The 138,966-nt window shown below is 42.7% G+C and overlaps 6 protein-coding genes across 8 annotated transcripts; 4 read left to right on the top strand and 2 right to left on the bottom strand.

Moving 5' to 3' along the window:
• Nucleotides 1–6,462: 6,462 nt before the first annotated feature.
• LOC138590156 (troponin C, slow skeletal and cardiac muscles-like) lies at nucleotides 6,463–12,060 on the top strand. Its single transcript, XM_069660732.1, has 6 exons — nucleotides 6,463–6,622; nucleotides 8,002–8,032; nucleotides 9,688–9,834; nucleotides 9,951–10,065; nucleotides 10,157–10,293; nucleotides 11,765–12,060. Exons 1-6 carry the CDS (start codon nucleotides 6,599–6,601, stop codon nucleotides 11,794–11,796), a joined length of 486 nt encoding a protein of 161 aa, XP_069516833.1. The 5' UTR covers nucleotides 6,463–6,598; the 3' UTR covers nucleotides 11,797–12,060.
• A 4,973-nt stretch (nucleotides 12,061–17,033) lies between these two features.
• On the top strand, nucleotides 17,034–22,246 carry LOC138589779 (biglycan-like). Its single transcript, XM_069660232.1, has 7 exons — nucleotides 17,034–17,280; nucleotides 17,616–17,728; nucleotides 19,189–19,402; nucleotides 19,513–19,623; nucleotides 20,090–20,183; nucleotides 20,795–20,933; nucleotides 21,116–22,246. The coding sequence occupies exons 1-7, from the start codon at nucleotides 17,034–17,036 to the stop codon at nucleotides 21,308–21,310; spliced, it is 1,113 nt and encodes a 370-aa protein (XP_069516333.1). The 3' UTR covers nucleotides 21,311–22,246.
• Nucleotides 22,247–23,819: 1,573 nt separating this feature from the next.
• Nucleotides 23,820–28,960, top strand: LOC138590203 (phospholipase A and acyltransferase 2-like). The gene is made up of 4 exons (XM_069660788.1): nucleotides 23,820–23,907; nucleotides 24,507–24,627; nucleotides 26,079–26,377; nucleotides 28,355–28,960. The coding sequence occupies exons 1-4, from the start codon at nucleotides 23,890–23,892 to the stop codon at nucleotides 28,469–28,471; spliced, it is 555 nt and encodes a 184-aa protein (XP_069516889.1). The 5' UTR covers nucleotides 23,820–23,889; the 3' UTR covers nucleotides 28,472–28,960.
• Nucleotides 28,961–29,985: 1,025 nt separating this feature from the next.
• dedd (death effector domain containing) lies at nucleotides 29,986–40,619 on the top strand. Its single transcript, XM_069661059.1, has 5 exons — nucleotides 29,986–30,254; nucleotides 31,891–32,530; nucleotides 35,896–36,000; nucleotides 36,173–36,310; nucleotides 36,514–40,619. Exons 2-5 carry the CDS (start codon nucleotides 31,966–31,968, stop codon nucleotides 36,918–36,920), a joined length of 1,215 nt encoding a protein of 404 aa, XP_069517160.1. The 5' UTR covers nucleotides 29,986–30,254; nucleotides 31,891–31,965; the 3' UTR covers nucleotides 36,921–40,619.
• A 2,078-nt stretch (nucleotides 40,620–42,697) lies between these two features.
• Nucleotides 42,698–53,482, bottom strand: LOC138589618 (voltage-gated potassium channel subunit beta-2-like). Its single transcript, XM_069659999.1, has 15 exons — nucleotides 53,432–53,482; nucleotides 50,421–50,752; nucleotides 49,451–49,494; nucleotides 49,243–49,280; nucleotides 48,708–48,787; nucleotides 48,563–48,607; nucleotides 45,577–45,621; nucleotides 45,386–45,429; nucleotides 45,205–45,291; nucleotides 44,931–45,016; nucleotides 44,637–44,757; nucleotides 44,442–44,536; nucleotides 44,117–44,237; nucleotides 43,826–43,914; nucleotides 42,698–42,787 (listed from the first exon to the last, which is right to left on the bottom strand). The coding sequence occupies exons 1-15, from the start codon at nucleotides 53,480–53,482 to the stop codon at nucleotides 42,698–42,700; spliced, it is 1,368 nt and encodes a 455-aa protein (XP_069516100.1).
• Nucleotides 53,483–80,036: 26,554 nt separating this feature from the next.
• LOC138590427 (paired box protein Pax-7-like) lies at nucleotides 80,037–136,937 on the bottom strand. Of its 3 annotated transcripts, none has more exons than XM_069661066.1 (9): nucleotides 136,726–136,937; nucleotides 135,763–135,998; nucleotides 135,379–135,523; nucleotides 135,102–135,230; nucleotides 109,245–109,444; nucleotides 102,263–102,428; nucleotides 100,884–101,083; nucleotides 85,234–85,498; nucleotides 80,037–80,891 (listed from the first exon to the last, which is right to left on the bottom strand). In XM_069661066.1, exons 1-9 carry the CDS (start codon nucleotides 136,808–136,810, stop codon nucleotides 80,776–80,778), a joined length of 1,542 nt encoding a protein of 513 aa, XP_069517167.1. In that variant the 5' UTR covers nucleotides 136,811–136,937; the 3' UTR covers nucleotides 80,037–80,775. The 3 variants fall into 3 exon arrangements, with proteins under 3 accessions (XP_069517167.1, XP_069517168.1, XP_069517169.1); XM_069661067.1 differs by having other exon boundaries at nucleotides 135,394–135,523; XM_069661068.1 differs by having other exon boundaries at nucleotides 135,394–135,520.
• Between the last annotated feature and the right edge of the window lie 2,029 nt (nucleotides 136,938–138,966).

The following is a 138,966-nucleotide window of genomic DNA, read 5'->3' as shown; positions in this document are numbered from 1 at the left end:
CACATTCATACCTGTAGGCCTGTGTCCACTAACATTGTTTTTCTGTGCTGGCTGAGTCTATTTTGTAAACAAAACCAATCAGCGTTTTCACACTCAGTGTCCCAAAAACAGCCTCTGTGTCAGCTGTTTTTTAACGCTACGCTCTCAGTTGAAAAAGTTCAACTTTTGGAACATCGCCGTGCTGGTCAATGTCATTTCTCCCTCACCGACCAATCAATATCAAGAAGGGGCAGAACTTCATAAATCACCTTGGCCACCAAACAATGGCGGAGGAGAAGCTAATCCTTTGTTTTTTTTGAGGGTACAATTTCCAGGTGTAGAGCTGCTGCTAATGTCAGGACACGATTCCTTTATATTGTTTTTATGTTTTCTTTGGAACATTTTTTTGAATAAAACAAATATTAAGCATACAGAGCGATTTCAAACAGAACTGATCAGACAGAGCGCATTTTGCACGGTGTAAAATACGAGGCGTACTGCACTGCCTTTTTTGTTGAAGCCTACGGTTTAAAAAAAAAGAGCAGCTCACTTTAAAAAATTTTTTTTTTACAGTTGTTAAGGCAACCACCGAATCATTAGCTATGATTAACTTAACCATTATACTGTAAATTGACAGAAGGCCCGCCTCTACAGTCATCCGATTGGACAATGAGAAAACACACCCATGACATCGGGCGCTTTTCTTTTTTCAACTTGAGGCGCTCAGAGCGTTTCCTCAAAGACGCGAGGCTCACAGAGCGGAAAAAACACGAGACGCTCTGCAAAGCAACAGCAGCACTCAAAAAGCCTCTCATTGAAAACAACTACAGAAAAGCCCCCAGCTGGCAAAACGCGCTCTGTCTGATCGGGCCCTTCATGGTCACTTTCAAGCGGAAGCACCACCAGACAACTTTCGTAGCAACAGTAAGCGTTGGTGAGAAGTTCTCTGAAATTGGAGTGTGCGCTGCCAGCACAAAAAACACCGTCAGTGGTCACCAGCTATTATAAACCCATATTAAACATTTGTTTAGCATATTGTTAAGATATGATTGTTTAAGCAGACATTGGATTAGAAACGCTGTGTATCTGCCCCTTTTAAAAACGTACACACAATCTCACGGCCAGAAAACTTCCAGAAAATGTGGCAAAAACAAGAATAATTCTGCAGATTTATTTACTGACAAAGTAGTGCAACATACTGTACATCATACATCCAAACATGCATCACTGTAAGTAAAGGAATGTAATGTTTCTTTTGCCAGTTCTGTGGTTGCATGTGTGATGCCTTTGAAAAGCCTGTCAAATAATTTCATATATTCCTGCAGATGTACCCAAAGCTTAAAATACCGCTGGCCTAAGTTTACATGAATCTCATTGGCCGAGCGGCTGAACCCACGCTGACCAAAAGCAATTTAGAGCCGAATTACCGAATATATTTATTTTTGGCATGTTGATTTTTTGGTAGAACTCAATAACAGATTACATCATATAGAACGACATATTGTAGAACATAAACCAGGAATGCGTTGGGCATATTAATAATCATTCACAATATGTACTTTGGGTGGACATCAAGGTATTTTCACACTTTAAAATATGTTTGGAAAGTAAAAAATGTCAAGAAATGTATGTCTTGATTACACCTGTCAGTTTCTTCTACTGTTCACTCCAACACTGGTTTAAACCCATCGGGGCAGGTTCCTCTACCTGCCAGGAGAGGACACTGTAGACATTTTATTCACACATCTATCGAGTGAACTTCATATAAAATACATCTGACAATGTGCAATTTGTTCAACTCAAATTATTCTACAACACACAGAAAACACACATTCCTGTACACCCACATTTAGCTGGGTAATGAGGACCACCATTTCTGCACCACTTTAAGACAGATGCATGCTATATTTTAACACTGTGTGGCTCCATGAATCCAAGTATCTCTTTGTTTAATGTTTTTTATGCATTGTGTGCAGGGCCTTTTTCTGGCACTATTCCCTGTCAATCAAATGAGCACCATCAATGAGGTTTCCAGGAAACTTTTATAGCTGCTTTTGGCTTTAATGATTCAAATAACTGCTCGTTATGAGGTGACCTAATGAGAGTAACATGTAAACTATGTCAAAGTGACAACCAGCCTTAATGTCCTCACTTTGTCACTGGTCAACAAACACAACAAACACACATACAAATAAAATTTTTGTCACAGTTAATGACTCTTCATCCGTCACTAATGCTCCTTCTGCTGGAATTTTCCATTGACACAAGTCAAATATGATGCAGACGAGTGGATTGTTTCCAATAACTTGTTGCCTTTCATGAAAGTGGCCTCAGGAAATATTTCTTCATGCAGGTCACGAGTGAGTTAAAAGTGTGTTAAAAACTATTGTTTCATGTTTCTGAAAGTAGTCTGTGATGCCGGACGTCAGCATGCCCAGGTCCTGCCTTTGCCTGCCGCCTAGTTAAAAAGGCAACGGACCGCAATGCCAATCAAATCAAGTTGGGCCCAAAGGGAAGCATCTCCATGTAACTTCTTTGAGACCTTTTGGAGGTAATCCTGGGTTCTGGGGTGGTCTTGATATGGACATGGCAGCCACTGATGGAGCCCACATTGCCTGTTGGCATTCCAACCAATGACTTGGCTGCCACGGCTCCAGGGCCGGGCAAACTGATGACCTCCTGGCAAATGGCTGAGACCTTCACCTTTCAGTGTGCACCAGTCTTTAGAATTTAAACTTAGGAACATGAGAGGCCCAGGACACCACTGTTACATGTGACCAGCCTTGTCTGTGCTGTGATGCCAGAATCCTCATTAAGACCTCAATGGACTGTCAATGGACTGTCGGTCCTTAAAGGTCAAAGAACACAGCAAGGACCGGCTCACATGATTGAGATTTGCATGTATTGGTGCACTGATACTTTCCACACCTTGTTTGTTCATTAAATAACATTATATTATACTATTTGGGCCATTAAGATGATTCACAGTGACAACATATTCTGAAGTCATGCTTTCTTTCCACTGCCACGCTGAGATATTCCACCATAAGTGTCTAGACTCGTGCATGCACTGTAGTTTGTTTTGAATACCATTGAAGCGTCAGATTTGTGCAATGATTACCTCTACTTTACAAAGGATCTCAAGCTGCAGTCGACCTCTCCTGCATCTCGAATTCTCCTGTTCTTGCTGGAGCATGTCCAGTGTGGCAAGTCACCAAGCTATTGTGGTAACAGACATCTTAATCCTTCTGATCCTTGTGCAGATTTACTCATTTAGTCGAGCATTATCTGACACTTTCAGAGGCACATTAGCTGATTGTACTGATTAGCTTAATGAGCTGAAGCAATTCAGCTGGCATGAACACACAGAAATCAGTGTAACGTGGACATCCTTTATGAAACTTTGGATTTACTCCATGTTTACCTTTCCCAGGTGTGGGAAACCTATCCAAGCACTCCCATGTGTACTGGGCCAAAAACCCAAACCAACCTCTCGAGTAAAAGGCGGAGGGGGGGACTTCCCAAAAACATTTCAGGAAACAATTCTGGAAAAGGAAACCACACATCTACCTGCCTGTCTCAGGTGTACTTTGGGGAAAGATTGCAGGACTTGGCCACCTGAGGAGTCGCCCTCTGTGTCTTCGGAGTGGTCTTTAAAAAGTTGCACTCCACTTGACACGTCTGTCAGTATGTCTTGATGCTATTTGTGGCTCCCTCATGACTTGAGCCGGTGTGATAACCTGTTTGTTGCCCTCCTCGTCGATACACTTTGACAATAGATTAGTAAAATTGTTACAGTTCATCCAAAGACATCAGGTCCGAAATCAGAGGCTTGACCTCTGACCTCTGAGCTTACTCTACAGCTGCTGCACATGGGCAGGTGCTGTCTGTCTGTCCTGCATAGTGTTAGCCTTACCACAAAGATTTATTACCCATAGTCCCTCTCTCACCCTCCCCACTGTTAGAGGACTCCTATTTCTAGTCAAGGACAAACATTCAAAATAGCCCTATCTGTGTTTCTATTGTCATGTAGACATACGACTCCGTTTCATACTCGGGGTATCGTGAATAAAGAAGATTAAATGTTTAATACTATGTTCTTTCATTTCCTTGGATAAAGAGGGGCTGCCTTTCACAATGTTCAAATATGGAGGGCTTAGGTGTTTATGGTGAAATGGATATGAGTGACCTCACAAGTATTCTCTCTGATGCCATCCCAATTGTTGGCAGAGCTTTCCAACAGATCCTCACCCTGCCCTGTGAGCACCAGTAGCTTGACTAAGGGATATATATAAGCTCATACCTGCTTATTGAAGCTACATTGGTTTGGTAAGTCAATAAGTTTTGTCAATAAGACAAACATGTTGTTTAAGGCGATTTAGAAATTGTGTTGCTTCATAGTTGAAGTTTTTAATAACTAGATTTGAGGATCATAATAAAGAGGAATCCCTGAGCCCTACTTTTAGCATACTTTTAGGGTGTAAATGACTAATAGGTAAATAGGTAGCTGTAGTAGATTGCTTCAGCTGGCAGCAATTCACCATATTCCCATGGCGGCCGTTTCCTCTGACACCACACGCAGGGTAGGAAGCTCAAACTTTACCATTTTAACACTTCTTGATTTCTGGGCAACTGAAAAGACAATTTATAGTGAAACTGTGAAGAGAAATCTGTCCATGTTTCAAAGTAAAACAACTTATTTGATAATATATTGGCTACCTTTAGACAACAGTTAATGCTAGCATTCAAGCACCTCTTAGCTACAATAGCTAGTAAGCATGTTAATCAGTTATTTGTTGCATGCTAACAGTATGTAAGCTAGAAATTTAAGCCTTTCCTGTCGTATTGTGTAAAACATCAAAAGCTTTTAGCCACTTCCAAGCTAACTAAAATATCTAGTATACCTGCTGGATGCTAAATGGCCGCTTTAAGAACATGGTCAATAAAACAGAACTGCTGCAATATAATCTTTTTAGGTAAAAGCGCCAAATCAACCAGTGCTTGTTTTTGGACCTGACAGACTCAGATTGTTATTTGAAGCAACACTTTGCAGAAAGGATCCCCTCAGAGACACAATTTTTGCGTAAGATGTTTTTCCAGAGAGACATTTCTTACATTGCCTTATTCTAAGCCACCAAACTCCATTGACAAAAACAGTCATTTTCCCTCTCAGGACACAGGAGCCGCTTGTCTACTGCTGCCTTGATATTTTAGTTTGTTTGTGTTATTGTGAAACTTTGGTGTTTTAAATGTTTCTTTCAGATCCAACACAATATTTGTTTAACGCACAAGAATATAAACTAACTAACCAGTTGAGAGAAAGGGTTTGAACTTCGTTCTTTAGCTCTTGTGTTTTTGGTTCTTGACACCATGACCCGGACAACTACGACTGTCACTTTACTAGTGAACAAGCGACTCGCGGTATAAATGTCCTGCAGGATACAACATTGCATCCTTTCCTTACCAGAGTTGTACTTACAGGAAAAGTTCCCAGAACTTTAGTCCCAGAACTTTAAGAAATGTTCTTTCAGCCCATTCCTTTCTGCATTTCTTTTCATTTCTTGAACGGTTAAGACAGGCAGCCAATTAGCCCTGGATGCATGAAAAAAATGATTACTTACCATTTCTGATTCCTGCATAAATGCTCCATTTGTTGATTGCTGTCTTCTGTAGATCTTCTGATATGTTAAAGCAAAATGAACAGAAAACATGTACTGGCCCACAGCTACAGCCGATGGGATTCTCCATAGTAGAGTCTGGACACGGATTTCCGGGAACGCTCTGGTTTCCGTTTGAATTAAGCTTGTAGTCTGAGTAATATTGACCTATCACGTCTCAGCAGGCTGCAGCGTATGTAAGAACAGTCAGTGAGGAGAGCAAAAGCAGGCGGAAGGTAATCCGTCATGGCTGCGTCTGTGCCAAGATAATACAAATACAATTCACTGTCATACTTTTTGAACAGGTTATATAAATTGGCCAATAATATCTTTTTATTAGATGAGCTGCTAACACCCTGTCTTTTCTCTTTATAAAGACCGGATACTACAGGGAAGATTGCTGGATCTTGGATGGAAAAAAAGTGACTTGACTTGCCTTGACTTGACTAGCCCAAGAAAAAATGACTTGAGACTTGAACAAAGAAGACTTGGTCACAACACTGATTTGTAGCTCCATATTGAATTATTGATATTGAATTGATTGTTGTCACATCTCAAGTGCATCATTATTCTCTCTTTACAGTTAAGAGGAGTTGAGATCTGGTCTAATCCTGGATGATGTAAAAACCAGGATTTGAAGGGAAGCGTTAAATATGAGCTGAGCTGAGCAGAGGCACGGCTCATAACCCCGCAGAGAGCATCCCCACTTAAGTGCTGCTGCTAATGTTGCACTATTGTTGGGTAGCTTCTGTTGTTTCCTATTTATAGATCTCTCTTTATCTCCGTCTCTCTGTCACTCCCTCCCTCCATCACCCTTGGATTTTGCGGGATGGGTCCAGAGGCTTTTTTAGCGTCCCACTCACTCCTCCCACAGTAAAGGCCGAGGCAGTTATTGCTGTCAGTATTTGCCCCGTGTCTGAGAGCAGCAGCGTCGTGTCGGAGGCAGGAACTGACCAGCAGCCATGGATGACGTATATAAAGCAGCGGTGAGTACACATAAGGACAAGTGCGATGTGCTGTTTTATTGCATGTATCTACAAGAACATGTGTGCTTTAACAAAAACATACAATAAACACTTTGTTGCATGGAATGACACAGGCGGTCTCTGCTTGCACACACACATTTGACAGTAACAGCTGTGATTCCAAAGTCATGTTCAACAGGCATGGGTCAGTAAAACACAATGCAACAGCAGTGCAAGACTTTTTAGAAGCTGTAGCATTAAAACTTTTTGATAATGCGTCTGTGGCATTTGTTTGTGCTGCTGGATTATTGGTTGAAATTGTATTTTAACTCATTAAAACCTGAATAAAAGATCAATACATCGTGTAGAAAGAAGGGATAAAAAAAACAGTTCATCACAGGGAAGTTTAACTGACAGACTTTGGATTAAAAAATTAAACTTGTTATTAGTCCATGTATTTAAGAGATACATGTTATATATTCAACAGAAAATGTAAAACTTTGGGATCAAATTAATAGATTTAAAATCTTCTTCCGGTCAGTGCTGTAGCTTCTGTTGAGGACGCTGAGGTCATGTCCTTGGTATTTTTAGCGGGGTGTTACTGCTTGAACGAACTTGAGAGGAGTTTTTATACATTTTAAAATACATACATTTAAGACAGAATTTTTAATATAATTAGATTAAAGTGAGAAAATCTATAAAATAATTATGTATTTTTTTCCACAGCAGTTTTATTCTGTCAGCGTGGAGACGAGTTTTAGACGAGTAAATAAAAATTGATGAACGAATAAGTAAAGTATGAAAACACAAATATTGCAGCTGAACTTACATCCCAGTTGTGACCACTTTTAATGCTCTTTAAATATCTAATACCTGATAAAGCAGAGTCTGTCATGTACTCTGACACTGAAACAAAGGGTGTGATGAGCTGACGCAGAGCGACAGGCCGCCGTGGTTCATATCTGCGTCCGACAATAGAACAAAGAGCAGTTGGACAGTTCACGGGGAAGAAGAGAGGGGACAGCTGAGGGCTATTAAACAGCTCCAGAAACCCCCCCGCCCCTCCCTCGCACCCCCTCATTGTACTCTGTCAAACAACAAGAATAGTAAGTGAAGAAAGCAGAGTGACATCGCAGACATGCTGCAGTGAGACGGCCGGCAGATTATCAGTGAAGTCACTGAGCGGAGGCTGTACTGGACAGGGGTCTTACGTGTGTGAACATTTGTAATATAACCTGCAGTGTGTTTTATGTGCTTCTGTCCTTGTTTCAAAGGTCTGCAGTGTTCATGTTACACTGTTTTTTGCAGCTGCCATAACGTCTGCATCTGGCGTGATTACAGAAATACTTTAAACTGAGTGTTTAAATATCACTTGTTCATCCTGGTTTGTTTCCCTCCAGGTTGAGAACTTAACAGAGGAGCAGAAAAATGGTGAGGAAACTTATTAATACTCATTGTTTACCCTGAAATACCTACTTCTCCACCTGATAACACCTGTAACATGTATTTACTAATACTTCTCTTATTTAGTTTTCACAATGGAAAACATGGCCGTCTATTTTAACGACGACATCCCTGAGAAATGTATCACCTGCTGTCATTCATCCATAAAGTCCCTGAGCCGCCCGACACAAAAACCTTCCTCTGTACGGTGGATTTCTTTTATAGCCCTCCTGTAACACAGCTGGAACTGTTCCAGGAACTATTTTAACAGAACAAACCAGGAACTAAATTTGGTTCCTGGGCCACAAAAGGTCTCTGCCCTGCACTTCAGATTGCCAGGAGGACTAATACTAGGAGGAGGGGCAGACGTTTACTTTCATATTTATTAACATTAAGAATATTTAGTTTGGAAAGAGTTAAGAGACACAGTGGGCTAACTGAATATTTCAGTTATACACTAAAGCTATTACAGCGCATTAGGCAGAGCTGAAGGACAGGAGTAATATAAAAAATAAAAATAAAAATTCCAGGTTTAAAGTGTGAAAATTTGTGACTTTAATGTCAGAATTTTGAGAATTTCGAGGCATTTTTCTATCAAATTTCTGACTTTGTAATCTCATAAATGTGCCTTTTTTTTTGGGCACATTTACTTCTTTAATATTGGAATTTTCCGAGACTTTTCTGTGTCTGTCCATCTCTGCAGGTCTCCACTCAAACACCAGAATGATAATAAAGAACACTGAAAGGACTCTGTGATGTAGTTTTATCAGAGGGACAAGTTACATCCTAAACAAAGCAGCCATTTGTACTCCATTACTGCTCTATTACATATCGTAATGGTAATTCATGGTGGTGTGTGGGTACACGAACAATGGACAACTAGTAGTTCCTAGAATTTTTTGATTTTGTTGTTTTGGAGATTTGGAACAGTAGAAGCCTATGAGTCCTTTTTTAGAGGGCGTCTGACATGCCTTGCTCATAGACTGTATAAACAATGGACATAGCCACCATGACGTCACCCATTGGTTTCTTGACTGAGGCCTCGAGATTTGGCTGCCACCATGTTGGTTTTCTGGAGCCAGAAGTGAACATGTTTGGATGAGAGGGTGGAGCTGGAGAGGAGCAAGGGGTTGGCAAACGACACGCTGTCAAAGCCAAACAGTCTGTGTCAACTCGCCGCTCGCTTGCCTGGTGAAAGAGCAGCGGGTGGATGACACACAGCAGGAAATAACTGTTCTTCTCATCACTGCGGCCCGCTGTAATATCTCTGGGGAAAACCCAACAACAGTCGTGACTTCTATGCACAGACCAATGAATAAATAAATGTTTAATAAACGCTGAACAGGCTAACAAGCCGGGTGAGCGCAGTATACCTGCTTTGTGCTAAAAATATAATTATACCACGAGCCAACATTCTGTAAGCACAGTGTTCTTGTGGGGTAAAAGGCGGGCAACAGTACTAACCTCCACCAAGTTAAAATCACAGACCTGTAAAACAAGTCATTACTAAGAGGCCTGTCTGGCCCTGTTTGTAAATGACTTGGGATTCTTATGTTGAGAAACATTTTCTCTCTGTTCGTAGTCACTGAAACATCCACAGTATCTTGTTTTTGGGCAGTAACCGTCGCTGTGTCCTCTTCTAGAGTTCAAGGCCGCGTTTGACATCTTCATCCAGGATGCAGAGGACGGCTGCATCAGCACCAAGGAGCTGGGGAAGGTGATGAGGATGCTGGGACAGAATCCCACCCCGGAAGAGTTACAGGAGATGATCGATGAGGTGGATGAGGATGGTACGTCAGCGTCATGATGAAGATAGTGATAGAATGATTTGAACGATACTCAAGCTACTCAAGTGTACATTTAAGCGGATTATAAGAACTGAAAACATGATGGTGTTTGTTGACAGGCAGCGGTACAGTAGACTTTGATGAGTTCTTGGTTATGATGGTGCGCTGCATGAAGGAGGAGAGCAAAGGAAAATCAGAGGAGGAGTTGGCTGAACTGTTCCGCATGTTTGACAAGTAGGTCTCTCTCTGATGATGTTTCAGGTATCAATATATTCAAAAAAGATCTGGCTTTAGTCAAAGACTGAATCCTCTGTCTTGTGTCCAGGAACGGAGACGGATACATCGACTTAGAGGAGCTAAAGGGCATGCTGGAGTCCACTGGAGAGGCCATCACAGAAGACGACATCGAGGAGCTGATGAAGGACGGAGACAAAAACAATGATGGAAAAATCGATTATGACGGTACGGACGACACTTAAGAAATGAATGCACGTACAAAACATCACGTCATCATACTGACATACATTAGTACGGGACAAACAAGCAGCAAGCTTTGTTAATAATCAGATTTTGTGGCACCAAAGCTACCTGGTGAGGTTAAAAAAAGGATAATAGTTTTAGATGTAAGTATCTGAGTTACGTTTATTTCATACTTGACAGAAGTGACATTAATTTCATGACGTTGTGTGTGTAAGTGACATTAATAAAGTAACTTAGAAGTCAATAACTGTGTCCCAATTCAAAGGACATATATGAAGGCCGATTGCGTCACAGCGGCGTGTCGAAGGCTGTCCCATTTCAAAGGCTCCTTCAGATGCGTCCTCCTTTTCCCGTGCCACGAAGGATCGATAGGGTGCATCCTTCATGGTCCAACGCATCCGAAGATTCATTGCGCGCCAATTCAAACAAGATGGCGGAGTTCACTTTAAATGTAAAAGTTTTTGGTTTCAACTCAGTCGAATAGCTAGAGATTCAAATATTAAAACACAGAAGGGGTCTTGGACCTTTAAATGATCTTTAAAATTATAGGTTAAAGTCATAGTCTCGAAGTTCTCAGTTTCGTTCTCTTTGGCGGCACCTATGGCCATAAACGGTAATTGCAGGAGCACACTTCCCAATTATCCAGACAGTGCTGCATGTGTGACATCCACGGTTGGCTCCGGTTGTAACTCTTGATTTTCCTGGCTGACGGTCGCTTTCCTTTTCAGACTGTTTGCTTCATCTGAGCGTCGAGTTTGTTTCTTTTTCTTTGGATTTTCACTTCTTGTTGAAGTTGTATCTGTAGTCATCCATCTTTTCTTTGTTTGTTCAGCCATAGTAGATTACTGTTTACTCGCAACACTTGCAGAGAGCGGAAAAGCAGCCGCTTAGCTCCGCCTACCCTCTCTGGCAGACCAACCACTGCTGGCTGATGGAAAACGTGTCACTAACTGGGCGCCGCTTGTGATTTTTTCAGAGGAAGTCGCACCAGACAGCCAGTCAGTAATAATACTTTATACTGCAAAGGCTTTCATCAGTAGGTCATAGGCTCAATCATTATTGTGTTACCTCATTCGGTGATAGATAGTGACATTTATTTAAAAGAAAATCTTCAAGATTATCACTTTAAGTTATGTGAGGTTAGTCATGATATCTATGGTCTAGGTACCTGTTGCTAGGCAACAAGTTGCATATATAGCAGGAACAGAAAATCCTCCGCAGACCAGGCCGTCTCATTTCACACATGGGAGTCAAACTCCAGTTTCCTGGGCGAAAGTCCTGTTTTTGTTCGGCCAATCGATTGCCCTCTTTAACCTCTCCATAAACTTTTTACAGCCACTATCAGGCAACCTTATCATCAACCTAAATACAGATCGTATTAAAGTTTTGTACAAACGACAGAAAATGTAAAGATGGATGTTTTTTAATGTGTGACTTTGTGTTTTTCTCACAGAGTTCCTGGAGTTCATGAAAGGTGTTGAATAAATGACTCAGCTGGAGGCCACTGACTGCATCATCACCACCTGAGGCCATTCCTGACGTCTACATTTTCTCGACTTTTAACAACACAAACAGCACACCTGTCCTCAGCACTCACCTGTCCTGTCAGTTACTCTCAAGCTGCCCCACAGAGGCACTGAGAGGTTTGCTGAGAGATCTCATTGACTGCAAATATCTTTGTTTCTGATCGTGATGATAAACCAAATTGTCATATAAAGAATATTTTCATTAAAAAGATTTTCATTCTTTCATCTTTTTCTGTCATGTTTCACTTCCACTGAATGATGAGTTACCCTGGAGTGTAAAAGTGAGGCGACTTGTGTGGTAATCAAGGTGTAGTGCAGGTGGTGTAATAATCTAATGAACGAGATAACTCCACCACCTTGATGCTGATGTCACATGAACTTGGCTGGTGTTCTGCTTCACAGAACTGCAGGAGAACATCATTACAGTTTTCAGAGCATGCAACACACCTGCTGGTGCAGGCTTTGTGATATCACACATTGACTACTGCGACTCCCTCCTGGCTCCTTCCTGCATGCACATTCAAACCTCTGCAGATGATCCTGAACGCAGCAGCGCGAGTCGTCTTCAATCAACCCAAACCAGCACGTCACTCCACTGCTCATATCCCTCCACTGGCTCCCAGCTGCCGCTCGCATCAAATTCAAACCCTGTTGCTCGCTTACAAAACAGCAACAAAAGCGTCTCCTGCCTACCTGAACGCCCTCATCCAGGTCTACACTTGGTCCCGCCCACTACGCTCTGCCAATGAAAGGCGCCTGGTACTCCAACCACAACAGGGCCCTAAGTCTCTCACTAGACTCTTCTCCTCAGTCGTCCCCAGTAGCTGATTTTCATGATCTTGTTGATGTTGCTGATGATGATAATTATAATATAAAAAAAAAAAGGCCCTATACACTTGTCACCAGTGTCCTCTGCAGATGATCCAGAACGCAGCAGCGCGACTGGTCTTCAATCAACCCAAAACCTCACATGTCCTGTTGGCACCAGTGTGCGATCGCACTTGAAGCTGTTTGTTGGCTCTTCCTGACCTCGTTCCCTCCTGTCTCAATCGTTGCTTGTGTTGTATTAACTCTCAGATGTACGTCTCTTTGGACTAAAGCGTCTGCTAAATGAAATTCTAACATTGTAACAGTTTAAGAACAATTTAAGAATTGGAGGGGATGTTTGAAACCGCCACTAGTGCTACATCTGGTGTGCATTCACTGCCACCTACTGTAGAAGCCTGGATAATGGACAACAGGGACATGTTCTAATATAATACATTGTTTGGGACACTTGATCATCGAAACCTTTTAATCATTTCCTCAACAGGATAAGCGGGACAGATAATGGATGGATGGATAACTTTAGCCACTACAATATCAAAACGCTCCTACATATTGCGCTCTCTACCGTAATGATGACTTTATATTGTTAATGTATTGAATAATGTCAACTGGCTCTGATAAAATTGGAGGTGGATGGCCTCATCACTCAGACAATGACAGGACAACAGTAGCATACGCAGCACATTTTTAAGTTTGGGAGCAACAAGGCGACAAAAATGCTTTTTGAACTGTTTTTGTGGAGTGATCACACCAAAGACCGTGCAGGCGACGGCCAGTGACTTAAATAATCCCCCCAAAAAATCAACTCATCTCCAGTTGTTTCACATTTGGAGCTTTTTTATTGGCTGGTGAATCTCCAGATGATCCTGAGGGCAAACTCTGTCATAAGGATCCAGATAGAAGCCTGCCCTCTCTCTCTCCCTCCCTCTCTCTCTCTCTCTCAGAGCAGCATCGATTGTGAGGATCTCTCTGTGCAGGACTTCATTCAGTAAGATGAAGAAGTGAGGAGGAAGTTCTGTTGGGAGAGGAACCCCGTCTTTTATTTTGATTTTTGTGTGTCTGTTGGGAGCAGAAATGGTATGTATACTTCAAAACCTGTTTCTAAAAACATTACATGTATTTATGGAAATGATGCTCAACAAATCTGAGTGATGTATAAATGCACGCCAGCCTATTGCTGTGAAACTATCCTGCAACTATCGTATGTAATCCTTCTGTATGAGTTGACAATAGATGATAATGTGTGTTGGGAAATTGCTGCTCTTCTGCTGCAGAGTGTTATAAGCTGTATATAAAAATACCTGCAGGTTTGTGAAGAGATCAGAGCTCATAAATGCTCTGCCTCTTATTTAATCAGACTTCAGTCGTGCTGCACAGCAGCGTCTCTGACTCTGCACTGACTTCAGAGAAAAAGTTCTGTGCTATAAAAAACTCTGCAGCCGCAGAGAGCCGAGTTTAGTGGCTTCATACGGACGTCGCTGTGGTGAGGGGTGTTGGAGTTAGGAGCTCTGTGGAGGGCGAGCAGTTCACATGCACACACATGGATGCTGATACTTCACTTTAAGATGGTAGAAGTAACAGTTTAACTGAAAACAAGTTACCGTATGAACTGACTTGTTAAATATGTGCCAAGCTGATGAATTTGGATTGGAATGATTTTATCTAGAATTTGTGTCTGGAATTGTTCGGGCACATTTTCTGTCCTGCGTGCTGACTGACAAGTCGGCACTCTGTTTACATGTCGTGGTCCAAACCACGGGTAATAAAGGTGGCTAATACATACTGTTGGAATACCTTCAGAATGGCTGGTGGCAATTGATAAGATCCAATCACCTAGAAGTTGTACTTTTTTTTCCAAAACTGAGTGTTGTAACAGAAAACTTTGAGAAGGGAACACATAAGGTGCGAATCGCAAGTGAACCATTTTTAAGAACTTCCTGTATAACTTCTAATGGAGGTCTGTAACTAAGGAACAAAAGAACAGACAGGGAGATCCTACGAATACGGAAGCCCTAAGCGGACATGCATCCATACATTTTATTTCCTCTGTTTTCCTGTGAAAACGACTCATTTCCATTTGTTTTCTGGAGATCTCAACTTTTTTATCTCGTTATGTCGAGATCACAAAGCTGCAACACCAGCAGTGTTAATTACGTTAACGAAAATTATGACGACGTCAACGACCGAGCTAAAAATAGATCTTTGATAATAAAAACTCTGACGACAATGTACGGTATGTTTTGTTATTGTTAACGAGACGAGACGGGACTAAAATGTGCTCACAGAAAAAGGGGCAAATGGTAAATGGACTGTACTTATATAACGCTTTTCTAGTCTTGCGACCACTCAAACCTGCTTTTACACTAAGTCACATTCACTCATTCACACACTGATGGCAGAGGCTGCTACGTAAAGTGCCCAACTGTCAATCAGTCATCACATTCACACCCGATGGCTGTGCCACCTGGAGCAGTTTGGAGTTCAGTGTCTTGCCCAAGGACAGTCAGGGATCAAACCTCCAACCTTCCGATTGAGAGACGACCGATCTACCACTGAGCCACGGCCGCGATAAAATGTGCTCACAGAAAAAGGGGCGTTCTCTTCTGCACAAAGAGAAGCAATCACACGCCGACTGTTTAAATGAGAAGCGATGGTGAAAATATAAACAGTTTTTACAGTAAAAACCAACACGGCTGCTGTAAATAAGACGAGAGGAATGTGCAGCATGTGCTACTGTAACTGCACAGCTTTGGTCTGCGGCTTCACATTCGTAATGTTCTACATACACATATAACCTCAGCTGAGGATCTATATTACCCGTGCAGAACATCGTCAGGAAATAATGAATGTAGGATGGATGAAAGGACTCTACAGCAGACTGAACAAGTATCAGGCTGAATTAGAAAATTAGAAACTCCTACTTGTAAAACAGTTTCATATACTTTGAATTTTTATTCATTTATTTGATCTATTCTTATATATTAACTCACTTGCTAGTTTGTCTTTGCACCGCTGCAACACCCGAATTCCCCCCCGAGGATCAATAAAGGATTATGTTATCTTATTAGTTTAAAAAGAGTAAACGTTTTGAGTAAAAGTAATGACTAAAATGTGGTGATTTTTTACTGACTTAAACTGGACAAATGTTTAGTTTTTTCGTCGACTAAAACTATAAAATGACTAAAAAGTGACTCAAACTAATAAAGCATTTTCATCTTAAGACTGAGACTAAGACTAAATCTAAAATAGCTGCCAAAATGAACTCCGTAACATCAGATGATCGTATCCCCAGAGCTGCAAAAGCACAACACAAGAACAGGCTTAACTGACTGCATTAGTGTGGGCAATGGCAGCGAGATAAATAAGTCGAGATCTCCAGAGAACCACTGAAATAACTCGTCACCTGAAAACTGAGTAGATTAAATGTATGGATGCTTGGGGCTTCCGTATATATGAACAAATCTTTAGGTAATGATAAGTTCATTAATGTTAGTCCAGCATAATGACCATTTTCTTCAACAGTTGTTTGTTTTGTGCATCTTGGTGACACATAAACCTTTAATACTTGTCTTTTTCTTACTATTACTTTGCCTTTTTGTGGCCTCGAAAGCAGCGTCATTCAGCTGGGGGGACGCATACCTCCAGCTGTACTGCAGCAGCTACTTTATTTAATGTTAAATTAAAAAATATCAGTCACGCATGGTCCCTAAAATAACTCTACTATAATATAAATGTATGAAAAATAAACGTAAGATGTCATAACTGCTCTATAAAGTTGTACTTTGTCATGTGTTCCCTGGCTCCTACCCCCAAATTTAGTGTCCCTTATATTGTAAAGTTTAACCGCTGCAGGTTCTATTTCTGAACACACCATATCATATCCTTAACCAAAACATCTTTAACACAAAATATCAAATGTCATGCCTCCTGAGTGACGACCTCCTGCTCCATCATTAGTGGTGCTTCAGTTCTAACCGTTAAATTGGTGGCTCCTGCTCCGTGACGATAGATCTCGTCTCAGATGTACAGTCTGTACTTAACAACCATGCAAAGAAGGGATGCATTATGGGAAAAAGGGGATGTATGACTCAAGTGAAGAAGCAGCACATGGGTTTCTGTGCTCTTGATAAATTTGATTCATACTGGGTGAAAAAGATAAAACTACCCGATGTTAGTTTTGGAATCACTGCAGACCACGTCGCCTCCCTTCCCCACCATTTCTGGCTTTTTATTTCCTTTAGATTTACGGCTCTCGAGTCTGAAGCCGCCCAAAGCCGCTGATTAAAATATGTGAACATGTAAAACCTCTTTTCTTGTGTTATTTTATATTTTTAACATCAGAGCCTGATCCAGACGAGCGGTTCAATCATGCGTCCCCTCTGCGTTCTCTTCCTCGTGGTGTACGTATCACCGTCCCCTGCCCCCTCCATCGGCCTGCCCTTCCAGCTGAGCGGCCTCCCCGAGCTGCGGAAGACGGTCGATGTTGAGAGCTTGATGATGATGATGAACGACGAAGAAGCAGGATCAGGCTTTCAAGAGCTCATCCACATGAAGCAGCCGTCGTGCCCGTTTGAATGCCACTGCAGGCTGAAGGTCGTGCAGTGCTCTGATTTGGGTGAGTGTTTGTGCGAGTGTCGCACTGTTTATACACACTCCATCTTCACGGTCTACTTTCACTTTTAGAAGCAAAATATATACTTAAGGAAGTTCAGCATACTCACTCTGACCAAAGGCCACAAATCACTACCTATGTTTATCTGATTACAGAATGTGCCTCTTATTTTGAAATGCTTTCAGACCACAGACAGCTCAGACTTTAAAATAGCTGATCTGACAAAAACACCACTTTCACTGAGTGAATGCAGCTTCGGCTTCAAGTTTTGAGTAGTGTCAAGATAGCAAGAGTAATTGGTTCTTTGTTTAACTCATCTGCTTTGTGTTTCTCTGAAGGTTTGCATTACGTTCCCCACGACCTTCCTCCTGACACCAGGCTGCTGGACCTCCAGGGCAACCATATCACCGAGATCAGAGAGAACGACTTCAAGGGACTGAACAACCTCTACGTAAGAGCCGACACGTCCTGCAACCTAACAGCCACATCGGTTGTTTGTTCCTATCCTCTATTACAACCCACAGGAGTCTTATCTACACGTTCATACAAGACAAACACCTGGTTTGGTTAGGTTAAGGCACAAAGACTAACGACTAGGTTTGGTTTCAATTACATACGTTGATAGCATTCCCTATACGTAACATTAGTGACGATAAATATGTAACTCAAAAGAAGCCATCGTTGACTTTTAGGGTCACAGAAGACTTAAACTCTCATGTATGAAACTCCTGTGTTAGTTTGACCCATTCATCGCCCCCGACTGCCAACCAATACCATCCATCCATTATCCTCCGCTTATCTGGTGCCGGGTCGCGGTGGCAGCAGGCTCAGCAAGGTGACCCAGGCATCCCTCTCCCCAGCAACATTTTCCAGTTCCTCCTGGGGGATCCTGAGGTGTTCCCAGGCCAGACGGGATATATAATCCCTCCAGCAAGCTCTGGGTCTGCCCCAGGGTCTCCTACCAGTTGGACGTGCCCGGAAAACCTCCAAAGGGAGGCGCCCAGGAGGCATCCTAATCAGATGCCCTAACCACCTCAACTGGCTCCTTTCGATGGGAAGGAGTAGCGGCTCTACTCCGAGCTCCCCCCGGATCTCTGAGCTCCTTACCCTCTCTCTTTGGCTGAGGCCAGACACCAACACCACATAATCGTTGTTTATACATTACCTTACTGCCGCCTATTCTCTGTCAATACTTTCTACGGCCACTAGAGGTCGTAGCGACCATAAACACATTGACTGTCTCTAGAGATGGACAATGCATCTTTACCTCATCTTATGCAACTAAAGTGAAGCCCATATATCGCCAATGTCTTGCTCATTTCTATCCAGAGTGTGTGCAGTAGAGATCGGCTGGTGGAACTGAAGTATTGACGCCCCGCCCCTTCCTCTACCCGACACACCTTTACCTTGTGGCCTTGCCGTGTTGGAGCCCTCAGATGGGCTCAGTCTGCAGCAGAACAGCTTCTCATGTTGGTCTGAAGCAGATATTCATGCTTATGGAAAGTTCAATGACTGTAGTGTTAGTGTTAGTCACTTCTCCTCTCGCCGTTCCTTCTCTACTCTGCTACTCGGGAACAGAACGCTGCAGGAGCCCCATTTGTCAACAGAGCTGTCAATCATGAGGTCACGCCCCCTTTTTATAGCATAATTTGGGGAGTAGTCGGCTTCAGATCAGGACAAAACGTTCCAGGCCATTCAAAAGTTTCACTCTTAAAAAAGTACTTTATTGATCCAACCACAAAACCCCATGCCAGGGCTGAGTCACAGCAGGGCTTCACTGCACACAGTGTATTTATAAGTCCCAGTAGTAGACCTCAGCATAACCACAAGTACTTTGTGTACCCATTGAGTTAAAAATGTTCAGCGAACCGCTTCCCTTCACTGACTTCCTTCTATCTAATTTTCTCGCAGGCTCTGGTGTTGGTGAACAATTGGATCTCTAAGATCCACCCTCGTGCCTTCCTGCCCCTCGAGCGCATGCAGAAGCTCTACTTGTCCCACAACCTGCTGACGGCTGTCCCCAAGAATCTGCCCCCCTCTCTGCAGGAGCTGCGTATCCATGACAACCACATCAAGAAAGTAGCAGCAGGGACCTTCTCCGGTCTATACAATATGAACTGTATCGGTGAGAATCCTTCCTAAGTGAACATACACATGCAGGATTGGACACATAAACTGCAACACAGTTCTTTTACCACCATTTAAAGTGAATTGTTTTATATTTCCTGAACACAGAGTTAGGTCGTAATCCCATCAGGAACAGTGGTTTGGAGGACGGTGCATTCGATGGACTGGGACTGACATTCCTGCGGCTTTCAGAGGCCAAACTCACAAGAATTCCCAAAGGTAAGAGCTCGCACAAGATCACGTAGCATTCAGAGCACCGGCTGAGTGATAGAACAAAGTATCAGCAGAGTCAGCCTCAAGATCCCCAAATCCATCCATCAGTTATCTATACCGCTTATCCTGCTCAGAGTATTTGCTCTGCTCACTTTGAACTGGAACTTTCTCTACTTCGTTTTCCTCTGCCGATCTTGTCACCATCGCTTTGAGCATAGCGCCATAGTGATGCTGCGATAAACAGCTGTGTGTTTATGCTTGCTTCGTTACATAAATGAAGTGTATACTGTGGATGTTTCATATCTTCTCTCTACACAATGTCGCTGCCGCATATCACTTCATAAAGTGTCAAACACATGCAGAACTTTACGTAACATAATTTACTCAATGAGCTTCAGCTACGTTTGTTTAGTTTAATTACTTTAGTTTACGTCCCTTAACCGACCATGTCTGCTTTTCTTCCACACATCAGGTCTACCGTTTAATCTGAAAGAGTTACATCTGGATCAAAACCAAATTCAGGCCATCGGGGTAGAAGACCTGATACAATATGGAGAATTGTACAGGTGAGTCAACGACATTATGTGACCAAACACAGAGATTAGCAGCACATTAGCCTCACCTGGCCTTCAACTGGTCACTGGCTCAGAGAGGGTGGTGGGTTGGTGTTGGACCAAATTGGGCAATCAAGAAGAATATGCTCTAGGTAGAAATGGGCATAGCATTTCGAGAGTAAACTTGGGCAATGGATGGGTCCAAAGGGGGATACATTCATTCATTTAGGGCCAACCCACCTGGATAAACCCATGTGGGCCCTCCATGGAGGACTGAGGTCCAGTGGGGTATCCAAGGTGGGCCCTGCATATCAACACAGCTGCATCCCATGTTGGACCCTGTTGGATCTGTTGGCTGGGTAGAGGTTGCACTTGCAGATCTGCTTACCAGAGAAAACAGGAGTACTACCTCTGACAAGGGAAGTAGCCAATCTCAGTTTAGGAGTTTGGGATGGCCAATCAGATTTCACCCCTCTGGATCCGCCCCTGCTTGTTCGATGTTTGAACTCTTCGCTGGCAAATAAAAACTAACCCTGTTTAGCACAAAATGAACTCAGTAGATGTTCTCCTTACTGTGTGTGACATATCATTGTGTATGTGTGTGCACTTGCCTCCTGGTGCAGGCTGGGCCTTGCGCACAACAAGATCCGCAGCATTGAGCACGGCAGCCTGTACTATGTGCAGAATCTACGCGAACTTCACCTGGATAATAACCTGCTGTCCCACGTGCCTGATGGTCTGCCAGAGATGAAGCACCTGCATGTAAGCATGGCAAAAAGCTAGCCAAGATATTTTTGTAGAATTACCAACCATGCCTCTTTTATAATACTGAGATACAGTCATAACACATGTGTAGGGCTATGTGTCGTTTTTGGTAGGTTATTTGCATCAGTCAGAGATTATGATTCACACTCACTTCAGTGCATGTTTGTGTGTTCTCCCAGGTGATCTACCTGCACTCGAACAACATCAGCACCGTGGACGTGAACGACTTCTGTCCTCAGGGCTTCAGCACGAAGAAGACTTTATATAACGGCATCAGTCTGTTCAATAATCCTCTCAAATACTGGGAGGTGCAGCCTAAAACGTTTCAGTGTGTCAGCAGCAGCAGGGCCGTGCACTTCGGCAACAATATGTAAAACTCTCCTGTTTCCAAATTTAAAGTGGGGTGTATGAGGTACTTATCAATAGTTAGTGTTTTCCCTGCATTAGATGGCGTTCAGCTCGGCCCCTGTTTGGGGAAGCCAGCCAGAGTACTGATGCAGGAGCTAAACTTTTAATCGCTTTGGATGGGTTTAGAGCTTATTGTACTTTAGTCACTTGAAACGTCCTGTTGTATTCTTTAATGTTATCACCTATTTAACCTGCTTTCAGTCAGCCCTTTCCTTTAGCACAAGTTTTCTAAGCCAATTCCATGTTCCTAAATGTGCTGCTCACCATCAGATTACCTGTTTTGGTGACATTGGCAGCTGTATCTACATGTACCTACATGTACCTACGACCTAACGTCAACACAGTAGAATAAACCATGCTTTACTGACTTGGGAGAAGAGCCTGTGCAGAGAAAGAAGCCTGTATGTATGTCTGAGGCAGGATGATGAACCATGCAAAAGTATGTCAACTGATTTGCAGCAAAATGCAACTTTTAGAAGAAACAACTCACAACACAAATATAAATGGGCCTCAGTGCAGCGAGGAGTCCTCAATCTTTACATTGTTTATAGGGGGCCTTGAGTAGTGTGTGCTTACATGGTGCCTACGCCCACACAGATTGGGCCCTGGTGGCATTGCATCAAATCTGTGGTTGGAGCTTGAGACAAAATTTAATGAAGCATGCTCTGTGCGTGAAGGGAACTTGAAGGCTGCTGGGCACATTCACTCTTTCTCCCACATTGTGGGAGTGGGAGAAATGGTGCCCTCATGTGGTGTGGTCTGACCAAGGCTTTATATGTGAGCTGTGCATACCAATCAGAACGATCACACGGATTCTTCTCCTTCAGAAGGACTCGTGTATTCTGGGAAAGCTTCTTTTCTTGCAGGTCTTTCGCTCATTACTTGATCCTCACAGCGTCTTTCTTTTTTACTGTGAAAATAAATAAAAGTGGAAGAAATGAATGCCATGCACACGGTCTTTAACATTTTCTTTCAACAATAAAAGTCTCATCAGTCTGCATTTCTAAAACCTCTGTAGAGCTGGTGCTGTGTCCGGGGATGTTGGCTAAAATATTCAAATGCTTTTACTAAGATGACGATGGCTTTGAAAAGTTTCACACCCTTAAATACTCATTCACAGCTTCCTTAATCCTGTGTGAGAGTGGCTTTTTGACAGTCACTTTGAGATAAGTGTGGTTATGTACACAGTCATAGTTACCTCCACCAACAAGGTCAAGTTTTCCACTTGTTTGTTTGTATGTTAGCAGGATGATAGAAAAGAACTCTTTGCATGTAACTGGATGGAAGGGTTCAGCTCGGACCAAGAAGGAAGCCACTGGATGTTGGAGCAGATCTGAATCTGACTCATGAGAAGGTTTGGAAATAAGTCCAGATATGTCTCGTGGTTGTGTCTTAACTCTCCGAGTGCCTCTCTAGTTTTATAAGTGATGCAATTTTTAAATGTTCATATTTTCATGAATGAGCAGGACTGTTAGGTGTAAATAAATACCTAAATATGTTGACAGTTCTTGATGATTTTTCTTAAAGTGTTGGGCTGTGTATTGGGCAGTACGATCGAATCATGTTACAGGTTATACAATTTAGTTTTTGCAAAGCTGTAAGCAGAGAGATATTAATAATTAGAAAAAAATATATGATAAAGGTCAAAGTATAAAAATACACACCACACTGTGCATAAAAGCCCAGTCTGCAGTCTGAGCACAGGAGTTAAAGGTATAATAAGTCAGATTTGTCCTCACATTTTGTCTACAACACATTCAAACTGGGCCCCTCCTCCTGGGCTCTTCGTCACCAGAAGCTCACTCTCACTCTCTCGTGCGAGAACACACTCACCCCGCCGACATCATCACAGTTACCTTTACGCTAGCATGCTAACCGCCGGTTACCGTTGCACTAGCGTGCTAACTGCCGGTTAGCTTGTCCTGGTTTGAGGCACCTACCTGTCCAGCAGAAAGAAGGCCAACTCTGCATCACTCTTTCGCCATGCTCGCTGGTCCCAGTTGCTAATTTGAACCACTCCCACACTCACCTGTACGCTGTGATTGGCTCAGGGAACCACAACAGCGCCCCCTCCTGTAAACGTCCCGTGCAAAGCAAAGCAACAGAATAGATGCAGAGGGAAGGGTCTCACAAGGGTCTGCACACACATTCACCAACACACATGTATAGAGGCCCATAAGTGATGATTTATATTAGATTATATTTGTAAAAGTCTATATTTTATTTTTCTCCTGCTTATTATACCTTTAACATCTGCCTGTATCATTAAAATGATAAACACTTGCATGTAAACAGTTCATACAGTGTTCTTTGTGAATCAAAGCAGTGTCACAGAACTTACTCCAGCTCAGCTTCTGTGTTTGTGTTATTGTTGCTTGAGCCAGCGTTCTTTGTGGTAATTGTTAAATCAGCCAATCAGCTGTCTTCCTTTTCCCTGAAATAACTTCAAGCAACAAACAGTCCAAACCAGATTCTCAGACAACACGCCCTGTGAGGACGCGCTGCCTTCCACCACAGAGCACAGATTTTACACGAGGAGTCAGATATGGATTATAAGGAGCAGGTAAGAACCAACATCACAAAGTGTAACTGATTTATCTTTTATTAGCACTGAATTTATTACAACTGAAATTTTCAGTGTTTTTTTTAGTATTACCAGTCAGCTTATGATTTACAGTATGAGAGCTGCTGCACCTGTGCTCCTTATAACTCTCACTTTGTTGTTCTGTAGTGCAACGTAAAGCTATCAGTTTTATGAGATAGAAACATCAGTGTATATTGGAGTTAATAGAAAAGATTGTCAACTTACTTCCTGATTGATATGTAAAGAGTTCTGGTACTTTATATTAAAACTCATTCATTTAGCAGCAACTTCCAACAAGTACATTTAGCCTTCTTTAGTACCAGAGATAAAACTCATGTAAACAGTTTGTGCACGCTTTACAAACAACAACAACAACAACAACAACAACGACAGTCTAACGTCTCATGACAGTGAATCCAGAGAACGTGAAGCAGCGGTAACTCAGACCAGAACAGGTTGAAATGCAGCTCAACCTGCTCTCAGGCTGAGATGGGCGTGGAGGCGTGCAGGGTGGAGTTGAGTCACAGACTGCTTCTTTCATAATCACATAACTGTCGCATGTTTGCTCATGAACACAGACGGAAGAGGTTGTGTCCAACGCCACATTTGGGGACCTGATAGAGTTTTCCTACCCCATCGGATACTCACACTGGGGGGTGTATGATGAAGACGGATACGTCATCCATTTTGCTGTGGCAGGTGAGGCCAACATCCACAACAATACACACTGTATTTAGCTTTTATGTCTAAGAAGACAAGATAATATCCCCGCTCCTAAAACTAGAAGGTGATTGGGATATTGGGGCCACAGTATTCGATCATGAGACTGGACATATAACCGTCAGAAATATACATTACTCTTACAAAAATTAACAAAGCAGATAAAAATGTTTTTTATCACCTAAATCTGTGGAAAAAATAAGTGAATGATTTTATCTTTAATCAGAATCAGAATCAGCATCCGGGTTTATTGCCAAAGTTTACACGTGAAAGGAATTTGTCTTTGTGTTTTGTTGCAGAACAATAAACACAGAAGTACAATAAAGATGAGTAAAAAGCTAGTAAACAGTCGTACTCCTACTATCTGGGAACTTAAATAGAATAAGATCAACATAGACAATAAGACTTAAAAAAATAACAAAGCAATATAAGACAAAATATGTAAAACAGGTGTAATTAAAGAGCTGTGATGTGTGCAGGTAAGTCCAAGATATTGGTGAGTGTACAGTATCAAAACAGTGCAATGTAAACAGTATATTAGTCTGCATGAATGTAATGCATAAAGACTGAATGAGTCTAACGGGGCCTTGTTGACGAGGAAGAAACTGTTCCTGTGTAGGGAGGTTTTGGAGGGTCACAGAGAGACTGTGTCCGGGGTGAGAGGGGTCAGCCACAATCTTACCTGCACGCCTCAGGGTCCTGGAGGTGATCAGGTCCTGGAGAGATCGCAGATTCGATCAATCAATCAAATTTTATTTGCATAGCGCCAAATCATAACCAAAGTTATCTCAAGACAGTTTAAAAACAGAATATGTCAGACCTGCTCTTTTTGTATATTATTAAGAGAGAGACCCAACATGAATCCACCATGAGCAGCACTGAGCAACTTTTGGCAACAGAGGCTGAAAAACTTCCTGAATCCAAAAATTCTAAATATGCAAAATATTTCTCAGAAATGCAGATTATTGCCTCTTGCTGTGAGAGGTCTTGTGGCTGGTTTGTGTATCTTTGTTCTGTTGTAGACTGTATAGAAGAAGTGTACGTGGCTTCTTGGTTGCAAAAGTGAAGCCAGTGTTGATTTTCCTTCAAATTAGCGTTAATGTCCAGCAGTCTATCAGAACATTTGCCTACTTCTAACTTGATTTATGACCTCAGTAAATATTTTCCGAATGGCTTTAGGATCTAAATCTCTAGTTTCTAGTCTTCTTCAACACAGCATGATGTTCATTTTGCACATGTTAGTCCCATTTAGAATCAAATAGAAGATTAAACGGGATATGATTGAGGAAACCAGGATGGAGTCCAGCAATGCATTTAATCCTCTCTAAATATGGTTACTTTTAGCAAAATAACAAGATGGATTTCTTCATGGAGAACACTGAAGTTGTCACTTGTTGCACCTCCTGAAAGTAAACTGTCTCATTCTTTAGATGAGGGGCAATTTATGGGCAAAGTACGGAACTACCTGCAAACCATCTTCCCTGTATGCGGCGACCTTCTTCTGGGTGTCACGAAGATCCGCAGAATGCCTATTGGTGAGGTGACCGTTCCAGCAGGAGCCCATGTGAGCATCGCCAACAACCGGCATGCCTTCAGAGCGACAGATCCTGAGGACATGAGGCGACGGCGCGATGCCCTCCTCGATCAGGACCTCACATATAAACTCCTCACCCTCAACTGCGAGCACTTCGCCACCTTTGTGCGCTACGGGAAAGCTGTGTGCAACCAGGTACGTATTTTACTCGCTTATTGAAGTGTTTCTTTGCATTGTTTTAAAGAGTACTACATCAAATAATGTTTTAATGTAACCTTAATGTGAGTTATAGGCGTGCAAGTGAGCAGTGTCCTGCATTTTGGCCATATCAGACCAATGAGACTCATATTTATGTTGAAGCCCAGAGATTATAACCCAAACCACTTATTTAGCGCTTATAGTCTTCCGACAGCTCAAAGCTGCTTTTACACTACATGTGACATTCACCCATTCACACACTCATTCACACACTGATGGCAAAGGCCTAAGTGCATTCATACCCGATATCTCTGCCTCAGGAGCAATGTGGGGTTCAGTGTCTTACCCAAGGACACTTTGACATGTGACTGTAGCAGTCAGGGATCGAACCCCCAACCTTCCAATTAAGAGACGACCCACTCTACCTCTGAGACACAGCCACCCCTATATAGATTATCAAATCAGTCAACTACAGTTCAATCACATTTAGCTTACAATCATTTTTTTCCCAACTTAACAAAACTTAATATATGAATTGACTTTCTGAAGTGGGCTGTTTTTTGCTGCTTCATAAGGATTATTTTAACATTTCACCATTAAATAGCCGACTAAAGACATTTAAATTTTTTTTCCAGAAGAGTGCCTTGGTTAGTTTTTCCTTTTGTTGGGAATTATATTGGGAATGAGGAATGCTCAGAGATAGTTAACAAGTTATGAATTTTAGTTTCAGACGACTTTATTTAACTAAACAAACACAATCTCAGCAGCATTCACAAATAAACAACGTGTGAGTGACAACAGTTCAAGGACTGTGAAACACACAGGTCGCACAGATCATCAGAACTGTTTAAAACAGAATTGTTCTGTTTAAAAATCACTTACTGCTGTCAGCATTTAGCGTCCTGATAGCAGAAGGAATAAAACAGTTGGAACATCTGTTTGTTCTCCTGGGAGGGGCAAGATAGCGCCGCCCTGAGGGCATCAAAGAGAATTCAGATGAAAGAATAAGGCTTCTTTGACTTATCATACTTTTGGCTTTCTGGACCACACGATTCATCCACAGGGAGCTCAAGTCACTAAGCTGGACTCCAGCAAGCTTGGCTTGGTAGTTGAGACTGTTCCTGTCCTTCACAGATAAACCAACTAAACCAGTAAATAATAAGGCTTTCGATAAAAGGATGTTAAAGGCGACATAAAATGTTGTCAGAGACACTAAAAGAGTTCCGGTTACGCATCAAATGTAATCTTTATTGTCCAGGTTTTACAACTGACTCTGTGAGTCAAGTTTGCTGAAAACACAGAGTCAATTGTAAAACAGGACACTTTGTCAGACTCGTCTGACTCTGATAGATTCAGTTTCTGCTCAGAAGAAATATTAGTATGTTGCTTTAAATGGTATAAAATGCACTTTGATAACCACGCCTTACCCTTCAGCATACATTTCCAAGTACAACCATCTACCTAGATAAATATCCCCCATTGCAATCCTGCACCAACTTAGCGATTAACCAGCCCTCCGACAGCTCTTCCAGAATTCCTCTGTGCTTTGTTAAGTTTAAGTTGAAGTCGGCACAGTAGAAAAAATCCTTGGCTGCTATAAGTCATGAATATTCCATCTTTATAGTTTACTACAGACATACTGAAGGGTTAGTAAGTTAGCTTGCTAACACTTAAGGGTATGCTAACAAGGAAACTAATAAATTAAAATCTTAACCATTGTTTCCGATTAGATTGTAATGACTAAAAGGGGTGCAGCTCAGGATTTTCTGCAAAACAATTTAGCTTAGTTGCATGAACTTAAATTTGGAACTTTTTTAAAGCACATAGAGATTGTGCAGGAGCAGCACAGTGAGGATGTCAGAGGGCTATGGTTGGTTGATAGCAATGTTGATCCAGCAGGTCCTACTTGACAAAATCACGTCAGCATGCTAACCATTCATGACTTTGAGAGTTATTCTGTTCTTCCTCCTACAGATTCCTGCAAAAGCCAAGAATGTGGAGTGTGAGGAGGCGACTGCGGCCTTCCAAGAGATCGTCAAAACCAAGGAAACTTCTCAAGATCTTTTTGGCTTTAAATTTCCACAGCTATAAATGAGCTATCCACATTTAAGGGGTTGAGCCTGATGTTAACACTCAGGGACACACCCCAACCTAAGGGCATCCACAGGCATGCTCCCAGGAGAAGATTTTTTTCCCCCAACCACGGCAGGTTCTATTTTAACAAGCCATTTCAGATCATGGAAAACATAAAAATCTGTAAATAATTTGGAGAAAGATTTGAGGGATGTTGTGCCTCTTCTTCCTCTTTCCAAGTCGACTCATCTGTGTAATAAAACATTGATTTGAGAGGTTAATTAAAAATTAAGATATTATTTGTGTATATTATCTATGAGGGACCACACAACCTAATTAATTATTAATTAAACTTTAAATTCAAAGTAACTTTTGTATATGCAGTCATAGTTTATATTCTTAATGTACTGATGTTTATGTTTTTAAGGCTGCAGTGTGTACACAAGCCCTGACTCTGCAAATATATTCTGATGTACTTTTACAAGTAACTACTGAAATAAAATTACTGTGAGCAATGATTTAAATGAAATGATTCCAGTATGTTTTGGTGCCATTTTAAGCCTGTTTTAATAGTTATCATGATATTATTGTGAATTGCAAATACTTCAGCCAGGATAATTGTGACATTAAATGTTTATATTGTCAAATACTTAAAGGGGCAAAGTGTCCACTGGGAGTGACTTAAAGGTGGGGTTAAGATTACAGTTTGTGTCACAGTCACAATAAGAAATCAGTTATCGTTTAAAATAAAAAAAAAGCTTCCTTTGTCCAGAGCACCAGAACAACAGAATGTCGCCATTACAATTGTGTGAAACCATTCATACACTTGGTTGCGGCCAAATTAAGCCAGCAGCAACCTGTATGTTAGCCAGAGAAGCCCTCCCATCTGTGCAGGGTTGCCAGGTTTGCGGATTTCCCTCGGAATAGGGCTACTTTTGAATTGTTGCCGGGGGTTGAATTTTTTTGTCTGCTGGTGGGTAGACCTATATTGCATGCAAAATTACATGAATACCATCTATTAATAGAAAATATAGCAGACAAAATATAATATAGTGAAACGACGTGATATGGTATGATAGGGAGGAGAGAGAACCGATTTATGTCTGAGTTTAACAAATCTGTGTATTTATAATACATTTGACCTAATGATGCTGATAGACTTCAGAAACAGTGTGTATGGTTTAATCGGCAGGGGCATATTTTGAGTTCTGGTATTGGGTTGATTTTTGGCAGGTTCTACTGGTCCTTGGGCTGGTTAGATTGTAAAATTAAAATTCTGGGGAGATAACTCTCATTTGGACCCCCCCCTAATGTCTATACCATGGCTACGCCCTTGGTATTTACCAATGACTGTATATATAGATTTATTTTTATTTATTTTTCTTTTTATACAGTCTATGATATTTACTCAGACTCCAGCGACCACGGTGGGCACGCACTTTCCAACAGCGAAACCGGAGCACGACAGCGGAAGTTAAATGCCCTCTGAACCGGAAGTTCTCTCATTTTAGCTGAGGAACGGAGTCTGCTTGTTTTTCCCATGATGTCTGTCTGAGGACCAAAACCATTATACTAACTCATATTTCTGGAATTAAAGAAGTTCAGTCGCCCACCAAGAGACTGGAAACACGTCTGTTATATAGTCAATGATTAGTCGACCAAAAATAACCAAACATCCTTATTTTCTGTCCCGAAAGAAGCTTTGCGGCGCTTTTAGACACAGGGAAGCTAACTTCGCGTTAGCTGCTTACCCAACTGTTCTTGTGTGGGACTTGTCAAGAATACTCCAAGAAGACAGGAGGTAATGTAACAGTTCAAGATATCGTCAGATACTACTTTCTGCTTTACTTGGTGTTATCTACTTTAACGGTAATGTTAACGTTTAAACTAAAGCTAATGATGGGCAGTTGGCTTATGCTACAACAAACAGGATATGTGTTTTAATATGCGCAGATCTACGGTACTGGAGCAGATTCATAGCTATGTATTATATAATAGCGTAACATGGATCGGGACCCGGTACTGTCTTGTTGTTAATGGGCTCCAAATCAACATCTTGCATCTGTTTTAAATTCCCACAAAAGTATTGTTAACGTTAGCTTGCTAGCTAACTTCCGCTAGGCAGCTGGCTAGCTGTTAGCTTGTCATCATTCTTGCAAACAGCTGGATATGTTATTGAGTATCTGTTTGTTTGTTTAGTCAACAGTGCAAATTGTCAGCATGAGTTATTTCAGTGTTGTTGCAAAGATTAGACTCTTGTTTGTACACACAGTGTGTTTTAGCAAAATCAGCGTAAGCTAACGGTTTTATGATGACAATGATGGATTTTGTGTGTTGGAAGCTGCATGTTTGCGCCGTGTGTCCTTCATTTCCAGCTTGGACGTGGCATTCATAAAGTTAAAACTTGCTTATGTCTACATATCACAATTTGGTCCGTTATCGACTTCTCGATTCATTTTATTGTCCTTTGACGTTCCTGATAATATCAAGCTAAGTGTTTAAGACATTTTATATTCTGCAATTACGTTAAAGATGTGTCATACCTACCTCAATTTACTGCAGGTAACTGCAGCCGACCGACGGATAGGACTATGCAATAACAAATGCACCGCCACACGCATCTGCTACTTGAAAATGCTTTTTTAACATATTCTTATTTACAATGGCGGCCTGGCAAAAGGCAAAGTCTCTTGAGGGAACAGGGAACGGGGATAGGGGCTAAAAGGAAATGTCAAAAGTTTAAAAGACAGCAGCACACATCCAAACATTGACAACATGCAGTACATACATGGCATGCAGTCTAGCACATAAGCACTGGGCAGGTAGCTAGCAGGCAAACATTGACAGGCAATACGACAAGACAAGCGAAGCATACACAAGCAGTATGACAAACAGGCAAGACAAAAACGGCAGCAAAGTGACAATGATATGCACAGGACAACAGTAAGCAGCACACGGACCAGGTGTTTTAGGTTGAGAAACAGCAGCATGTTTTTTGTAGCAGCAGGGAACGGCAACAGACCGACTGCAGTATTCCCTTTAGGAACTTTCAACAGAATATGGTGAGCAGAGCGGGTGTTGTAAGCAGCAGATGTAGTTGTAACTGGCACAGGTAGGGAGGGGACAGACTAAGGAGGGTTTTGTATATAAACATGAATTTGAGTAATTTTAGTGAGAGGGGTCAGGTGTTCACTTACCTGAGGCTAAAAGTCACAGGAAATACACAATCATAGAAGTATTACAAAACTGAGTTCCACTGCAGTTTTAATGCAAGTTACATATTTGACACTGCAGATCTACAAATCCAAGGTGACAGAATTATTATTGTGGACACATTATGTTCTACAATATGACAATTTGGAACAATAACAGTTTTTAAATCCAGTTGTTTAAATAGCTGACAAGTCATACGTGTGATCCCCTTTCTCTGTACATAGCTGACCAGCTGCAGCAGACAAAGACAGCAGGGGTTGCAGGGATCTGAGCATCCCTCATCACCATCGGGCCCTGAGATGACATCACAGCAGCCACAGCTCCCAAACGCTGTCATTCCTCCCCAGCTAGCCCAGAACTCCTCTCCTCAGCAGGCCCGGCCTCACATTCAGGCTAATCAGCTGGACTCGAGTCAGAGCGGTGCGACCGCTGGGCCTCTGGACCACAGAGCGCTGACGGGCAGGCCGGGCTGCTCTGGTGTGGCATCAACCAGTGGGGAGGTGGCCAATAGGAACGTTTCTTCATCCCATGCTAACTCCAGCTCTTCCAGGAGAGATAGCGGCTTTGAGCCGTGGCCCGAGGAAGCTGTGGACAATTCTCATGGGCTGTACTCACTCCACCGCATGTTTGACATAGTTGGAGCCCAGCTAACGCATCGGGACGTCCGTGTACTGTCGTTCCTGTTTGTGGATGTGATCGACGAGTATGAGCGTGGTGGCATCAGGAGTGGGAGGGATTTCCTGTTGGCTCTAGAGCGCCAGGGTCGCTGTGATGAGACCAACTTCCGTCATGTTCTCCAGCTTCTAAGGATTATCACCCGGCACGACCTTTTGCCTTATGTCACACTCAGGAAACGGCAGGCTGGTGAGTATACCGTGTCCTCTCTACGCTCACACCAGGCTTCAAATACATATTTAATAACTGCCAGCTCTATTTCTGTCTCTAACTGTTACTAAAAACAGAGATGGTCATGTGGTTTTATGTAATGCTGCATATGAGTTGGAAAAAGATCAAGACATTTCAGAGATGTGTTATATTTTTTTTGCACATCCTAATGACTGTCGAGAACAGAGCTGGCTCCTGGAAGTTTCAGTTAAAGCTACCCAGAATAGAGATACCCATACTGAAAAACCTGACGTGATATGTGTATGACAAATATGTGCATACAGTTACAACAGTCCTGCTATAAATACTACTGTCAGGATGGTTCGAATCATCAGTTTATATTTTAAGTTTATGTTGAGACGATGCAGTCCGTTGTGCTGATGAAGGATTTCTTAAACCAATCCTACATTTAGGAGGGAAAACTCAGATTACTGATGTAGCAGCCAACACTGTGATTTTACTGAATAAAAATAGACATTTTCTGTGTGTTTTGGTTTTGAACCAAACAGCAGACTAATATCTTTAACAAAAATATTTAACATTATTATACCCTGTCAGAAGATTGCACTGTCTGCTCGGCTGTGATGCTCTGCTGCATGTGCTGCAGACGCTGCTGAGAAGAGTAGGGATGGGTTTCGTTAGGATTTTATCGATACTTATCGATACTACTTTCCATTATTCGGTGCAAAAAATAAAGACATGTCTTAATAGGGTGTCTGATAATGTGCCTCTGGAAGGGGGGTTGTAACTGGGGCTAAGGGCTGAGGTCATCTCCCTACAGCAGGGGTGGCCAACCCTGCTCCTAGAGAGCTACCTTCCGGCATGTTTTAGGTTTCTCCGTATTCTAACACCTGCTTTGAATGTTCTGCTCATTGTCAGTCCCCTGAGAAGCTTCAGTTGGTTGATAACAAGCAGATCATTCAAATCAGGTGTGTTAGAGTACGGAGAAACATAAAAACATGCAGGAAGGTAGCTCTCCAGGAGCAGGGTTGGCCACCCCTGCCCTGCAGTCACAACAGTTAAGTAACAGTTCCCTGTATTAAGCAATGCAAACATAGTTTTCTGGCTGTTATGGTAACTCAAAATTCATACGCACCTAAACCAGCTAGGCTCCTCTGCAGTGAAGTAAATCATTTATAATAATTTTTTTTATGATTGATATTTTGTTTAGAACAGTCCTCTGTTTAAAGAAGGTTATACCGTATTTCCCCGTTAGAAAGGTGCTTAATTCTCCACGAAATTGTAGTTTGTTCACAAACTACTTTAATCTGCTCATCTTGCTCCTCATGAGTTAATTTTCTACACACACCTTCACCTGCTGCACACAGAGGCTCGTCCCGCCCCGCCTCTTTCTGTTGCTCTTCTCCTTTATGTCCGCTCTGTTTACATTTATCATGAGCTCGTTTTCACAACAGCAGGTGAGCCGCGCGTGAAGGAGGCTCGTCTTTAGAGGCGTGTCGAAACGATCAAAACTTGTGTGGTTCTCAATGAACCAGACACGACACAACTGCACTTAAAATCTTGTAAAACAGCACATTAATTAAACGGAATGTTGACGGAAAATACCGATAGGAGCACCGTTTGTCCATGAGCTTATCAGTACTGTCGGTGCAGACTAACTAAGTACCGGTACGAAAAAATACCGGTTCTCCATACCCATCCCTAGAGAGGAGTTAGTATAGGTTTTACATTTTCATTAGTTTTTATTCTTATTTCCTCTTTTCATTTTGTTTTTTAATTTCAGTTTAGTTTTAGATAGTTTAAGAGTTCATAAGTAGTTTTATTTCTATTTTTATTTTGAGGAATTGACTAGTTTTAGTAAAGTTTTTATTTACTTTTTGTGTTAGCTTTAGGTTTTTCAGGTATTAAGAGGAAAGCTTCGATTTTAAAGAAGCTGAAAAGGGTAGGATGAAAGGATGCATGACATCAAATATGATTTTCATTAGGTCTTTTTATTAGGCCAGTGCCTCGAGAAGTCAAACAGGACAGGACAAAGTGGTAGCTATAGCAACCACAGCGTGAAGCGAGGGGGAAAATAAAACTAAGCTGATTTTACCCTCCGTTCTATTTTAGTTTTCGTTCGTCTTACATGTTCATTGTAGTTTTTTTGTGTGAAAATTGTAGTTTTTATTTCAGTTAACGAAATTATTTCTTTTAGTTTTCGTTAACTATCACAACCCTGCTCTGGAGTCGGATCATGCTTTGCACAACAAAGACAACACAACATTTCTCAATCACCTCAAGCTTGATTTTCTGCATTATATGTTCTATTAAAAGAAGTTTTCATTTTGGCACGTGTCAGAAAACATTCAGATATATCAGTGATAGGCCCATATAGGCATGATGAGACTGGCCAGTGGCCAAGCAATATAGTGGTGGGCCTCTATAAATTATGGTTAATCTGTAGTACGCTATACATTATACGTACATTATTGAACTGCCACCATTACTTCCTGCATACTTTTATAGATGACTATTGTAATATTGTTTTTTTCTATTAGGCACTGTCTCTTTTGCATGAACCCATACATTTTATATTTTCACTTATATTTGAGTTGTTGTTTGCGTTTTGTATTATTTGTATTGAACTGTATTTTGAGGAGCTATCTGGCAGAGGTGTTTCTGTCATTTAGCCTCATCTTATCAATATCAAACCATACAAACACCACCACGCGTGTGCCCCCGAGGTCAATCATGTGACCTCTCAGGATTGAAGTTAGTCGTCCTTAATGCAACAACAAACATTACTTTTTAAAATTGTAATTTGCAACATGAGGACAGCTCAGAACAATGATGGTGAAAACGGAGGTTGGCTGGTTTAAAACTTCAAGTTCAACATGAAGTTTTTATAGACGCTGTTGCATTTCCTTCAGCATGTTTGTTGTGATGACTTTTTTCTTGTTTTAAAGTGGCCTGCAAACAATGAAGTGATGCACTTCTGCCCCCGACTACCATAAAGTCTTTGTTTACACCGTATTGCTCTGGAACAAAAATATGATGGTATTTTTATCTGGTCTATGTTTAAGAAAATAGGCTGCAGAGGCCGATGAGGACGTTAGAGTGGATGTGTTACATAATTTTTACTGCTGAAAAATATAAATATAGTTTTGTTGTAGGATGCATTTTTTTATTCTTTTCAAAGTGTCATGGGTTTAACTTCAGATTAAACGTTGATTTCTGCAAAAATAATAGTAATTTACACAAACGTAAACATGTCGGCAAGAGCTGAACCACAGTGATGGTTCATGTCTGCAGTGCTGCAGCTTCTTGGTGTTTTCATGGTGTGGATGGGATCATTAGCACTGCTGTCTAAGAGTAACATCAGAAATCACTTGTGTTTTCAGTGTGCCCAGACCCTGTTGACAAGTACCTGGAGGAGACGTCAGTGCGATACATTTCACCACGAGGAGCTGTGCAGAGCAAGGACGCTATGCCTCACAGAAGAACAGGTGGGTGTTGGTGTTCAAGTATTTTTCCTGTATACTTCTCATGTATTTAAACGGCTAGATAAGAGTAAGATTATTATTATTATTATAGCCAGTCCATCTAACGTCTTCATAAGTAACTATTCTCTGGGAAACGGAAGCCTGATTAATGGCAAGAACAAACTTTACTTTTTAGGTCCTCAGCCGGTCATCTGCTGTTCCCCGTCAGGGCCACATGTCGGCCCTCCCCGAACAAAGCCGGCTCCTCCTGTACAGAGCCGCAAACGCAGGAGAAGTCACTCCTCAGCTGACTGCAGAGAGAAGCAAACATGTGGTAAAAACAGACAGCATAAAGAAAGATAATCGTTTCTGTCAGGTTGTTAAAATTCTGATGACAGTCCAGTGACATTGGTTAAAATGCACCTGGCAATTGTCCAGCTGGGTGCCAGCCGTTCCTCAGCCATGATTGGATCGCATCATTTCAGATTTACAGTACTCAGTTGAAGTTGTTGTCTCTTTCCGTGTGCTCTCCTTCAGATATCCGCCTCAGAGTTCGTGCTGAATACTGCCAGCACGAGTCTGCGCTCCAGGGGAACGTCTTCTCCAACAAGCAAGAGGCGGTGGAGCGACAGTTCGAGCGCTTCAACCAGGCAAACACTATCCTCAAATCCCGAGACTTGGGCTCCATCATCTGTGACATCAAGTTTTCTGAGCTCACCTACCTGGATGCCTTCTGGAGGGACTACATCAACGGATCTTTGCTAGAGGCCCTTAAAGGGGTCTTTATCACAGATTCCTTAAAACAGGCGGTGGGGCACGAAGCTATAAAACTGTTGGTCAATGTAGACGAGGAGGACTACCAGGCAGGCCGACGCAAACTGCTCCGCAATTTGGTCACGAGTGGAGGGAGCCAACCAGGAGCGAGCAAAGACTCTGTATCTTAGACTCCGGGTGTGAGCGTCGGTCGCTGTGCCTCCCCCACAGGGAACAGAGTGAGACGTGTTCGTGTCGTTTGAGGTGCCTGAAGTGCGTGCCTGAAAGGAAATAAAAGAACTTCAAGCCACCGCATTGATCCCTTGAGAACTAAGGTCATAGGAAATCTACTGGGCACCCCGGAGCGTAGCATGCGAGGTGATTGGGAACTATGTTAGCAGAGAGAAGTAGGCGATGCATAAACAGGCTGACATTATTCTGAATGTTAAGCTGTTCATTTTCTTCAAGGAGGAGAATGCTTATTCTTGCATTGACTTTTATTAATTTCTTGTTTCTCGTATGTAAGCTCATTGAAACACATGTTAACTCTAATGATACTCCTTCACCCCTCTTCAAAGGTCATGTTCAAAGCAGGAAACGTGCTTAAAGCTGATGAGTTACTCCCAGTGGGAGTTGTACTTTATTGCCAAACTGGTTCATCTTTTTTCCAGGTACTTGACATTGATTGGATTAACCCAATGAGAGTGTTCTGTATGTTATAGAAAGGCGAAGACTGGACTTGATTTAGAATTTGTTTTTCTATTTCTTTCAGCTTCTGATCCTTCTTTCCCTTTGCAGAGTGTCCTCGTCTGTAGAGATGAACCCTTTCAGAGCCTTTTTATTGGCTCCTTCTTGGTCACTGTCGACATCTTTGTGTCTTCGCTTTGTTTTAACACATCTTGGTTTGACAACACGGCTCTTTAGCAGCAGCTGTGATTCTGGCCTCATTGGAAATCTCAATTGTCCAGTCACTGCCAATATTTCAAACTTTGCTCCAAACGAGTTGTATCCGATCAGACATGGAGTCACTCACCGCTGAGTTTTTAGATTTGTTCAGAGCTTTGTTCTCTGGACCTCTGTTCACTCACCCCCTCACTGTCACTGTCACTCAATAACCCAGCAACAAATCCACAGCAGGTGAAAACCACAGCCCGTGTGTGTAGAGGCGTCTCTGTTGTGCAGGAAGTAAGGTTGTTTACAAGAGTTTAGAAATAATTCAAAGATGTTTTTGTGAAGTCGTACGCTCAATCCTAAACAATCTCTTCTTTGGATACGTCACTCCTCCTGATGGATGTTCGCTAATTGGCGGCGTGTTAGAGAAAAGACTTCGTGTCGGACCTCTAGAAGCATTCACACGCTGAGCTCGAGATTCTTTTATTCATGTTTTTAAAAGCAGCTCTGTGCGGACCCACTTCAAAGTAAGGTACAAGCATTTTAATCCTCGGCCAGTGAAGGAAAATCATTTATACAGCATAGCCTGCGATGCTGCTCAACCAATCTGTGAATTTATATTGCATTAATCTATTTTGCATCAATGGAAACAAGTCTTTCAGCAGGAGACATTAGACTGGGTGTGACACACATCTGTTGACAGTATCACTGATGGTAGAAGGCCCACTGAACAGCCTGATGTCTAACAAGTTGGGAGATCTCACGGAGGTGCTGCAGATTTTGTGGCTGCAAATTTCTACCGCAAATCCACCGTCCTGCCTCAGACAGCAGGAAAGTGATCTGAAACACGTGTTAAGCTGTGATCATGTTTTCAGGAGATCAGAAGCTTGTTCGGGCTGATACACCTTCATCCAGTTCAGGTATTCAGTTTATTTGCATCACAGTGTCGGCAAGCTTCAGAAATGTTGCACAACATTAAAATATCCAGATCCCAAGTCATGAGTCGTCATGAGTCGCCTGTAGTTTCTGTGGTGCGACCCCACGTCGGCCTTTATCAACGGCTAATCGATCAAGTGTTATTAAACCGGCAGTTCAGCTCAGAATCAGAACTACTTTATTAATCGGGGAAATTCGGGTTGAATTTTTTCAGCCCATCACAAAGTTTTTGCTGCTTTTAAATACTTTTCTCTGCAAGAGAAAAATAGCAGAGGCAGAAACCCTGCAGACAAAACGTCTCAGTTCTAGATGCAACATTTGTAATAAAAAAAATCATAATCTGAATATTTGGGAAATCTGATTGACATGATGTATGATTACGGTAGGCTTGTTGGTTTTTCATCTTCCTGTGATGGTTTGTTGATTTGGGACACAGACTAGAACAGTCTGCTCTGTGATGACATACTTCATATTCTTGTTTCTACATTATCAGAGCACAGAAACTTGTCAAAGAAAGTCTGACTCAAAGTCAGACACTCACAAGCATCTACAGCCGCCTCGTGCTTAAAGTGTTCAGACCAAAGGCAAAGCTCATTTTTACTTTACATAAGAAGTCAATGCAGTGACACCAGATGCAAATGGAATATTAAAAGTTGCATACGTTTTGTGGTGAAAGCCTTTAAAATGAGACTCTCCTGATGTGCTGTGATTGCGTCCGAATTGTTGAAAAAACAAGCTTTTTAAAAGTGATTTGTCTGTGCTGCAGACATCCCAAGAATTATGGTTTTTAGTTTAATAAATCTGCATCGAGATGGAGTTATTTCAGCTTCCTTGCAGCCCATATAATGGGACATAAATCACTGCAAAATCAGTTTATGTTGGGTTCATACTGCTGCAACAAATGAGCTTTGTATCCATCCAAGAAATTCTGACACCAGCCAGCGTCGAGTCTTACCTGGCTTACAGGTCATCAAACTGGGCACTGGTCAGCCTAAAGTAGCTGGAAGCAGCAGTGAATTTAATTCAGACAGTCGCTGGAGAAAGAAGTGAAAGTAAGAGCTGTTTTAGCTCTCAGATAGTTTCACGAGCAGAGACACAAGGCAAAATTAGCTTCGCTTTTGGTCCGAGCACAGCTTTACTTTTAAGTAGCTGCATAGGAAACACTACTTCCTGCCCAGGCACTGAATGTTGGTCTTCGACGTACTCCCCGTGTTCTTTAATCATACAACATGGACAAAACATTTGGGATACTGGACACGAGTCGACAGATGTCAAGGGGGCGCCATCGTCATACTTTGCTCTTTAAATCTCCAAATCGTGACTTTAAAATAAAGAGAATCTGAGCTCTTAAAATGTCAAACCTGGTATACGAACTGGTTCTGATCCAATGCGAACTCCAAGTACCTTTGTTTGGAAATGTTTTAATATCAGTGATAATATATCAAAGTATTAGCATAATGCTGTTTTGTGATGAGATTATTTAGATTGTGTAACAGAAGTAGAGAAGAGGCTGAATGTCAGTTTTAGTAAGAATTGTCATTTCAAATGAAAAGTCTCTAAAACTAATATTTGACATTTTTCCTTCATTTTTCTGTTACTCAGTGCACATAGCCAAATGGTTGACATAAAGAAATCTGTGTACCCCAATAAAAGTTCAGTGTATGTTTTTACCAAATATATGCTCCCTGCTCACGGCGCCCCATCGTCTCTCTGCTGCCTCACCTGCATCCTCGGGTACATATCACCACACGCAGACCGCGACTGACAGGCCACTATAACTGTGAATTCTATAGAGTAGGCCTACGTTTATATTTCACCCCAGTGGAATCTCATGTAAAGGTTGCCAGTTAGTATCTATTATATAGGTTGGTGTATGTTCTGTTGATTGTATGTTATGTTAGTTGTTAAATGCAGCATGTAACCTGTTCTGATCTCCAGAAATGTTCTAGAAACTCACACTGCTAACATTTTGTAAATAACTTTATTGGATGTCAGGTTTTCTTACGTCAAATTTTGCATTTCTTTCAGAAAACAGACGAGTAGGACTGTTAATAAATGAAATGGATGGGTTTGGTTGAAGTCCCAGTCCTAATTATTTTTTTTTAATGTCACATGAAAATCAAATCCTGCAAATCAGAAAACTAACGGCCTCCTGGTAGATCTGATGCTGAATGGTAACAGCAACATTTAAGATGCATTTTAGATATCCAAACTCAAACCACCTTGTGAGTATTAAAGCCAGACAGAAGGGGGAAATTTTGAGAATGAAGCCGAAATGTTGAAATTCCGAGAATAGAGTCCAAAGGTCGAGAATAAAGTCAAACGTTTAGTATTAGAGCCAGGTATGAGAAAATAATTCTGACTTTATTCTCAACATTTCAATATTTCTTTTGTGTCACATGATGCAGATTAAAATACTTGTTGTAAACTATGGCAACATTTAAAAAATGTGTTCCAAACATCTTCGACAGAGGAGTCTCAGGGCGGAATAAAAAAAGGGGGATGTGGAAGATTTTGAGTTAAGATGTCTAGTGATGATAATAATCATTGCCAGGTAAGAAAGTGTAGTTTTAATGTTGCATACGAGAATATAGTTGACGTGTGAAAAATAAAGTTGATCTTTTAGTATTAGTTCAGATATAACAAAGAAAGTAAATCAGAGGAAGATTTTTTTGAGAGTAAAGTTGTAACGTCCAGAATACAGTTTAAATGACTAATAAAGGACATTTGTTTATCTAAAAGTTAAAAGCTTTTAGTATTAGTGCCAGGTTTAAAATGTACACTTAAAAAGATGAGGTCATGATGTCCAGACTAAGGTTAAACTGTTGGTCTTATTGTTGATCTTTCAGTGTTAGTGCCAGAAAGTAAAACAAAAGAGGATTTTATGTAATTCTCAAAATCCTCTGATTTTTTTTTGTACATGGAACTAATTCCAAAAGTTTGTCTTTAATCTCAAACGTCAACTTTATTTTTTAACATTTCAACTTTATTCTCAAAGTTGTAAATTCAATTAACAATCAGACTATACAGTATTTTGGTACTGATACTGTCTCATTATTGCTTTGATGCAGGACTTTACTCACCATTATGACATTTTGTTCCACCGATTCTTGTGTCCCATTAACAATTTGGAACATTTTTAAAGCATTTAAAACGTTTCATACCAAGGTGAAAGCAGGGAGAGGAAATTTCATTTTTCCACACCGACAGCTTAAACAGGCTAAAAAGACACAACAATAAAAGTAACTTTAAATTCTATCACATCTCTGTAGAAAATGTTCAAGAATAATGTTCATGAAAAACAGAGTTTGACAAAGGTCAAAGTAAAGGTTTTATTAGAAACACAGCTTCATTCATGAACCTCTCATGAAAAGGGCCTTAAAACTAAAGCAGGTCAAAAGGACTTAATCCAAACAAGAGTACTGACAGTGTTCAAGTGTACCTGTTCATCCTGCATCAACCATCATCGTCTTTTGTGTTCAGTGGGTTCACAGCTCTTGTGCAACATGTGTTAAATTGTACACGTGCAACATGGTGAGTTACTCACTTGGAGACATGCTGAGGCAACAATCTGTAGGCAGGTGAGAAGCCACCGAGCCTCACCTGTACATTCAGACAACCACCATTCCAGTTTTAGCTCCACGTGAGAGCCAATAACACGTAGGGTCATGCACACTTTGCTTTCAGTCCGATGCTACCAAGCAGACAAATCAAAGTCGTCGTGTTCACTGAGGACAATGTGTAGTTCTGGGGAGGTGCACGTCAGGCAACTGCGTCGTGTCCGCGGCTTCAATGTACCCGAGGTGACGATAGAACACAGAGGTGAAAACGAGTCTTAGCTAGTTTTTTCAGTGCTTCAGTGTCTCATTTTGTTGTTTTTTCATGTTAAAAAAACCTAGCATATGATTGCACATTGTAGAGCTTGATATCTTCAGGTGGCAGTCGGTGCAAACGTGTTCAAGAAAGGAGACTGGAGTGTGTGATTGATGAAATGAGCAACGGCACATCTGTTTGGTTTGCTGTGTCATTCAGAAACATTTTACTGTTAGCTGCACTCTCATAGATAGCTTAATGCCCATGTGTGTCTCTTATTTACAGGCATGTCTTTCAAGAATAGTGGATAGCTTCATCACTGGTGCTTCTAGGATCTGAAGTCCTTTTTACTGTACGGCTTGTTTCCCAGGAGGTTATCCACCTCAGACACGATGGACAGAGATAACTTTGGAAGAACCTGTGGAACAAAAAGAGAGAAAGGTCATTGATCAAACCATTTATTCAGCTCGACTGCAGAGCAAGCCGGCTTTTATTTTCTATCAGAGGCAGGTCTTTGTTTCTCAGGGTCTCAAAGGACTCCGGCATGTTTGTCAGTTTGGTTCTGGTTGTTTTTCCTGGTGTGGAAGAGTCAACGACACCAGAGTAGTTAGAGAATTCATCTGCTGATCACGAGCTTCAGTGTGAATTCAGTTAGTTGCAAGCAGATGCAATTTAAGAAAGATGGCAGGGGTTTGAATAAAGCTTTACAACATCTGAAGAGAAGAATAAAACCATCACATAAAACCACCCAGAGGTGCACGTAGTCTTAGATTTAAGCACCCTCTCCAGGGACTGTGTGTATTAGCTTAAATGATGCTAACAGCTACGTGACCAGTGCCCAGTTTGATGGGCTGTTAGTTGGTTCAGGCTTGATCCGTCTCCACTGAGTAGCAGTTTTACTACTTAGCAAATCACACGAATGGACAAAATGTGGCTCACTACAGAGCTTTGATTACTGAAAAAAATGACGCTTTCTATTCTCTGTTTTCCACACAAGACATGTAAGCAGCTTTTTTAACTGTTTTTGAATGGGGTTTGGATTGAACATTCATGATGCCGTCTCAGGAGGTCAGGAGAAACTCAACGCTGAAAAAATTTTGCAACCGAGTGTAACAGATTTCTCGCTCACGAAAAACCTTGAATCTTCTTTGCATTGACTTTGTTTGAGCTCGCACCTTTAAAAAATGTGCTCCGTATTTTGTCTAACTGCACCTTTAGCTGGTACAGACCATGAAATGTAAAGCACTTGACAATGTCTATATATCCATATTACTTTAACATCTCAGAGCTTTTCTTCCAAAAGTCAGTTTGAGAATGAAAAGTTGACCTCCTGATCCACGACTGGTAAAATGACCTAAAGTACTCCAAACACTGACCCAAAACTGCTTGGTACACATGTTGTTGTCATAGAGATATTAAGATACTGGTTCCAGCTGCTGGTTCTAAACTGTCTGACCTGTATTGCTCTGATGTTCTCCATCAGCTGCTCCGTTCTGGAAGCTCCCAGCAGGACCGAGTTCACCCCCTCGTTCCTCAGGCACCAGGCTGTGGAAACATACAGCACAGGAAGAAAAGCTGAAGGCATCCTTCAGCAGCCATTGTTGTTGTCATCTGGACTACAATGCAGGATCGCAAACTTGTGTTTTTAAGACTTGGAAGATGTCCTGCAGTTACACATAAACTCAGTACAGGTGCATTATGTTGGCGTTAAGGAACCCATGGGTGTAAAGACAGAGCACATTTATACCAATGGCCAGTTGAGGCAGCGTGCAGCCGAGTCGCTCAGCTACGGCCTGCAGCTCTTTTAGCTTCACCTGCTGACGGTGCCCCTCCTCACTCAGGATCTTGTCCTTCATCCACTGATAACCCTGCAGCAGAGAGAGCGGTACAGAGATCAGGGCCAAAAGCAGGAACAGGATAACCCTAACCCTGAATGTCACATAAGGTGAGCTTTCCAGGTGTATCTTTGCAGGTAACGTAGACGGGGTAGTACACTTCGAAAAGATGTATCAAGCAGATGACACGATAAATGGTCAGAGTGATGTGAGCCAACAGAAGGACATTAAAATAACCTTGAGTGAGGCCCGTGAATTAGGGGGGATCCCGTTGTTGTACTTCCCTGAGATGATCCCACACGCCAGAGGAGACCACGTCATCGCTCCGATGCCTGCATGACCAAAGCGAGGCAAAGAAGCTTCTTTCTAATGTTCTTAATGTGCAGTTCCACAATATCAGGTACAAACGTATACAATCATACAACTCCTTACCTATCTTGTGAAAGAGGTCGGGGAGCTGCACTTCAACCTTCTCCCTCTGGAACATGTGGTACTCTGCCTGCTCACAGATGGGCGGGATCTGGTTGAACTGTCGAGCCACCGAGTACGCCTCCTACAGCAAACATAAAGAACAATCACTGAGCAGGTGTGCGCCACAAGTGTCTTGACAGGCCCAACATTTTTAACCCGACCAAGAAATAGACCCTTGAAAAACCTAGCCAAACGCAGTGTGCATCAAATAAGACCGAGTGTCCATCTACCTGCTAGAGACTCGTGTGAACTCACCATGATCTCCATGGAGGTCCATCGAGATGTCCCCCAGTACATGGCCATCCCCTGGTTGATCACATGGGTCATCGCCCTCACCGTCTCTACCCCAACAGACCAAAAAGCTTCAGTGACAAAGTTTCAGCGAACAGTAGACAGACTTCAAAGACTCTAAACCTTTATTTATGATGATAGAGTCCTTAGTGTCTTGTTGACTGAGCAGAGAAAAACAAGCTAAGGGCTAGTCCCTCAGAAGCATACGTCTGATCTGTTGAAGAATAAGGAGGCTCACCTTCTATCGGTGTGTTTGGATCTGGTCGATTCGCAAAAACAACGTCTATGTAATCCAGCTGAAGTCTCTCTAGAGATGCTCGTAAACCTGTTGCGTAAAGATATCAACTTATCCACTGCACACTGTTGCTTTCATGACAAAAAGATTTATGTTAATTCATAAAAGTAGCTTCACATCTTACCTTCAATGATATGTTTTCTGGACAGTCCTCGCTCCATTTCTGCTCTGAAAAACAAACATTTCATCTCAGAGCTGAAGGTTTGTTACCTCCACTAATGTGCCGACTTGTAACACATTAGCTTCTTAATAGTAGGGAGCCTTTATATTCTGTGCAATCACAGATATAAAAAGCTTAAAATGTTATATACATACTTTCCACCCCAGAAGATTTTGGTGGTGATGACTAAACTGGAGCGCCTGCAGGAGAGAACATAAAATAGATTTCAGTCAAGCTATATAAAAAAGCAGGAGTTGACCCGAACGCAGGCAGGTTAGAATCTGCTTCAGTACTGTTTTATTTTGGAGTTGTGAAAGAGTGGATGTGGTCCACCCCATGTACACTGAGTTACAATAATCGAGCAGAGGTGTGATAAAGGATAACTGTTTCTATCCTTATGAGTTTAAAACGGCTTTAACTTGGCTCTCAGCTCTCAGCTGGTTAAAGCTTTTCAACAAAACTAATTTAAAGTTCATTTAAGCGTCCAAAACTTAGCAGGATTCTTGACCTCAGTGGGCAAAATTTTCAGACAGGGGCCCAACCTGGTTTTTAATCACAGCGTTCATGCATCTCTGCATGCTCTGCACCAGTCTGTCACAGTGCTGCTGGGTGACGTGAGGCCGCTCTTGGAGCAGCTCGGCTTTGATCGATGGCTTGTGACCATCCGTCTTCCTCTTGATCACATTCAGGAGGTTTTCAGTGGGGGTCAGATCTGGATTAGGTGGACCATGACATGAAGAGAGAGATGCTGATTTAGGGCCTGATCAGACAGGGCGTTTCGCAGGCTGTAAAACACGAGGCGCACCGCTCTGCCTTTTTTGTTGAAGCCTACGGTTAAAAAAAGAGCAGCTCGCTGCGCCTTTTTTTTCTACTGTTGTTAAGGCAACCACTGAATCATTAGCTGTCATAACCTAACCGTTATATTAGGCGCTCTGCAACGCAACAGCAGCGTGTGAAAAGCCCCCCTCTCATTGAAAACAATGACAAAAAAGCCCCCAGCTGCTAAAACACATTCTGTCTGATTGGGGCCCTTAAGGAACATTTGGAGCGGTCTGTTACTGTTTTGAGGAGCTGTGCATCTCTCCAACAAATGCAGGAGGTTCATTTAGGCCCCATTTATTTCTGTTGACAGTCAAACACCATGTAGTCTTCTTTTTTTATATCGCACAAGTGTATACAAGAACTCGCAATACAAACTACACAATGGCCCACATGCTGATACACCCACCGACATACAATAAGTAGAAAACAAAGGCAAAAGGCCCAGAAAAGTTTAATCTGTAAGAATGCAGAGTGCAGTGCAAGGCAGGAGACCAAAGTCCTTGAAAAACAACAGTTAACCAAACTTTACAGGTTGGCCTCAAAAATGATCTGTAAATGGAGAGTGAACAGGAAATGTACTCTAATTAAATACATGTACAATTGTGTTGAAAGACATCTTCAAATACGCAAAAAACTATGTGGAAATAACGAAAGAAAATCTGGAACAAGCAGTGATTATTAAGACGAGACAGAGAGACAGATCTGTTTTTGTAATCGTGTCTCGAGTCTCAGCGGAGCAGAACTTCAGCTTGCATTGGATAACTCACTGGACCAACAACAGCTGGTCCAGTGAGTTATCCAATGATCCTGGGTTGTGCTGCTGTTGATTTGTCCACTGTTGGGTTAATTGTCCTTTTAAAAGAAAGCAAATCTAATGAAACATCTCCAAACAAGGACAGAGAGCCTCAGTGCACCAAAGGAAACAGTTGGCGTCATTAATCATATGGTGAATTACTAGCTTAACGTCCCTTTGGTTGCAGCCTTCTCAGTTTAACCGATGATGATGCCTCGGCACAGATCCTGTCTGAGTGATTCATGACTCCCTCTCGTCCTCAGATTGAAGCTTAACTTTGGAGCAGCGGGCTCGACATGAATTATACATCAGATACTGAACTGTATTTTGCACCATGGGGATTTTGCTGTTGAATAAAATATATAAAAGCATTTTAAATGGTGGAAAACATGTCCTTTAATATGCAACGCTCCAATGTGAGCAGAGTTTATTTACATTATCACAGTGAGTCAGATATACAGCAGGAGCGACCCCGAGCTATGAGACTGAAGATCTGCTCAACATCCATAAATGTGCCAGTCTGGTGATGAGTTTACATACAGACGACAAAGCATAAAAGATTAATTATGTTCAATTAGATTTATTTAGTTACTAATTTTAGTTATAGATACAGGTTTTAAACTGAATTTAATATAATACAAGTTTTAAGAATAAGTTCCCTGTTTAGACGGTGGAAGGTGCACAGTGTAAAGCGCATGGTGCAAAGTGACTTTGTAGTTAGACGGTGCACAATCTGGACACAAACCGAGGAGCAAGGCGCAAAGAGGAAGGCTTAAGTCCCTGGATTATTCATAGGTGTGTTTTCAGCATAACATGAATCAGAGTGTCAGCTCTCATTGCCTTTAAGAGCCCTGTGCGCCTGCAGGCAGGCGTGTTGCTATTTACACGGCGCATTTCAGTCATTCTTCTTATATAACCGGACCCCGACCGGCATATTCAACTTGTTTCTTTCCACTCCGTCAGGATCGGACAGGATCTTGTGTTCATTAAAGTTCTGTGTGCTGACCATAAGAAAGGTAAGTTGTAAATGTTTATTTACTTGTTGTTGCTGCTGTATCACGTGGCTGTGTTCTCCAGTGCGTGCGTAATGGACACTGGACAGTGTATTAATATCTGTGGGCACGATTGTCGGTGCAGCAGGTAGTAGTACATGAATTTACCTCTTAGTTGCGTGTGTGTGTGTGTTTCTGTGTGTGTTAGAGCGAGCGTGCATCTGAATGAACAAGCATGATGGAGAGCTTCATGTGGCAGCTTGGCCTGTGCGTGGCTCGAGCAGGAATCTCCCTGAAATGAAGCAGGTGTGTGTGGAGGCATCAGTGAGCCTCCTCCGCAGTCGCTTTCTGTGTCCTCAAGATAGCAACGCGCTACCCGTTTGCCTGACCACATCCTCATTTTATGACCAACACGCCCATAGGCGCTAACGTTGATGCAAGATCACTTGCTATTTACACAATGAGGGCGCTGGGCGTGAAAAAGACGACTGCGTCGGGTGGAAAATAGCAATGACACAATCTGAAAACTTTTACCTCCATCCTTTCTTCTTTATGACGTTTCCAAGGACGACTTCAGCCCTGCAAAAAGTTTAGCAAAAGACAAAAATAATTAATACAAATGAAATTAAATGTAATTACATAGACTTGGACTGACAAGTTTACCTGAGGTCAGACTTACTTTCCAGCTGTGTAAACTTCAGCCGTGTCGAACAGATTGATCCCATTCTCATACGCCAGAGTCATCAGCTCCTCTGCAACCTGCAACAGCAAGAAGAGCAAACTGATAAGTGTTGTATTTTCCTTCTCTGACCTCTGAGAAGGTTTTTGGCAATGACAGAAACTTGTTCATGATTGTCTTATGAATTAATTTCTCTTTTCACAGACACATGACAAGACAAGTGTAGGATGGGACAAAGATGCAAAGTTGCCACAAGTTTGCGACTGTTCTTGTCAACAGATTGCAAGAAAAAAAGAGAAATATTTCAGTCCGGATCAAATGTTAACTTAACACTTAAAACGTCTGAAAGTTATGTTACTTTTCCAGCAGTCTCATATTTCCACTTCAAAGGCTGAACACCTGAGTGCCTAAGTTTAATTTTCCTCTTCAGTTTAGAAGTCTGTTCCTGACAATCAGAACACAGTCCCAGTCACCACAGATACAGACTGAACTGATGGTTTTTACTACATGAGACTGTCCAGGTGTTCTCTCTTACCTCATCTGTGATCTGTCCTCCGAAGGTAACCCACGAGCCTGCACAGACAGAAAATGGCAACTGTGTTTGTGTAGCAGAAGAAGATCTGCATATGAGAAGAGCATTTGTATCAAGTGTGTCTTTTTTTCTACATAGGCTACCTCTCCAGATATCCATGGTTTTGTTGTGATTATAGATTATCAGCGTATGTGTACTGTTTCACACTCACCTAATCCGAGACAGGACACCCTCAGCCCCGATTTGCCCAGATTTCTGTTGATGAAAAAAGAACCACACTCCGGTTAGTGCAGCAAATTATGAAGTATATATAATATATTATCAGTATGTCATATTTTCTTTATCAATAGAGTGCAGAGAGAACAAAATCACTTTTGAAGTATTGCTTTTGGTAAAAGTTGAGTAAAAAGCACTGCAGCCTTTACAGTTGTCTCCTGCTGAGCAGCACAGCGACATCCTGCGTGCAGTCTGTATACGATCATCCCTGAACAACGCGAACACTATTTCATGGCTGGGAAAGAACTGATTTTATAACTAATATTAACAACGGCCAAGTTGTACAACTTTTGTGTCTGTTAATCATATGGTTTTCTTTTACCAACAGCATTGTTACCACTGTTACTATGCCGGGCCAGCCTTATCAAATACACAAGTACAATAAAGAGACACTGGCCAGATCAATATTGCTATTAATTCAGAAGCAGAATAGCTGTTTGGAGTGGCTGCATGTCTGGCTACATCTCTTCATTAAATCACCTCAACTGCTCTTCCTTCCAGGGAAGGCATCTCAGAGCCATGACCTCTCCTGGACGACCAGCTGCTCTTGGCTGCTTTAAAACATGCAGATTCATTCACACTCTAGACTACTGCATCTCACACCTGGCTGGTGTGCCTGCATGCTCCATCCTACCTGGAATGAGCTTATCTTGAGTCCAGCAGCCCAACTTGTCTTCAACCTCCTCAAGCTCTTCCACAAAGCACAGCTCCTCAGCTACCTGCACTTGCTACCTGAATCTTTAACAGGTCCCTCGTACTTGCTATCCTTCATCCTTCATCCACGCCAGGGAAAAACCGTACACGTGTGTGCTCATAATCGCACTGGTTTTAGACAAACATTGTGGGAGAAGCCTCTGAGGCTGCTTCAGTAGGTTGATTCTGCACCACCTATGCCCTCGTGTTACCTGTAAATCATGCCAGTGGAATAAGACATGGTGTCCCTGAGTGAAACATGGTTCATCCTGAGGAAGTCCTCCAGGTTCTTGAGCTGAGCGGCCGCTCGGACCTCTCTGAGGCGCTGAAACTCTGCTAAATGGCTGCTGCGCTGCTGACGCTCTTCCTGCTCCAGAGCTTGCTCCGACAGGAAGCAGCTCAGGCCGCTGTTCACGCTCTCACTCATGGATGACAGAGACATGATCTTTCCTCCAGACCCGCTGCTGATGCTGCTGCTTCGACATATCCCGCCGCCGTCCCGGCTCCCGGGGGGCACCGCTCCACTGCCCCCGGGTTTTGGCATCTGGAAGTGGAGTCAAAATCAAACAGGGGTAATATGGAGCCATGACTGCTCCTTCAATGATCTGTCAGTCAGTCATGAGGACTATATAAGGAGTATTTTTAACCCCTTCCCGCTGCCATGTGCGTCATGGCTTGGTACAATAATGACAGCAGAGCTTCACAGTCTCTGCTCTGTCTCTGCTGTCTGCATTATTGAAGTACAAACACTGAATAATAAATGGGTGAGTGAAGGACTGAAGGCTTTATTTTTTGGCTGTGTGGTTTAAAAAGTGAACATGCACTCATGCACATGAGACAAAGCTGTTCATACGGTGCAGGGTGTGTACTCACATACTAGGTGCCTGGGCTGACATCTGTGGGTTTGTGGCATGCATGAGGATTATTCACGTTGGGGAGACAAAGCAGTGTTGGCTGAAGGAAGAACGGAAAGACAAGATGTTTGTAAGGACTAACTTTAAGGTCTCATAATGAAGATTCTCTGATAATGTGAACAAGTATCAGACAGAAAGGCACAAAGAGAGCAGAGTGGATACAGGCTTAGAACAAGTATCATGTCATTGTTGAATACTTTGGTCTACTGCTTTTTAAATGATGCACAAAGCTGTGTCTTTCAATGGTCGGGGGCAGTATGAATATTATTCGGGGGAGGGGAGCTCATCCTGCATTTATATTTCATTTCCTTCTTCCCTTCTCTGAGATTTATTGTTTAAAAATTTAAAAAGTTACTTCAATTTTTTAGCTTTTTTATGCATCAAGAGGAATCAAGCATTTTGAGATGTGCAGAGGACTTCCTGAATGAACAAGCTGACTTTATTTTTCCTTATCAAAATAAAGCGTATTGTTTTCTTTTTATCTTTTAGATAAAGTCCATATGCAAATTGAATTTTTAAAGTCAATTAAAGCAAGGAAAATCACTGACTACTGGTGGTTACGTGACAGATCAGGACTTGTTTCAGAGAAAATTGCACAACTGTAACTGAGCCTCGCAGGTAAAGCTGGGCCCAGTGATCGTCAAAGGTTAGTTTCTGCTGCACCATAAAGAACATGCACTCAAGCCTGTCAGGGATCTGATGTTCCTCCAGCAGGGCCTGAATCCAACACTCAGCGACTCAGACCCAACTGCTGACTGGGCAAAAAGTTAAAGGGCCAGGCCACTGAGCAACTCCCACTTGGGTATCTTACAGCATAACCATAAGCTTAAGGCAAGTATACACCAAGAGTGTATAAACCAAAATCAACTGCTGGAAAGGGGCAAGAAGGAGCGTCTTCTTGGTGGACCAAATACTCAACCTCACGTCATCTAAGGCCGGAGATATAGCTGCTTTTTAACCTTGCGTTCGCGCACACAAACGGCTGCATCATGAACATAATTGTTCACATACTTGTCTCTGCACTACGTGTGTTACTGGACCTCTAGAGGGCGCACCAGAGAGCTCAGGCCGTATGCAACAACCGTATGTGTGAGATGTAAACAACAGACATGGTGACACTTGAGGAGGTTACTGTGATGTTCATTCTGAAGCCATTGTGTGTTCGGTGGACAGAACACACCGTCTGCACTGTCCCCACTCCGTCTCTCCAACATGTTCCTCCGTGCACGGACGTAGCGTCCCCGGACTTGTTCCCGTTTAGTTTAGCAGGTTTCCACAAGTTTATTTCCGGCTTCAGAGATAAAAATGCTGGTCTGAGAGACATGACATGATGACAGCTGAGGCAGAAATGGTGCCAACCTATTGTGCTGTTATTTAAGGAGCTGTTGTGAATATACTTTAACCTTCAATCCCAGTCATGTAGACAACCAGATGTGGCGCCTGCACGGTTCAAGTGTTGGTTCAGGTGCAGTTCAGCCGTGCTAAAAACAATGTCTGGATGTACAATAACCTTGGTGAACACTGGATCAGCAGTTGACATCCGTCCGGAAAGAGACAGAACAGGTAGACGTTGAAACTGTAGCAGTAGATGTAATTTTGTGTGCATGATGTTAATATGACCATACGTCACTTTTTCAATGTCTGTTCTTGCTGTAAACTCTGCACGAGATGACGCAAATTCTCTCGATGAAACGTGTCTGCAGCTGCGACTGAGCTGCTCATGTGGGCTGTGTAGCTCTAACCTGTTAACACTGACGCACAGGTGGGCAGTGAGGCCCAGGAGTAATATATGAAGTACCTTTATATTTTTCCAAACAGCAAAGTTAAAAATTAGCGCGCTTTTGATCACGCTTTATGTCTAATTTTACAAGCTAATAAGAGGTGGTATTTCTGGCAAAGACAAGCTCCAGTCGATGCTTAGAAGCTCATAAACATACACGTTTGAAATAGTCACAGTAACATTAAATACAGCCTCTTTGGTGTCCTCACACATGCAACTACACTCTCTCTCCATTTGCCTAACCTGCTGGAGCACATAGACTAGAAAATCCCAACCACTCAATAATTGAAGACCCTCTTTTCCCCGTCCTGATGACAAAGACGGATTACATCATCCAGTTACTCACTGAGACTGAACAGAAGGAGAGTTATGTCTTACAAAAGAGCAGGAGGACCAGACAAAAGGTATTAGACAGCCAGATGTTGGACCATCCTGGGCCACCTTTCCATGGTTTTACACAGTACTCCAGACATGGGCAGCATATCCATGCAGTCCTTTAATCCTATTACTATCAATCCAAGCTACTCACCCGAGTGGTTGGCGTCCGGCCAATGTACGGGTTCTGGACTACACTGCTCATGATGGAGCTTGTTGAAGGCCGGATGAAGCAGTGTGTGTTCCTCTCAGTCCGATGCCATGCAGAGCTGCTCCTGGATGTTCAAAGGTAGTCGCTGAAGGAGGTAATACGGCGCCCCCACTCCCTCCTACTTGGTCACATGGCACACAAAGAGCCCTATCACAAAGCCGTCTGCACTGCAGAGGCCAGAAAATAATCTCAGGAGTAAATTATTTATCTTGGCTCTAAAACGAGCATCTGCACTAAAAGCTTGTGATTGTGTGAAACAGCAGAAAGCATGCTAAAAGCATTTTGCTTCATTTCACGTTGCTTGTTCCAACAGTTATGTAACTCTTTCCAGACAAACTGTGTATTTATCAACCGCTGCTACTACTGCTGCTGAGGCTCAGGGCGCCACAGGAGTCGTTGGTTACTACTAGGTGGAGGCATATCCCTACAAATGTCAAAGTGCAGCAGAATTATTCCAAACAATGCCTCTAAAGATCTCAAACAATCTTGTTGTTTTAATACCCCACTTCAAATGATATCAGACCATTAAATGGCTCTTTAGCAGCTGATGTGACTACAATTAGAAGGCTCATAAGAAGGCCAATAGCACCCTGCAGAAGACCAGTAGGTGCATAATCATCTAAAGCTGAGGAACTTGTAGGCAGGAGGAACCTTTCAAGGAACATTTCCACTGCAGGGACCACGGTTGTTCCAGCGACAGTATTTTACACTCCATAAAGTCTCGCTTATTGGTATCGGCCTTCACCAAGCGACAACCGCCAGTGTTGAAAAATGAAGCCAATTCGGAGGTGCAAAGAAATGCAGTTCCTCGAGTGTCCACTTGAGGCTCCAGAAACTAAGAAGTAACATTACGGCAGATGGGAAAATGCCCATTTTTACAGCAGAAATAAACATGTTAACAGCCTGATATAAAAAACGGTTTTGTTACAAATAGCTAATTTTATTATAGATAACTGTACGGGACGTTTTCATTCGCAGTTTGGACAAATAATCCGTCTCTCTCTCTCTCTCTGGGATTTATGGAACTTTCTGGCCGTGCGAGAAGTCGAAGCTTTTCGGTGAGTTAAATGCTAGTGTTTTTGTATTGATATATTTTTAGCACTAAGTAGCAGGTATACTGTGAACAGTCACTGTCACAAACAGAATCTCGTCTGTGGGAAACAGGGAAAGAAATTAAAGAAGCTGATTCACGAGTTCATGGATCAGCCACAGACACAGACTGTTTAGCTTTGATAACTCTGCAGCTCCACCCCATCAACCAAATTTGGCCACTTCAGGCTCCTATAAACCAACATGGCGGCGGCCATTTTTCAGCTTCATTTACGCACTTGATAACCAATGGGTGACATCACGGAGGCCACCAGTCCAAACCGACCCCAATCCTTATGAACCTGGTAAATATGTTCTGAGATCTTATTGGACTGTTCGTTTGTATAAACACAGCAGAGATATTAGAGAGTGCATGTCCTGGAGGAGAGAGATCAGGGACCGGAAACTTAAGTCAAAAAAGTAGATCCAACAGAAAAAAAAAGTGCCTTTACTATTAAAAAATGTACCTTGTCCAGTCCAAGGGTCCAGGGGAGGCCTTAAAGTTTGCAATCAGGGTAAAGTACTTTCATAAGTACAGAAACATTTGGGATTGGTTATCTAGTTGCAGCATCGTGTTTCTGTGTCTGCGTCATAGTTGTCGTGGTCGCATGCACAATTGTTTAAACTGACGCAGCTTTTTCATCGGTCAGAGGACTACTCTGCTTTGAAAAGAAGTTCCTGACAAAAGTTCTGCAGAAGCTGTCAGACCGTCACCAGGCCTTTTGTTGTCACGTTAACAATAATGTACATGTGGACGAAGTTGTCACATGGTTTGCTGATTAGTTAAACAAGTCTACTTTTCAGGTGAAGTGAACCACGAGTCTGGAAACAAATGTCGGCCTCATGTGTGAAGTAATGTAATAATGAATACTTGTCCGTTTATTGTGTCGGCCTTTGGAGCTTCTGTTGAGCTCAACGAAATTCAAAAAAATGTACACTGAAGGGTTGGTGCTGCTTCAGCAGTAATGCAGGCGTTATACCAGACCTTCGAATTGAAGAGGGCGCTGATCTACGTTCCAACCCTCACCTGTGGTCATGAGCTAGTGACCGAAAGAATGAGGTCACAGATACAAGTCAAAATGCGTTCTCTGCAGGGTGTCTGGGCTCAGCCTTAGAGAGAGGGTAAGGAGCTCAGACATCTGGAGGGAGCTCGGAGTAGAGCTGCTACCCCTTCGCATCGAAAGAAGCCAGTTGAGGTGGTTCAGACCTGGATGTCTCCCTTTGGACGTTTTCCAGTACATCCAACTGTGAGGAGACCCCGGGGCAGACCCAGAGCTCGCTCGAGGGATTATATACCCTGTCTGGCCTTGGAACGCCTTGGACTCCCCCGGGAGGAGCGGGAAAACAATGCTGGGGAGACGGAGGTCTGGGCCACTTTGCGCGGCATGGCCGAAGCAGAGAAGCAGAAGAAAATGAATGGATGGAACTTATTCAACCTCAGTGGGTTGAAAATGTTGCATTAATACTTGAGTCATTCAGCAACATGTAAATGCTAGCATTAATGACCAGTCTGCTTGTAAAACAGGTTCATATTTCCATGAGAATAGGTCATGTTCTCCTCTCTGAGGCCGAGCAAATACATGTGTCTAAACGTTTATGTAACTACAATCCAGTTAAAGGTCACATAAATAATTAATGTATGGAGTAACTCTAAATCAACAAACGAATGTGAACTAATCACATAAAGTTAATGTTACACTCTCAGCTAATTGCTACTTATGGGATTGTGTGTGTGTGTGTGTGTGTGTGTGTGTGTGTGTGTGTGTGTGTGTGCCACATTAGGGACTTTCTGTGAGTCTGCACATCTGCAGACTTTCCTGTGGGACTTACCCAGAGTTCATAGAGAACTTGGTGACGTATACGAACGTGATTGTCCAGCCTCCCACTAAATGTAAACAAATGTTCGTAAATTGAAGTAGTATTCAATAAAGTTTGAACAAATGTAAACAAGGCGAGCGTGGACGGTGGTGTTTATCTGTAAGTGACAACAATCAAATATTCGCAAGTGATTAACATTAAGGCCTTTCTGACTCTTATCTTAAAATATGTAAACACTGTCAGACACACAAACATGCTGCAGGTCGGCTTTTTTTTCTTCTTGTGTGTGTGTGTGTGTGTGTGTGAGAGCCAGGGAAACAGGGTCGTCTACCAGCTCTTGTGAGTTGTGCCTCCACCACTAGAGGGCAGCACAGATTAAACAGTTTGTATCTGTGTGAGCTGCTCCAGCAGACAGCTCTGTGTGAGGACAAAGAGGAGGAGGTTTCCACTCTGACTCTGTTTCTTTCAGGGTTTCGGGCTCACGGCTGCAGCAGCACTGCGAGGGCAGCTGTGGGGTAATGGTCACAATATAACCATAGTTACTAGTGGTGAGAGAAACCTGAAGAAACCCACGCAGGCACGAGGACAGTGAACAAATTTCATGCAGGTCCAAGCTGTGGTGCCCTCGTTTACCTTGACTGTCAGCCTTGTCTTCAGTGCGTGATGTCTGTACCGTGGATACTGAGCTAAAAACGGGACGTTATTGGTGTCAAGGCTTTTTGCCAGAAAGTGCTTCTAACTTCCAACCAGACCGACCTGTTACCACGTGAAAATAGCACTTACAGTAGCAAAATCCCCTACAGTTCCTTCAGCTGAACTCTCTCTCTACTCTGATAAGGCTGTTCATTAAGACAGCTGTGCGAGGGGCCGGGGTTAGAAAAGCAGCTATCTGTACGCCTTTAAAGAAATGCCCTTTCATCCATCATCTCGTTCATCTGAAGCTCTTCATTGGATTCTGTTAAATGTGTGTAAACGTCCCATTGTTTACACCTTTTGTCTGGTAGCATAAATTAAGTGTGAACCAGAATATTGCATCAGTCTGTCAGAGATTAGAGGTTCTGCTTTTTGAGGAAACAAATGCAGACCAACAACAATCAATTGGAATCTGATGCAACACTCTGCCTCTAAAGAAAGCTGTGAACCGTGCCCTTACAGCTGTTTCCATCCAAGACAAAAAGCGTGTTTGTTTAAATATTGTGATGCAGATTCTTTCTGAAGGCTGCTCGTTCATGTAGAGGCTCTTAGATCAGAGTCAGAGGAGAACGAACACAGCATTTCCTCCTTTACAATATGATCACCACTGTCTGATGCTCCGCTCGAGCTTTCACCTGAGTCGCTCAAAGTTGATGGGGAGGTCACTGGGGTGGGAAGTTAAGAATGTATGGATCATGTACTAGACGCTCTGGAGCTTCCACGTTATTTAAAGATCAGTCTTTACTTTGTTCTTGATGCACCTTTGTCCATCTAATTTTGAATTACTTTATTTTTAAATTTTATTCATCACCCCTTTTACGTTAACAGACAAGATTTCACCACTCCAGAACCAAGACGAGCAAACAAAGAGCAAGAACCCCAAAACAGACCCCCATAATAAGATGACAACAGACAGATGGACGGACGGACATAACACAACTGCTCTGCAGCTAATTCCACGAGATGTTGATGTATAGCAAAAGTATAGTTTGATATGTTCATAAGGTGAAAGAAAAAAAAAGGAATAATAATAAAAAAACAAGAGAAAATAAATAAACACCAAAAACAAAAAGATAACAAATGAAAACTCCTATTTATATATACATATATATATGTATATATATATATATATATATATGTATATATAAAACCCTTTATTTATAGAGCACTTTTCAAAATCGAAGTAACAAAGCGCTTTACAAAGGCAGCAAAGCAAAACAACAAACAAATATATAAAATTCATTCAAAGGAACTCTAAAAGACATACAATTATTTTAAATTAATCTAAAAAATAAATTAATATTAAGATAAAATAAACAAAATTCAAGTAAAATCTGAAATGGCTCACAGATAGAAGTATGTCTTAAAGTCGAGGTGAAATGAAAAATGTCACTTTAATCCTTTTAGATCACATCCCCGGTAATATTGTGCATCGATTTGACAATATAGGCAAAAAAAAAATACAGAAAATCCATTTCTTCGTATTCTTATATCAAAATCTGATCATTTTTTCTTCCGGTAAAACTAAATTTCACGCGTGCTTACGTAAGTTAGCACCAAACAATTTCAACCAATCAATCTGCAACATTTAGCCGCAGAGCACCAAGAACGCTCGGTCAGTTAGCTAGCTACTGCGCTGTGGAGAACGTCTGTCTACGCCCACTTCTCAACGATCAAATCAAATCCCTCTAAAGATATGTCCCGCCTGCACGTCCTGTTTCACTCGGAAATACGTCACGATACGGAAGCTAGATACTCTCAACATGCCGCTTCAGCTCAACTTTAAGAAGGGACTTTTGAAGGGACATTCAAAAATTTTAAAAAAAGATGGTTGGATCTTTCTTTGGAATTCTTTGACAGACGAATAAAACAGATCCATCGCATTCTAAATGATGTGATATTTACCATTGCTTTGGTTGCATATGTGAACTTTTATGGCAGTGATAAGACAGTGATAGACTTGTGACACTTCATAGAGATGTGGATACAGAGAGAGAGAGAAAGAGAACGAGAGAGAGAGAGAGAGCGCAGCTGCTGTTCCACTCTCATCATCTGCCTCTGATGGGAAGAAAAACATCATCGTCTCTCAGCTCTCTGCCTCTTTCTCATTACACAACTCTCCCTCGTTGGCACAACATCACAGCATCAACACACACACACACACACACACATACTGTACATGCATGCATACATCTGTGTGTGGGAGCAGTGAATGGGTGGGTGACGGGGGTGTGGGGGTATCTCAGCTGTTGGGCTTGTCAAAAGCCTGGGAAAGTGGCGTGTCCCCCCCTCCGGTCCAGCCTGCTCACTGTTCCTCTTCATCCCTGACTCATGTCTGACTGAAACCTGAAGCCTGATTCTGATCATTTTTAGGGGATGACTGTGTGCTGGGACGGCCGAGCAGCACCGGAGGGCTTAAACCGCCATTTGGACACAAACATGAGAGCTTTTATTTGCCAGTTACTCATGGGAAGTTGTGAGTTTGTGATTCAAGGATGAATTCAAAGCTGAACTCTGCTTAAATTACTCAGTTTGTGTGACGATCTACTGCCAGTAAAGCAACATTATTAACTTATCCACACACTAAATTATTATTACTTTGTTTGTTGCACTCTGTGTTTGCTTGGATTTTAATGTACCTCATCCTTTCCACTATCTGTATGTGTTTATGTCACACCCACCATGCAGTCACACGTGCACACACACCCCTCAGCTCTGTCTACATTACTCTAGCTTCCCTGGCGAACATAGCGAGTGCAGATGTATCTTACACAGTATGTCCTCCTGTTCATCATACCACTCTCCTACCCTTCCCTGGGTGCCCTCACACTTTCTTCACCTCTGTTCCTCGTTCTAATAAAGCGCCAATCTCTTAGGCCAAGGCAGAAGTTTAAAAACTGCAGTTCCTCTAATGGCCACTTGAGGCTGGCTCCAAAAGTGAGTCAACCTGCATTAGGCACCATCAAAATATCCAACTTTACAGCAACATGTTAACAGCTCGATACAAACAGGTTACAACAAGGTTTTGGTCTCCATAGCTAGTTTCCTTTATTCAAGACAACTTTACAGTTTGAAATATATAAAGGCCTAAGTTATGCATTATAAGGGGCATAGCTGCTTTTAGTGACAGGTGGGAGCTGCTAGCCTTCTGCTACGTTAGCTCAGTTGCCGTTAAGTTCTCTTGATTTATTTTGTCTGATAAATAAACAACTCTGGACAGCAAACACAAACAGAACCTCATTCTGTGGGAAACAAGGTGGTTAACAAGCTCATTTTACAGCTTATGAATTAGCCACAGGCGCCGACTGTTTAGCTATGATATCTAGGTGTTTGCCGAGCCCTCGCTCCTCTCCAGCTCCACCCACTTGTAATGTGAAGGATGGTAACTGATAACTTGAACGTTATGATACAATTATGCAAAAGTTCAGGTGATAAAAACAAATCCAAATGCTGGCCGTCCTCTCCTCTAGCGTGTCCGTCCGTGTCCAACCTCCCTGTGGTCTTCGTAGACGGACCCCGCCGGTCAGGCCATCTTTGAGAACAAAATCACAGCGGCCAAATTCAGCTTTCCTTATGTGCCAGAGTGTTACGAGGCTGCCAAGGGGACTTCAGCAGCCAGACAGAGCTCCTCACTCTGATGCTGCCTCCACGTACGCCGTAACGCTCCAAACTTCTGCAGAACCGCTGCCACCTCTTCGACTTCTCTGGGGTCCCACCGTTTTAGATACTGGCGTTTGCTTGTGCAGTATTTACTTGGTCGCTGTTCTCCGTCGTTCGCGTCTCCCGGTGCTCCTCCCATCACTGCTGCCCCTGTTCTTCTCATCTCCCATTGGTCCGAACAAATGTCTATTAAAAGGCGGAGCACTCCACAGGTGCAGATAATCAAGCTGTCCTGGCAGGAAGTAAATAACTTAAAACACATAAAAACACAACCTATTTTAAAATGAAACATCATTTCAACTTAAAAGCATGCCATAAAACATAAGTAAAAATCACACTCGAAAAACAAGGCAAATAAAACCGTTGTCTAAAAATCATCACCATAAAAACTAATAAATACACACTCGTCCTGATTCAGTCACTTTTAGCTTCAGAAAAGCAGCTGTCACGTTTATATTCAAACAAAACGAGGACCCAAGGTGCAGACAAAACTAAAAGTTTAATTGACAAAAAGACAAAAAGGCAACAAACAAAAGCTTACTGTGAACAGTCCAGGTAAAATCCAACAAAAAGATCCAACTGAAAGGTAAAACCAAAAATCCAACAGAAACACAGGGAGCCACAAGAAAGTCCAGGTAACAGGTTAGGCTAACTAAGATACAGGATGACTACGGAGCTCTGACAGACGACAAGGATTCAGGACAAAGACGACGGTGAACTGACACTGAGACAAGGGAGCACAAAGACTAAATAAACTTGGGAGGTGATGCTCATTAGACACAGGTGAGACGATCAAGAGGCAGGTGAGAACAATAAGCGCAGGGAACATAATCAAACAAGCGGGAAAACACACAAAGGCAGGAAGTGGAACATCACAAGAGACCAGCGATGTGTCCGAAACCGCATACTATCATACTAATCATACTAATCATACTAACCGTGACGTAAAATTGAGTATGTCATGCGTTCCCATCTCACAGTATGCAATTTTGTGCATGTGAGAAATGCCCGGATGTATACTAGATCGGCCCGGATATTTGAGTATGAGACGGGAGCTCTCTGGTTGTACTCAACCGCCCCAAAATGCATTGCGGCTATTCAGCTTCTACTATGGTGGAGATGGACCGGAGATCAGAGCGGACATACGTAAACGATTAAGTCACGTGATACGGAGAAGACGGCTCTGAGTGTGATGCCAACGGCATCCTAATAGTCAGGTTAGTAGGCAGTGTGCGGTACATACTGTTTGAGTATGTAATAGGCAGTACTTTAGTATGCAGTTTCAGACACAGCAAAGGTGTCAAAGTAAAACAGGAAATGATCTTACCCATGAAACCCAAATAAAATGCAGAACTGAAGTAGACTAAACATTGACAAGAACACAGAATAAACTAAACAATAAGAAGTCATGACAACAAAAGAGACAAAGTGACCAAGAAAAACAGGAATAACATCTAAACACCAAAATACAACACAAAACCAGAACTAAAGTAGAAACTCACGACACCAACACGGCCAAATGCCGAACCGGAGGATTTAAAAAGGCAGTCGAAAAAAACAATCAGTGAGCAAGCAGCTTCACATTTTATTCACTCAGTTGTCTGGACAAACAGGTCCTCCTTGGTGTCTGCACTCTGTCTGCTTTAAATGATTATGAATATCTTTATCTCAGGATAGTTTGTTAAATCTTAATCTATCCTCCATTGTTAAAATATCTTTATGTTACATATTTCCCTCTCTGTCTATTCGTCTCTTTTCCTAACATGGCCATTACAATGCTGCTCACACAGTCAATTTTCTCACCTCCACCTGTTTAAGTGAACCTCCACACAGCAGCATTAACATGCACCGTCACTGTCGCCTTTGCTTGTTGATGTGATATTTCCGAGGCTGCGTATCATCTGCACCCTCGGTATTCACAGATTTGACTCTCGGCAGGGAAGAAAAAGCTTCTGCTGAAATGTACCTGCAGAGGATCGATGCAATTTGGCGTGGTACATTTTAGAAACAGAGTCCAGTGTGAGGACGGGGTCATCGCCACAGATGGAGGTGAGAAAAATTAGCATAGCCATTGTTTTCTCCGCGGTCTGCTCGTGTACTATAACCCCTAAATTAATCTTTTCCTTTTTTTGAAATTGAGTCACCAAACCCTGGTAATCCTGTCTCTTGAAATCTCTCACAGTCCACTGCAGGAATGGGAGTGATTATCATAAAGGCCTGTGATCTTCAAAAATTAAATTTACCTCCCAGGTCCGGACTTCTCTCATCCCAGCTGGAGACAGCGGATGCCTCCTAAGGAGCCACAATGGAGGGTGGGGTCGCGGCGTCCTGATACAAGGCTTTTGTAATCCTGAGCTGTGGTGTACATGAAATCCCACTGTAATTGCCTTCCTTCCCAAAGGCAGGTCGGTTACAGCTAAGATATTCACCATTCTCAAGACAGCTCACAAGGACAATGGAGGGGATTTAGTTCCTATGCAGATCCTCACACGTGCTGAATATTTTTAGTGCGGCTGCTTAAGAAAGTCTGTGTTCCCACAGTAAAGACACCGGATTCAGCTGTGTCAGACGGGAAAGTTTCAACTGGAGGCGATCGATCAACTGGCGATGGTCAGAACCACGGTGCCTGTCTCAGTACAGGTAGCCTTTTATTATAAAATTAACAGTTTTGGGGCTGTATAACCTCAAATTGGAAGGGCTGTTTCAAAATAAAGTGCAAATATTTCCTCATATTGCTGGTTGTGGCCTTGCCACCCACTTTGTTAACCGACCCATCAGGTTTGCCGCTTCTGTTTTGTCAGCGAGCAACACGGTTTTGAATTTGATGCGAGTGGCGACTGGGAGCCAGTGGAGGGAAGTGAACAGTGTGCTGTTTTGGGTTGACTGAAGACCAGTCGAGCTGCTGCGTTCTGGATCACCTGCAGAGGTTTGACTGAGCATGCAGGAAGGCCTGCCAGGAGGGAGAGGAAGTAGTCAATGTGTATTTGCATTACAGTCCTAGCTGCTAAATAGTTGTGCTGTATAAGTATTTTATATAAAAAAACAATGATTATCACATAATTAAATATCAAAAATGCTTCTTATCAATTTACACGTATTTTTATATAGAAATCGATTTCGTATGGGATACTGTACTGTACAGTAGCCATGCAACGGGTCACCAGTCCAAAGAAAAGCTCTGGAAAGTCTTTCATGAAAATCTGGCAACATGTGCGAGAGACTTAGGGTGTTTTCACATTAGGTACGATTGCTTCGTACCGTACAAGAGTACGGTTGCCCCTCTCTCCTCTCCCTCGACTCCCGCCGGTCAGCTTTCACATTAATAATTTCATTCCCTACCGGAGTGAACTTGCGGTAAGACTCCGAAGCAGAAGATGGCGGTAATGCACCTCAAAAACAAGAAGAAGAAGAAGAGGAGTATCATCAGCTATGTAGCCTAGTTTATGTTGTCGTTCCAGTGTCGAAAATTGTGCGAATCACATGACCCCAAGCCCGTACAATGGAGTCAACCTTCGCTGACTATTATTCATGTTTTGGAGAAAATCTCAAGAACGACCCTCTCACCTACATTCCTACGGTATCAGCCCTGGCCGAGCAGTTCAGAGGATGAGATCGGTGGTGCTGCGCACATACGCAGATTTCGGAGGAGATGTTATAAAAAGCTGTCCACTTCTGTGGTTTGGTACGGTTAGCTTTCACATGTGATGCGTATCGTACCCGAGTACACATGAACCATACTCGAGACCACCTTTTCAAGTGGGCCCGGGTACAGTACACAGTGTTCACACTAATCAAACAAACTGGACTTTGGGGTCAAGTGTACTCAGATCCAGGCCGGGGTCCCTAAAGTGAAAGCCCCCTTATACTGGCTTGATTACTGATGAGAAGCAGCTGCGTTCCAAGGTGAACTGAGCAAACTGATTGGGTGGGTGAGCAGGCAGACAGGAGCCTCTCTCACACGCACTCAGGACCGTCTGACCCCGACATTTTCTAGAGTTATTCTTTCACACATGTTGCTCACAGTGGGAGATTTTCCCTGTCGGACGAGGAGGGGGCGGGGCAAGTATGTAGGGCGACTAATTCTATCATGTGTTTATTTATCTGTCAAAAAGATCGTCATCCACCATCGCCCCTCGCTCTCTGTCTCTTCCAAACCTGCAGCAGCGTCTCCCACATGCTCATCAGAAACACACACACACAGACGTCTGCTGGTGCGTCCCTCCTGTAAATGCATTGATTGAGATGAGACGTCTTTTGTTAGATATTGAAGTTCTTATTCAGTTTTAAAGATTGTAAGTGCAGCTGTGAAGTGTCGGCCTCATTCGTCGGGTTCGATCGCAACATCTTTAAGGACGAGCCTCCGTCACGTGTGGCTCACCTGCTGCTGTGGAAACGAGTTATTGGGTGGAAAAAATACAAAACACGAGTTGTGTATTTTGGGCGACTTTGTAAAACGTGCCGCTCATGATGAATGTAAACAGATCAGACAGAGAGAGAAACAGAGAGCTGCTGTGTGCAGCAGGTGAAGGAGTGTGGGGAGAAATAACTGAAGAGAAGCGAGGTGAGCAGATTAAAGTAGTTTAGTTAACAAACATCTGGTGGAGAAGAATGACGCACAGCTTTAATGGAATTACGATATAACTTTCTTCAAATACGTCACTCGCTCGCCGTGAATGTTCCCGAGTATTTCCTGCTGCGTTCACACATCGGCTGACCCTGACTTCTTCCTGACATTTTACTAGGTGGCTGGCAGGAGAAAGTCGGGGTAAAGTCGGGGTCAAAAATTCTGCCGCACATGCAGCCCACCCAGGAAACGGTCAGGAGTGCAGAGCGTGTCTGAAAGAGGCTAGAGCAGGGCTCTCCAACCCTGCTCTTGCATGTTTTAGGTTTCTCCGTTCTCTAACACACCCGATTCGAATGCTTTGCTCGTTATCAACCAACCAGAGCGTCTCAGGAGATTGATAATGAGCAAAACATTCAGGTGTGTTAGAGAACGGAGAAACCTAAAACATGCAGAGGAAGGTATAGCTCTCCAGGAGCAGTGTTGGAGAGCCCTGGGCGAGAGGGAGGCAGTGACCCATGGAAGATAAAAGAGACTGAAGAACAGGTTCAAGAAAACAAGAATAAAACATTTTCATAAAAACACAGTCAACATTAAAATGACGCAGCTTACGATAAAGTTTATTCGTTGATGGACTTGAAGGTCAGCTCGTCATCCATAATACTGCTGAGATACTTGAAGTGCTCTTTTGTTCCACTTCATTTTGGACTCATGACTTTAAAGTTAAATGTTTGTGTATACATCATGTTGCTCTCATTAGGACTGCAATTTCATAAACACAGGTGGAAATGTAAACTGAAGTATTTAGATGACCTGAAGGAGAGAGAGAGGAAGGAGAGCTGCCCCTTTAATCATAACCCCACAGACGCTGCTGTAGCTTTTAACATCCTCCATGTATCCGACGCAAGCTGCAGAGTTGCAAACCAACAATCCTGTTCTTATTGCCCCTCCATTGTAGAGGTTTAATCTGGAGCATCCACAATCCCGTCCCTGATGGCTGAACTCTGCATTCACTGTGCATGTTTACACGAGTACGTCAGAGAGTCAGACCTGTGCTGATCTGCCAAGAAAGCAACCGGAGGCTCAAGCTCCTCCGCTTTACCGTGATGCAGGAAGGACTTAAGGACAAAGGCAGGGAGCACAAAGAGCACAGGGGTATGTCTTTAAGAGCTCCTGTTTGTGTGTGAGTGTGTGCGTTAGATCCCTGCATTTTTGAGTTCACGAAAGGGAAAAAAAAATTATCACGATTTGACACAAGAAAATGAGAGAATCAGCTACTGGTCGAACAATCTCAGAGTTCACAGGGCCCCCATGACAAGAACATCTTTCCTCAGTCACTTCTTACTGTGGAACAAAACAATCAAATGTTCAGCTGATCCGCAGCAGAGAGAGATAATGAGCACAAGTAAAGACACAGACATGAAATTGAATTAGCAGAGATAGAGGGACGTCCCTTTGTTTCTCTTTGCACAGCTTACACGGCACGGGGGAGATAGTTTGAAGATTCAGCTGTGCTTCTAAAACCCTCAACAAAAGACGTCTGCACCACATGAGAGCTCTCTGTTTCTGCAGGCTGGAGAAATGAAAGTAACTCCACTGGACGGTCAAACAATGCTGCTGACTGTGCAGAAGTCTCAGGAGGAAGAATCTAACTCGAGTCACACGTAATCAGTTTTGGTGATGATTTAAACGGATGAAGGAAAAGTGGAAATGGCAGCCTCTTTAGGTCCCACAGTGTGAGCATGCTACTATGATGTTATTAGATGTTGTAAACATAGAGGAGAAAGTACCTGAGCCCACAAAGTGTTGTTATCTGGCAGGAAAGACACTGGCAGGGCGCTGGGGAGCTCTGAGAAGGAGCACTTGTCCTGTGAGACAAAGAAAATGCTGGGTTTTATCTTAATGAGAATATTCAATATAAGCGCCTCTGCATGATAAACTAGGATTGTCCCTTTGCGTCTTCTTATCCAGTCTGGTTTTTCTCTTACATATAATTCGAGATTGTTTTCTATGACGGCGTATTAAGGCCACATTTAAGATAAAAAAAATCTAGGATTTCAAGAGTTAAGTTGTAATTTTATGAGAATAAAGTCGTAATATTAGGAGATTGAGTTGTAATTTTAGGCTCTTGTTAGCCTGTATGTTTTTATGAAGGGGAATATCAGAAGAGCAGCCAGCTGCCTGCGCTAACATGAGGAGCGTGGAGCAACTTGTGAAGTTATACTTGTAAATATTCGCACACAAGGTTTAATGCAACTTTAGCTGGAGCTTTATATATTTAACACACCTGGTAGCATGGAAGCGTAGCATACATGTTCCTCGTGAGAACATGCGAGAGCTCGTCTCCTCTGACATGATCCATCAGAGTCATAGCACTGGAAATATCATCGCCTCGTCCAAGAGCAGTTCTTAGATGGAGAAGAAGAAGAAAAAGAAGACACAAGAAAAAGACGACATTTTTTCACTGTTTTTACAGACTTGCTACACACACAGACCCAAAATACACACATGCACAAACAGGACTCCATGGACACGAAATTAATGGAGAGCTGTTAGAGTTGAGGGGGCTGCACATGGACCTGCGCCCCGAGTAGTCGGGGGAGTCAGTGTCTTGCACCTCGACACCTCGACAGTGCCCTGGAACGGAACTGGCCCCTCTCCAGCTACCAGCCCCAATTTCCATGCTTGGTCCATACCGGGACGTGAACAGGCCACCCTCCGGTTCCCAAGCCAAGTCCCTGCTTGGACGGAGACAAATGATAAACGACCCGTGGATTATTTCTATATTATATTAATTTCTGTGCGTCATATCCTACAGGAGTGGATCCATCAGGAAACGATCAAAGGTGACAGCTCCAGCAGCTTTCTGAAATGTCCAACTTTCTGTGCTCGGAGCAGCCGCGTACACTCTTTATTCATTAGGAGCATTTGGAGCGTTCGGAAAAAGTTGATGGACCCCTCCTTCTTCTTGCATTTTCTTTAATGGTGTCACTTTTACCATAACAGTATCTAAGGACAAAGAGTTCAGTCTTTTATTAAGTTTAAATTAAGACTTAAAAAGATCATTATCCGTCATCCGCCTTGTTTGTGCTGTAGTACATTCATATTTACATAATTGTGCTTTGTATTTAATGATGTTTCTCTTGGCAGAAACTGGCCTGGATTCTCCTTCAACCCCCGACCTGGAGGAGTTTGATTTATGGAGAACATCAGGGTCATGACAGACGATGTAAAGATGTTGGTACGACATTATGGTGACAGAATAGTAAAGATTGGAGGGGCAGAGGCCGGATGGGAAACGGCTGCTGTGCAGAGTTTTCATTTGGGTGTGTCACATTTCATTTGTGAGGATGCTGGGTGAAGCTACATATCATTAGTAACACTTTAGATCTATAATAAGGCTGTTTTATTTAGCCACAGTCGCAAATGGCTCATGAATGCACAAAGAGGCGGTCCCCAGCTGTGTCTTCAAACGCATAACGCTAGCGGGAGGGGGTGAGTGGGGGTTAGCTTCAGCATGCACAGTCTTGAAATATTCGCAGTGAGATCTTAAGATGTACAAATTTAAACAATAGGAAAACATGCAGAGCGGCAGGAGACACGGCACAGAGGACGCGCTGCTCAAGGAAGCAGGTTTTGTCGTGTTTTTGCAATGAGGATGGTGAGCAGGTGAGGCACATCATAGCTTAGCATGTCAGTGCTAACTTTATTCTCAAAAAGTTTAGTTCTTTATGTTGTTTTTTGTGACACAAACAAACAAAGAGCTCCAATAAAATCAGTCCTTATATAATTTTTCTCATTTACTGTCACGCCCCCTCATTGAAAACGGTAAATTAAGACAATAAAAACATTCAGTATCTGTAACACAAATATCTTCCGTCTGACTTAATAAAACTATTTTTCCTGAAATAATACCAATAATTATCCTCAAAAACTCTACTGTCAAATAAACAACTTACAGCGTTGTCTCCACGATGCTTCACAGTGAATGGCGGCGGTTTACCTGCAGTGTTGCCTGTTATTTCTGCAGACTCAGGATATGACTCATCAGGAAGTGACATCATCAGATGGCAAAAAAAGAATGTTTATATGGAAAATAAAACAAACATCTTGAAGGCAACACACTTCTCCTGCCTGCATATAATCAAAGTGTTGAAGGAATAGTTTTAACACATTTATTGGCTTCAGGATGAGAGGACTCATGTCAAACTCACGCAGGCTTTTAAAGTAGAGGTTAGCCTAGCTTAGCAAAAACAGCCAGTTAAAGAAATAACTGTAGAACAGAAATAAAGCTTTTCAGATTTAAAATAGTGTTGTGTCACAATTTGTTAATTAGCACACAATATAAAATCAGCTTTAACTTGCAGTAGTTAACATGAACAACAGGAGCTGCTAAACTTGTTGTATGCTAGCAGCTGTTGAACAGTTAATTCTGCATTTTATTTCTGCTGCTACGACAGGCCACGTTACTGGAGAAATTTGAGTCTGCAAGAACTTTTCTGTCTCTAGCACTTTTCGGACTCATTTTATTTTTCTAGATTTGTGTGTTGAGATTTTGATTTAAATAAATGTCTGTTAAGTCTCTATCTATCGCTGAATGAGCTAACAAAATGGTGATTGAGCCTATGGCTCACTCATGAAAGCCTTTGCGAGTAAACAGTAATCTACTATGGCTGAACAAACAAAGAAAAGATGGATGACTACAGATACAACTTCAACAAGAAGTGAAAATCCAAAGAAACAGAAACAAACTCGACGCTCAGATGAAGCAAACAGTCTGAAAAGGAAAGCGACCGTCAGCCAGGAAAATCAAGAGTTACAACCGGAGCCAACCGTGGACGTCACACATGCAGCACTGTCTGGATATCTGGGAAGTGTGCTCCTGCAATTACCGTTTATCACCATAGGGGCCGCCAAAGAGAACTGAGAACTTCGTGATTACATCTTTAATGTATTTGCGGTGCGTTTGCTGTCAGTGTAATTGTTTTGGCTTTAATAAGCACTGATTTTCATTGCAGTATGTTTCCACAGAAATTTCGTTTTAAATTTTTATTTGAATTTGCATCCACCATAATAAGCCCTACAAGGAGAGCTGCTGCTACAAGGGCGAGAGAACCAGTGCTGGTTTGGTGTATGCCTGTAAACAACGTGCCCAGTGTGCGTGAATGGTGATGTGGTGTGCAAAATACTGTTTTAAAATTAACCTACTAGAGTGGAGCCTGTGATATTTAAATGTTTCACTACTATTACTGGTCTTAACTGGTGGCACCATTTATGGCATCACAACGGTCAATACAAATGTTCATAAGAATTTACCTGCATGTTTCTTTCTTTGTGGATCCAGTTGGGCATCGGAAAGTGATGTTTCCTTTTTAAGCTGAAGGTTTTCCGAGCGTCTGTCAGCTCAGACATGTTGACTCAGACATGCTGAAGTCTTTTTTACCACAATGAGGCTGATTGAGGGCCTGGTGTCGGAGCAGAGAGGTTAGTAAGACACCCAGATTCCTCCCAGCTTAATTTCAAAGTGCTACTGTAGTGAGGAGATTAGAATAAGAGGGGCGCAGGGAGTGAGGGGGCAGGGTGTGAGAGCGGGGAGCCGAACAACAGAGGTCTCTACCGAGCCCGGTAATCGTACATTCAGGGGGACGGCTGCGATAAGACATAAAAGACATGAGACTTGAGGAAAACCCTGACACTAACTGAAAGACGAGGACGGTGATAGCAGCGGCGTCAGACGGCAAACACTACGTCTCACTTTCTTTTGTCGTCTGGGAAAATTAAATCTGCGAGGTAAATAAAAGATGGAACAACAGCGGCCAACAGCAGCAGCCGGGGAGGAGGGAGAGAGGGATGTAACAATTTATTTCCTCCGTCTGTCTCACACTGCTTAAGCACACTACTTACAAGCTGATATTATTAGCCAATCATAACAATCTGTCTCGTGTAAGCTGATTGTAGAAGGTGCAATCCCCTCACTGTGGTGATCAGACAGCTGGGGCCCAGGTACATAATGTATCCTGGAATAATTATGGGATTTACAGAGATGTTCGGCTTTGTAAGTGCTTTCATTGTGACAGTGTTGGGTGTTTGACACAGCGGTACTCCCGGTGCACAATACCCCAGGGCCTGCTGCGGTGGGGGGGTCGGACATCTACAGACACGTCCTTTAATCACTGCATTCCTTGTAACACTTTCAGCTCTCAGTCAGAGTGATAACATTAGTGCTGACTGCGTGATAATCACTGCTGTCAAAGTCGAGCTGCTCCTGTGATCTCGCCGCTGAGGTTAATTACTTATTAAATTACATTTTTCATTATTTCCACCACTTAGAGCTCTGCTGTTTCACTTAAAAGTGTCAATATTCTCTCTTTGGTTAAACGTCTTCAGGCGTCCTCTTTAAAGCTGATTTTACCTCATTTAATAAAAAAATATATATATATATATTTATATATTCTAGTTCTGCTTAGAGGACATCACATGGATTTCTGACACATTCCTACAAAAGCTTTATGCAGCCTCCAGTTCCCCTTTGTAGCTACATGACGTGGCCCATCAGAGGTAATCATTAGATTTGTGTGAGTAAACAGTTCACCGAACACAAAAATACCTGTATGAAAGCCACTAATTGTAATGTTTGAATACTTAACGAACAAACATAACTTTATGTTCCTTTTAAGGGCACTCTACAAAAAACTTTCTAAGGGCCTGTGTCCACTGAAGGCATGTTTTTCCTATTTTCTAGACGAAACCGACGCAGTTCAGCGCTTTCAGCATAAAAACGTCCTCTGCATCAGCTGTTTTTTGTCGCTGCGCTCTCAGCTGAAAATAGTTCAACTTTTGGAACACCGCTGCGCTCGTCAATGTCACTTCTCCCTCACTAATCAATAAAACTCATGACAGGGCGAGACTTCTTATATCAACTTTGGCAACAACAATGGAGGAGCTAATCCTTTTTTTTTTTCTCGAGGGTACAATTCCCAGGAATAGTGTTAGTGCTAACGCCAAGACACGATTCCTTTACAATATTTATTACTATTTAAAAGTATAGTAATATTACTCAGTAAAAGTTCCTCGACTAAAAACAAATATGAAGCATACAGACTTAAAGGTCACTACCAAGGGAAGTGGAAAGTGCTGCCAGACAACTTTCGTAACCTAGCAACAATTTCCGGCGCTTACTGTTGTGCATAAAAAACGGCGTTTGTGGACACAGTTCTTTTAAACATGATCAAGTAATAGAAATATTGCAGGATTATTAGTTTTGAATGCAGTATTTGTCTGGGCACACATAAGATCATCTGCACTTTGCCTCGCATTGACCAGTTAGGTTGACTAATTGTTAAGGACACTGTGACCCCTGAAAGTTAGCTCTCAGTCCCTCATACACAGCTTGTTCAAGGCAGCAATGTTCCACTCTTATTTCACCCTGCTGTTTTGTGTAAAAGGTGCAATCATGGAATTGGTTGCTATGTTGCTCCCCCTTTAAGTCCACAGTGAAGACAGTAACAGAGCTGAGTTGGCGGAGGTGTAAAGGGAAGCAGGCAGAACAGGACAGGAGTAACATTTTATTGTTTTGCTGAAGAAATTGAAGAAAAGCAGCGAGCCTAAGAATCCCAAAATGTCTGAAAAGTTGTGATAATTCTTCATTGCGGCTTTAATGTAAAAAGAGGTGAAGCAACGTGGTCCTTCAGGACACACTATTATTCTGAATATTCTGTTAAATTTTTACTTTGGGATTTTTTTATCGCAAATGTACGACTTTACAATCTGTAAGAAAATCCCATTTTTTCTTGTTAATTTTGACTTTAATCTTAAATAAAATGGATTTTGTTTTTGTAATTTCTGATTTTTTTAACCTTTGGGAACAATTGAGTCTTTTTCTTGTAAACGTACTTCTTCAGTCTTGGAGGATATCCTTCCAGTTTTTTTTTTTTGCATACATTTCTAATGTAATCTCTGTAACTGAGTTTTTCCTCATAATATCCTCATATATTTGTTTATTAAGTAATATACTGGCTCTGTTACACTTTGGTGGAGCTCTCATCAGTTAAATCTGTCTTCCCTTTCGCTGCAGTTCTTTCCCTCCGCTCCTCTCACAGACTGTCCAGCCAGCGGGCCTGAGTGGCTTATTGCTCCGTCCTAAAAATAGCCCGTTGTGGTCAGGTCTGGGTCACAGGCCTGCAGGCAGCAGCCAACACTGTGGGCTTAGACAGCCTTCTTCATTAACACGAGTCCGTCCCCTCTGCTCAGCTTGTACAAAAGAGTCCTCCTATCTTCAATCACTGCAGCTTTCATCAAACACTCGAAGCCTGGAGAGTCGTAGATTATCAACGAGGGCTTAGATCATGATTAGGGTTTATGTTATTAATACAATTCTGCCAGTGGATTATTCTTATATTACTGGCTGCTCCATGCCATAAACTCGACATATACCAGCTTTATATGTGGTGTAAAGTACAGGGGATAACCAACGTCCTCTCATCTGCCTCTGCCTCAGCACCTGACCTCATATACCTCCTGTCCCTCTCCCTGTCCTCTGCTCTCCAGCAATTCACTGATTTTCCAGATGTGTCTTTTTGTAATTTTTGTAATTTTTACTTTTAACTGACATTGTTTCACAGTTTGATTAATTCTACTCTCTAGCTTTTCTCTGAACACTTTGAATTTTGAGTGTTCTTATTGTTTCCACAAGCATTTGTGAAATAGTTTGTTCAGCCCATATTTCTATTTCCCCGTCGCTCCCCCACGTCTGTCCTCTACTCATCTCGCTGCCTGGCTGTCTCTGCAAGTGTCAACATCCGTAAACACGCAGCCTTTTGCGTCCTACATTAGGTCCTACTTTAATGCTGCGATCCAGACTAGGAACTGGAGAAATTGTGAATTCTGGAATGCAGCATTTTTCCGAACTCCGACTAGAAAAATTGCTCTGGAACGCCATTCAAAGTCGGAGTTCCTACTTGTGAACTCGTAGCAGATTCATCTACCACCATCGGAAGTCGGAAATTTCTATTGGGAAGTTCTCGAGTTCCCAGTTGTCTGGAACGCAGAATCAGTCCTTTTATGTCCTCACCTGAATCTAACCGGATAGCCGTTCGTTTGTAAACCAGTCCCATCTTTTCAGGCGGACCATGGTCCAGTGGTTTGGTCCGCACCAGAGTTCGAACACGTGTTCTCACCTGTCCAAACAAACCAGACTTTTGGAGTAAAGGGAATCAGTGTTTCCGCTAGGATTTTTTTTCATCTGCAGTCTGTTTCATTACGTTACAAAAGTTCAATATTTTCGTCTCATAATTTAGTGTGCAGGAGGTACGTTATTAACGACGTAGCGATCAAAACGATCGATCGATCGATCGTTACCAAATGACATCTGTACCTTTATAAACAGCGACAATCAATGATTTTAAAGTAGGCAGGTATGGAGATACACAATAGGATTGTTCACATGGCGTAACAGAACTGTGCATGACTGTGTACGGACAGAGAGCGCCCGATGTCGGACCCTCTTTTGCTGTCAGAACACTGTGAGGAGTAAACTGGTCCTGCTTCACGTGAGATTGACGTCCTGTGACTCCTCGAACACGTCTTCCTCAACAAAGACAGCGGGGAAACGACCGTGCATTTGGAGCGGATATCTCCGCGGAGTCTTTAATTGCAACTTCGGGACACGTTATAGAAATCTCAAGCAGCAGTGGCAATAATTTTGCCGCACCATATCAGCTGCTGTTTTCTTTCAGAACAGCCACAAAGTCCATTATTTTTTTGCATTTTTGGGGGATGATTTTTTTTACAGTTTTTGAAGTGTTTACAAAAACTAAGCTTATTTAACACATTTTCTTCTATTTAACTGTCTATTTCTACAGCTTCAGTGTCTGTATCATGAAAGAAGAGCAGGGAGGCAGCGCTGGTCTTGGTCCAGTTGTAGAGCTTTAATGAACAGACAGTTACGCCAGTGTTACAGTTGACACACCAAGAGGCCGAGGGGAGTAAATGCCAATACAAATTTGTCACTAGTCTAATACTTCCTACAGGTAGAATAAATTATACTATGGCAACATACACACATGCCGAACAGAAAGCAGAACAAAACAAGCAGAGGAAGGACCAAGAGGTAAACAGGAAGGGGCGGGGCTGAGTGAGCACGTCTGTACATTTGATCCTTAATGCTCTCCTTGGTTTGCTGTCATTGAAAAAATATATATACACAAGGTAGAAGGTTAACACAGCCAGCGTCCAGAGTTTCATGGCTCTTGTCGAGGTGCAGAGGAACTATAAAAGCCTCTGCGTCAGAGAGTGATGATGGCACTCATCATTAGGTTCACATGGACACCAGCATCCAGTGGGAATGAAGATGAGGTCATCCAACTCAGTTTCATTACATGGCATCATCTTTGAGTTCATGGGTGAAACACTGAGCGTCTCTCTGGAATGGAATTAAATACACAACGAAGAATAAAAGAAACAAAGAAAGAAGTAAAACTCAGAAGCATATTTTGATTGTTTAAGTACTTGTTATGAGTGGAATGATGCGATGAGGGGAATGGCTCTCTGTTTGGTCTCTGTGTTTCCACTGAAGAACAGAAACTACAGTTCAGTACGGTGGCATCCTGGCAGCGTTGTTGCTCCTCTCCTGAGCAGTGCAGTGGTTCCTGTGGAGCATGGTGGGACGGCGAGGAGCTTCCCTTTGGTCAGTGAGAAGGAGCAGACTGTGTGACTCCTCCCTGATGGAGTCCTTGGGACTGGTGCAGATTGTAGTTCAACAGAATTGCAGAAAACTTTCTAATTTTTGACATAAAAGAAATTAAATCCTTTAACAAATGGATCAAAATACAAAAACACAGAATGTTTCTCTTGTTAAGACTTTTAAGATGGTCAAGTACTGAAGCTGCACATTCTCACTTCAACTCTCAAACCATGGCTTAGTGGCCCTGTGCTTCAAAAGATGATGCTGTAGGTACCTCTTTAGCGTAATTCTGGGACGTTGTTCTCTTTTTATGTGTTTCACTTTTACATATAACCTCAGCTGAGGATGTATATCACCCATGGGGAACATCCTCATGAAGTGGTGGTGCTTTACATCCGATTTAAAGCCGAAACTCTGAACACAACCTAGTTGCAGAATAAGTTGCCATGGTGATCTAGCCAGGATAAAGGAGATCCAGCTTCGTGACAAAGACACGAGGCTCAACAGACCCAGTTCATCCTCTAAACTCCCTACGTAGTACCGCCCTCTGGTTTGATTCCCATTTGAAACAAATAGTAAATGTTGACTTCCGTAAAGAAGCTGATTTCTTTTTAAGGAACATTTAATAAGCCGCTTTCCCACTGGTCAAAAAACCCGCTAACACCCGCTAACACCTGGCTTTTTTGCTTAATGGGAAATGTTACAATCGGCATTCAGACCCAGGTAATTATCGCCTCGGCTCCGATCGGCAGTGATGGGAACACAAAAACCTGTGTCGACACGCTAATCTCGGAGCATAGCATCGCGCCTTTCCATCGGTAACTTCTGCGACTCCTCGTCATCTCAGCTACAAATTCTGCCCGTCTCCGTCCGAGCAGCGCTCGAACATCGTTACAAATTTGTCGGTGCCGAGTTTGATACACAGACTGAATGAGTAATAGATACAATAAAGACCTAACCATCGTAGCATCTTCACTGATTACTAACCCTGTTTCGGGCGCGTTTGTGACGTCAGACGGTGACGCAGCAGAAAAGAGACTGAAAAGAGGATACTTCACTGCCAGTGGGAAAAGAGACAATTGGCATCTATAAGCGAGTCTTCCCGCACGTCATTGTGCTAATTTCGTTGGGAAAAGGTTATTAGTTCTGTCAGTTGAATAACGTGCATATGTGCATTTTATACAGGTAGGGCAATATAGTCAAGTAAACAGTTATGAATATCCAATGTAGGTTAGACTTTCAAAATAAAGCAGACATCAAGCGATGATAAAAAGGTGTGTAAACTTTCTATAAAAGTTTGTACAGAAACATTTCACGTTTATGAGTTTGAGATGTGCAACAATAATTTACACAAGGTCATGTTGGGAAAGGGTCCAAATCTGGTTATGTTTAGGAAAAATGTTACAAAGGTACAAAGTTATATAACTTACAGACGAAGGTTTTGTGACGTACATTTCATAAGTGACGTGCATACGGTTCGTAACTGACAAATGTTGTGTTACAGAAAAGAAGTAAACTTATTTAAAGAAGTCAACATTGGAGACGCACAGGACTGTAACCCTGCTCTGCAGGAGGAAAGTTTAGTGTTTGTTTAAATCATCCATCGCCTCCACAGCTACCCAAAGTGTACTCAGACGTGCTTCCTTCTACAACACCTGAGCTCAGTGGTACATCAAATATTAAGCCGCAGAATTGCGTCCGGAAATTAAGCTAGAGGAGGAACTACAGCTTCATATTTTAGGCCATTGTCCAGATTGCCGTATTTGATGAGTTTGCAGTGAGAACAGGCTGAAAGGAGGAAACAGGACGTTTCTTTACTAAGATATGATTAAATAAACTCATGATGCAATCACACATTAAGACCTGTTTCAAATAAAGGCCTCGTTCTTTCTGCAGCTGGTAAATAAAATCCCAGATTTGATCATTTAGCAGTATATTCATTTACTGATTTATTAAACTACTAATTTCCTCCTGATTAAACTCTGTCACGTCTCGTCTGTGAGCTGAGAGGGAGATTAAAGGTGTCAGACTAGGCACTACTTTCTGTAACCACGGGCAGGTTGGGACATGAGAACATTTAACATTGGTAACCTCAACATGAACAATCAGTTTGATGAGTTGAATGGAAACATAATCACCAAAGATATGTCCTCGAGAACTGAATGTGGACTGTACGAGCGAATGGGAACATTTCTTATATAAAGTCAATGTTAATTTGTGGATAAATCCAAGAAGTAAACATTGAATCACCCAGGATCTGGAGGAAAAGAAGGGGTCCTAAGCTGCCTGGAGGAGCGTCCAGCTCCAGCCGCGTGGGGAGCGCTCGCCCCGCTGAATGTCAGCTGCTCAGTCAGGAGCTTGTTTGACCTCCAACTCCTGCCAAAGCTCTTCAGGAGGTCTTGTTGTTGATAAGAGGGACTGCACCGTCAGAACAGAGACATCTCTTCGGGAATGGCTGAATGAGTCCGTATCAGTCTGTAACAGAGGTGTTTATCTCCCTCACATGCTCACACACTCACATCCACACACGGGCACCTGTAACCTTCGTCTTTAAGCTGCCAATATTTGTGCTGATATTCAGCATCTTTAAAGTTTACGAGTGTAGAAGTAGAAAGTATGACGGGCGGCCTCTTGGAGCACTAAACCTCAGCCAGGACCACTTTGTCTGATTTAAACATCTTCATGACAGCAGCTTAACGTCTTTGTTTCGTGTGGTTTAAGTTCTCACACGCACCTGTACTGGTGTGTGCGGTCAGAAGTACGACACACCTGGCTGTGAGGTCACTGAGCCGAAATTGAATCATCTGTCTGACAACACAGCCGGAATGAATGTCAGTGAATGCAACACAGTGTAAGTGATCAGAGACCTGAAATCACTCTTGTGTCACGTCACATGTAAACTGGTTTCTGCTGCAGTGACGACCAACTTAGTCTCACAGCGGTTCATGAAATAGTCGCTAAAACATTTTTATTTGTGTTCTTGTCCCACGTGAAACCAGGAGCCAATTCTGACGCATTCTTTTAGCCTAAATCATGATATAAAAACTTAAAGCTGATGAAGGCAACTTCAGAGGATCCAGCAAGTATGTTAGATTTCTTACAATCGTTCAATCATCAAAATGACAATTTATTTATCATACAGTACAAAAGTTTGTATTTCTCTAATTTTGTTCTGTATTTTAGGAGCCATCTGGTGCTAATTTCCTCCGGGATTCACAAAGTTCTATCTTATCTCTTATCTCATCTTATTTAGTGGAAATGTAATGAACAGACGGACTTATTAAAGGCCTCAATGAGTCAATTTAAGTCCAAATCCAATGTAGCAATTGATTGCTGTCTGCATATAAAGAGAATTTGGACAAATACTGAATATCCTCCCCTCGCTTTAACCAAATATGATCACAGTTTGGTTTTGTTTAAGCATCGATACTGCTCAGTTATGTTTGGAAAATATAGTTTTTGGTTAAAATACAGTTTAGAGCAGATAGTCGCTCTCTGTGGGGACTTGGTACAGACCAAGCATGGAAACGGGGCGGAGAGCTGCCGTGTCATTTCCTGAGCGCTGCTGAGGTGTCCTTGAGCAAGGCGCCGATTCCCGCCTACCCGGCTAGCAGGGAACGTTCCCATAACATCGGCTAATGTTACCTACAAGTTCTAATTGTGTTTGAAAGAAAAGGTTTTAATCTAATATTCAAAGAACGTTTTAAGGATGTTTGTCATTTCAAATAAAGTTCTTGTAACGTTAAAACAAAACGTTTTAACTGAAACATCCTGAAGATCTTTTCAGGATGTTAGTTCGGCCTGAACTGTCAGAACGTGATTTATAAAACGTTCCTGAAATGTGATTTGAACATTCTGACTGCGAATTTCTGAAAATGTTTTCAGAGAACATTCTCCTGCTATTAAAAGAAACATTCTGGGAAAACAAAACATTACCAGAACATCGCAGGTAACATTCACAGAACGATAAAACAAAACATTTCCAGCTGGGTAACTGCTCGAGGTGCATGTCCATGTGCAGCCCCCTCACTCTGACATCCCTCCATTAATGCATGTCCAAAGGGTCCTGTTTGTGCATGTGTGTAACTATAACAGAAGAAAGTTAAGTCAGGGTCAATATGTGACGTAACTTCTGTCATTTAAACAATTCATCTTTGACGTTTGGGCCTGCACACGACTCAAACTCTGGTCTGCTGGCTGAAAGTTTGTTTGACCCATCCATCACCCCTGACCTCCTGGCCTCTGCCTCCCAACAGACTCTCCTGTTAGAAGCACCAAACATAAGTGTCCATGTACTAAATTGTACTTTATATTTTCATGACTATTTCACAAACTGCTGTGAGAGTGGATTGTAGAGTAATCGTTTGATACCAAACATCTGTTCCAGTTTATGTGAAACATAATTAAGGGAGCAAGTTACACGTAGTGTGTTCAAGCGCACGTACCAAATGTCAATCACAAGTTTAAAGTTTAAAATCTGGGGTACGATACAAACTAAAAGTGGATTCCCTGTTGTGGATTCCCTGTTGTGGATCCGGTCGGTCCCATTGGGGAATGTTTAAAGCTTGAACAGCTGCGTCCTTCGATTCGATCCTCAAACCTCAAAATAAAGTGAAATTAAAATAAAGTATGGCTTAAAACACAGACACACACACACACACACACACACACACACACACACACACACACTCTCGTGTTCTCTGGGAGATCTGTATGGATGGTAGCTGGAGGTGTGGGTTGTGCTGGTGACCAGGTGTCATGTTGTTCAGACATGTCAGGTGAGTGTTAGTAGGCCTGGCCGGTCTCGACCTGCAGCAGTCCCAGTACGGCTGAGTGGTCGGCCAGCTTCATCCTGCGCTGACTGGACAGGCTGACGTTCTTCGCCAGGTAATCCACAGCAGCTGGAGAGGAGGAGGAGACAGGAGGGAAATGAGGCGTCACAACAGATTCTGGTACCTCGAGTCACAAACAACAAGATTCCTTTAATGCCTTTGTTTTTGTTGGGGAGAAAATGGTGGTTAAACATTGATTAGTCAACAGTGACGCAACACAGGACGTCTTCTAATCCAGCATCAACCAAATCTCTATAAACAAATGTCGTCGTACGGATGCAGAATCTGCACGTGAGGACAACATTCTGGTTTGGACAGCTTCCTGGTTTGTAGTCCGAGTTGTATTGAACGATAACAACTTTCTTTCCTCTCCTCTGTTTATGAGCAGCCATCTTTGGCTCCGTCCATTCACCAACGTGATGACAGAAATACATTTGAAGGTATATGATTGGTGTAACGTAACTGGGCAACAGTCAAAGGTTATTACAGGTAGCTAATTATGAAGTTGGCACTGTTAGATAAGCTTAGTGTGTGTTGGGAAGCACTGAAGCATAGAAATGTCCTGATGGATGTTCATCACTGCCGCGTGGATGAACGTCTATCAGGATGTTGGAATAGATGCGGAGGCCGCTCCGCAACGAGATCCCGATTTAACTTGTTGTAGTCGGGAACACTGTTTCCTTTTTTTGTCATGATTCTTCCGAACTAACTTTTTAGCCTTGCAGAGCACCTGGCATTCACCTGGAGTTTAACAACCTGCTACTGCTGCACCTAGAATCCCTCTTTTACTGTTTCATTTCCTGTTCTCATCTGGCTTTTTGATTGTGTATTGTGGCAGATATGTTTTTGTCCTGCTGCTGCATATTGTCACGATCGTCATCTCATTGCCTGGCTGGTTGTAGACGTATGTTGCCAAATGATGAAATCAGTTGCCTGCTTAAAAAAAAGACTTTTACTTCTCATTCCTCTGGAATATCCTAAATGGTATATAATATGAGAGTATATGCTCCCAATATATGGTTGTTGTTTTTAAGCTCAGATGGCTGGCTACGTGCGGTTAATCTGAGTTTGGGTTAACCAATCTTTCTCTCTCTTGCTCGCTCACTCACTGAGTTGACGTATGTGCGCGTGGGGACCATAGACGTTATAGGTGTCCTACACACGCGGGAATGGTTCTTGTGCGTGCAATGACATTTAATCTTGCAGGCGCCACGGAAACTGGTCTGATGAGCAACAAGCAGTATGTTAAAATGTTTTTCTAGACATTGTCTCTCATCTACAGCCTTTCCTGCACGATCAGAAAAGCATTTGTGTTTCTTCCAAAGCATATCTGGTAAAATAGAGGAGCAGTATACCAACATTAGTTCTATGGCACAGGGGTTTTTTATCCTCAGGTGAGTCTTTAGTGTAGCAGGATGGTGAACAGGGATTGTATAACCCACTGTGTGTTTGTAGTAATGCAGGAACATGTTCCCCAGTGCAACAGTGTGCTAATGGAGCTCTGTGGCACAGAGGGAGAAGACGGTGCAGGCTGTGATACACACAAACTCGATAGTTGATCCACTCAGCGCTGGTTTGGCTCCGCACACGGGATTAGTTGACAAGAAGAAAAATAATTGCCAGCCTCATCCTGTAACATATATTGTATTGTTGCAGGACAGTTTGTTGTATGTCCAATCCCACTGAGTGACGGGAGAACACTGTGTCTGACAGACAGACAAAAGCAGTCAACAGTTTGGCTCCACAGACAGACAGGCAGACAGACAGGCAGGTAGTCTGCAGAACAACCGCGCCTCTTAGAAAGCTGGCATTACCGCTCAGCATATTTCTCTCTCGCAGTGCTGGATGTCGCCCCTCCCCGGTTCAGCTGCTGATAACTTCTCTTTTATGGGGCAGGAGAGAGGAGGGCTGACAGCAGATGTGATGTGACACGGTGTGTTTGGGTGTGCGTGAGTGTGTGTTGTGGCTATCGAGGGGGGGAGATAAGTAAGGCATGTCAGTTAGGATGCTAGCGTGCACAGAAAGGAAGCTGTCACTCTGTGCCGAGGCATGAGAGAAAGAAGAGCACCTATGGGTGGGCAGGTCTGTCTGCCAAGATGCCAGTCACCCTGACAGCTAGTGGGGGAGCAGTGTGTGTGTGTGCGTGAGTGTGTGTGTGTTTGTGTTTCACAAGGGTTTAGTGAGGCCCTCTAAAGGAAGCTGTTTTTCCTGTCAACCAGGTTTATACCCTAAATCCCTGTTGAGCAGTCACACTGAGAGTCCTCTGCCTCCTAGATAGAGCCTATCTGATAACACACACACTCACACACACATGTTCAAACGCAGGTACAGCACACACACGCTCACACACCTCAGCTATTTTGACAGTATGTACTTTAATCTGTCAGGAGCTTCCTGCAATAGAACAAGAGAAGAGTCAAATGTCTGAAGTAAACTGTTAAATCTGTCTGCAGGAGGGAGAGGGGGGGCGGGGGGCCTGAGCGTCACATCACAGAGGATCACTTATAGCATCACGCTGTTCTCTTAAAGGAATGTATATATAACTCAGTCTTATGGCTGCAGCGACGTGATAACATTGTTTATTATGAATGTATCAGATGCAGTTTAAAGGAAAGTCTTTGTAATTGCTTTGTTGAGTACAACGTTAGCTTAACCACCACTCCACCCTTTATTTCACTACGCTCTCACTAAGCACCACCGACCCAGAGTGTAGCAAAAATTAGCAAGTGCAAGCTCGACAATGGAGGTTATGAAACTGAGAAGTTAAACGACGGAGCATTAAAGAAAAGATATCTGAGATTTCCAGAATAAAGCTGTAAGAGATGAAAGTCCTAATATTACAAGAATAAAGCCGTAATTTAAGTTATCGTGTGGACTGATGGACAGAGGACAAACAGCGGCTGCAGAAGCCTGCTCAGGCGGCCCTTCTGCAGAATGACTTCAGTCCTGATACTCATGACACTCTGGGGCTGATGTGCCAAAAGATTAAATATTCAGTTATTTGTGAAACCTTTATTAAGTGATAACTGCTCCACGTTCCTCCACATTAATAACATATAACCTAACAATAGCCTAAAATGACCACATTTTTATTTTATCATAAGCAGCAAGACTGAAAACGCCAAAGGCTGAAACGTGTTAGAATTGGACAACTGGCCTCTGACAATAATACAGGCTTTTTCAGCACCGCCTTAGTTAACTATCTTGCCCGGTGAGGGTTGGATAGCCGGCAAGAGAACATCAAACATGCATATGCACACACGAGCACAGTTTCCTTCAAAGCTACATTTATATGTAGGAATTTGAGGTGCTTAAAGTCGAGCTGAAACGGCATTTCGAGAGTATCTAGCTTCCGCATCGTGACGTATGTCCGAGTGAAACAGGACGTGCAGGCGGGACATATCATTAGAGGGATTTGATTTGATCGTTGAGAAGTGGGCATAGACAGACGTTCTCCACAGCACAGTAGCTAGCTAACTGACCGAACTCTGCGGCTAAATGTTGCAGATTGATTGGTTGAAATTGTTTGGTGCTAACTTACGTAAGCACGCGTGAAATTTAGTTTTACCGGAAGAAAAAATGATCAGATTTTGATATAAGAATACGAAGAAATGGATTTTCTGTATTGTTTTGGCCTATATTGTCAAATAGATGCACAATATTACCGGGGATGTGATCTAAAAGGATTAAAATTACATTTTTCATTTCACCTCGACTTTAATTTACCTCCAGAGCCGACACATGTAGTGTTGCCTTTTCTAATTATTGTGTTCATGAATAATATCCTAACAGTATCTGACCCTTATTAGTTACATGTTTATTTTCCCCGCTATAACTTTCCTTGTGGCTCCTGTGAGCTCCCAGAGCTTTGTTTATGCCTGCGCTGAACGGGGAAAGACTTTTCACTGACTGTAGTCGGGGAGACTGGGGGCGGGATCTTTCCTTAAAGGCATGGTAAGTCCGTTTGGTAAAATAGGTAAGGGTGAATGTTAGGAATCACTCTTGTCCTCTAACAGTCCTTTTCTTGGAAGACAAAAGCCACTGAAAAACGAATAGAAGATCATTGACACCTACGATGATGCATGACCAACAGGTGCATGCTGGGTTTGGCTATCATGCTAAATACAATGCATGCTAAATGGTCTATGTTCACTGAACTTCTGTCCTGAGTGAGGATTATTCTGCTGTTATAATATTTCCTTCTGTGACTGCAGCGTTAAATTCACCACCAACCTTTTTGATTGACGCATCAGGGGGACAGAGCGGCTGGGTGGACGGGTTATATAATTAGAATAAGCAAAGAAGTTGAACCTTTAGGACCAGATATACCCCAACAATATGTAAGCAAGCTGATATAATTATACTACAGTGTAACACATGTGTAGATCAATCTCAAAAAAGCAGGACTCACTCTGGCCGTACTGACTGTACTGGTATCCGGCAGCAGCCACAGCGGGGTCCATGCTGTAGCTGGTGGTGCTGTATGTGGGGGGGCAGTAGGACTGGGACGACGGGAGGCTGTCCACCGTCTTTATGGAGGCCTCGGCCGAACGCTGGCTGCAGCTGCCCGAGATGGCGTTGGATGGAGAGTCCAGGGCGCCGTGGAGCGGTGAGATGGAGAAGTCGTGTTGCGGCTGTGAGGAAACACCGCTCGGGTTACTCAGGATGCTCATCACCTGCAGACACAGAGCGGGACATTATGAGCCAATAGCATGAAATCATTTTGAACAGCTTTGACCACCTGAGGTTGACTTTGGATCCACTGAAAGGTAGTTTGTAGTAAAGTCAACAGTTCGGTTCTTCTTTGCCGTTGTGAGGAATCTTTCTTGCTTTATAGTTGCCCAAATATTTCACCCCATAATCCAGGCACCTTTAATTGAAGTCAGCGAGTTTATGCTAAATATGAAGATTTGGATAATTTCCACTTTCAAGTAGCACAAAGGGCGGCTCTGCGGTGACAGGCCACCTCCTTGTTGCCCTGAAAAGAAGTGTCAGGCTGCTAGAAACCCCTCACCTCCTCGCTCGAGTCGAGCTTTGACGTCTCCTGGGGTCCTGGAGGCTTCACTTCTCAACCTATGTCTCCCTGCCATCCTTTCCTCTCCTCCCCCGTCTCTCACTTTCTCTCTGAAGCTGAACCAACATCAGCAGGACCTCCCACTTTTATAATGATTTTTAAATGTTTGTAACTTCATTCCTCAAACTGTAATCGTTTCACTGAAGCTAACAGCCTCAAATCCATCTGAACTCAAAAGTTAATTCATTGGTACATCGTCTGCAAAAGTCAAAGGGTCCTTCTTTGTAGACACAATGAAAGAAGAAGTTTGAAGTGTAAATAAATACAATATGCACCCTTTCAGATAAATGAACACCCCAGACAAAGCATCCTCTCCTTTTTATTATTTAAATGTCCTCAGCTGTTCTAATGAAGCCTTGTTTTGTTTATGCCCGTGTCAGAGGAAACCCTCTTCTTTGTTGCTGTCTGAGCTCAGTCTGCAGCTGCAGCCCACTGATAGCAGTGCTTCTTACAGATACTGCAGCCAGGAGCTAATGCAGGGCTCCTTAACATTCCCACAATGCATCTCACGGAGACCGAGTATCCACAACGTGTCCAGCTGTGTCGAAATGTGTTCACAGCAGCTCACAATTACTGAATAAGAATAAGCACAGTGTGCAGGACAGCAGGAGGAGTATTTAGTTTGTTTTTAACAACCAGGTTAAAATTTATTTGGATGCTTTGGACACCAGCGCCAAAATCTGAGGCGCTGCAACAGGTTTGATCACTTTTAACATTTAATTTAACAGCCCTGAATTTAATGCCCTTTTTACATTCTGCAACAGCGCCATACAAAGCTCCTCTGTTATGCCACCTTTGCCATTTTACAGTGAACCAAGCAACGCCCGGGTAACACCGCCCCAGAGTGTGTTTTAACATTAAATGTTTTGGCATTGCAGAAGCAAAAGGTGTGTGACGTGTAAAGATACAGTGTGAGCTTCACATACACACGCACGCGGCACTGTTCCGCCCTTCTAGCTGCGCCGTTTATACTGACGCTGCTTCGCCTCAGTTACCACCTCTGATGCTGGCTCGGAGGTGGAGCGACTTCGCCCCACCATCCGCCTCCGTGCGTTTAACATTAATAACGGGGTGTAACAGTCCCACCTTTAACTGGTGATGTAAGAGGGGCTGTAGAGACAGCGTGCAACACAAATAGTCCCCACAGCATGCAGCCAAGTGCAGAGATGCTGACAAAATGCCAATAACAAGCAGAAAACAGAAGATATCAGCACATCGAGAGGTTTTTATCATCCTTTGTCTTCTACAGAGGAGATGCAATATTGACAAACTCAGTTTTGTTGTTGCTGCTCAGTGTCGCTCTGTTTAACTTGCTGAAATGATCCCACTGAACGGCCGGTGGTTAGGTTATTTGATACTCACAACTATTTGATTAAATCACCAGGTAAGATCATCATGAGATTACCGAACAAAAATACAAAACTAGGCCTTTCAAAACTTAGCTTCAACTTCTCTGGACCGGAGTCTCACACTCACACCCACGACAGCTGAAGAGGTCGAGATTATTCGCTCATTCACGTTACCACCACTTCTTAGAAAGACAAACTTTTAGCACGATTAAATAATGAAAAAAACAATAACACTAGCCTGCAGAGAATACCCACGCATTGCTAACGTGCATGGTGGTATCATTGTTGCCGCAGGGTCAATCTATCAACAAGCTTGCAAGGCTAATCTCTGCAGAATGCTAATAGCTGGTACCTGCATGATACTTAGCATCGATTAAGCTCACTGCAATGTGTGAGAAAACCTGAAGTGCGGGGATCCCGATTATTGTATTTGGTGTAAACGAGGCCTCAGTCATTCACCTTTCCCTGCATATATATAAGGTGATAAAGAACGAAAGAGTCAAGGTCACTCTAAGGATGATAGATAGTGAAACATAACACACACACACACACACACACACACACACACACACACACACACACACACACAAAGCTGGTGGATAAAGCTCCGTCTCAAACAGTGTGAGGAGTCTTTACCAGATGAAGAGATGAGAGGAGAAAGAGGTGTGCAGATGTGCTGCGGTTATCTCTAAGCCACACATTACCATCTCCTACATTCAGGACCTTTCTTTAAAAAGCGCTTTGAAACACGACTCCCCACAAACGTCTCATTTATTTATTTACTCCGCTCCGTTTGCTGCGTAGAAGCAAACTGAGTTTTAAAATAGTGAGCTGAAGATAAAGTGGGATTTTAGGGCGCTAAAAAAGAATCAGGTAGTGAATGTGAAAGGCTAAAGGTGACAGTGTGCTTCAAAGGAAGTGCTTATGGGATTATAAAACACCTCCTGAAACCAACACCCTTCACACCTGTCCCATGTTGGAATTTGTGGGAAATGTATCTGACAAATTTTGAAACATTTCAAAACAGACAATGTGACCGTCACGCCCATTTTACAGCACGTTACACAGCGATTGGTCAGGTGTGTGGAGGTGTGAAAGTGGGCAGGGTTTAAAGATTCACTCACTTATTGTACGTGGTGAGAACAACACAATGATTGTCCTTGAGGAACAAATGACAACATGCTCTAAACCTGTTGGATTCATCACATATACCTCCTTTCTATACGCCCGATTCATCGCCCTGCCTTTGAGCATGGTTAAACAAAACATAGACATTGATCATAGCAGAAATTGTCCACAAACCTAAAGTGTAATTCTGGTATTTTAAAAACCCTGGTCACATTTTTACATATATTGGGTCTATGACTAAATGGTGCAAGAAGTTTAGGAATATCGTCAGGAATTTGCTGAGGCAGCTGCAAAACAGGCTGTAGTGGCTGCAATGTAATCCTTTGGGGCAGTTGCGCCCAATCAAAGTACATCAAGTAAAACTGTTTTGTTTTTGGCACTGACAGGCTCAAGTGTCTGACAGTATTGCAGAAAGGATAAAAAAGCTCTGGGATCCATAACAGACGTTACATCACTCTTTTCAAGGTCACAAGACTCAATCAAAACAGTGATTTTACCTTGCAGAACACAAGGTAGATGCTTGTCTATTTCCGCCTCAATCAGTTTGTTTTGTTTTATTAAATGTTAGACAAATATTGTGTTGGATCTGACTATTTTACCATAGTCACAAAAAAGCACAAACAAAGTTCCCAATGGTGGCAGCAGAGGAAAAGCAACTTCCACATTGTGCAAAATAAAACAACTGTTTTTGTCAATGGAGTCTGGTGGCGTTGAGGAGAGCGACGTAATGGCTTATTACCTTAACAAAAGGTTTATCTCTGTAGGGAGCCTTTCAAATTGTTTTTAGAAACTTGAAATAGCAATCTGAGCCTGTCAGCAGCAAAACCTGAATTTTTAGTGGACGCACTTTGATCTGGCGCAAAAATTACGATGCAGCCATTACAGCCCATTTCACAGCTGCTGGCTAAGCAATCTACTTGAGAAGCTCCAAACCTTTGGACTTCAATCAAGTCCAGTTGCCTTTTGGATACAGGAAGAACTACCATGACCTGGATGACTGAGAACCTTCACAGACACCATTTCTTACCTAGTAGTCATTTAGACCCCCAAGTATGTAAAGTTAGGGCCCATGTTTTGAAAACATTAGTTCCTCTTTAAGTCCACTACAGATATACGTACTGTTTCCATATATGTAAGGAGATAAGAAACAGAAATGTGCAAAAACACATCCATCCATTGGCTTATCCTGTTCAGGGTCGCGGGGGGCTGGAGCCAATCCCAGCTGTCATTGGGCGAGAGGCGGGGTAACACCTGGACTGACTGCCAGTCAATCACAGGGCTGACACATAGAGACAGACAACCTTTCACGCTCACATTCACTCCTACGGACACTTTCATAGTCACGAATAAACTTAACGAGCATGTGACTGTGGGAGGAAGCCGGAGTACCCGGAGGAAACCCACGCATGCACGGGGAGAACATGCAGACTCCACACGGAATGGACCACTAGTTCCGAACCTGTAACCTTCCAGCTGTGAGGCGACAGCGCTAACCACTGCACCCCTGTGAAGCCCAGAAATATACTGTTTATGTTTAAGGAAATTTAGAAACCAAGTCTTCATTACATAATTTGCCCACCAAAGACCGTTGACAACTTTTCAAACTGTAAGCGTCCCACTCACAACATGTCAGGTTTTATAATAACCACATTCAGGCTCTGCGCACCGACCGCTGTGGAGCGATCCTCGACTCCAGTCGTACCGCTGTGGTTGGATAGATAGAACAGTGTTTGACAATCGAGGATTAACTCTTTCTTGATGCTAACTTTAACTCTATCACTGTATAATATTTGCATTAAAATGATGTGTTGCTTCATTATGATTCACCTCACAGTGTCATGTTGAGCTGCTGTTGTGGGCGGATACAGCCTCTGGGATTAAGGCTGATGTTGACATGTTGCTGGTGTCAGACAGGATCTATCACTATCTCCCATTGAATCATCAGTCAGACAGTAATTGCAAAGCGCACTGAGCACGTCACTGTTGAATACAGAGTATCTGATGCAATCAGAGGTAATTATGCAATCAGCTTATGCTATTTTACTATAAGCAGATGTGTTTTTTGTCAGAGGCCGTAATCCTGAAAATCCCAACTCCCCCATCAGTGATGAAAAAAAAATCAAATTCAATGTCATGAAGAAGAGATATTTAAATATACAAGCTGCAACAACAAACAGATGCATTCAGAACCTGACTGAACTCAAAGTCAGACATAACATTACCTTTTCTGATGAAATAAGCGAAATCCAGAGACAAATAACAGCGACCTCAGTGTGTCCTTGTGATGCAATCAGAGCGCTGTGCAGCACCATGTAATAAGGAAAGTTTAGCTCATGTCTTTGAAAGTTGTGGTAGATGGCAGAGATGTGGACTTGAGACTGTTGTGATGACTTGCGACTTGACAAAAAATGAGACTCGACTTGGACTTGAGGCATGATGACTCGGATGACTGTTAAATATAAAATGAAAAAATTCAATGTTGTCAAGTTTCTGTCTAACTATCAAGTATGTACGCAGCTCAAACTAGGATCATGATTGGATGACTCAAAAAGCTCCCTGTATGTGATTGTCATGATTGGATGACTGGCTGTCAGACAAACTCCTCGCTATGGCAACAGGCAACATCAAAGCCCCCAAAGAGAAGCCTCATCAGTCGTACTCGTTACTACTCAACACGGTCTCAGAGCAGACCATCATCATGGCTGCGTCTGAGCCAAGATAACACAGATACAATTCACTGACATACTTTTTGAACAGGTTATATAAATCAGGCAATAATATCATTATTAGACGGGCTGCTAACACCTTGTGTTTTCTCTTTATAAAGACCGGATACTACAGGCAAGAGTGCTGGATCTATGGTGGGAAAAACGTGACTTGACTTGCCTTAACTAAGGACTCGAGACTTGCTTGAGACTTGGACCAAATGGCTTGCAACTTGCTTGGGACTTGAGCAAAGATGACTTGGTCACAACACTGGTAGAGAGTATCTTCAAAGGAATATATTTTAGTTTTTGTGAAAGCAAATCAGAAGGTGAAATTTAGCTTGATATCTACAAGTTAAACAAATCATTAAAGGAAGCATGAACCTCAGCTGCTCATGAAACCCATCTGACATGGTTAAAACAGGTCTGCACCTAAACCTAACAGAAAGCCAGGCCTTTGTTTGAAAGGTTCCTATTTGGCAGGCAAAACAACCTCATACCTTAACAGCTCCAGAAAAATGTAAGAGCCCACTCCAAATGTTCCTTAAATCAGCACCTCTCTCTTCATGTCATGGCCGGCCCAATCCAGATGTGACCAGTGACGTGCGGTGAGGTTCATGGCTGGTGAGGCACTGACTCCATCAGAATCAGATTTACAAATATATGAACCCAACAACAGAGTAGATTATTCACCATTTGACAGCAAGGGCTGGCTCAATTCGTGGCAGCGGCAGCGAGTAGTGGCACTTCCTGCTTCCTGCCTTCCACTCCAGTTGCCGGTGTCTGAGGCAGCTGCCACTGACCTGCCACTGACCTGCCACTTACTCTGCAGCTGCGGAGTAGCATAAACATTTCTGGGCTCACCAGCGCCCCCTACGTTGAGGCAAGAAAACTGCCTGCCTCACCCAGTGCCTCTTCACTGCCGTTGTAAGATCGCTGAGCACACTAAACAGGTTACACACATATATTATATACATCAGCTAAACTATGGAAAGCCAGGGGGGCATATATTAAAAGTGTTTGAAAGTGTTTTATTGGCGACATACAGAGAGACAGTAACACGCTCTCATTGCATGGCAGAGCACAGTTTGTGAGGGATTGCGCAATCCAAGGTGAGGCTCAGCTTGCTGCTGCCTCACTGTGCGTCTCTTCCCCGTATTTGAACGGAAATGTGAAAATTCAGCGATTTTTTATAAAAAACGATCCAAATTGTTTAAGTTAAATGGAAAATCAGTTTATAGTTCAAACCATTTGATAAATATAACCATTTAATTTATCTGTTTATTATATATTTTATTTATGATGACAGGTGAGGCTCTGCCTCCCCTGCCTCTCCTGACCGCACGTCACTGGATGTGACCCCCACTGAAAACCTCCTGAATGTGATCAACAGGAAGACTGATGGTCACGAGTCATCGAACAAAGACGAGCTGCTCCAAGAGCGGCCTCACGTCACCCAGCAGCACTGAGACAGACTGGAGGAGAGCATGCAGAGATGCATGAACACTGTGATTAAAAACCAGGTTATTCCACCAGATATTGATCTGTGAACTCTTCCTGAGTTAAAACATTTGTATTCTGTTGTTTCAACATGAACATCAACTTGTTTTCTTTTCATTATTCCAGCTCCGAAAAACATCTTTCGCTTTTCTTAACCAGTCGTCATTTTCTGCAAATAAAAGACCTCAATGATTTTTGCAGCGGTCTCTTATTTCTTCCCGAGCTGCATGTTCATACTGGTTTTGGTTATGTGATAGTGGTCGTGTGGTTAAACGGTTGCAGTCTGGTTTGGATTAGGCACCAAAACTACTTTGTTAAGTCCAGAAAAAAAGGTCATTTGGGTTAAAAGAAGTACACTTACGTACATCCTGTTCATGAAATTAATATTAAAGAGCCCATTCACACCTTCTCCCTCGAACACACACCACCCTCTGCTTTCCCTGCAGCACCACCTTTTACTTCTCCTCCAAACTAACTGGTAACGTTAAATGATTTCAGGTCAAGAGGCTCTTTATGGGAGTGTGCTGGGGTCGAGTCAGAGGATGGAAGAAGACAGGAGCTGTTTGCTTTAGCAGCGGGAAGTTGGCCCACTGAGGGATGTCAGGTCAAACAGCAGCTGACAGCTTTAATATCTGCTCCTCCTCGCCATAATGACATGTAAATAAACAGAGCGATGGCTCTCAGCTGGAGGCTGACAGGCACAGCGCTGCTGCAAACAGCAGGCAGCTGGGTCCTGAATGCATCGCGGGGAGATGGACAGCCCACAAGCAGACAGACAGAGCTGTAGAAACGTCTGTTTGGTGTGCAGAGAAGACACATGAGCAGAGCCACGCATGGGACCGTCTTTGTTCAGTTTAGTGAGTGTTGTTTTGCAGGTTCGTGAAACCAATGGTAGGTTTGGGAGATATGGCAGCATCACTCGGTCTAAATGGCCCCTATAGATTTACCTTTTGGTCAATGAAAATTGTATTTGCTGTAAATCCTGATGGTTTGACGTCCATAATCAATTTCAACCTTGTTTTCGCGCACACAACCGGCTGCGTCATGAGCGTAATTGTTCACATACTTGTCTCTACGGCACTACGCATGTTACTGGAGGATACCTCTAGAGGGCGCACCAGAGAGCTCAGGCCGTATGAAACTACTGTGTGGTTGGGATGTAATCAACAGACATGGCAACACTCGGGGAGGTTACTGTGATGTTAATCTGAGATCACAGCAGAAAATGCTTTTGTATGTTCGGTTGACAGAACACACCGTCTGCACTGTCCCCGCTCCGTCTCTCCAACATGTTCCTCCGTGCACAGACGTAACGGTCCCGGACTAACTTATCTGTCTGCAGCTGTTTGACAGACATGTGTGTCTCTGTGCAGTGGCAATGACACATCGTACAGATGTGGATCATTGTGGACTTGGTCGATCAGCTTGTGACCCTGTCCCATCCCATCTGCCTCTGCACTGCCCCTACTGTTCATGTGCATACTGCATGTCGCGTTAATTTTTGAGGATGTGCACAACGGACGCTCCAAACAGACGCAGGGAATGTGTGGCAGCCATCATGCGCACACGAACACGTAGTTGAAAGCAAGTATGTCTCCTGCTTGAGGTGTTGCCAATAGGACTATTTTAACATGACAAAAGTGTTTTTCAAAAGTTTCAGTCCCTTATGTAAAAACACAACAACTAAGGTCTGTTATATGAAAGGTAGTATGTTTTTAAAATGTTTTAGATTTTGATGTTTTATTTGACTCTGAAACCGTGCTGTGCTCAGTCACTTTGCTTCCTCCGCCACACACCACCACACAGACCTTCCCTCCAACACGACCCCACAGGAGCTCTTACTGAAGTAGCTCCCCTGTGGACCAAAAGGTTCATGTAGTTAGGTTTAAGTATGTTTGGAAAATAATCCTGGTTTCAGTTAAAATAAGAAGGCAGCTTCAGTTGAATTACATCAGGTATGTAGGTGTTATGCACGTAACTTAAGATTAGCAAAGTCACCTTTGGCTCCCCTTTAGTTTGGAACTTTATTGCTCATTGTTACTTTACCTGCCTTCCTCATTTTCTCCCGTCGAACCAAACTTTAAATGTAAATATAAGTTGTAATAAACTGTTCCATATAATTCATATAATCATGTTTAAAGGAGAAGTTTGGTATTTTTAAACCTGGGCCCTATTTGTACAAGTGAGTGTGTGTGTGTGTGTGTGTGTGTGTGTGTGTGTGTGTGTGTGTCGAAATGACTCAGAGGAACAAAATCGGCCCTCTGCTGTAGCCATGATACTGCCACAATGGCTGCTACATAATCAAGCAACTGCGCCTGATCAAAGTGCGTCCACTTAAAGTGCTTGTTCTTACCACTGACAGGCTCAGATTGTTACTCCAGATGTCCCGGCAAAATTACAGAAATGATCCCGACAAAGATCGTCCTGTTTTTAAAGAGTAAGATCCTTTTTGTGTAACCAGAAACAGAAGTCTCGCTCTGAAATCTCGCTCTGAAATCTCGCAGGGTGGTGAGATGTTACCTGAACAGGACGGTGGAAAGGTGAGTTGGAGTTGGAGAGAGGCTTTGTTTACATAGAGGACTGCCAGCAGGAATATACTCATTTCGACACACACATTTGTACAAATAGGGCCCAGGTTTAAAAATCTCTCCAGCCAATCACAGAGCAGGATTGCAGACGTCATCATTTTTTAGGTGATTGCATCAACATATGTTTGCTACACTGAAATGAGATATGACGGTATCTGTAAATAATGCACCCCCTCTGGCCAATCAGAATCGAGCATTCGCCGTGGTCATGGTTCAAGTGTTTGAACGATCAGAAATCAAACAGCAGATGAGAGTTTGAGGTTGTTGGTTCGTGCAGCCAGTCAACGCCTACATTTCATCTGAACCGCAGGAACTGGAGGGGCTTAACACTTTTCTACCCACTCAGTCAGTCAGACAGCACCCTGGGCTCTGTTTAGTTTCCACGGAGGGAGGAGGAGGAGGAGAGGAGAAGACTCTGAGTGATAAATAAAGAAAAATATATCCTACAAACATTCCATCAGTGGCTCTGATTTAAATTCCTCCGCTTTCCTGGCAGCTTTCTTGAGTAGGTCTTGTCTTATTATTTATTTATTTGCCATAAAGCTCCTTGCTTTGCTTGGTGCCAAACCGAAGCAGCATCTGTTTTTCAGGCGATTTCTAATTAACATCTACCCCCCCTGCCCCCCCACTCCACTCCTCATTATGGGAATGATGTAAATATATGTGCTCATCCTTTTTGATTTGTTGACATGGGAGCGTGCCAGTTGACAGCGTGCCCAGTCAAAGGGCTTAGAACTGCAAATTTTAATAGCAGCTGAGACTAATATTAGGCAGTGCACTCATTGACATTCAGGTGCATGCAGCCGTGTCAACACATTATGAACCGCAGGAGGACGGGAGCAGGAGTGGGGGGGGCTTTTATTTGTGTGTTTGTAAGGGGAGGGGGCTCCTGAAGATGTTTCAACACATTCCCTGTCCTCGCTGATTTTTTAAATGTAGGTTTTTAATGTTAATGGAATGAGTATGAGGTATAGTGGTGCAGTGTGCAGGATGGGGGGCGAAGAGGGAGGTGGTGGGGGGTAGAAGAGCCCCCCCCCATCCCCACCCCCACCCCACCTCCTTATCTCAGGCCGACAGTTGTCAGGAATCACGAGCAGAGGCCTGAGTTAGCGAGGCAGGCAGGCAGGCCTGGGGATATGGATCAAAGAGACAGAGCTGGAGAACCAAAGCAGCTCTGATCCCCCAACACTGAAACCCACTCTATTCTATCCTCGCTCGCCCGCTCTCTCTCTCTATCTCTCACCCCGACATCAAATAGCGAGCCAGAGAGCTCCACCATTCCAAAGCAGGCTAAATCTTCCCTCTCTCACAACAAACCGGAGAGGAAATGAGAGCGGAGGAGAAGTGTGTTCTCCTTCTTTGCTCGTGTGATGTGTTGATGTGTCGGGGTCACTGTGGGAAGTAATAGTTTCATCTCCAGTGGCAGGTCACTAAGTTGTCTGACCTGACAGAAACGGATTAGTGGTCCGGCAGGGAAAAAACTCTCCCCACCACTAACAGAGAAATAGATTTATAGGAATTTGTCAAAAAGTGTGTTTTAAAAAAAAGCTTTATTTCTGCAGCTCTCTGACGGGGGGGGGGGGTGTTATAACGGAGAAAAGAGGTTTCTATTTACACATGCAGTGCCATCACACGGACGGCATTTCTTACTGTCATTTTGTCTTCCTGTCAATAAGACTTGGAATTGGCTGCACACACTCCATCTCCACATGAAAGTCGGCCTCTAATTCTTTCCCATTCAATCGCGGAGGAGGAGGCGCTGAAATGGCTCGTGTGAATTACATTCCAAATGCAATATAGCTGCTTCAAATTGAATTATTGCCTGTCAGACGTGCAGCATATGGTCTCCCTGCAATTTTGAAGTGGGATCTTAGGAAATTCTCCCTACATTGTTATCTCATGTAAATGCCTGGGAACATGATGAAAGGGTCAACGGCAGTGAACCCATAATGGAAAAGCTTCAGCTGGGACTCCGCGCCGTTCAGAATGAGCGCGAGAGGACAATAAACACAGAGAGCGGCAGCAGATGCATTTCATGTTTCAATCAAATGAATTTACTCGAGCTGTTTGGGTTTACACTTGATGGGATTTTTCGTATGCTGGTTTTAACATGTGACTGTAACAGTTGGTGGTAAAAGCAGTCATGCCTTAAGCTCATGAATGCACCTGAAAGCTGCACAGGATGATGCAAAATTCAGATTTAAAGCAAATAAAATAAGAAACTACAACATGTGATGAATGAAGGCAGCACAAAGCAAGGCTACATTTAGAGCGGCGACACGTTAATCTCCTCAAATCACCTGATGTTCCCTTTAAATGTCTCAACAGCTGTTGACAGCTGTGTCCATCTTTTACATACTAAACCTTTTTTTTTTCTGCTGCCATTTTTGTGGCTCTGGCTCAGACTTCACTGGCCAGCGGTCGTGCTTTATACTCTCTAAGAGTTTATTCTAATTTACTGTTGAGGACTTCTGTGTTGTGTTATGTGTAGGGGTTTCTAATGTTGCATTGCAGGTGAGATAATTAAGCAGTGTGATGCACAGTGATGAGCAGTGACAGAAAATATCTTGATATAATGTTTTGTACTGTACTAACGCTCAAAAACAGTGTCACATTCTCATAATAGTTTACCTGCACAGATTTTATTTCTTTCTAATGTTGGCAAATGTTTGTTTCTTAGCTCTCACTGCACACACTGCAGCGCTATGACGTAATAATTCATATATACCGATGCAGATCCTGTTGTTGTGTTTGCAGAGGTTTTTTAAACTCGGATTTGATTCTTATTTAATCCTAAAATTTGATCAAGAAATTGAAATATATCTGCTTTTTTAGAGTATGAATATACTGAACCTCTGTATCGTGATACATATCGTATCACCAGACTTTTCTTAATCTTAATAATAAGTGAAAATAAAAACAACAACAAGGAGTTTTTAAGATAATATAATAATCAAATCACACAACATTGTTTGTTTGTCGCAAAGTTAAATTTGCTCTAATACCAGGGCTGCAACTAACAATTTACATTGTTTATCAATCAGCCGATTAATTTCACGATTTATCGATCTGTCGTTTGGTCTTTTAAATGTCAGAAAACAATGTGCAAAATGTGGATCAGTGTTCTCTTAAAGCTCCTGTGAGTTTTTGGTTTGTGTTGATTTTGGCGCCCCCTGTGGACAAAGCCGTACCTCCATCTTTGCTGATTTTCTCTAACAGTCGTATGTATCAGTCACTTTAAATTACGGCCCTGGAGAACGTAAACAAAGGCAGCGTGCAGTTAATGGCTTCGTCTGACGCCAGCGGTTTCAGGCATTAAAAATAACTATATAGAAATAAGCAGTGTTGTCGCTGATGGTCTGGTTTGCTTTTGTAACTCATATCGAGTCATCAGAATTCATTTCAGTCTGTTTCATAACCAGAGAAAAAACTCCTCACGGGAGCTTTAAGTACAAGCTTCGGATTCAGGTTGGAGGTACAGAATACCCAGGATGCATCACTTCCTTTATTCCACGCAGCATTCAACTGCTTAACGAGCCCTGAAGTTAGTCTGCACTTAAACGTATCCTTCACAGGTGACCACATGATGCTTCTATGATGCATTTATGAAGTTGCTGTGATATTTTATGTCATGTATATTTTGTGCTGTCCTGTGTGTTGATGTCTTTTGTTATGTTTCATGTTTCTGGTGCAAAACAAATTCCCCTCAGGGCCATAAAGGTTTTAATCTATTTAACGTTTAACAGTGATTTCAGAGGTGACAGATAATCAGTTAAGCATTGCAGCCCCACATGAAACAGTTTTTTATTCCACATGTCTGGTAATCCCTGATGTAAACCTTTGTTGTTCACTTTCACAGACAGGGATGGATAACTGTAATAATATTCATGCAGGTTTCTTGTTGAAGCATTAAGCAATGACACATGATGATTAAACACACTGTGGAGACGCCTCTTTCTGCAAGGTACTGTTTTGTCACCAAATCCTCACGTGTCTCCTCGTGTTAAAGAAACAGAAGGACGTCAATCCAACCAGCTCTGTCGATAAAATATAAAGACTAACAAGTTGTAAAATGTGTAAAACTCTAGAACATAACAATCTTGCTTTCTGCCTGTTAGGAGGGTCTTGTTGCTCATCGGGGGCTGCAGAGCTCAATTGTTTGTGTTTGTGACTAATTGCATCAAATTTCTTCCTCAGCCAGTGATGTGCGTCGATATGAGCCAGAGAACAATCCCTCCTGAACGCACAGAGTCTCATTTGAAATTGTTATTGTTAAAGAGGCAGGATAACAGGGAATCCCTCCCTCCTCCTTGTTAGCGTGGACACACAAACACACTGACACAGAATGATTTTATGAATGAGACGTGCTGCGAGGATACCGAGCGACGACTGATTTAAAGTGAAGATTCACGCTGCTGCATCCACACTGCTGTTTGTCCACAGAAAACAGTCACATTCAGAACATTATCAGTGGATAAAAAACAACCTTAAACAGACAGTAACATCAATACTCAGATTCTGTGACGCTCTGGATTCCATTCAAGCAACTTTGCAAAGCAGCTGTTGCATAAAACGGTCGTGGAAATATCGAGGTTATGATTAACAAAAGACAAATGTTACATGCATGTTTGTGACAGGACATGACCGTAGTCCTGCTCAATGTCATTCAATGCAATGTGCTTTTGGGCATGTATGTAATGGAGACAACATCACCTAAGTGTCAAGTGATGAACAGATTTAAAGGACAAGACACAGATCGTGTGCATGCATTTGTTTATATAAGTGTTGTTTGGCTGTGTGTGTTTGTGTGTGTTCTTGTGGTTGTAAGCATGACCTCCTGCATGGGTGTCCATCCACAACTCTGACCTTCACAACGCTCTATTTTCACCTTACGTCATAAAACACACACTGCTCAGCACCGGCACCAAACCAGAACAGTCTCACAGAAAAATATGTGGCAATGCAAAGAGCACATGGAGGAATAAGAAAACATGCAAAGTGTGAAACAGCTGTAGTTCCGTGGAGGCTTAAGCACCAAAAGCTTTGGGCTAAAATAAGAACCTACATCAACAAAGGTCATTTATGTCACATTACGTTACATTGAAACGTGAACTCCAGTCTGTTGGATAAAAGTCATGTATTTGTTCAAATGAATTACTTGCTTATTAATCATTACAGAAGTCTTTAACCTTACTTTTTAGTTAGGTAACATCTTTCAATACCTTCCCTTTATCAGCCCACCTCTGTCAAAGTTTACTGAGTGTAGGAATATCAGGATTTAATGAGCAACCACCTTCACCTGAGTGCAAGTCACTGACCATCAGAACTCTCGCACACACTAGGAGTCCCCTCATCAGCTAAACCACTAAGTTTGTTTACCTTAAAACACAAAAGAAAGCTCTGCAGCTTTTGAGATCAACTGGATGCAAGATGCAACATGTTAATAAGATCATTTTGCAGCTACAAGAACTTGTATTCCTCTCGCTTTTGGTGGAAACAAGCCCCAGCTACCTCCAACCAACATGCAAATCTAAAGCGTCCCAGACCGGTCTCTAAGCTGAGCAACAAGATGAAACATGTTTGGATCGTACTCTCCATCTTCCAGCAAGACTACAGAGAAGTCGAGCAGCCAGAACGTCACAGAGAATTCCTGCTCAACACCGATCAGTAGCACACATCCTCATGCATAAATGTCACAGTGGTCCAGCGGGTCTTACCTGTGGGGAGAGGCCGTTGCTGACGGGGTTGACGTGGTTGTTGGGTGCCGCGGAGCTCATGAAGGTGTCGGAGTAGCTGGAGAAGCCGTGGCGGTTGGAGGTCAGACCGTAGGCGGAGCTGTTGTCGTTGCTGGACAGACCGCTCTGGTGCATGGTGGACGGAGGTAACGGCTGGGGACGGTGAACGGTACCACCTCCGTCTGAAGAGCAAAACACAACAATCAGTTGTTGAGATCTACGTCGCCTTTTACTCAAGCATGTAAATAAGGCTGAAGCAAGGCCAGGAGTTTCCCCTGCAGCCAGTCCATCTGCTATAAGAGAGATTCAGCATATACCCATGAAGCAGCTGCGTAGCTTTCAGATAAGCTGTGTTGCAGCAGGTGCAGATGCATTAGAGTAGCTCACACCTGTGCCTCATTAAGAGTGATATCACAAATCTGTTCTAGTTCAAACAAGCCCAGATGCATTTTCCTGGATAGTCAGTGCAGGTCATGTGCTGGTGTGGAAGCTGTCTTTGCTCTCTTGTTTGGACCAAACATCCTGAAAGACACAGTTTCGGTAAAGTAGCAATCACGAGACTTTCGTGCTCTTTGGCGATGAGCTGTAGGTTGCAGGTAATAGTTATGACATCTGTCTTCACCTGAATGCTGAATTTGTGTCTTTTTCTTTGGGTTTGTTTTTGAAGTCTTTTCTTTGCTTGTTCAGCGACAGTAACTGTTTTCTTGCACCTCTGCAGATTCCAGAGTAAAGAGTCCACCTTCTCTCCCTGGAGGACCGACCTCTGCTAACTGATGGACGCCTCTTATGATTCTTCCAAAAACTGCAAATGCAAATGCTATCACAGGTGGGCCCTAATCTCAGCCACCAGTGAGTTAACACATTCGGCAAACAATGTCCACGTCCAGCCGGGCTGTTTTCTGGTGCTATGTGTCTGATTGAGCAGCAGGTACGGAATAAAAAAGCCTTGGCTGGAGACTTTGGCATGAAAAACTTAATTTGTTCCCAAGCAAAAGAACAGAACTACAGGTGTTAAAGCAGCCTTAGTTTGAGCTTCATGAATCCTTATCTTGCTTCACTGGGGTAGAAAGAAAACAAGCTTGTCACTAACTCACGAGGAAAAATGAGCTCTCTCTTTAGCGATGAGATGTTTGCTGCATCTTGATTTAAAAGTTGCTTATGAAGGCTTGTTTGCAACTTAAAAGGGAAATTAAAGAGTCAAGCAGAACAGGTGACAAACCCGATCCAATTTACCTGTAAAGTATGGGGACCCTATGATGTGCAGCACTGAAGCTGTTCTGGAGGCTAGTGGAGGGTTAGCATCTTACTGACACACTGCACCCATCAGTACATCACCAGTGTTTAAGTGTAACATGCTGTACCTTGCTGCAGAGTGTTGGTCGTGTAGCTGGACTCTGGCAGCTGGTACGTAGGAAGTGTCGGCATCCCCGTGGGAGGAAATCCACCCGGCAACAGGTGGTTGAACGCTGCTAGCTGATTGGCTCCTGCCTGTTTTCGCCACCTTGCCCTTCGATTGCTGAACCACACCTGAAAAATAAAACAACGCGTCACTTTCAGGAGTCATTCATCTTTTTCTCAGAGTCAGAATCAGTGTTATTATAAAAACAACAAAAAGGATCGATTGATCTCTGGCGCGGAAGAAGGAGTAAACGATAAGTCAGCGGAGTGTGTGTGCGCTTTATTATGTGTAAATGGAGTGAGTGTGTGTGCTTAATCATGCGTTGTTCCTCAGTGACTCGGGGCGGCTGAACGCAGCCTGAATCGGATGAATGGAGGCCAAAAGAGGAGGGAGAGAAGGCGTTGACGTCGCTCAGCTAAACTCTGCACACATGACCGATCAAAGCAGCTCACACACTTAACACACTCACAACCTGGAGATGTAACACTCGATTCAGACGCTGTGGAAGCACAGTCGTTTATCTAACTACATCTGATTTTACAAAAGAACAAAGGAAACTACACACGACAATAAAACATTTAAGTGCCTCTCAGAACTCAACCTTTTAATGTTATCTAAGTCCAATGCCAGTTTATGTATGAGTGTCTGATGTTCCACAAAGACCAACTTCTGAGTTAAAAATCTTGTGCTGATAATAAAGAAAACCACAACCTCTCCCTAACTTGAACATTTGCTTTGTTGGATAACATTGATAACATCTTCAGCACTCTGTAGAGGCCGTGTTGTTCTGCAGGAACACATGACATTTAAAGTGAGGCACTTAAACAGGAAGCACAACCGTAGTATATTCCTCTCCAACGCTATCAAAGGAGTACATTTTAATACACAAAGCATGAATCCTTCTGAAAATGGCATTCATCAATACATTTTATTAAATAGAGCTGCAACTATTAATAGAACAGTATTGTTTCATAAATGGTGATATATTTTGCTAATCGATTATTAGATCCAAATTCTTCGATTTCAGCTCCTTACATGTGTTAAACGTTTTCTTTTCTCCTCTTAAAAAGTTTTCTGAATATCTTTGGATTGTGAACAAAACAAGACATCAACATCTTAATGTTTATTTGTATAGGGACGAGTATGAAGCAGTTAAACCGATGCCACACTCAACAGCATTTAAGCCTTGGATAATTTGCACTGCCCGTCTCGAGATGGGCCTAAAATCAACAACAAACACACAAGAGAAAACAGATAGAACAATACAGGATACGAAACATCATTAGGATATTCGTGATGATGATGACTATATTGACCTTGTGAATGTTGCTGGTGATTTTTATAAAAACGCCTTGTACACTTCCTGTCAGCACCAGTGTCCGATCGCACGTGAAGCTGTTTGTTGGCTCTCACTGACCTCGTTCCCTCCTGTCTCGATCGTTGCTTGTGTTGTATTAACTCTCAGATGTACGTCGCTTTGGATAAAAGCGTCTGCTAAATGAAACTATAACATTGTAATCAACCAATTATCTTAGAATAATCTACAGATTAATCTATGATGCTGCTTTTAACTGGAAGAGAACTGATGACGCTGCAAACAAAAGAAAAGTTCTGGTCTGCAGAAATCAACCCTGGTGTCCTTCACAGCTGTGAAGTATATAATAATAATAATAATAATAATAATAATAATAATAATATAATAATAATAAAGTTGTCAGCTGTGAATCATGATATCAATTTTGATACTTTATCAAAAAACACAAAGATTGCATTTATAATTTTCCACCACGAGGCCCCAACAACCTCCGAGGTGAGCTGCTCTATGAGCTCCTAAAGTGACAGACCTGCAGGATGCATGATAGATGCATGATAGATGCATGTAAATGAGTGTTTATTGGTGTGCTGATTGTTCTGTGTGTACCTGTGCAGGGACGGGGCTGCAGATGAGATTGTTTAACAGCTACATGTGGCGTAAAGAATGTCCTCTCAATGACACACGGAGATTATAAATGGTCCTTGTTTAACAAAGACGAATAATAACGCACTACAAACTATATGAGGATGATCCCAGTCGCTCTCAGGCTATTTAAAGGTAATGGAAATAAACTAAAAGTGCATTACAGCCTAATATTCACAGCCCTCTGTTTTCAAGAGGTGTATTGTCATTTCTTAAGGGTTTAAAAGAATGTCAGACACGGGGACATGTCAAACACACACACACCTGCACCTTGTTACTCCCGTACAGTGAGCAGAGCCAGGCAGATGGTGAAATGACAAAGGGGGGGGCGGGGGCGGGTGTTTCGCCAAAAGCTAAACTGTTTCTCTTTTTCAGCTCAGCGGGGCACCAATTTCAAAGTTCTTAATTAAAGCGACTAAAAGACAGAAGCTCAGAGCGAGTACGAGCCTGTCGCTCACAGGAAGCACATACACACAGCCCGGGTCTGTCTGTAATGCACTGTCTATCCCTCACACACACACACACACACACACACACACACACACACACGCAGTCCCACATCAGGAAACACAGGTAACTGCATTTTTATCATTTGTATCCCTTGATTCAAACCTCACAATACTGCTCACCTGACTTAATACAAGCACACACACACACACACACACACACACACACACACGCACACACACACGCGCGCAGAGCTGCAGCAGGAATCTCTGCATTGCCTCCAGCCTCCCACCCACCCTCTTTCTCCAGGAATCCTCCTTTTTCATTTGGAGCAAATGAAAACATGCCTTTCAAGTGGAGACGATCATTTGGACTCCTATTTCTGTAGAGGAGACTCAAATAATTAGAACAGGTGCTGTCGCCCCGAGGTGCTACTGCGAGAGGAGCAGGAGAAGAAGAAGAGTCTCACTGATCGACTCAACAGTCCAACTGCTTCTGCAGAGCGGAGACAGGAGAGGGACAGAGAGACCTCCACCCAACCACAGATATCACAGTCATTATATACTTTTATATTTTTATTTATATTTATAAGGGCAGAATAAAAACTGTATGTGTGCATTAATGGGCAGATATTTGTGCCACCAGGTGTTAAATCAAGTTAATCAGATCATGCATCTTAAATGTCCAAAAACAAGCCTGATATGTAAAGCAGCTACGTCCCAGGAAGAATATTCACGGGTGGCGTTTAATGTAAAAACATTATTTGTATCTTAAAATTTAGAAAACTTTGAGCTGAATTTAATCTGGAAAATCAACTGGATTAAACTTTAAAATCTGGCATTAAAACTAGAGCTGAAACTGTGTAAAGTTTCTGCTCCTGGCAAAAATAAAAATAAAATCAAATGATAAAAAAATGCTCATCACAAAGTGACGTCTTTAAAATGCTTCTTCTGTCAAACCAACAGTCAGAAACCAGAAGAGGCTTCCTTTACTGTCAGAAGCATCGAGAAGCAACAGATCCTCACATGTGAGAAACTGGGAGGAGGAAATGTTCAACATTTATGTCTGAAAAAACACCGAAACAATTAACAGATTATTACAATAGTTGGCGATTAATTTTCTTTACATCGCCTGATCGCTCAATTAACTAATCATCACTACTCTACTGTGCAATGTGTCCTAGAAATGTGTAACGTGCAGCTCTAGTGGCAGCCAGTGACAGCAGCTCTCGCCCGGCGCTGGCTTTTTTTATTCTTACAGATTTCTATATTGTTTTTATTTCTGGCGGACAACTTTGTACCTCAACTGACTGACTGACTCCTGCAGCAGTGGTCCCATTGTTTGCTCTTAAGAACAGCTGTTAGCCCTTTGTAGCACAGTGAAGCTAACAGTGAAGCGTAGTGAAGCTGGCCGCGAGCCTGAGAGGAGAAGGGGGAGCCGTGCTGGGGCTGAGTGCTGCTATTAAATGTAAAACACAACGTGCAATCACTCCTCAAACAATATCACACATGCAACAAGCTGTTTTAACTGTTTGATTATATTGTGCATATTGTACCGAAGAAGTGTGCATGTGTTTGTGTGAGCTGGTGTCCAGGATGAGCAGTAGAACCTGGATAACCTGATTGAATTTCACACCAGTAAAGTCGACCAGAACAGAGACATGAGGAGGTGTTTGTGAGGTGACTGTGGAAGTGATGCATATCAATTGTCTGCCTGAACTAGCTCGCAGGCGTCGCCCCAGTTCCTCTATTAACTTTAACGTTCAGCACAGCAGCAGTTGCTCTCTGCATCTCTGTCTATCAGCGTTATACATCATAAAAACACCAACATCATTAAAGTCTCTCCAGTTCATTGCAACCCCGGTATCCGCCAGCAAACAGGTTTAAATCACTGTCCTCGACCTTCATCATCCAAACACCAAGCTGTTCATCCTGCAGCAGAGGTCCACAACCTTAAGGCTGTACAGATACTCTGTGATGGGGTGTCCCAGGCACAATTAAGATTTGTAAAAGAAACATAAAAATATCAGTGAATGCCGAACCAAAAACTCAGCAGATGTGGAGCTTAGGTGACGGAAAACAATGCTTACATTTAGACAGCTGCTATAATCTAAAGTTACAAAACCATCCGCACCAAAACAGGACAGATCCCCCCGCCTAAGCTACAGTAGCCCAGTGAGTCTGATAGGCTTTTATTTAAACATTGATACAACATCTTTGCTTCTCTTGAGTCAGACCCTGTCTTTAATGTAATGGCTTTGTTTCACTACACGAACAGATAAGAAGAGAAACAGCAGCATTAAGCAAACCTGCAGGATTTCTGGGGGTGAAATAATGTGCCTAAAACAAAGATGTGAAACTTTCACACTTTTTCATCCAGCCGGAAAACTATAAAGCCTTTTTACTGAACTCTCTTTGCGGGGTAGAACAGATGTGCAAACTTTATAATCCACGCACTGACAGATCTTTCCTGACAGCTGACGAGTGAACATGACGAGCTCCAGAGCGATATCTGCTTAAAACCTGTGACAGTGAATGCAGATGAGTAGTTTCAGGTGTCGATATATCTGTATACGCTGCAGGTACAAGAACTATAGTGTGCACTGGTCTGCATGCCACGCTGGTTTCTCTCTCAGTCTTGATTGACCCACGTAGCTGTGCAGGATTAGAGCTCCCGTGAGACAGGCCGGACCCGTCTGTGATCTTCTGTGAGTTTTACAACGAGTGGTGGGCTTGAAAGTGGTGGGAAACGCAGATTCCAGCCAAGATGTTGGGGAGTGATACATGCGGGAGGAATGCGGCCCCCACCCGACCGCTGAACACCTAACAGCTGTTGTCAGAGCTCCACAGTGTTTCCTCCAACGCTGCTGGGACTCTGTGGAGCTGTCAAAGCCGGAGCAGACACAGGTTCCTCAGCTGGGATGTGAACAGCTGGCAGAGTCTGCAGTGTTTTACTGAATGTATGTGTGAATGTTTTTCTGACTCAGTTGGTAGATGTGGAATTTGCGTGTAAAGTATCTCAGTCATGGCTGGAAACGTTTTCCAACTGAGAGCGGAGAGGTTGTGGATCTGTCTGTCTGCACCCGAACACATGTGAAGTGAACACAATCAGGTCTTTAATGGAAAGTTACTCCAATGAAAACTTTCCGTGTGTTTTATGGATGCTGCAGATCAATTGGGATATTGTTTGGGGACGGATATGTTGCTGCTGAATTTTAGAAAAAGACATTTTAAAAGGTGGAGCAACACAATCTTTGAATCCTTTAAATGTGCATCTGGTCAGTGGTCAAAAAGTAGCACTGCAGCATCCACAACTGCATCCTAATTAAAGAGACAGTTTTCTATATCGGTGACATCTCTATCAAGCTTTTAATCTGTGGACTCAGGCAGCGTAAGCATCGATCATAGCTCAGTTCATATCACAACAAAAAGTCTCCATGTGATGGAACGTTGGTTGGCTCGTATGTTTTGGTTCGGCACCAGACTCCAGAAGTTTTGGTCTGAAGTTTTTCTCTGATGTTTATGGACACGATCTCCCTCTAAACCCAGAAACGATCATTCAGAGATGCTCCCAACAGCTAGGAACTCAAAGAAAACTGCAAAGAAAATCATTCTAAAAGTCTGGAACAGAGTGACATCCCTCTGCTTTCAGGCCAGGCTTATGGAGTTCTCTAGTACTTTATGTATGGAGAAAATCTGATATGAGATGTCAGGGAAAACAACGAGGTTCAAGCAGATAAGGCAACTCGTCCCTGACTACGTCACAGCTCTGAGAGGACCCACATGGCACCTCAATAACTTTCAATTTCATTCAATATATCTGTTTCATATATTCTTTAAATTGTAATCAATCTCAGAACCCATCGGCCTAAATAAACGCTGTCATCTCTTGGTTCGTCCCATCCCCCAGAGGAGCGCCCGTTCATCTGTCTGTGCTGAGTCTCAGTCTCACTGTAAACAGTAAGTTACACAGAGGCTGCACTCTGGCTTACTGCAGCGGGATGAAGCCCAAACAGAAACTATAATTAACGGCTCTTCAGTTTGCTGAAAGAACAACATCATGATGCAGATTAGGAACAACATGAAGCTTTGTCAGGTCTGTCCTCAAGAGGAGAAGAACACTACTTTAACACTTAGCTTTTAAATAGTCAAAGATCGTATTTGAACGGGACTGATTCAGGTCAGGTTCAAGACAGGCTCATGTGGCTTTGTGGCTTCAGGTATAAGGTCCAGATTGAGTCAGTTTGAGATTGATTTAAGGTTTATCAGATGTTAAAACATTGCACAATAGTTTACATCACAACAAGGATCCACACCTCTAGAAAGTTACCTTGTCAACGCAACAAAGGCGAGGTGTACAGGACAATCGACCAGGAGTGTAAACGTGTATGTATTTTGAGGGGGCTAAAGTCGGTCTGAACGTGGCCGTGATTCATTCCTTCAACAGGAAGAAAAGGATCGAGTGCTCCTCTGAGGTCAGGAAAGATGGACAGATGTTTGGACGGATCGTTCAGATGGACAGTCGGATGTGCGTGTCTTACCTGGACCCGGGCCTCGGTGAGTTTGGTCCTCTGGGCCAGCTCCTCCCTGGTGTAGATGTCGGGGTAGTGGGTTCTCTCGAAAGCCTTCTCCAGCTCCTCCAGCTGCTCCGCCGTGAACGTGGTCCGACTCCTGCGCTGCTTCCTCTTCAGGGGGAGGTCCGGCTCCGACTCCACGTCTGACACCTCATCCATCCGACTGCCTGGACAAAGACACGGAGGGAAAACACGAGGGGTCACTTCATGTCAGCCTACTTATACAATAGTTTGCCATTAAAGACTTGGCAACATTGACCAAACTGTCCAGTTGTCTTGTGGTTCTGATAAATTGCAACATCATGTGCAGTGACAGATGCAGCAGCTTCCTGCAGATCCAGAGAGGTGCAGAGGAAGGAGGGACAAATAATGCTTCAAGTAGCACAGCCTGCGATGGTTCCTCTGTTTGGTTATTTATATGACAAAACTATGTTCTTCTGCTTGCTGTTCTGTTCTATATATATTCTACACTTCTATATCAAAGACCTGCATATCCCAGCATGCCCCGGGGCCCAGTGCAGAGAGTTTGAGTGGAACGAGGGGTGCTAATCTCTCCAGACCACCTTGGTGATGTTAGCATCATTCTTCCTCCGTGGGCCTCGGGGCAGCGAAGACAAACACAGGCCAAACACAGCCGGCTGAAAATAGTCCCAAATATTTATTGTGCAGCTGATTTCTCTCACACACAATGTGTCCACGCTGCTGTTCAGGAGGAGCAGGCGGAGATTATCTGATGCATGCAGATATTTATTTCAAACCAGGCTGCACACACCGGAGGAAAACAGAGCAGACGTCATGTGTGATGTTTTCATGATTCCCAGATTATTTAAAGGCTACATAACTGGATATATATAATATGTTTATTAGCTCAAATCTGAACTCAATGAAGCTGACTAAATGTATCCAAATATGAAGCTTAAATACAGTTTTTTTCACCCTATACTTTTGAACTTACAGAAAAGGTCACTGAGAGTGCAGCTGGATTCATCTGCAAAACACCTGAGAGTCTTTCACCACCGCAGCTGTGCAAAGTCTGAATTTAATGGTATTAAAATATAATATTTATATGTTCAACTTGAATCTTAAATCTTTAAAGTCATAATCTCAAAGATTTTCATGTAAATAAATGTCTGTTTAGTCTCTGAATGAGGTAACACAATGGTGATTGAGCCTATGGCCCACTGATGGAAGCCTTTGTATTTGCAGTATATAGTAGTATTATGGACTTTGTGTCTCACAAGCGGCGCCCAGTTAGTGACGCGTTTTCCATCAGCCAGCAGTGGTTGGTCTGCCAGAGAAGGTAGGCGGAGCTAAGCGGCTGCTTTTCCGCTCTCTGCAAGTGTTGCGAGTAAACAGTAATCTACTATGGCTGAACAAACAAAGAAAAGATGGATGACTACAGATACAACTTCAACAAGAAGTGAAAATCCAAAGAAGAAGAAACAAACTCGACGCTCAGATGAAGCAAACAGTCTGAAAAGGAAAGCGACCGTCAGCCAGGAAAATCAAGAGTTACAACCGGAGCCGACCGTGGACGCCACACATGCAGCACTGTCTGGATATCTGGGAAGTGTGCTCCCACAATTATCGTTTATTGCCATAGTTAGCGCCAAAGAGAACGAAACTGAGATCTTCACGATGAAACTTTAACGTCCTAACGAGGTGGATGATGAACTGCTTATCCAGGATTCACTTTTGCTCACTTGCATTTTTATTGACACTTAAAAACAACAACATTAGTTTAAAAATAACTTTTTCTGTCATGTTGCAGGAACATATTTATATTTGAGAAAATCACAGAATCGATTACAAACCGATTTATTGGTGACTGTTTCGTCTGTATGTTTCCTTGTTCTGTTTGTCCCTTTTCCCCTTCTGTTGTCTCAACTCTGCAGCTGATTGTGATAAAATAACGAGGTACACCTGGACTGCTGTGGTTTTGTGCCTCTCAGACAGGGATGTTGTGTTGTTGATTTTGTTGGTTTGATTGGTTGTTTGTGTGTCCTTTAATAAATGTATTAAGTGTTATTTTTGGGTCAGATTGTGAAAAGTTGTTGGGGACGCCTTAGAGCTGGGTGTAACAGTGACACGTTCTTTTTAGTGGTGTGGATTTCCTCCACAGAGTGAAATGATTTGGCGACGTCTCACCTGCTGGCGAGCTTTAAAGGTGTTTTTTGTATTGACAGGAGAGAATGAAAACTGAGACAGAACGCTGCCAACAGACCACAAGACAAATTAAATCCCTCCTGGTGCCCAGAGGTCAGAAACACAAACCAAGGTGCTGCAACAAACATGTTCAGTTTGGGGATTTCAGGCCGTGTTGTTCTTCTCTCTGTCTGAGCGTTCGCTTGTAGGAAGGACTAAATTTAAAAGCTTTATTATGCAAAACAATTAAAGCACTCTGCTCAAAAGCCAATTATTACCAGGGTGGCAGCAGGAAACAGTTCCAAGCTGTTGCAAGAGTTTGATCGACTGGCCATATTGTATAAAATCATCCATCATCTGTACAAGGGGTCGTCATCTGAACGTAAAGGTCATCGTGGATCACGAGCTGATGCTGTTACCTTTATGCTTGAAAAAGTCTCCGTGTGACTCGTGTCTAGGAAACACGAGAGAGCTAATGACCCTGTTTGCATGTTGCTTTTGTCCTGTAACACTGTGCGTGTATAATTAATGATGTCACAGTCTGACAACACTTTCGATCGATCTCACAGCGTGTAGGAACCTGCAGGACTTCATTCACAGAGCACACAGCTGAAGGCTTTTAACAGATCAGGTGTTCGGGTCTGTGTGGACAGTAAAGGTCTTTAATGCAGCAGAGGTTGCAAATGTGCACGTCTGTATTTTATATGTGCATTAAAGACGGTGGCTAGGACACACATGCATCCAGAGTTTATTGTTTTGTTTGTGTGACTGCGTTCATTGTTTGCACAACTTCATCGTGTGCAGAGAGGTAAGAAAAAAAGACCCATCAAACTGGCTTAGACAACTACAGGGTCGGCTCTGTAGTTTAATTAAACAAGGAATTATGGGATTAGTGTGCGGCTCCCATTACAGGCCACTGGAAGAGTCTCAGGGAGAATATCTTTTTGTATTCCCCCTGGCTGCCCCCCCCTTTGAAAGCTCCTGCTAGAGAATTCTCACCGGATTACATGTGGCCGCAGGACATGCTGCTGCATTAATTAAATCAATTCTTTCACCATTTAGTCCCTGCAAAGATTGTTTTCCTAAAAACCAAGGTAGAACAAACATATATTTTTATACACATGCACATCTTTAGAGAAAGCCTCCGCATACAGTACATGTGTTGTTTGTTGCTGGTAGGCTGGGGGAGGGATCGGGGGGGTTGCTGCAAAGCAATTTGGCACTAACTCGGCGTGACAACACTTGAGGCCGCTGCAGTGGGCTGGGATCACTTTCCAAAAGGCACCTCGAGTCCTGCGGGTGCTGCTGCGCCGGGATGGACTGTTTGTTTTCCCTCCACATGCTGCTGGGTTTAGGGGAGGAGAGGGGCAGAGGTGGGAGAGAGGGAGGGACGGGGGAGGAAACGAGGCTCCCTCTCTCACAGTATTTTCTCTCTGTGACTCTTCTTCTCTTCTCTGTGAGCTGACACGGTGTGGGTTTGGGGAAAATGGCCGAAAGGCTTGCTATTTTTTGTTTGGCTATTTCTATTTAATTTGAAACACCGAGCCAGTCGCCTTATTTTCCCCTCCAGAGTTTTAGGAGTGGTGTTAGCTGTTAGCATTCACAGCACAGAAGTTAGATCATGTGTACATCAAGTCTGAAACAGCTGCAGCTTCTTTAAGCTCTAAAATATGTGTTGATGCAACATTCTGTATTAATCTGTTTTATGTTCTAACTCAGCCTTCAACCAGACCATCTCGGAAAACATTATTGCTTCACTTTGTGCAGCTGTTTATCAGCTTTTCACTTCAGTCTGCTATGAGCATCTTAACGTGACACCTGCAGTATTTAGTTCTTCATTTGTGGTGAGAGACCAAATTCAGCAACTAAATAAAGATTCTGAGAATCAACACAGTTTGTGGAGTCCTTTTTTATTTGAAGTAATAATCTCAAAGATTAATCCAGAGTGCAGCTGGATTCATCTGCAAAAGACCTTGGAGTCTTTCACCTCCACAGCTGTTCAAAGTACTTATTTAAAACTGTTTTTAATTGATTGTAAAATAATTTAACAGTATTATAATGTAATATTTATAATGTAATATTTATATGTTCAACTTGAATCTTAAATCTTTAAAGATGTAATCCCAAAGATTTCCATGTAGATAAATGTCTGTTAAGTCTCTATCTGTCACCGAATGAGGAAACACAATGAGCCTATGGCCCACTGATGAAAGCCTTTGCATTTGCAGTATATAGTATTATTGCAGACTGGCTGTCTGTGGAGACTTTCACAGAAAAAATCCCAAGCTGCGCCCAGTTAGTGACGCGTTTTCCATCAGCCAGCAGTGGTTGGTCTGCCAGAGAGGGTAGGCGGAGCTAAGCGGCTGCTTTTCCGCTCTCTGCAAGTGTTGCGAGTAAACAGTAATCTACTATGGCTGAACAAACAAAGAAAAGATGGATGACTACAGATACAACTTCAACAAGAAGTGAAAATCCAAAGAAGAAGAAACAAACTCGACGCTCAGATGAAGCAAACAGTCTGAAAAGGAAAGCGACCGTCAGCCAGGAAAATCAAGAGTTACAACTGGAGCCGACCGTGGACGCCACACATGCAGCACTGTCTGGATATCTGGGAAGTGTGCTCCTGCAATTACCGTTTATCGCCATAGGTGGCGCCAAAGAGAACAAAACTGAGATCTTTGAGATGAAACTTTAAGTAGATAATTCTGTTATAGAGATGTAACTTTTCATGTAAATGTACATTCTGGTTTTATCTGTCCAGGTTTGGAAGTTTCCCTCCATCTCTGTCTCCTAATGATGGTGATTTGAAGATTGTTGCACTCACAGCATTAAAATATGTGATCTGTGGTCTTTTCAGAGAGTCTCCCTATTACTCTGAATAATCCAAAGACTTCACTATTATCAGCATTTATCGGAGCTACTACTTCTATGAATAAATATAGTCTCAATGAGTTTCAGACACAAAGTGCCACAACTGTCTGCAGGACAAGACACCAGTGAATCAGAATATTTAACACATTGTACCATGACTACAGACACATATTTCTGACTGGTTCAAAGATGTCCGTTAAAGAAAGTTTCATCAGTTAGGTCGATAGTTTGAAAAAGACGTGCAGTTGTTTCCGATGTTCTCAGGAGAACCGCAGGCCGGTGCTCTAGTCTCAACCTTCTCCTGCAAACAAGCTAAACAGAGAAAATGGCATCCCAAAATATGCGTCTGGAGGATGTTATGGAAGAGGATGCATCTAACAGTGTTTTGGCTGACTGAATATTCAGAAATGCAGCAATGCATCATGGTACATGTAGGTGCTGCAGGCTCAGCTCTGCATGCAAGGCTCGCTTTAACACTGATTAAACATCCAGACAAAAAGTGGAGACAATGTGACCTCACAGCTGTTTGACTGTTATATAATAAGGTAACATCTGATCACAGAAGCAGAAGCAGACACTCTGAGAAAGCTTACAGTTTCAGCTTCAAGAAGAAGCCCTACAGGCAGCTCCAACACGAGCACCAGGACCCGTGTGTATGTCTGTGTCCTGGCATTAAAATTCCATTTGCCCTTGAATAAAATGTGTCTGCCTTTAAGTTCGCCTTTGCAGAGCAGCGACTTTACAAAAAGTGGGTCATCTGAGGGAGGATTTGAAAAGCAGAGCTGAGAGCCGGAGCTCACAATGATTGGACATGTAAATGAAAGTGCACGTCACGGCGCAGTGTCGCCGGCAGTGTCCGAGCAGCAGCCGCGCTGACAACCTGAACGGCACTGGAGGTTTTTTGTGGTTTTGCACGCTTGCAGCAGCTCCACGCTCGCTTTGGACGGCAGCACAATACGGATCCCCGGGATGGAGGAGAATAAAGTTTGACAGGCCGGTGGATCAGGAGGGTCAGCTCCTCTCTCCAGCTGATAATGGAAAGCAGAGATTATGCTAATGAGACAGACGCCTAGAGCCGATAGAGGGGCTAAACCTGGACTTCATCTTTGTCTCCACCAGATCCCTCAATTGGCATGCTATGTCTTATCACAGTGCAGCTCCTCGCACACACTCGCAGGGTTTGCAAATGTGCTGCAGTATAAATAACAAACTGTACACTTTGCATGCTCACAGCAGCCTCGTTTTGTTACACGGTGAATAAGATTAGAAGAGAGGCAAGTGTGTGCTTTTATTTTGTTATCAGATCAGTGGCAGCAACCGCAAACACACACACACACACACACACACACACACACACACACACACACACACACGCACACACACACATGCACTGCCTTCCTCTAAAAAAACAAATCTAATTAAACAATTACAGCCCGTTTCCATCCAAAGCCATTGAATATTCATTGTTGCAGTAAAATGGGAGATTCTAATTACTTAATAATGATGGCTGTAATTCCGTCTTCCTGTTGTATCGAGGCTGATTTATCACCAAATTAAAACCCAATTATGTTTCACAGAACGTGCGCTCAGATCAGAGTGTGTGTGCTGCGTCCCTCTGAGCCCACAGCCTTTAAATGCTGCTTTTATTCCACTTTGACTCTAAAGAAGAATTAACATGAGTGTTTGATTGTGATGACACGAGTGTGTCGGCTGTGAATGCATCACTGCAGGAAACTAGTTATTGGTGGGCAGCATTGGTAATGGTTTCTTTAACTACAGGTGTGCTACACTGTGTGAATCAGTGATGCAAAATATTCAGAGCGACATGTTTAACTGTACAAAGAAACTCCTACAAGTTTGGAGGGTTTGTTCTTTTAGTGGAAAGATGTTTGACGTGTTCATTTTGGCAGCTGTTTTAGATCTAGACTAGTTTTCGTCGACGACAGCTCAAAACATCTCGATCGCTTCTCATTGAATCAGTCTGACAGAAGCGGACGGCCGGTGATCGCTCCTGTTTGTGCAGAAGAGTCCATAACCACCAGAGAAAGTTCACAACCACCTTCATGACACCTGTTATCTCTAACTGGTGACGGAGGCTTTAAAATATCATCGATTTTAAATGTCCGACAGCCGACACTGACAGTTTAGTCCCGTCTCGTCTCGTTAACGAAAACAAAACAAACTTCTCGTCAGAGTTTTTATTATCAAAGATCTGTTTTTAGCTCGTCAGCGTCTCGTCTTCGGCGTGGAAAATCAGCGAAACAAGAATGTTTGAAGAAGTTTGTCTACTTGATTTTTATTGACGTCATTATATTAACATTGTGTTATTTTAGAGAAAGTCAGTTTCCTTTTGGAGACAGATAAACTTCAGACATTATTGGGTGTAGTATTGTTTTTAATGTTCTGGAACCTCTCAGTTCATTTCTTTATTTCTTAAAGGGGCGTTTTCAACAGGCACAGACATGAATGCCTTAATACAACAACCAATCAGAGCAATGAAAAGTGTGACGTAGCGGTCGGGCTGCTCGGCGAAGGAGCCAGATCCAACATTTGTACTTTAAGTGTACTTTATGTGAACTACTGTATTGCCTAATACTGACTTAATAGTGGATTGAGAAGCTGTTTTTTATGAAGAGGCCTCACCTGGAGCGCCAATTTAGCTCAGCGGTTAATTCGTGCATCCCATGTGTCGAGGCTATCGCCCTCAATGCGCCGGCCCATGTTCCAACTCCCACCCTCGGCCCTTTGCTGCGTGTCGTCCCCCATTCTCTCTTCCACTATTTCAGACACTGTCCGCGCTCCTGTCACTCAATAAAAGCAGAAAAATAAGAAAAGAAAAGGCCACACCTTCGTGTAAAACTGCCCCAAACTAGAAAAACCTTTCTGCTCTTTGGCAGGTTCTCCAACCTGCACTCCCTGAATGAACCACACTCTGTTTTGTTGTGTGTTTGCAGGAGCGTCTCGCACAGTCAGGATGCTTAAACCTGAGTTCATTAGCTGCTCAACAGACAGACGACAGACGTCTCGTGCAGACTGAACAGCGAGCTGGAGAATACCAACAACACTGTTTCCGGGTTTTACGAAGACATGAGGACAAAGAGTGACAGAGCTCTGGAGAGCTGCATGAAACTAATTATGGGTCATTTTGAAAATCATATTAGTTCCAGTATAATTACACTCAGGATCTGCTTTCAGTGTCTCTCCACAGGCTGTGACCAGTCGAACAGAAAACACTGGCTCAACAAATGATGAATTTATTAGTGCAGAGCCATGTCCTGTCGGTGCTTCAGTTTGCTCTGCAGCTGTTGTGTTTGTGTGTTTGAGATGTAAAGAAGGAGAAAGTGTTTTTAAGTGTCGCTGCCTCTGATAAGAATCTCTTTCTGCTCCGCCTGAGGGCAGATTTAACCCACCTGCCTGCTCTGCTCGCTGCAGACACTCTGCGCTTTCACACCACGACGGCCTGATACACTCCTCACTTCAACTTCCCTCAACTGTCGAGTCAGTTTTTTAGAGTCCAGAATCAACAGATTCCGGCAGAGATGAGTTTGTCCTGTGTTTGTTCACTTTTTCACTCTTTATCTGCATTAAAGGAGCAGCTCTCCCTGGGAAAAAGCCACTGTCAGTCAAAGCTGGTGTTCTCTGTAATCAACAGAAGCAATAATATTTGAAAATGGCGCCATAGCTGTGGAGAAACTTGTACAAACAACTCGTGGTTTCGCCCATTCTACATTCCTACAACACCCAGCGTGCATTGCGCCCCTCACTCTGAAAGGATCGGCCCAGCGAGAGACGCTGGAGTGAAGTACTCCCGTTTCTCTGCAGGCACTGGCTCAGAGCGGGGCAGAATCCAAAATACGTCAAGAATATACCGCTGGATCGTCTTCAACCTGAAATCTTCAGCTCTGCAGTCTACATTTCAAACCTGACGATTTTGAACGAGACATGACATCAGAGGCGAGCATCCTAGAATGAGGAAGTGTAGTTTAGCAAGCTCCCTGACCTTTTAGCAAGCTCCCAGGGCCCACTGGAGAAGCAGATAGCGTCCTCCAAAGGCTCAGAGCCATAATGGAATTAGCTCCCCATAATAGCATGATAGGACTGAGGTTGAAAATCAGCGAACTGGCCCTTTAAGCACCATAAAACATGTAACATTTTGCTGCAACATTCATTATTCTGTGACTTGCAGATTTGTTCATTAAACGTTTCCCATGAACCTTTATAAAAACCTTTTCCGGTGTCATTACGCTTCAAATATAGATTCTGTTTAAGAGGCTGACGTAGCCACAGTGATGGTTTCTGTTCAGAAGCCTTAAGTTTGACATTTCGTCCGTCGCCATCTTGTTTTTCTGGAGCCAGAAGGGATCATATTCGGACAAGCAGGAGGATATGCATTGCTCTATCTTCTGTGCTTTTGGAGAGGTGTTGTAGGTGCTGCAGCTGTATCTAGCAACTCATCAATCACAGGTAGCTCTGCGCTAAAGCATCCCCAACTTAATGGTCTATGTGACTCTAACTGGGAGCGTCATTGACTAAATGAACATCACGCTCTGTTGAAGAAGATTTGAAACGAGAGATGGAGACCATAAAGTCATCAGGAAAATGTCCCAATCAAGTTAGAGGTAGCCTCATTTCTTATCTGCATCCATACAGTCAGACCTTTTGCAATAGTGAGATGCCAAATGTTAGATACAGTTTGAGTCTTACAGAGAATAGAAAAACTATTGCACCAGCTGCATCAATCATTTACACTCTTGCTTTTACACTGCTGATGGGAAAATTCAAAAATATCATGTGAGTTTGAAACTAAGTTAAAACAGAGATAACTGAGCAGAGATAATAAACCAAAAGCTGCCTGATTGGACAGATCGTGTGTGAATGCACACTTTAATCAACATGCTTCAGTCACTTATTCCTTCAAATATATTTAACTTTGGTCTTTACATTTACAAACAGGCCACATGAAAGAGAGGGTGCAATCTCCCAGCAGCAGGACAACACTCACAGGCTCCACTCTGCCCGTCCTCAGCAGCTGAGCAGCTTTGGCTGCAGGCATGTGAATGGACGAGCACAGAGAGGAGCAGAGAGGTGCTGCTGCCCGCGGCTCTTTCACCCGGCTCGTCTTTGGCTCTGAAGGCTCTTTGGACGCCTCTTTCTGCTCAGCTGCCTCACTGACAAAGTGGGCTCACCTTAAACAACGGAGGCCCCGGAGCCTCCCAGGGCCTTTCAGGGCCAATAGAGGCAGCACCTCAGGGGGGCCGCGGGCATGAAAGAGCACAAGCAGCCCCGCCGCACTCTGCAGGACTTCAGTAAACACTTCCAGACTGAGTCACTGAAGCTGAGCAGCCGAGCAAAGTGCCGCCTGCATATTTAAGAATTAAAGAGGTCAAATGGTGCCGAGGCATGAAACGGAGCGGATAGATGGGGGAGGAGGCAGAGCAGGAGCCTGTTTTATAGGTATCGCTACATTTTAACATATTACGTATTAAACATTCCTGCAGCATTTATCAGCTAAATCAAAATAAAGAAGCTAAACGATGCAGAGAGAGAAAAGATAAGTTCAGCAGGAGTGCACCTGCACATGTCTGCAAAGTTAGATTTGTTTTAGTAGAAATACACCTCATGCAAGTGCAAATCTCTCAACTTTTAAGTCTTCTATAAAAATGGGAATTTAACTGAATCCATACAAACTCTACAAAATGTTTTCAACAGATAAACTACTCTCAGATGCTCCTGAAGGTTTTTATTCAATAAATCTGCAATTTGTAACACAGCTTAGTGAAATATCAGCAGCAGGTTTGTTTCGTTTCTGCAGCAGTTGCATGTTTTTCATTTGACTTGCAGATTTTCATGCCTGCACCAACAATACAGGGCCTGGAATTGAAGGTCTGAACACTCGACTAATTGAGGCCGAAGCCAAAAGTTTTAAAAATTATTCAAAGGACACAAAAGAAAGTGAAATAAAATCTGCCAGTTGGCACCGGGAGCCACTCCGTCAACAAAAGGCCTCATATTCAAACCCAAGTGGGCAAAACTGAGCTGCAGCCGAGACCAGCGCCGCGCCGCCGCTGCCTCTGCAACACGCTCCCATTCACACGCCGCAGCATTGTTCCCGCCTTTGTTCCAATACAGCTCCGACACAATGGTATTTAGTCACAACAAATGCTGCAAAAGTGTATAGTAAGCAGCAGGAGTGGAGTGTGTGTGCAACGTAGGCAGTTTTACAATGATGAGTAAAATATTTGCCAACAGATTTAGGAACTCCTCAGACTTTCTGTGCTGCAGAAAATGAACTTTTGTTGTTTCACTTTAAAAAGGAGACTTCGCTGCAGCCACAAACATGTGGTCTCACAGAGGAGCAGCTACAGTGCACTCGCTCAGTAAACGCTACATAAAACTGGCACTGAACTCAATCCAGCCCACACAAAGATGCTGGCTTTATCGGAGCATTATGTCTTAGCAAACTGCTATTAATGCAAAGTCTTTATCTTCTTTCCTCCCCGGGCTCTGGCATGCATGTGTCTTTATTTAGTAGATAAAAAATAGCCATAAACAAAAAATTGCCGACTGTCAATATACAAACAGTGATAAAGATTAGAGCTGGGAGCAAATATAATAATAAGAGGCCCTCTTAAGATATACTCGACACAGCAAAGCCCTCAGTGGACAGCTGCAGGCTTAGAGGAAGCAATCGCCGAAAGTTTTAAAGGGAAATAGAATAATCTTATTTTGGAAGAAAGTAGATTAACAATCAGAGCAGCTAAAGGAAAATGATTTGTGCTTGTTGACTCTCTTTTACAGATCCTGGTTAAAAAGTGGTGAAATGCACTCTGATATGTTTGTAAGAGATGGAGGATAGGTGAGCTCTTCATCCGCTGAGCGTCACTCCAGAGGGGGAGTAAAATCCTCCTGCTGATGTCACTTCTCATGACAGCCTGGGCCTCCTCTCTCCTTTTAAGGGCCTCTGATATATATGGCATAAACTCAGCATCATATGGACATAAACCCGTCTATGTGTAGACGTAAAGGGAAGTGTATTTAGTGTTATTTCAAATCATTCTTCCTGCACGATTAGACGTAGCTGCTAAAACACACTGCACTGTTAAAGCAGGGAATGTCATCGATTGTTAGAATTTCAAAATAAAGCTCAATATTGTTCTGGTTGGTTATTGTGACAAAAAAACACTATTTTTAAGCATTCAATACTTCTAACATGCATATTAGAGGATTTTGCAGCAGTGAAACGAACCAAACGAAGTTGCTCATCGTGACTTCATCTTTGTGAGTTTTTAACACTTTGTGGAGAATTAAAAGATAGATGATCAAAGCTCTCACTGAGGTATTAGATTTGTAATTTATGCCAGCACTATACAGCTGTTTACACCCTTTACTGCACGCCACTCTCGCCGTCTCGGCCTTCTCTTTTCTATATTTTTAGAGGATAATATCAAATAAAGGAATAAATGAAATAATCTAAATAAAGAGTTAATTTTGGGGGAAAAGTCTCAGTTGTTTCCTAAAACAGCAGCTCACTGTAGTTTCAAACAAACGGAAGAAAACTGTGCAATTGCAGGGGACTATTTTCCGCTGCGGAATCACGTTGTGTTCTCTAGTGAGTACTTGTGGCCGCAGGACGGTGTGCAGACGTTTTTTGGACAACCAGAACCATCGCATAGTCCGCAGCAGTAGCCCAATTCTGCAGGAAAACGGCAGACCTGGCAACCCTGTCATTTTTACTATATATAATATTTCCCAGACTGTTGATGACCCACCATGATTCTGAAATGAAATTCATGTTTGTCAATTCCATTATGCAAACTCATAAATCTGACCTAACAAATTTTTATTTATTTTTTTTCATTTTCGATATTTCATCGTTACGTAGCGCGTGCTCCATCTCGCTGCGAGGACGAAGTAGAAGGGTAAACAATGTCGGCCGCACGAGAGCGCGAAAGATTTTGTAAACACGAGTCGGGTGCTGAGAAAATCATTTTAAAAAAGGACGAATTTAATAAGTCACTGCGAGGATCGCTGGATACACCTGTCAACACCTCCAGAGATGTGGTGGCTGAGCAGGTGTTCGAAGCTAGCGCGCATGCATGAGGCACCACCCCTGTGACGGCTCTGAGGACAACAATAAAGCTAAATGTAGAACATCAGCAGACTTAAATTGTAAGTTAAATTGTAGTTTGCATATTATGAATTAACACAAAGCTTTAAGCAAAGTGTGCAGGAAATTTCAGCTTTAAAAATCTCCTTTTTTCATCTGTGGAGCAGCTATGAGTGGAGCAAAAACAGCTGGTCAGACCTATAACCTCGCAATCTCGTAGTTCGGAGTGAGTTTCTCAGACTAAATGTGGATTGAAGTGTGTAGCGGGGGGGTGTTGGGTTGGTGTAGTAGCTGTAGAGTCAGTGCATGCTTAAACCAGCGCAGTGAGACGAACCCTGCTGTTTGAAGCCGAGCGCTCCCTCCTGCAGCCGGCTGCCCCAAAATGGCTGCACTGAGCGCTGGCCACCACTCTCACAGCTGGTGGAGGAGGGGGAGGAAGGGGGCAAATTTCTGATTTGCAACACTCTGAGGACATGTTTATTGCCTTTGTGTATGAGGGGCGAAAACACACACAAATAAGGCAGTGAGGAATATTCCAGGATAAAAAGGCTAAAGAGCAGAAAATGGGGGATTTTATGGCCATAAGTGGCACGAGGTGACGGTGGTTTTAGGTTTTTCAGACAGACTTGGGACTGCTAATTAGGCTTGAAATTTAGGCGTCACATTTTAATGTCATGCTTTTATTATGGTACACGAGAATCAGCTAAAATCAAGGCTGTTATTTTCTACAGTCTGGCCAAAGGAGCAGAAAGTTTGATGTGTGAAAATGAGCACAAAACATCAGAGACGTGAAATAACTGTTGTGAAATAACTGTTGTATCGTCTCTATTATAAGGAGATCTATTCACGTCACTTACCATCAAACTCTTTAAAATGGGAAAAGAATGCCGGATAAAGCCATCCTCAAACCACTGTGACAGCCTGCACAAGCTGCAACTTAAATGCAACCTGAAACCTTTAAAGCGTTCATTGTAACGTTCACTGTGGGAGCAGAAGTGAAACATGAGTCACGAGGATTTTAAGGATAAAAAAAAACGAGCTCTGAGTCCAGACGAGGCTGAGAAACCTTTTATGAGCCGAACTCTGCCTGCTGATGGGCTCTGACTCTGTGAGAGAGAGAGGGGCCAGACTGGGAATATCGCTTCGCTGTAACGCAGAGGTGAACAATCAGTTAACACACAGAGACCTCGGACCTTCACAGACGTCCACTGTCAGCCATTTCTACATGAACTTCCAGGTTATCTCTGCCTACACTATACCAAGGGATGTAGAGATTGCCGAATGTCCTGATGACCTCTGATCTCTCTAGCAAAACCAACAGACCCCAAAAAAGAAAGAAAGCTTGTACAGAAGGTGAAAATCGTTTGCCATTCAATTTGCAGGGTGAGGAAAAAGTCTAAGAATGAGCCCATGACCTTCTCTGTTGCTTCCAACCCAATTTCACTCACACCTTGTCTACTACAGCAGAGCTCGGTCAGGGCTTCAACATAGGATGTGTCGTTGAAGTCAGGTGAAGTATGAAGAGAGCAACAGTCTGCTTTTGGTAGTTATGGGGTCAAACAAACACGGGAGAGAGAGAGTAAGGTTTGATACTGCATAAAACCAACAGTCAGTAGTTGTTTGTACTTTGTTAAACCCAAACTATGATCTTTTCTTGCACCTAACTAAGAACTTTTGGTGCCTAAACATAACAAAGTAGTTTTACTAACCATTTCAAAATGTCCAGCACATGATAGTTGTTCTCAGCGAGCTTTATTGTGAAAGTCTAAGAGGATGTTGCATAATAATTACTGCTTACTATTCTGTGAAGCAGGGGAGGATCCAGAGAGGTGGCCTGGGCCCCCCTCGAAATCTGACTGGCCACCCCAAGTGCCACCCCAAAATCCTAAACTAGGATTGGCTATTTGCCTTGTCAGAGGCGGGGCTTGTGTTAAAATAATTTGGGCTGTGGCACATTTCCTTAAGTACTTCAATTGTTACTCTGACCACATCTTCTGTTTGAGTCCTAAAGAATTAAGCTCGGAAGGAAGGGTTCATTAAATGCTGTTCATTTGCGTGCGTGTGTGGACACATACTTCATGCCACCCCTGCATAAGTCAGCGCCCCAGCTGGGCCGCCCCAGGCAAACAAGTCTGGATCCGCCCCTGGCTAGAAGGGGCTCTTATTTTGAAGGGTTGGGCCAATGACCAAGCTCCTGATTTGGTGGTTAGTAGAGGAAATGTGTTGCTGTCTCACCTTTGGGTGCATAAGCGGTTGTAACACTTGTATCTTTTTATCTATAAATCCCTTATTGGACATTCACCGCCCTACACATCGTCTGGAACCTACAAAGCTCGCGTTGCTGACTCTTCTGCTTCAGGTCGCGTTTACTCTGAACTTGGAAAATCGGCCTTTAGCTTTTGTGCTCCAAACATGTGGAGTTATTGACTACAGACTCTAATTTCTCTCGGGCAAATGAAAGCGATGGTCTCAAACGACGTCACCTCAGCTTGCAATTGTTTGTAGAGTTTTGTGTCGTTTTCTGTCTCTCGAGGGAATGAGGGAAACCTCAATGATTTTCAAGCTTAAATAAAGTTTAAAAATGAAATGAGAAAATGTATCTACAAAGACTGACTTCTACATTTTACAACATTTCCTGCAAACCTTCTCAGGGGTTAATTTGTTCTCTCACTGACAGATTAATGTGTCCTTTATGTTTTCATGCAGCAAAAGAAACATTGAAACATTAGGAAACAGTTAGAAAAAACAACACAGTAATGGTTCGTTGCCTGCAGTTGTCTTCTTTGTTAGTATATTGCAGCACAAAGACACCTGCTGTTTGACGCGCCTGTAGGAAGCACAGACTTCAGTTAAAGAGAGCAGCGAGTGGACCTCAGCAAACTGCAGATGTACGTTCATTGAGAGCAGGAACATTAGAAATGCCGATCAGCTCGGCAGCGCAGAGGAGAAGCTTTTCCTTTCAGCGTTTTGCTGTTGTCGAGCTCAATCGTGTCACTTTGAGGGAGTCTATTCAGAGGTATTCATGCATCTGCCTGCAGGCCACAATGGCCGCCACTTTATAAACTGTCAGCCTGCCTGCCTCGAGCCTTTGCTTCATGTTTCCTTTTCTTTAATAAACTTGGAGGAGTTCATCAACTGCTTCAATGGAAACGCAGGCGCTCAGTAACAGTCGGGCCTCCTGGGCCAGTTTTTTTACTGGTTAGCAAACGGCTGTTTTCTGTCCACATGCTCGTCGTCTGCCGCCGCCTGCTCGTGACAACAAACACTGAACAACGCCGACTTTAAGTCCAGAATTTATGAATGAGATAAATTCTGTGAGCCGGGTCCACTTTCAGTTTTTAAACTTTTTCACTGATTCCTGCTGAGATCACGTTTTATGAACACACCATTAAACCTGAAATTAGGAGAGAGTGTGACTATGTTTGACTTGTGTACTCAACATTAACTGTAACCTGTTGAGTGGATACGTCCCACAATGCATTGCACTGCAAAACAAATGGAGGAGCTGCTGCCAAAGAGAAATGTTGTGGACTGCACAATGGGCTCACTCTCGTCTGCAGGAGAGGTTAGTTTGGGTCACAAATTGTTTTAACGATTTCATCACAGAGATATAACTTCATATATTTGATTTATTTTCTGACTTTCAAACTGACTTTCATCAGGAGGATATTAATGAATACCAGCTCTGAAATGTGTCCTTGTCTGACCGAGGTTTCACAGCGCAGGGGTTCTCAAAGGGGGTCCAGGGACCTCCAGGGGTCCCTGCAGGGAATCCATGGGGGTCTACAGAAATGTATTCACTTAAATAATTCCAGAAGTAACACAATGACAGAATATGACTATTGAGATCGCGCACTTTCTGTAATAAAACATCTAAAAAGGAAAAGAAACGTATGGATAGGGGACCCTGGAACATTCCTTTTGTACAAAGGGGGTCAAAGGTCTCATTTGTGTCAGTTTAGGGTCTTATATGAATTCGCACTGCCTCTCAAACTTTCTGAGCTCCCGGTGAGTTGTTCTGTCCTTCCTGCAGCTGAACATTTTTTTCATTGCCTGAAAATTTGTCAAAAATAGGCGTTCCTGCACGGCGAACAGAAGCAGAGAAAAATGTCGTAATCGCTTTTTAATCACAAACATTTTTATTAGTAAAATTAATTAATTTTGTTCTCTGAGATATTTACGTTTAATTTGTAACTAAGTGTGTTGTTCAGTGATTTCTAAAACAGAAATGTGGAACATTTTATCTGCAGGATCTGCTGCTTTGTTGTCACTGATGAGAGTAAATGTAACGTCTGTTTTGGAGGACTGGTTGGACAAAAAAATTATGTCTCTTTGGGCTCATTTTTTGTTGTTGTTTTTTTACACCAAAGAATGAATCCTGAAATAATCAGAAGATAAAATAAATAAAGATAACGAGCAGCTCCTCACAGACGCTGCTGTGAGCGGCTCCTCGTCTGCTTCCTTCAGGACGCACTTTGAACAAAGCTCGCGCCCCTTCCTGGCTCCAGCGTGTTAAATATGTGGCTCAAATTATTTTAATGCAGTGACGGAGAAATGGCCATTAATCCACTTTCATACCTCTCAGTAGCATGAACGTTTACTTTACCCCCCCAATATTCACCGGGCCTTTATGCCTCAGTAATCTCTGTATATTTAGGGTCATTTTCCAGCCAATTACACCGGATGGATGCTTTCTGTGAATGTGATTTCCTCCTCGGATTGATGGAGAAAACCATGAATAAGCCACCTAATAGACCCCAGCTCACACACACACACACACACACACACACACACACGCACACACACACCTACACACACACACACACACGCACACACAGCTAAAAAAATCGACCAATCCTTGCACCATTTTCCTCAAACACAGGATCTTTACATTCACTGCTGATATGAATAATCAGTTTTACACACTTCAGCTTTGTTTTCACACTTTGCTTTTATATCAATATTTAACAGCTCCTCCTGCAGCACCTCCTTCTGTTTGTCTTTTAGCAGTTAAACTCTATTGTTGTATATTTATTATCTTTGTAACAAACCTCATAACCTGAGTGTTTCTGTCATCCAGCCTGCAGCCCTGATTTTTACATTTCTGTCCGAAGACATTTTCTCCTCTGATTTTCATCTTCTCAATAATCTGGAGGATCAAAGGCTGCATTGTGTTAAAAAGCAAGTGACAGCGAGATAAAACATCTAATCTATTGTAGATGTGGAGAATATGCAGATGATCTTATCCAGTATTTAATTTAAGAGACACATACTTTTGTTTCCTGAGTGTAAAAATAGATTCAGTGGTGATGAAAGAACGAAGCTTCAAAGACACGTTTTTTAGGACAGAAGCATTTAAAGAGGCAGCGTTTGATCCTGCGGAGGAAGAGGAGAAGGAGAGGAAGACGATCAAGAAGGAGGAGGAGGAGAAGAAGAAAAGGAAGAGTAACAGGAAGAATGAAAAGAAGAAGAAGAAAAGGAAAAAGAAGAAGAAGGAGAAAAAGAACAAGAAGAAAAAGATGAAAGAAGAAGAGGAACAAGAAGATGAAAAGCAGAAGATGAAGTGGAAGAAGAAAAGGAAGAACAGAAAGAAGAAGCAGGAGAAGAGAAATGAAGACGAAGAAGAGAAACAACAAGAAGAAGAAACCTCTATAAATGTTCTCACATTTTGAATCATAAAAATCTTCTGAATGACTTAAAAATGTAAATTTTAGAATCATATTTGATTTTCTTTAAAACTCTTTATTTTAAATAAAGTTTCACATGTTTGAACAAAACTTTACCTTTAGAATGAGTTTGTTCAAAACTCGCTGCTATTTAATATTTTGTTATTTAACGCTGCATTCAGGTGCTCCTTAAAGGGTCCCTTTAAGTTGTGAAGACGTTTCTCCGTCTTTGGAGCTTTTAAAAAAAAAGTTGTTTAATTTAATGGCTCAGACATAAAGTAGGTCACGCTCAGTGGACAGCAGCTAACAGGAACAACCTGACACTGTGTTACAAATTACGCATCAGCGAAAAATGTATCTGCAAAAGATGTTTTTGACTGTGAAGCCAACTTTTACTTCCGTGCGCCATGTTTCTGAGTAACATGACGACAAGTTCATCAACAAGGAAAGTCAGGGACCAAAACATTCTCTGACTCTTGGAGCTGTGGTTCTGACTGGAAGGAGTCTTCACGTGAATTTTCCCAGAATGAAACTAGTTTTTCTGATTATTCTGACGCTTGTGAATGAACTGCAGAGAAACTGGAGCCGACTCGAGCTCTCCGTCTCCCCGATTCTCACCGGGGGCTCCATTAAAGACCGCGCAAAGCTCTGATATTAATTTGTGGTATTGTTTGTGTTGTGTTGTCTCTGTTTGTCCTGTGTGTTTCCTCTTTGCAGCGTGGTTTGTTAATGTGACGCCCGGGGCTCCTGCCTGCCCTCCGCCCGTCCTGCCTGTGTGCTCTTTGTGCACCGCTCCTCCTTTGTGGGCTGATCAGCTTCCCATCGGGTCGCCAGACAAGATTCTTGGCATTTGTCGGCGAAATGAAAGGAGGATTAAGGGATGGCTACTGAACACTCCATGGCAAAGGAGTGGGCCGCTATTCTCCCATTCAAAGCCCCCCCTCCCAGTTCAGCAGCTCCCCTTTATACATATTTGTTTTCTCAAAGACATCATTGAGAAGTCCAGAGAGCCACAATGACAGAAAGGAAAATCAACAAGTAGGTCAGCCCCGACAGAACTGCTAATGGACGGAGGAGAAGGGGGCGAATGGGACAATTAGCTGCATGCTAGGCTCTATTTACAACTATTACACTGAGGTGGTTTTAATGTGGAGCGTCATAATGAGGCGTCACAGGGGGCAGCAGCTAAGGAGAGGTTAATGAAGGAGTTATCTAAACAATGTCACACATGATGACAGGCAGATAAACTATTAACACAAGAGGAGAAAGAGAAACGTCTGCAGCAAATGTTTTTTATCTTACAAATTAAAGGTTGCTTATAAAAACGTGTTTATCTTTTCGACATGAAGTCACAGGGGGGAAAAATACTTCTGCAGGTAGAGCTGAGTGTTAAATTCATCATCACCAATCAGCTGTCAGAAGAATAAATGTACACTTTCAGACGCTGTTATTGCTGTGTGTGTTTCACTTGTAATTTTTAAGCTATTCAATTTAACCAGGAGAGTGCCAGTAAGATCACAAGATCTCTTTTACAAGGACACCTGGAGAAGATCCTGCAGAACACTAGCACACAAGAAATACAGATCAAAACACACACGCCTAAAAACAGACAAATGTTTCACACTGAGCTGTGAAGTCTAAATGTACTCAGAGTGTTTGGTCTTGTGTTATTCAGAACATCCACTTGTGTATTTTGCACGAGACTTTGCCTTCTTTTGCAATATGATAAATTTAAACAACTGAAAACATTATAAAATTATTAATATTATTATATTTACATACGTGGTAAACATATTTTCACGTGTGATATCGCAAATTAAACTCTGTTACATGCTTTATCTGACGTTTGTCTTAAATTAATTTTTTTTCATATGTGAAACGATGCACAGGTGATAAAATGCAGAGATATGTGAAACACTAACCTGTGCTTTTGGATATATATATTAAAACCACCTTCTCTCATTGCCGGAATGCTACATTTTTGTTTTTTAATTGCACATAAACCCAAATAAAACCTGCTGCTGGTCCCTTGTCTCTCGGTCTCTTGCTTCCTGTGCACATCTTGTGTAACTTTGCTTTGCTGCCACAGTGACCCAGTTTCCCCCACAGGGATCAGAGAGATCTAATGCGTCCCTGCAGCCTCTGCAGCCTCTGCAGCCTCATCCAAACATTAACCCTTTACTCCACACGCGGAGAGAGACCTCACACGGGGAGTTTGGCCTCGAGGAGGGAAATATTCAAAACAACAACAGGGAGCGTTCAGGCTGAATTACAACAAACATGTCTGAGGAGGCTTCACAGTATGAATAAATCATCTTTATATTAATGTGAGGTGTTTTATATTCCTGCGAGCAGAAACACAGCAGAGGTGTCGGGGGCACAGACGGCTCAGTCTCATGCAGAAAGTGTCTTTAATCACAGGCAGGCCTGAGAGCAGCGCTGGCTCCGGCTAATATGATGATGATATGATGCTTCTGATAAAGCAGCAGAGGATCAAACCTCGGAGCTGCAGCAGCACTGACTGTTCCCTCTGAGGCCCGGCGCACAGATCTGTCCTCAGGTCAGCACAGACACAGCAGCTGCATGACCGTCAGCCTCAGAGGTCATCGTGTTCAACGCTCCCATCAATGACAGCATGTTTCCACGCAGCAGCCTCCATGTGTGGACACGGCGCCATGCGTCAGGCTTCAGACATGTTCTCTGACACAGTATTCAGAGGGGAGTTACATTCAGTCTTTCCACAGACGCTTTGTGATCTGATATGAACTCATGTTCCATCATGATGACTTAAACCTTCCGATATCGATCACGTCTGTCTGATGACGTTTAAACTGTTTCCAAAAAAGATTCGACGCAGTGTCAAATTTAAATGTGTATATAAATAAAAAACGAAGAAAGATTTTATCAGCGTGAACATTAAACGTCTCGTCTACATTTAAATATGTCAAAAGAATATCAGCACATTTTCCTTTATTCACATTTAAACACAGCGTCCAAACTTTTTGGGATCAGGGTTTTATTTTAATATCAAGTGGATGATAAATATAAACTTAGATCTGTCATGACAGGAGGTTAACGCTGTCGTTTTCTCTGCATGATTTATATGAAGGTGTCGTTCCCTTTCGTGTGTGTGTGTGTGTGTGTGTGTGTGTGTGTGTGTGTGTGTGTGTGTGTGTGTGTGAAGGAGACCCTTCCTTCCCGCTGCAGTCACACTCTAAAACATGACATCACACCTGCTACCTAAAACAGTTTAAATTCACTCAGTCACTTACGATAACAACGGTATAAAAACCTCTAAATTACGACCACGTCCACTGTTCTGTGCACTGTATTTTTTACTTTACATTTCTTTGCTGCTGTTTACACTGAAAATGTCCCCATTGTGCGATCAATAAAGGTTTGTCTCATCTTATTTTGTGTCTTGTATCAGCAGCAGAAATGTTGCACACCGATGATCAGAACGGATTTAAGGCGATATGGAAAACCTTCTGTCTCTTGTTTGTTCATTGGATGAACCATAGTTCTAAAACATTTACTACATTATGTTACAGTAATAAAAAAAAAGATTATTTGAGCCAAAATCAGCAAATAAAAATGTTTCTATACAATTTGTATAATTCAGTATAATAGTGTCATGATGAGATATATTAGTGCTAGATGTTCACACCAGAGATGGTGATATGTAGAGGTGCTCACACTGAGAGCTTTTGCAGGCTTGCACACTCCTGCACAAACTGACACTCTTAAAAGATATTAAATAAAAGATACATTATTTCATGTGTTTCTGTTTCTTCTGGTGTCTTTAAGAGAATGCAATTTTTATTTTCCTATTATCTGATATTTTGACAGATATTTTGTAAAACAACATGAGAAAAACACGATTTTGATTCTAAAGCTGCGTCTTTACACTTTCTGTTGTTTGAAATGTACAAAACCAGGACAATATATATAAAAAATTATATTTACTCAATAATCTTTTACAAATATCCATCTGCAAGAAGAGGTTAACATTAAAGCGAGAAAAGCATCAGATGCTCAGACTGGAGAGGGAAAAAAAACTGGATAAAAAACTTGATGATGAAGCGATTACTAAAAGAGATGCTGCATTTCAACACAACAATTATCATGATTATCTCGCTGACTGTTGATAGCAGTCCCCTGTGCTGCACGTTGGCTTCCAGCCCCCTCTTCTTCTTCTTCTTCTCCTTCTTTTTTTTTTTACATGTCCCTTAAAAATGTGAGTTTGAGGAGCGAGGCGGCGGGGGAGAGAGGGGAGGTTAATCCCAGTTTAATACACTGATGCTCAGCCCAGGACCGAGGCTGTGATGATTGTGTTATCTCCAGCCAACATTTGGGTCTCCCTCAATTTCAACCCGGCAGAAATGCTGCGAGAAAGTGCAGATGGAGACGAGTGTGAGTGCGGACGCCCGGGGAAAAGTGTTATTAATAGCTGCAATAGAACTTCCCACACAGCCTCTGCAAAGCTGCTTCCCGTCACTTCTCTGGATTTGTTTGAAGTGCTCGCTCCATCCTCACTGCCGACCTTTTTTTTCTTTCAACCAGATTATTCTGGACTCGGAAATGATACTGGGGTTTTTCCACTAACAGTAGCAGGTCTTTGGGGAGCAGAATATTTACTAGACGAGGTCTGAAGCGCAGGTAAAAGACGTTTGCATCAGTTATTTATAAAGAGAATCTGTCACACCTGCCTTTATTTTCAATGTGAAGGCCTCAATTTAAACAAACTGTTCATCATTTATTTACTGTTTATTCTGGAAGATTTACTATATTTATATGACAATAATCTCCAGAGTGTGACCTTTATTTGCAGCTTTTAGCATCATCACTGAATACAAAATAAATGTGATGTTCCAGGCATGTAAAATCTATGCAAACGTCTGGTGTGAAAATGCAAGAAAATAAAGGACAGAAAATAAAAGCAGTTAGCTAATGATAAAGATTTAATTATAACTCTGATGTGTCACATTTTGTGACTCTTTTTATGTATTTTATCTGTAAAGGGACCGTGCACGAAATGTATGGTGCCAGAGTTAGCTTGAAGCTAATTTTCACCTGCAGTCTCTTTGTTTAAACGATTTTAACAGAAATAAACTCGACTGATTTGCATGTATTGTGCATCCTACCCCCTGCTGTGTATCACTGCTAGCTTATCATGTGCAAAAGCAGCCTCCTATCTGATGAATACCGGCAGTAAAAAGTCCTTCTCCGTGTGTTTGTCTCAGTCACGGCTCCCTCACTCGGCTGCAGAAACACTGTGCACGCTCGCCCTGACACTCTGCCAACCTGCCACCGAAAAAACAATCCCATAAAAGCAAATGAAATGAATATTTAAAAATACAATCTAAACAACACGAGAAGGAAAAACCTTAAAATCTCATGAATTTGCGCCGCGGGCTCCACACCACGAAGTGAGCCGCTGAGAGATGAAAGTGAAAAGAAATAAAAGGCTCAATTTAATCTGCTTTAAAGCTCCTTCAACAGAATGCAGGAGCCTGGAACTGTGAGAGTGAGGGCTGATAGGGGATAAATATATTTCTTACCATGCCTCCAGGCTATTACACCCCTCTCCAACACAGACGCCTATTCAACAAGACACCGGTTTCATTACCAGCTGTAATAGGCTAAGTCTTCAAATTATTAACCGGCAGGCCGGGCTGACAGAGACACAGAGAGGCTGATCTGCTGCAGAACATGAAAAGGACGACAGGCGAGAGAAGAGGAGTGTCAGCAGCGGAGGATGTGGTCAGGAAGCACTGAGAGCTACAGGCCTGCAGAGTGATTAACAGGCAGCTGATTGGGACGATCAAACACCAACACATCAGAGGAGAGAGACTGATCCAGTGTGCACAATTTGTTCTCAATGTCAGGAAATACATAAATTCACTGAGTGTGTTGTTTTAAAGATATCATACAATTTATATAAGCTGCTAAATGTTACAAAGTTCGACATTTTCCCACTTTAATGTGATGAAAAAGATCATTTCAATGTGGGTTTTTTTCTGTATTATTCAGCTGATATTTGAGACCTTAAAGATGTATAAAAGCACACCTGGTTCTAACATTAAATCATGTTCTCTGTATGTGAAGCCGGATGTTTCCTGTCTTAAACAAACATTTTGTTTTCATCATCTTGGTAATAAAAACATTTAATTTATTTTTTTTGGTGGTTTATACGCTGCTCTATGCAAACATGTGTTTTATAATATGGCTGATATATAATGTAAATGTGTTGGTAGTTTATAGTTTTATATTTAAATCAGAGCATCCTTAAAGGATAAAAGCCCCCCCTTAATGCCCCCATCCTGTTTGAATTAAGGTTACAATAATAATAATTAAATGTCCCTGAAGTGTTGTTCAAATTCCCTCTTAAATATTAATATGTAATAAATATTTATGGATCAAATTTTGCTCCTTTAAAAGATTCAATCAGTTATTTTATTTTAATATTTACATGTGAGCCGTCTTTTTTCTTCTCATTTCACATTTGTCCCTTTAATTACACTTTTAAAGGGATGCAGCATATTTTTTATATATTATTTTAAATGTATTTTATTTTTAAAGTTTCCTGGGGGGTTTTTTCTACTCCCATGTTTATTGTTTTGCAGCAGCTTCCTCGTGTGTGTGAACTTTGTCGGCATTAACGGATTGTGATTGTGAGGCTGTTTCCCTGAGAGCTTCCACCTCCGCGTGAACTTGAGGCCGCTGGCCCCGCGCTCCGGTCCCCCTGTCAGGCCCCCTCAGTAATTGATATTGACTGGCACATCGGTCATCTGTCAGCGCTGCTTTCAGGGGAGCGTTTAAGCAGCGCCACGGGAGCGCGATCCACTCCAGCGCTCCTTCATAAATAATTAAGCGGCTCCGCGTCTGCAGGGAGAGCAGCTTACAGAGGAGACCCGGAGCGACTAAACGCCCGTTTAGGCCCAATTTGTAGACAAATCATCGACAGAACAGTCCAAGTAAGGAAGCAGCAGCTGTATGAACCGGGCCGGGCTGTGTGTGTCTGCTCGGGCCTACCTTTGTCGCCGAGGATGCCGTCGATGCTGTGTTTGGTTTTCTTCTCTCCATCTTCGTCCTTTTTATCGCACTCGTCCTCATCGTCCTTTTTCCCAAACCGAGCACGAAGCACCCGGCTGATGGAGCTCACTGCGGGCATAAACACAGCTTCAGTAATAATAATATAAATGTAAATAAAAATACAAAATAACGTTGTTTCTAATTTTAACGGTTCATTAGTGACTGTAGAAGGGGAAACACGGCAGAGAATGAGAGGATTTAATTAAACGTGGCTTACCAGAGGAGGCCTCACCTGAAGGGACTGTGCTTCTGTCACACACGCCGTCCTTCAGCAGCTTATCCCGGATCTCCCAGCTGAACATGCCGGGGTTGTCTCGCTTGTACTCCTCTATCCGCTTCTCCACGTCCGGCGTGGCGACCTGCTGCAGGTGTGACAGCGCGAGGACACGAGGGGGTGAGTGCGGGCTGCTTTAATGTTAAAGGCCGTAACGCGTAAATGATTTTAATTTTGGGGAAAAGTAAAGACTAAAAATCTGCTGACAAAACGAATACATAAACAACTTCAATTATTTTCTATTGAATTTATACGGCTACTTTTATTATTATGTTTTATTTGTATGCTATTTTAATAATTATTATTCCCCTGGCCGGCCCGTCTCACCCTGGGCTTGCTGCCTCCGATCGCTCCGGGCCGGATGGAGCCGGTCTCCTGGTAGCGGCAGAGGATCTTGGACACGCAGCCGTGAGAGACCCGCAGCTGTCGGGAGATGACGCAGGGCCGGATCCCGTGGTGGGCCATCTCCACGATCTTGTGCCGGATGTGGTTGGGCAGCGGCCGGCCGTTAATGAAGACCCCTCCGAGCTGGTTGACCCGCCCCTGGCCCAGAGGAGTGGACACTGTGAGAGGAGACACAAGGAGGTCACAGTCAGCAGCACGGAGATGTTTTTGACTCAAACATTTCATGAAAAAGAATAATAAATTAAGAGGGCTTTTTGCATGTATTAAAAAAAGGATGTAGGCCTTAACTTGTATTTAATTATTCTGTTCGTAATTTATGCGCAAACCTGAGTAAAACAATATTTCGTTGACAGACTGTCATTAATGGCACGAGTGTCACTTCACGGCTCCATCCGCGCCTGGAGAGGAGGTGAAGAGCCCCTTCTGCCCGTCTTCATTATTCACATCACGATGTCCAAATATTGAAGTAATCCTCCGCTTCTGCTCCTTCTTTTATATTTGATTTGAATTTCCAGGCGCTTCAGAGACACTTGAAGAAATCCCGCACTTGTGCTTATAGACTCTGTTCTCGGGATTTACACTCATTTTAATTTGTTTGTAAAATTGTCACTTAATGATTAACAATGAGGTGCAACTAGGACCTTCAATGTGTGTCCAAGTGCGCTGAAATATTATTAGAACATTTAAATCTTAATAAGGAAACAAAAGCATTTTTAATTCGTGGGAAAACGTTTTTAAATCGAATCCTTCCTGTAAAATAATCCTGCTACAGTAGGCTGATGTAGGCCTGCATGTTAGGCCTGGCTGTTTGTAAAGTATTTTAATTTATCTGAATTTTTCATCGTCCTCTCAAACCTCCAGGCCCAGCAGGCTAACTGCTCCTACCTTCCAAGGGGAATCCGGTGCGGGGATAGTTCTGTCCGGGAGCCGGGCGCATCATCCGCGGAACCGTTCCTGGCAAAGATGACATTGTACCATTAAAAAAAAAGAAAGAAAAATAAAACCAAAGCAAAAAAAAAAAGACGCACAGACTTCTAGATGTCCAGTTCAGGCTGTTGGTCAAAAGAGTTTTGAAGGAGGAGGTCTGACAGGTCCAGGGTTTGTGGTGGCGGAGCAGAAAAACAGATTAAATATGAATAAGAAAAGCTCCAAATCAGGCAGGCTAGCCGGGCTCGTGCAGCAGTCCTCACACTGTTAATGTGTTCACAATACACCACCACTCAGTCTCTCACACGAGCTTATTAACCCGTGTCAGTGAGGGACTACTTTGACGGTCTCTTCTCCAGGACAAGTCTGGACCAGGCGGGCGCGAGGAGAGGGGGGGACGGGTCGCGAGCACCGATAGGTTCTTGGGGTTTTCTCTTATTCGAGAGGGAAAAGCTCCAACAAGTTTCAGCAGCCAATGGGAGCGCAGGGATGAGGGCGCACACACACAACACGCGCAAACACACACATTACGCACACAGTGAAACATCACATCCGCCCGCACATCACGCAGGGTGGACACTAAAACAAAAACACCTGTCAGACATAATGCAACCCAATGCAATAACCCTGCAATGCACAGCTACAGGCTAATGATCAGTGTTTGTTCACACTCTGCAGACTCTCTCTTTAATTATTGTCTGCAGCAGATTATAACACAAAGCAAACACTGCTCAGCAATAGAGCGCAATCTTTACTTTGAGTTACTGAATTCTCTGTAGCAGCTGTCAAAGTCCGAATGAAAGTTTGAAAAGCTCCTTCACCGCTCACACCAACAACCTTTAAAAAGACACGTTATTTTCACCTCTCAGGATTCTGCAGCGTCCCTCTGACTGGTGAAATAAGAGGAGGAGGAAATAATAATAATAATAATAATAATAATAATAATGATAAACCTTTGGCTGTACAGGCTTAAATAAGAAGCAAAAAATACAAGAAAGAAAATAAAAGCAAAGAGCAAAATCATTCCAGAGCATGCCGGAGCTAACAAATGCACATGCATACGGAACATATGAAACATGGAGCTATACTCTGCAGATACGCAGAGCAAGCTGTGAATATGGGCCCTGTAAAGGATAAACATAGAGAGGTGTAATGTAAAGGATTATGTACAATATTGCAGCAGCATAATAATGAAACATGTCGGACATTATGAGGGAATGTGGAGGCCCTGGGCTCTTCCTGCTCAGACATGAGAGGAGGACCTGCAGACTCCACTCAGAGACACCTCCTCTGTGAGCTTTTCAAAATAAAACGTGTTGTTTTTACTCACAGTGGACACGCTGGCATCCTTCAAATATAAACATAACCAGAGATGTGTGAATACAAGAACTCGGAGTAAAGACTAAGTTGTTTTCTGTTTCAATCTGTATCAGTGTGACGTCTTTTAGTTGAACACTGAGTCTCCTGTCACACAAAAAATACCCTCAAGAAACCTTGAACCCTGTTGGTGCATTAATACACCTGTTTACACGTCTAAGTTTTAGACTCCACTCACATGTATATACACTCTCCTGCCACTGCATTAGGTACACCTGAAAAATCTAACATAATCCAACACACCAGCTCAGCCATAAGATTTGCTTTCATGTTGCCTGTAATGTACAGAGAGGTGTTAGTTCAATGATATTTCAGCATCAGGCTCATATAATCGTTGGTGGGGCGTCACTGAGCTGCTTTATACTCAGAGGTGTTCCTAACACTCCGGCCCCCTCATGTATGTAAATAGGGAGGACAAAAAATTAGAGACAGATCTCAATATAACTGAGTTCAGTACAACAGCACCTTTAACTCTGGCCTCAGTGATAAACATCATTTACACACACTCAGAACAAAAGTCAACTAAAGTCCATGGCAGAGCTGTTGGATTGAGCTGCATTACATTGTACAGGTGTACCTGATGAAGTGGCTGGTGAGTGTATGACAGCATTATGTGTATGCTCCTGTTTTTTTATCAAAATGTATACACAGCTCCGGAAAAATTTAAGAGCCTGCTCCAAATGTTCCTTAACTCAGCGTCTCTCTCTTCATGTGATGGCCGGCCCAATCCAGATCTGAACCATTAAAACCTCCTGAATGTGATCAAGAGGAAGACGGATGGTCACAAGACTTCAAACACAGACGAGCTGCTCCGAGAGCGGC

Source organism: Semicossyphus pulcher, unplaced genomic scaffold (assembly GCF_022749685.1).
Source record: "Semicossyphus pulcher isolate SPU_LCO1_2020_fin unplaced genomic scaffold, fSemPul1.0.p SCAF_13, whole genome shotgun sequence".
Lineage (NCBI taxonomy): Eukaryota > Metazoa > Chordata > Actinopteri > Labriformes > Labridae > Semicossyphus > Semicossyphus pulcher.
This window is presented reverse-complemented; position numbering and strand designations above follow the sequence as displayed.

What these genes read in the sequence shown, in the direction of transcription:
- dedd (XM_069661059.1), top strand. Translation starts at nt 31,966, where the DNA reads ATGACATCACAGCAGCCACAGCTCCCAAACGCTGTCATTCCTCCCCAG. An exon ending in TATGCCTCACAGAAGAACAG is followed by an intron (nt 36,001 to 36,172) that starts GTGGGTGTTGGT and finishes TTTACTTTTTAG; the next exon opens with GTCCTCAGCCGGTCATCTGC. An exon ending in CAGAGAGAAGCAAACATGTG is followed by an intron (nt 36,311 to 36,513) that starts GTAAAAACAGAC and finishes GCTCTCCTTCAG; the next exon opens with ATATCCGCCTCAGAGTTCGT.
- LOC138590156 (XM_069660732.1), top strand. Translation starts at nt 6,599, where the DNA reads ATGGATGACGTATATAAAGCAGCG. An exon ending in AACAGAGGAGCAGAAAAATG is followed by an intron (nt 8,033 to 9,687) that starts GTGAGGAAACTT and finishes GTCCTCTTCTAG; the next exon opens with AGTTCAAGGCCGCGTTTGAC. An exon ending in CTGTTCCGCATGTTTGACAA is followed by an intron (nt 10,066 to 10,156) that starts GTAGGTCTCTCT and finishes TCTTGTGTCCAG; the next exon opens with GAACGGAGACGGATACATCG.
- LOC138589618 (XM_069659999.1), bottom strand. Translation starts at nt 53,482, where the DNA reads ATGAGCAGTGTAGTCCAGAACCCGTACATTGGCCGGACGCCAACCACT. An exon ending in TCCACTGGCATGATTTACAG is followed by an intron (nt 49,495 to 50,420) that starts GTAACACGAGGG and finishes TTTCATCAACAG; the next exon opens with AAATCTGGGCAAATCGGGGC. An exon ending in GCTGCCTCAACTGGCCATTG is followed by an intron (nt 43,915 to 44,116) that starts GTATAAATGTGC and finishes ATGTTTCCACAG; the next exon opens with CCTGGTGCCTGAGGAACGAG.
- LOC138589779 (XM_069660232.1), top strand. Translation starts at nt 17,034, where the DNA reads ATGCGTCCCCTCTGCGTTCTCTTCCTCGTGGTGTACGTATCACCGTCC. An exon ending in CGTGCAGTGCTCTGATTTGG is followed by an intron (nt 17,281 to 17,615) that starts GTGAGTGTTTGT and finishes GTTTCTCTGAAG; the next exon opens with GTTTGCATTACGTTCCCCAC. An exon ending in ACTCACAAGAATTCCCAAAG is followed by an intron (nt 19,624 to 20,089) that starts GTAAGAGCTCGC and finishes TCCACACATCAG; the next exon opens with GTCTACCGTTTAATCTGAAA.
- LOC138590203 (XM_069660788.1), top strand. An exon ending in CATCCATTTTGCTGTGGCAG is followed by an intron (nt 24,628 to 26,078) that starts GTGAGGCCAACA and finishes CTCATTCTTTAG; the next exon opens with ATGAGGGGCAATTTATGGGC. An exon ending in GGAAAGCTGTGTGCAACCAG is followed by an intron (nt 26,378 to 28,354) that starts GTACGTATTTTA and finishes TTCCTCCTACAG; the next exon opens with ATTCCTGCAAAAGCCAAGAA.
- LOC138590427 (XM_069661066.1), bottom strand. Translation starts at nt 136,810, where the DNA reads ATGTCATCTTTGCCAGGAACGGTTCCGCGGATGATGCGCCCGGCTCCC. An exon ending in CACCGGATTCCCCTTGGAAG is followed by an intron (nt 135,999 to 136,725) that starts GTAGGAGCAGTT and finishes CTCCTCTCACAG; the next exon opens with TGTCCACTCCTCTGGGCCAG. An exon ending in GTACAGTCAGTACGGCCAGA is followed by an intron (nt 80,892 to 85,233) that starts GTGAGTCCTGCT and finishes CCTCCTCTCCAG; the next exon opens with CTGCTGTGGATTACCTGGCG.